This window comes from Lepisma saccharinum, chromosome 25, assembly GCF_977018435.1.
Source record: "Lepisma saccharinum chromosome 25, izLepSacc3.1, whole genome shotgun sequence".
In the NCBI taxonomy this organism is placed as follows: Eukaryota; Metazoa; Arthropoda; class Insecta; order Zygentoma; family Lepismatidae; genus Lepisma; species Lepisma saccharinum.
In genome coordinates, this window is record NC_139253.1 from 4,485,212 (window position 1) to 4,629,390 (window position 144,179).

A 144,179-nucleotide genomic window follows, 5' to 3' on the forward strand; every position below is an offset into this window, starting at 1 on the left:
CAAAGAACGAACCCAATTGACCAATCAGAGAACGCGTCGGTAGGTTTTCAGAACCGGTTTTTTCAAGGTTAACCAGTACGCAAGAACAGGGGAAAGCTATGCAATACTGTAGGGCAGGGGAGGGATTGAACCAGACAACAAAGGATGTCTGGAAATGCGCAGCAACGGTCAAATTTCTGAAGCTATGCGTTGCTTGTAGAACCGGTTTCCGCCGCCAATTAATATTCCGCTCAGGGTTGCCCCAAGGCACAGGACGCTTTAGCGCAGGGTTTTTTTTATCTGCACTATGAAGAAGGGAGAGCTATCAGGGACGGGGCCTACAGTCTTCACCATTTGCTTTTATCACGGGGTAACGAACCTAGGACCCTTTGATTATTGATTTAGGTAGTAAATGTATGTTACTGTGTGCTATTTAACTTAATTTTGAGTTTATTTTTTACCAAACTTTGACTTTATGTCAAACATTTTCACAGCTTATCCTTATTTTTACAAAAATAACACTATTTGTACTATTCAGGCAACATTTTTTATTAAATTTTGGACTCGCAAAGATATTTTTACAACTTTTTAACTTATTATTTTACAATTTTATGTTAATTTTTTTACCAAAATAACACTATTTATACTATTCAGGCAACATTTTTTATTAAATTTTGGACTCACAAAGATATTTTTACAACTTTTTAACTTATTATTTTACAATTTTATACCTATTTTTAACCTAAATAACACTATTTGTACTATTCAGGCAACATTTTTTATTAAATTTTGGACTCACAAAGACATTTTTTTCAACTTTTAACTTATTATTTTACAACTTTATGTTAATTTTTTACCAAAATAACACTATTTGTACTAATCAGGCAACATTTTTTATTAAATTTTGGACTCACAAAGACATTTTTTCAACTTTTAATTTATTATTTTACAACTTTATGTTAATTTTTACCAAAATAACACTATTTGTACTATTCAGGCAACATTTTTTATTAAATTTTGTATTTACAAAGAGATTTTTCAACTTTTAATTTATTATTTACAAGTTTATGCCTATTTTTTACTCAAATAACACAATTCTATCTGTTCAGGAAAGACTTTTAGTTACATTTTCGACACACAAAGTGTGTGTTCTCAACTTCTATCTGTTTATTTCACAAGTTTAGGCTTATTATTACCAAAATAATACAATTCAATCTGTTTAGGAAAGACTTTTAGTCGCATTTTCGACACACAGAGTGTGTGATCTCAACTTCTACCCTTTTATTTTACAAGTTTAGGCTTATTATTACCAAAATAATACAATTCAATCTGTTGAGGAAAGACTTTTAGTCGCATTTTCGACACACAAAGTGTGTGTTCTCAACTTCTATCTGTTTATTTCACAAGTTTAGGCTTATTATTACTCAAATAACACAATTCAATCTGTTCAGGAAAGATTTTTAGTTACATTTTCGACACACAAAGTGTGTGTTCTCAATTTTTATTTGTTTATTTCACAAGTTTAGCCTAATATTTACTCAAATGACACTATTTATATTATTCAGGCACCGTTTTATTACATTTTGGACTCTCAAAGACACACACACACACACACACACAGAGAGAGAGAGAGAGAGAGAGAGAGAGATTTTTTCCAAGTTTACAGGATTATTCTCTAGTTTACTCAAATAACACAATTTAGATGTGTTTTGAATTATATTTTGGATGCAAAAGTATGTTTTGACAAGTTCTACCCTTTTATTTTACAAGTTTAGGCTTATTATTACTCAAATAACACAATTTAATCCAGTCAGGAAGGATTTGTTATTATATTTTGGATGCACAAAGAGAGGTTTTCAACTTTTTTATTGATTTTTTGCAGGGTATGTATTAATTTTTATTTATTTTGTTTTGTATCATATATACATTTACAAATTTTTAACTTAGAGTTTAGTATTTATTTAATTTTTTTCAAAAACACTAAAAAAAGTACTTTTAGCTAAAATGTAAGCCACAGAATATATTATTATTATTATTATTATTATTATTATTAGGGTTTACTGATTTCCACTATGTTATTTTTGGTTCTGTATTTCTATATGTATTTATTTAGGGCAGGTTACCCCTGCCACGTAGGAAAGTTTGTTTATTTTAGAGTTTGCTGAGTATTTTGTTACTGCTATACTAGGTAAAAGTTTTCTAAATATACCAGATAGAGCTCTATATACTTTTGTTTTTGCTATTTTGGAGATGATGCGATCAGCACCACTCTCCATCTGCTTTTTATTTTATGTACCCAATATTATTTTGAGGCTTAGTGAATTCTAGAGCCTATTTATGCAGGAGAGAGGACTTGAAAATTTTGATCTCAGACAACCCACAACTATTTGTCAGAGTATTTTAAAGGATATTTTATACTTATTATGTGCCACTAGAATATCAAAGCTTGCTTAATTTTTATGTCTGTAACGCATTTATTGTATTTCTAGCTAAGGCTTACTGGATAAAGTACACGAAATGTTTAACATTTCAACTATTTGCTTTTATACGAGGGCAATTTTTTAGTGTAACGAAAATTATGATGTGTCTATGAGGTCTGAAACCCCTTTACCGAGGGTCCATATTTGGACGCTTACTAATATTGTTTTTTCCCCTTACATATAACAATTTAACAATATAATTACAATACGAAGTTAACAGACGGCTTAGGGGCCTAGGTCCACTTTCCAAACTTTTTTACTATTCTAGAAGAATTATTTAGCTTTATAGCCTTTTTCAAGGAATTTTTGAAGTATTACTGGCTTCTTTGGGTGCATCAACACTTGGGTTATTTCCATTTGGTTTATTATACGAGGTTTATTTTTTACTCTAAGATCAATATATGTCTCCGAGGACTAAAATACATTTATTGAAGCTAAAAGCTTAGGCTGTAACTAGGGACTTAGCATGTATATCGACAATTTATAGGACAACACGAACCTTACAAAGGATTATAGGTGACGTAGGACCACACGCCAGAGCTTTGTTAATCTGCAAGAAGCAGTTGCAACTAATGCTATGAGGATATAATGTTAATTTTTCATTGTTTCACAAGGAGGCTATTTTTTACACAACCAATATTTGCTTTTTCAAGTAACTACATGTACCAGAAGCACATATGCCAACACTAACTAGATTTTGATTTATACTATCTCAGGTGCTAAATGCATCAAGAACACTGATTGTATATATTTTTGAGAATCCAACTATATCAGGATTTTTCTATGTAAGTATATTTTTATTGACTGGCTTATTTAACAGATCAAACAGAAAGACGGCAAAATTCACTAAATGTAGGTGATTGCATGAAAATAACTAGATCAAGGGGTGACCAACAGTGAGCTGAATGTATATATAGAGGGTTGCGCTCTATTATTCTCACCTTCGCTGGATTGGCGAAGGAACGCATTTGTGGGCGGTAGAACCTGAACGGGCTCCACCATGGCATCGGAGACTCGAAGCAGATGTTTTGGAGGATGAACCCAAGTAGGGTCATAGGCGCTACGACCAATTTGGTCATTGCTTTTTATATGAGGAACCAATTTGGCTCACTCCCAAAATTAACTTAGATTGCTTATAACTTATGAAATTTGAAGTCTGCACAAGATCCGATGACAAAATTTAAAAATTGTAATCGCCCAGACAGGGACTCGAACCCTGGACAGATAGGTTAAAAGCCTAACGCTATACCAACTAAGCTATCTGGGCACAAGGTATTCTTTTCTTGAAAAGTTAGTTATGTTAAGAAATATATTGAAACATTTGAGAACACTCTTGGTCTGGTTCGACAGAGAAGGAGACAACATTTCCAAATTTTTACAGACTGGGTGTATTTTCCCACTATAGAGGCCTTCACTATATGTCATTCGAAACGCTAAAGTTCAGCTAGCTTCCAAAATTGAGGTAAAGATTGTGTTTGGCGAGATTAACAAGTTACAATTATATCCAGTTACGGACAAATAAAGCTAAAACTCTCAGATTTACTGTACTAGCCAAGTTTTAGTAACATTTTCTTCACTTTAGTACAAATACCAAAGGGATAGGTATATTTTATTTATAATTTGACAAAATGTACTAGTATTTAATTCACAAAGTTAGGTAAAAAACAGTATTTTTTAAAAATATTGTTACTGCCTTCAAATTTTATGTTATTTAGCCACTAACAACTGGTTTACACTGTTAGGCATCCTTTAAATAGGAAAAGAAGGAATTATTTGTTTAGTATTTTTATATTTATTTAAGAAAACAATTCTACAGTTTAACTTAATTTTAACAAATTGTTACTAATTTATATATCAAAGTTATGTTATTTAGAGTGTATGAAGGCGTATAAAGTTAATATTTGTACTTATCAGTTCAACTAACAATTATATTTTACACACAAAAGATAATGTTTACAGTTAAATTACTTGAATCAGAGAATAATATTTTACAGTAATTGATTCATTCAGCTCTAGTCAGTACTTTTATGCATCAGAAAGTTTTCTTAATTTTCTATTACGCATGCTATTTTGGGCTATTTTTAAAATGTATTTCTAGGGCAAACTGGTTTAGTTTTCTGCTTATAATGCAAAGTTGACATAGTTTTCGCACAATGCTTTGTACATTTGTTATATTCTCTACGTACAATCCAAATATTATGCTTATTTAATGTATAACTAACTAACTCTCTAGCCTTCTTAAACCCGAATGTTCATGGCTGCAGCAACACATGCCTTTCATCTGTCCCTGTCCTGAGCAAGATCTATATACTCCTTTCCTTCCCCACCAATTTCCTTTAGGTCCATCTCTACATTATCCCTCCATCTTTGTTTTGGTCTTCCTATTGATCTTTTACCATCAGGTTTCCCAACAAGAATCCTGTATACTCTTCTTTCCTCTCCCATTCGTATCACATGATCTACACACCTAAGTCTTCTTGGTTTAATCATTCTAATAATATCTGGACATGAATACAAATTATGTACTTCTAAATTATGTAACCTTCTCCACTCATTTGTCTCCTCATCTGTTTTAGGGCCAAATATTTTCCTAAGGATCTTATTTTCAAATAGTCTCAATTTATGTTCCTTTTTCAATCTAAGGGACCAGGTTTATTTACTGTATTTAACTTTTATTTTTTGTAATTAACAAAAATTAGAAGCTTATACTGTAGTTATTATATCTTTTTCTATCACCTTATTTTGAAATTAATATTATTAGTTATAGTCTTTGATTTATAACTATATTCCTTTTTTTATCAATTTATCTAAGAGTACACGCAGACAAACACATGTGTACACACTTTTATGTAAATAGATGTGCCTTTTTAAATATTTTAGTATGAAGATTGCACTTTAGCTATTTAAGCAAGTGTAGGAAAGGTAGGATTTCTGAGAATTTGTTGCAGGATTATGTTGTCCAAGTATAGATGAGAACTGAGCTGGGAGACTGTTTTGAACCTTTTCATGATAGTTTGCATGTGAACTGTATGCACATTGAGCACTATTGACTGTGCATGCTTCTAAGTTTTGCTGTTATTTTACATAAAGTCTGTGAGACTGTAGTCAGTTTTCCCTTTTCAAGTAGTTTTTATTGATTGTATTTGTATATGTTTTGGGGACTTAGCAGTTTTATGTTATGAGGCAGTTTGTTGTAGAATATTTTTACTGGATTGTTTTGAGATATTGAGTGTCTGCTGTTTTACTTGTAATTATTTTCCTTCTTGTGTTGTGTATTTGACTATATTTTGTCCAAGTTCGTAGTATTTAGAATAATTGTTATTGACTTGTAGATGTAGGGAGTAATAATCCTTTGCAAGATGCTCTATACTTTAGTCTGAACATTATTCTTAGTGTTCACTTTTGAAGCCTTAGTATTCTGGTAGTATTATTAATGTAGAGGTAAATTAGGCTGAAATGTAGGCATTTTTCTGATAAATTATACTAACTTAGTTGTTTCAGCAGGTAGAAGTTGCATGATGGTTTACTGCTGATGATGTTAATTTGCTCTTCTTATGTACTACGTATGATGTAGCTTACTTGAGTAATTGGAATTTTCTACTGAAAAAAGGATTGCTTGTCTATTTTATTCCTATGTTGTTGAGTTTGTCCATAAGCAAGCCGTGTTTTTACTCTATCCTATGCCTTGGAAGAATCTAGATATATTGTGTTGGCAGTTTTATGTTTCTCTAAGGTTTCAGCTATGTAGTTTTTTAAACTGTGCTATGGGTGTGACTATTGATTTCTCTTTCTGGATGCCATGTTGGTTTCTGTGTATTCCTCTTCTTCTTCTTCTTGAGGCGCTACAACTTCATGTATTGAAAGTTTTGGCCTTCTCAACAACATCTCTCCATTTTTTCCTATCCCGGATGCTCTTCGTCCAATTCTTTACTTTCATGTCTTTCAGATCTTGAATTATTTCATCTTCCCACCGTTTCTTTGGCCTTCCTATGGCTCGTGTCCCAAGTGGTTTCCATTTATATATTTCTCTTACTAGTCTTTCATCAGACATTCTATTTACGTGCCCAAACCATCTTAGTCTTTGTGATTTTATAAAATTTATGATATTTTCATTCCTGATTAACTTGTTGAGTTCTTCGTTGGTTTGTATTCTCCAATTTCCATCAGGTTCTTTTAGAGGGCCATAAATTCTTCTTAAGATTTTCCTTTCAAATATTGAGAGTTTCTGTTTACATGAGTCTTTGAGGGTCCAAGTTTCGCATGCATATGTGGTTATGGGTCTTATTATGCTATAATAAAGTCTCAGTTTTGCAGATTTAGATATTAGTTTACTCTTAAATAGGGCTAAGTTGGCGAAATATGCTTTATTACCTAGAATAATTCTCTCTCTAATTTCTTCTTCAATTGTGTTGTCGCCATTAACAACTGATCCAAGATATTTGAAAGATCTCACTTCTTCTACTCTCTCGTCGTTTATAATTAGGTCTTGTAATCTGCTTTTACCTTTTACACATCTGAGATATTTAGTTTTCTGCATATTAGTTACGAGCCCCATGTTCAAAGCTTCACTTTTTAGTTCTTCAAATGTTTCTATTAATGTCTTTTTCGTCCTTGCTGTTATAAGGATGTCATCGGCATATGCAATACATTGTTTTAATCTTGTTGATATGTTTCCTCTCAATTTCATCTTTTTCAATACAGAGTCTATCACTATACTAAACAGCGTTGCAGATAAGGGATCACCTTGCTTGACTCCACCTTCTATTTCGAATTCTTCACTCATTTCCCTGTTAATTTTGACTCTTCCTTTATTGTTGGTTAAGGTTAACATAATTAGTCTGATTAGTTTAGATGGTACTTCATATGATTTTAAAACATCTATTACTTTGTTCCTGTGCACCGAGTCAAATGCATGGGTAAAATCTATAAACAAGTTGTAGAGTCCAATATTAAATTCATAGCTTTTTTCAAAAATCTGTCTTACTATGAATATATTATCTATAGTTGATCTGTTGGCTCGGAATCCCATTTGATATTCGTCAAGTTTGTATTCAGTGCATTCCAATAGCCTTTTATTTAGTATTATAGCAAGTATTTTATATGCAATGTTTAGGAGTGTAATTGGCCTGTAATTATCACAATTTAATCTATCTCCCTTTTTGAAAATTGGGCACACTATACCTTCATTCCATTGAGTTGGTAACTTTTCATCATTCCATACACTTAATATCAGCTTGTGCAACTTCTGTTTCAATGTTCTTCCTCCATTTTTAATTAATTCTGGAGGGATGTTGTCTGATCCGGCAGCTTTATTTGTTTTTAGATTTTGTATTATGTGTGTTATTTCGTTCCACGATGGAGGATGTAGTTCTTGTTGATTATTGTCATTCTGTTCTATTGGTGCCTGCATACTTGTTGTTACATTATTATTAAGAATCTTTTTAAAGTATTCCTTCCATCTATTTAGGACTAGTGCTTTTTCTGAGATGATGTTACCTTCTGTATCTTTACACATCATTGGCGATACTGTTTGCTGTTGTTTAAAGGATTGTATCTCTTTGAAAAATTTTCTTGTCTCATTTTTCTTATAATTAATTTCAATTTGCCTTATTTTATCATTCAACCATTTCTTCTTCTTCTCTCTACACATTTTATTAGCTTCTTTCCTTTTTACATTATATAATTCTTGGCTGGCCCTGGTCTTTATTTGCATTGCTCTCCTTCTTGCTTTGTTCTTTTCTTGAATAATCCTTCTGCAATCTTCATCCCACCATTCATTTTTGGGGGTATATCTTTCTTTTTGTATAACTTCTTTAGCTGCCTCATTTATCGCATTCTGTATGTTACCCCAATCTTCGTTAACACCTTTGCTTCCCTGGAGATTTTTCAATTTTTCATGTAATACTGCTCGATATTCCTTCATTATTTTTGGGTTTTGTAGGTTTGATTTATTCCATTTGCTTTTTGGCGAAGATTTTATCTTATACATTGCAGGAATAGTCTGTTTTAGGATTACTCGCACCAATATGTGGTCAGAGTCAATATTTGGGCCTCTTAAAGATCTTACATCATTTATCAAATCCTTTTTCCTGCTGTTAATCAAGACATGGTCTATCTGATTAATAGTACTTTGGTCAGGTGATATCCACGTTCCTTTATGTATTCGTTTATGCTGGAATTGGGTGCTCATAACCATCAGGTTATTTGCAGCTGCAAATTCACATAATATTTCACCATTCTTACTTGTTACATCATGTAATGTGTGCCTACCTGATATTTTACTATATATTTTTTCTTTTCCCAACTTTGCATTAAAATCTCCTAATATAATCATTATATCACTTTTTGGAACACTGTCTATCATATTTTGAATATTTTCATAAAAGTTTTCTTTTATTTCATCTTCTTTATCTTCAGTTGGTGCATATGTGTTGATTAGGGTTATATTGTTATACTTGCCCTTAATTCTCAGTTTACATAATCTTTCGTTGTAAGGCACAAATCCTATTATGTGATTTTGTATTCTTTTTTGTACAATGAAACCTGTACCAGCCAGTCCTCTTTTATCTCTTGCACCACTATAGAATACTGTGTAGTCCTTTTTATTTATTACACCATATCCACTCCATCTGGTTTCTTGCAGAGCTACTATTTCAATTTGTGTTTTCTTTATTTGTTCAGACAATTCTTGCATCTTTCCTGGTTTCAGAAGTGTCATTACATTCCAAGTTCCTATGTTTAACGTATTCCTAGTCCTTTTCACATGCTTTTTTCGGCATCCATGAATCTGTCCGGCTCTTCCTTGTTGAGAATTTTTAGCGGGTGGTATTTTTATGGTGCTAGGGTGCTGGCCTCGCGCCCAACCCCCATACCTTGGAGGACCAGGAATTTTTTTTTTAGGGTTGTTTCCCTTAGGAAGATTGGCTTCTCTATGCCTATTGAGCTCCTCCCGCCCTTGGTTTTCTGTCAGGGTTTTCCTTCCCTTAGCCTTTAGAGATCCCTCTCTTACCTGCAAGGCAGCAGGGGCAGTGCTTATTTAATGGCGGCACTTACTCGCCATGTCTCCGTGTCGTCGCTGGATTTTTGTGGTTTTTAAATGAGAGCTATCCTGCCAGAAATAACTCTCTCCACATCCTGTTGACACTGACGCTCCTTGTCCGCAACTGCTTATTTGTCGCAGCTAGCCTACATATCTGTAGGCCGTTCCCCTATCCGCAACCTGGGGATGCGCTCGGCAGCATAGAGCTCTGCTCCTGGGAATGTTGCCCAGTACCGAGGTGTATTCCTCTTGCTGCTTGAATTTGACTTAGGTTGTTTGCTTTTTTTCTTAGATCTTTATTTGTTTATTTGTTCAGTATTTTTTATTTTTTTGAATTTTAATTATTTTAATTTTACATTAACTAACATATTTTACTTTAACAACAAAATAATTTACTCTAGTAAAAAAAAAAAACTTCTACTAAAAAAATGTACTATTATAACTTTTAATTTTAGAAAATTGTATTTTTAAAACTTTAACTTTGAAAAATTGATTATTAATTACTTTAATTTTACATTAACTAACAAATTTTACATTAACAACAAAATAATTTGCCCTAGTATAAAAATTTCTACTAACAAAAATATACTATTATAAGTTTTAATTTTGAAAATTGTATTTTTAAAACTTTAACTTCGAAAAATTGAATTTTAACACACTTTGACTTTAACAATGTACTTTGAACTTTTCATGTAAAGAATAAACAAATAAAGATCTAAGAAAAAAGCAAACAACCTAAGTCAAATTCAAGCAGCAAGAGGAATACACAGAAACCAACATGGCATCCAGAAAGAGAAATCAATAGTCACACCCATAGCACAGTTTAAAAAACTACATAGCTGAAACCTTAGAGAAACATAAAACTGCCAACACAATATATCTAGATTCTTCCAAGGCATAGGATAGAGTAAAAACATGGCTTGCTTATGGACAAACTCAACAACATAGGAATAAAATAGACAAGCAATCCTTTTTTCAGTAGAAAATTCCAATTACTCAAGTAAGCTACATCATACGTAGTACATAAGAAGAGCAAATTAACATCATCAGCAGTAAACCATCATGCAACTTCTACCTGCTGAAACAACTAAGTTAGTATAATTTATCAGAAAAATGCCTACATTTCAGCCTAATTTACCTCTACATTAATAATACTACCAGAATACTAAGGCTTCAAAAGTGAACACTAAGAATAATGTTCAGACTAAAGTATAGAGCATCTTGCAAAGGATTATTACTCCCTACATCTACAAGTCAATAACAATTATTCTAAATACTACGAACTTGGACAAAATATAGTCAAATACACAACACAAGAAGGAAAATAATTACAAGTAAAACAGCAGACACTCAATATCTCAAAACAATCCAGTAAAAATATTCTACAACAAACTGCCTCATAACATAAAACTGCTAAGTCCCCAAAACATATACAAATACAATCAATAAAAACTACTTGAAAAGGGAAAACTGACTACAGTCTCACAGACTTTATGTAAAATAACAGCAAAACTTAGAAGCATGCACAGTCAATAGTGCTCAATGTGCATACAGTTCACATGCAAACTATCATGAAAAGGTTCAAAACAGTCTCCCAGCTCAGTTCTCATCTATACTTGGACAACATAATCCTGCAACAAATTCTCAGAAATCCTACCTTTCCTACACTTGCTTAAATAGCTAAAGTGCAATCTTCATACTAAAATATTTAAAAAGGCACATCTATTTACATAAAAGTGTGTACACATGTGTTTGTCTGCGTGTACTCTTAGATAAATTGATAAAAAAAGGAATATAGTTATAAATCAAAGACTATAACTAATAATATTAATTTCAAAATAAGGTGATAGAAAAAGATATAATAACTACAGTATAAGCTTCTAATTTTTGTTAATTACAAAAAGTAAAAGTTAAATACAGTAAATAAACCTGGTCCCTTAGATTGAAAAAGGAACATAAATTGAGACTATTTGAAAATAAGATCCTTAGGAAAATATTTGGCCCTAAAACAGATGAGGAGACAAATGAGTGGAGAAGGTTACATAATTTAGAAGTACATAATTTGTATTCATGTCCAGATATTATTAGAATGATTAAACCAAGAAGACTTAGGTGTGTAGATCATGTGATACGAATGGGAGAGGAAAGAAGAGTATACAGGATTCTTGTTGGGAAACCTGATGGTAAAAGATCAATAGGAAGACCAAAACAAAGATGGAGGGATAATGTAGAGATGGACCTAAAGGAAATTGGTGGGGAAGGAAAGGAGTATATTGATCTTGCTCAGGACAGGGACAGATGAAAGGCATGTGTTGCTGCAGCCATGAACATTCGGGTTTAAGAAGGCTAGAGAGTTAGTTAGTTATACATTAAATAAGCATAATATTTGGATTGTACGTAGATAATATAACAAATGTACAAAGCATTGTGCGAAAACTATGTCAACTTTGCATTATAAGCAGAAAACTAAACCAGTTTGCCCTAGAAATACATTTTAAAAATAGCCCAAAATAGCATGCGTAATAGAAAATTAAGAAAACTTTCTGATGCATAAAAGTACTGACTAGAGCTGAATGAATCAATTACTGTAAAATATTATTCTCTGATTCAAGTAATTTAACTGTAAACATTATCTTTTGTGTGTAAAATATAATTGTTAGTTGAACTGATAAGTACAAATATTAACTTTATACGCCTTCATACACTCTAAATAACATAACTTTGATATATAAATTAGTAACAATTTGTTAAAATTAAGTTAAACTGTAGAATTGTTTTCTTAAATAAATATAAAAATACTAAACAAATAATTCCTTCTTTTCCTATTTAAAGGATGCCTAACAGTGTAAACCAGTTGTTAGTGGCTAAATAACATAAAATTTGAAGGCAGTAACAATATTTTTAAAAAATACTGTTTTTTACCTAACTTTGTGAATTAAATACTAGTACATTTTGTCAAATTATAAATAAAATATACCTATCCCTTTGGTATTTGTACTAAAGTGAAGAAAATGTTACTAAAACTTGGCTAGTACAGTAAATCTGAGAGTTTTAGCTTTATTTGTCCGTAACTGGATATAATTGTAACTTGTTAATCTCGCCAAACACAATCTTTACCTCAATTTTGGAAGCTAGCTGAACTTTAGCGTTTCGAATGACATATAGTGAAGGCCTCTATAGTGGGAAAATACACCCAGTCTGTAAAAATTTGGAAATGTTGTCTCCTTCTCTGTCGAACCAGACCAAGAGTGTTCTCAAATGTTTCAATATATTTCTTAACATAACTAACTTTTCAAGAAAAGAATACCTTGTGCCCAGATAGCTTAGTTGGTATAGCGTTAGGCTTTTAACCTATCTGTCCAGGGTTCGAGTCCCCGTCTGGGCGATTACAATTTTTAAATTTTGTCATCGGATCTTGTGCAGACTTCAAATTTCATAAGTTATAAGCAATCTAAGTTAATTTTGGGAGTGAGCCAAATTGGTTCCTCATATAAAAAGCAATGACCAAATTGGTCGTAGCGCCTATGACCCTACTTGGGTTCATCCTCCAAAACATCTGCTTCGAGTCTCCGATGCCATGGTGGAGCCCGTTCAGGTTCTACCGCCCACAAATGCGTTCCTTCGCCAATCCAGCGAAGGTGAGAATAATAGAGCGCAACCCTCTATATATACATTCAGCTCACTGTTGGTCACCCCTTGATCTAGTTATTTTCATGCAATCACCTACATTTAGTGAATTTTGCCGTCTTTCTGTTTGATCTGTTAAATAAGCCAGTCAATAAAAATATACTTACATAGAAAAATCCTGATATAGTTGGATTCTCAAAAATATATACAATCAGTGTTCTTGATGCATTTAGCACCTGAGATAGTATAAATCAAAATCTAGTTAGTGTTGGCATATGTGCTTCTGGTACATGTAGTTACTTGAAAAAGCAAATATTGGTTGTGTAAAAAATAGCCTCCTTGTGAAACAATGAAAAATTAACATTATATCCTCATAGCATTAGTTGCAACTGCTTCTTGCAGATTAACAAAGCTCTGGCGTGTGGTCCTACGTCACCTATAATCCTTTGTAAGGTTCGTGTTGTCCTATAAATTGTCGATATACATGCTAAGTCCCTAGTTACAGCCTAAGCTTTTAGCTTCAATAAATGTATTTTAGTCCTCGGAGACATATATTGATCTTAGAGTAAAAAATAAACCTCGTATAATAAACCAAATGGAAATAACCCAAGTGTTGATGCACCCAAAGAAGCCAGTAATACTTCAAAAATTCCTTGAAAAAGGCTATAAAGCTAAATAATTCTTCTAGAATAGTAAAAAAGTTTGGAAAGTGGACCTAGGCCCCTAAGCCGTCTGTTAACTTCGTATTGTAATTATATTGTTAAATTGTTATATGTAAGGGGAAAAAACAATATTAGTAAGCGTCCAAATATGGACCCTCGGTAAAGGGGTTTCAGACCTCATAGACACATCATAATTTTCGTTACACTAAAAAATTGCCCTCGTATAAAAGCAAATAGTTGAAATGTTAAACATTTCGTGTACTTTATCCAGTAAGCCTTAGCTAGAAATACAATAAATGCGTTACAGACATAAAAATTAAGCAAGCTTTGATATTCTAGTGGCACATAATAAGTATAAAATATCCTTTAAAATACTCTGACAAATAGTTGTGGGTTGTCTGAGATCAAAATTTTCAAGTCCTCTCTCCTGCATAAATAGGCTCTAGAATTCACTAAGCCTCAAAATAATATTGGGTACATAAAATAAAAAGCAGATGGAGAGTGGTGCTGATCGCATCATCTCCAAAATAGCAAAAACAAAAGTATATAGAGCTCTATCTGGTATATTTAGAAAACTTTTACCTAGTATAGCAGTAACAAAATACTCAGCAAACTCTAAAATAAACAAACTTTCCTACGTGGCAGGGGTAACCTGCCCTAAATAAATACATATAGAAATACAGAACCAAAAATAACATAGTGGAAATCAGTAAACCCTAATAATAATAATAATAATAATAATAATAATATATTCTGTGGCTTACATTTTAGCTAAAAGTACTTTTTTTAGTGTTTTTGAAAAAAATTAAATAAATACTAAACTCTAAGTTAAAAATTTGTAAATGTATATATGATACAAAACAAAATAAATAAAAATTAATACATACCCTGCAAAAAATCAATAAAAAAGTTGAAAACCTCTCTTTGTGCATCCAAAATATAATAACAAATCCTTCCTGACTGGATTAAATTGTGTTATTTGAGTAATAATAAGCCTAAACTTGTAAAATAAAAGGGTAGAACTTGTCAAAACATACTTTTGCATCCAAAATATAATTCAAAACACATCTAAATTGTGTTATTTGAGTAAACTAGAGAATAATCCTGTAAACTTGGAAAAAATCTCTCTCTCTCTCTCTCTCTCTCTCTCTGTGTGTGTGTGTGTGTGTGTGTCTTTGAGAGTCCAAAATGTAATAAAACGGTGCCTGAATAATATAAATAGTGTCATTTGAGTAAATATTAGGCTAAACTTGTGAAATAAACAAATAAAAATTGAGAACACACACTTTGTGTGTCGAAAATGTAACTAAAAATCTTTCCTGAACAGATTGAATTGTGTTATTTGAGTAATAATAAGCCTAAACTTGTGAAATAAACAGATAGAAGTTGAGAACACACACTTTGTGTGTCGAAAATGCGACTAAAAGTCTTTCCTCAACAGATTGAATTGTATTATTTTGGTAATAATAAGCCTAAACTTGTAAAATAAAAGGGTAGAAGTTGAGATCACACACTCTGTGTGTCGAAAATGCGACTAAAAGTCTTTCCTAAACAGATTGAATTGTATTATTTTGGTAATAATAAGCCTAAACTTGTGAAATAAACAGATAGAAGTTGAGAACACACACTTTGTGTGTCGAAAATGTAACTAAAAGTCTTTCCTGAACAGATAGAATTGTGTTATTTGAGTAAAAAATAGGCATAAACTTGTAAATAATAAATTAAAAGTTGAAAAATCTCTTTGTAAATACAAAATTTAATAAAAAATGTTGCCTGAATAGTACAAATAGTGTTATTTTGGTAAAAATTAACATAAAGTTGTAAAATAATAAATTAAAAGTTGAAAAAATGTCTTTGTGAGTCCAAAATTTAATAAAAAATGTTGCCTGATTAGTACAAATAGTGTTATTTTGGTAAAAAATTAACATAAAGTTGTAAAATAATAAGTTAAAAGTTGAAAAAAATGTCTTTGTGAGTCCAAAATTTAATAAAAAATGTTGCCTGAATAGTACAAATAGTGTTATTTAGGTTAAAAATAGGTATAAAATTGTAAAATAATAAGTTAAAAAGTTGTAAAAATATCTTTGTGAGTCCAAAATTTAATAAAAAATGTTGCCTGAATAGTATAAATAGTGTTATTTTGGTAAAAAAATTAACATAAAATTGTAAAATAATAAGTTAAAAAGTTGTAAAAATATCTTTGCGAGTCCAAAATTTAATAAAAAATGTTGCCTGAATAGTACAAATAGTGTTATTTTTGTAAAAATAAGGATAAGCTGTGAAAATGTTTGACATAAAGTCAAAGTTTGGTAAAAAATAAACTCAAAATTAAGTTAAATAGCACACAGTAACATACATTTACTACCTAAATCAATAATCAAAGGGTCCTAGGTTCGTTACCCCGTGATAAAAGCAAATGGTGAAGACTGTAGGCCCCGTCCCTGATAGCTCTCCCTTCTTCATAGTGCAGATAAAAAAAACCCTGCGCTAAAGCGTCCTGTGCCTTGGGGCAACCCTGAGCGGAATATTAATTGGCGGCGGAAACCGGTTCTACAAGCAACGCATAGCTTCAGAAATTTGACCGTTGCTGCGCATTTCCAGACATCCTTTGTTGTCTGGTTCAATCCCTCCCCTGCCCTACAGTATTGCATAGCTTTCCCCTGTTCTTGCGTACTGGTTAACCTTGAAAAAACCGGTTCTGAAAACCTACCGACGCGTTCTCTGATTGGTCAATTGGGTTCGTTCTTTGTTCTGACGTTCTGACGTCATTTGACCTTGAACGCACACTCCCCAAATTCCTTTCTCGTCTACCTGCGCGGAATATTAATTCATTCTCTCTGTCTACCTTCACCGCACTTCCCCAAATTCCTTTCTCGTATACCTTCACCGCCGAGTCGAGATTCTGAGACAGTATTCTGTCTAGCGTGTGAAACCATCGTGTTTCATACAATAATAACATACATTATTACATAGTACTAATTAATAACATTACATATCTCGGGTTCGAGTACCGCGACCGTCTTCTTTCGTACCATTACCAGCGTTCATAGCGGTTCATAAACCATAGAAAACTTATTTTCAATATTATAAACATTAATATTAACATTTTATACATTACATACTTTGCAGTAATGAATATAAAACCATATGCATACCGTTTAGTACCTCTAATTACCTTCTATATACATATTTTTCATAAAATAAATAATTATATATTCGTAAAAAGTTATAAACATGCAAATACATAAATGTAAAGTATTCTAAGTACGTGCAAATAAGTTCTAAGTACATGCAAATTAGTTCTAAGTACGTGCAAATGAATTGCGAATATTAAATAGCAACATCCACTAGCGCGTTCCGATACTACTGCCCGGCATCAGCGCTTGTCTTTCCCGGTGAACGGGGTCCCGGTGAACGGTGAACAGTCGCACGCTACAGTCTGTTTCATTCGCTCTCCCTGCCTTCGCTCTCTTTCCCTTTCTGTTGACGTTGCAGACTGACGCCAGTATAATCCTCCCTCGGAAGTTGTGTTGTGTTGTGTCGTGTCCGTGTGTTGAAGATTGAACATTGTGGCTTAATATGGCACCACATAAGTTTACATTACAACAAAGTATTTATCTTGTCGAGTGTTACTTCGAAAAGAGGAATTGTGGAGAAGTGCGACGACGTTTTGCAACGAAATTTCCTGGTGTTCCCGTTCCACAAAGGACCACTATATTAAACCTCGTAAAAAAAGTTTAGAGTAACAGGGTCAGTTCTGAATAAAAGTTGAAAGAAAAACCCACGTGTACTTACTGAGGAAAAACTCGATGATAGGACAAAGGTTAGAACAGTCTCGTCGGAAATCTATCCGCCGCCTCTCACAAGAAACGGGTGTTTCAAAAAACCACAGCATTTAGAGCCGCTAAAATTCTTAATCTGGAGAATTACAGTAGACGAACTTGCACGTGTAAATGCCAATTTCATTCGGAGATGCCAGGAATGTGTTGCAGCAGAGGGACATCATTTTCAACACCTTCTGTATTCAAGGTTAGTACGCAATATGAAAACTGTAATTTTAATAGCCGACTCTAGCGACTGTCGCGGACCCCGTTCACCGGGAAAGACAAGCGCTGATGCCGGGCCGCTTGCCGCTGAGTCTCGTAGCGAATGTCAGGGAATGCTCTGTCTGTGTGTGTGTGTGTGTGTGTGTGTGTGTGTGTGTGTGTGTGTGTACTAAAATCAACATAAATATTATGTTGTAGTCCAAACATGCAAGAGACAAAACGGGCTTGTTTGAACGTGGAGGCATATAGTGGTTCGGATCCCACTTTAAACTGTAGGTCCAGTCCTGATTAGCCTTACTGTGCAAATAGTGGACTTAAAACACCAAATCAATCAATCAATAAATAAAAGTTATCGTGCACCCTCAAAAGACAGATGGAGTCGAGGCTGCTCCTTCTAACAGTTCCTTCAGCATTTTAAAAACAATTTATCACCAAGAACACGGAATGTGTAGGCGGTACGGATGTACTAAGACGCCTATGCAGAAGAATGTCGCCCGACCCTGTGGCCGAGTGGTTAGCACATCGCGCTGCGACGCCAAGGGTCCCGGGTTCGAATCCCGGTCGGGCTTGGTTGTTTGTGAATGTCCATTCATCAATTTCATCATTTCATCATTCATCCCCATCTTCGCAAATTAGCCAAGAGGCACAAAACGCGAAGTAAAATAAACTAAATCAAAGCAAATCAAATCAAAGCAGAAGAATGTCCGCTTTGGGCCAGTTAATTTCATACCGGACCATAAAGAATGGAATTGAAATAAATTATTTTGACAAATTGGTGTTGGTGGGTGCTTCTGGTGATGGACACGAGGCCACCAACCGCGCAGCCAATCGAAAGGCGCCTGCTGCACCCGATTTCGTCGAATGGGGGTCTTCGCTGAGCATTGCACGAAGATTAATGCTTGCATTACGCTTTGAATAATGCCTCCAAAGAAGGCAGAGCTTGGGGTTTCTGTCTGATGGCCCTCCTCCGCCGAAACTAATGACGGAGACGGGAGAGCGACAGGGAGTGCTTAATTATTACGAGTGCTTGTGACTGACATCAAGTGATATGCCGACACTTCAGGCAATCAATTTTCATTTCAGACAGAGAACTTCCACGAATTATGCTTATAATTGCTGAAGGAGAATTCGTGATTAATTGCCTACTTACTTAGTACCTTCTAATTCTGCTGCTTACACCTTCACGAACTTAAATATTCGCCGACTTTGCACACTTTTACGTACAGCGTAATAGGTGGGATTTCGGTTTTGTATATGAAAGCAAAAGCACAAAAATTTGAATTGATTGATTGATTGATTATTGTTTAAGTCCACTTTATACATTGAAAGGCTAATCGGGAATGAACCTAAAGTTTAAAGTGAGATTCGGCCACTGTGTCACTACGTTAGCACTAATCCATAGGGAAGGCCCCAAAAATACAAAAATATGCGAAAAAACTTGCATGTATGTGTGTATGTGTCTGTGTACCACACTACGGAGTTGTTATCACAGCGCGATGCGACGCCGTGTGTCCTGGGTTCCAATACCTATCCTGCCCAAGGGTACTTTGTGAGTGTATCTTCAATTTTATCATATCATCACTCATCCTCGGATTAGCCAAAAGTGGCAGAAAAGCGAAGTAAAATGAAGCAAACCAATCAAGGAGTCCCGCTTCAATATCTGGTGGAGGCAGATAGTAGTTCGTTCCGATCCCAATTAGCTTAGCAGTTCATAAAGTCTTTAAACAAACTCGCACTCGATTTGATTTTAGCTATTTACTATCGCTCTTCTGTCACTTTTTGCTAAACGTGACAAGTAAGATGAGTGGTGACATGACGAACTTGACAGGACAAAGAATACCCACGCCCAGGCCGAGATTCGAACCGAAACCTCTGACGTCGTAGCGAGCTGTACGAACCACTCCGCACGTATACTCTCACACACAGCGCGCATGTGTTAGGCTACCTCTTGTGTTGATTGATTGATTGATTAGTTGTTTTAAGTCCACTTTATGCACAGTAAGGCTAATTGGGACTGGACCTACAGTCTAAAGTGAGATCCGAACCACTATGTGCCTCCACCGGGTATCGAACCCGGGACCTATTCATTATAAGGCGACGACGCTAGGCTCCTCTCATTAGATTAAGCGACGCTTGCTAAAAATTAAAGTGAAAATTTATTCTTAATTTTTTTAGAAATCCTTTACACGTTGCAGTGTTGTCCTGTCATGTTCATAAAATAACTTTCAATGGAGGCCATGAACTAGGAAAAAAAACATATTTGCAGAGAAGTAATCCAAAGCTTATTTGCATAACATTTTGGCCCTTGACGCCAGAACATAAATATTTGCATTTGGTCTTCCCGTTCTGGTTTCCATTAACCCTTCCCGTGAACAAGCACCCTCCACTTCCTTCTCTGAGGTGTGACGTAGGCGTGACGACCTGCTCCAGTGGAAAACTGGTTCTGATGTAATTTGCACCTCCAAGGCCATCAGTAACGACTCTTTTTCCCTCCAAACTGCTTCTATTTTCATTCACGCCCGTCATAAAACGTAATCACCTTCCTTTTTGACTCAATTTGTTTATGAAACTATGTATTTTACACCGTATTAGTCTTAATTTCCATTCTTCAAGTTTTATGCTGAAAGTGTTCTTAGCCCCATCTTATTCGCTGCACTTTTTGACTCTCTCCTCCCTCGTGCTTCTAGCTGGTTACACGGTGCAACACTGACTCGTCTACTTCGTTCATTTGGTGTTTGCACTACGATCTGGAGCGGTGTGTGGTGTATGGTCACGTGGTGCGTCCTAACTACCTAGTCATATCATAAATTCTGTTACAAAGTTTAGACAGGGATGGCAACACTGGTTGACAAGGTAACCCCGCGATGTTGGATCAAACAACAACCAGTATCATTGTGTGTTTGGCTGTGGTTTGCGGAAAGGTGAATTTCACTGCGAGTCGAATGGAGTGGGTTGTATACGAGAACCGTGTGGCAGTAATCGCACTTCACAAAGTTGGCAAATCACCATCGGACATTTTCAACACCCTGAAAAAGCTGAATATCAACAGGATGTTCGTGCATCGGACCATCAACAGATACTGTGACACATGGACAATTGAGGACCGCCCCAGGAAAGGTAGCTCGTGAAAGCAGTGGCGGCGCGGATTCGACGAAATCCTGTCAGGAAACAAGCAGTGATGGCTAGAAAGCTGAACATTTCGAAAATGTTGTGCTCCGAAGTGACCTAGGATTCCGCGCTTATCGGCGAAGTCACTGGTCACTTCCTCACTCCACAGCTTCAGGTCCAGAGGGAGCAGAAAACACAAAGACTTCTTCAGCGATACTCAAATGGTGGCCACAGGAGGATCCATTTTACGGACCTAACAATCTTCACGATTGAAGAGTCTTACAATCGTCAAAACAACAGTGTTTATGCCTCGACATCCTAGGAAGCTTGTGAAAACACGTCACGGATCTTCAGAGGTCATCATCCCGCCTCAGTGATGGTTTGGTGGGGGGTTTCGTACGATGGCACAACTGACCTCCACTTCTGTGAACATGGTGTGAAAACATCAGCAAAAGTGTACCAAGCGACAGTGTTGGAGCCACTTGTGAAATCGTTGACCCACACAATGTTCAACAATGAGCCGTGGAGCTTCCAGCAGGACTCAGCACCGGCCCACAAGGCTATGACCACATAGCAGTGGCTTCAGAGGAATGTGCCTGAATTCATTGCTCCGGCTGATTGGCCCTCCAGGAGCCCGTACAGGATGTGGTCCGTTTTGGAGGGCACGGTCTGTAGGAAGAGGCATCCAAACCTTGCGAGTCTCAAGCGTTCTCTTGTGAAGGCAGTGGCGAACTTTCCCCTCGAGACCGTGCGTGATGCGATCGATGACTGGCCTCAGAGACTTCGGGCCTGTGTGAAGGCCAGAGGTGGCCATTTTGAACAGTGATTGGTGCTCTGTGTTGGCAAGACCTGTACCTTTGTAACATCCAAATATTAAAACATTAGCTTGCTCACTGTGCCTGTAGTTCATTATTAACTTTGTAACAGAATTTATGATATGACTAGGCAATAAAATGACCGTTTAAAGCAGCAGACAGGCATTTGTTGAATCTTCTGAACTTGAACACCGCTTTCCGTCTAGTTGGTTTAACGCCATTTCTTTGAACCAGCCTGACACCGGGATACGCCTGCACTACACCTAGTCAAAGAGTGCAGCGACCTAGACGGGGCTATTAACAGTTCAAAAATCATGCATAACAAGTAATCACATAATTCATAGTAGCGATCTAACTATGACTGAATCATACAGCATTATTTTTATTTTGTTTTCACTGTGTGTTCAAGCACGATGGTTGAGTGAAGTATAATATTAAATGGGTTTAATTAATGATATCTGGAGCCTTTCTACTCCACGTTATACTGTGAATAAGACAGGCTCGTACTAAAGGAGCTGCTATGTCTCCCTTAGAACTATGAAGTATTTTAATGTGTGAACCTATAAAAAAACCTACGAAGATAAATAACATTGACGATTTTTCAGATTTTCTAAGAATTTCGATTTTGTCCTTGAATAAATGAAATGGGTTGCTTGTGAAGAGATGCACGCTCTAGAAGTCTGCAGTTTGGAATATTTGGTAATTTGAGGTCTACAACCATTGATGCAAGGCTACCGAGGTCCCGATTTAGTCGGGGGAGCCCAGTCTTTCTTATCCCTGTCCCGACGTTTTTAGAACTGAAGTCGCGATGAGAGAATGTTCCGTTTCTTATTATGAACTCACATTGACATATTTTTCACAAAACAATCATTGCTAATACGTACCATTTAATTTACAAATAGATTATTTTCTAAACATAGAATTGTCCTGGCTGTTTAATGGTGCGGATATAAGAAAATTGAAAACATTGTTAAATTGCAGAATACATTACTCTTCGAATAGTTATGCGAATTGAACGTAAACAATAAGCATGAAGCTGTACGCAGTGTGACTACCTTTTCCGTAAGCGATTGTGTTGCTGATTGTTTTTCGGGTCATCGATCGGTGAGTGGAATTTTCCGCAAATTTGGACATAATATTGCAACTCTGCAATTGTACATCTAAGTACAATGATGCCATAACGTTGGTGGTCACGTCTAATACTCCAACGGCATTTCACATCTTCTCTTTTATCCACATTTCCGCAGGCCCCCGTGGCGGAGTGGTTAGCACATCGCGCTACGACGCCAGGGGTACCGGGTTCGAATCCCGGTCTGGGCATGGATGTTTATGAGTGTCCATTCATCAATTTCATCATGTCATCACTCATCCCTGTCTTCGCAAATTAGCCAAAAGTGGCACAAAAAGCGAAGTAAAATAAAGCAAATCAATCCCCATTTTCGGATCTTCTTTTGTATCCACCTCCCCGTACCAACACCAGCGTATGCAGGGAACTCCTCCAGAAATTAAAAAAAAGAAAGCAATAAAGAACAGAAGCCTAGTAGTAAATACAAACCCTATTTAACCTTCCATCAGTACACAGGGTCTCCCAGACCCTCGACCATTAATATCGTTCTGCGCGCATGCGCAATAAAAGATGCATGTGTGCAAATGTGTAAGTTCAGTTTGGTGTCACATGTGTTAACAGGTGAGAGTGTAGCATTCTGCAGCTTAAAGTAGAATTAGTGTTGTTCATTTACCTTTCTGTCGCATCTTAAACCCTGATGTACAGAGTCAGTTACCATGTTTTGTGTACTGAAATCTACATTTCTGTTGCTTTTATTATTTATGTAATTTGTACTTTATGTTCAGCATTAACATTGTTGTTATTTTAACAGTATTGTAGCAAATTTTCCACATTCTATATTCATTTATGACAATCCAAAAACAGAATATAATGACACGGTCTGCCAGACACTGGTGTACAAACCAAGTAACAAAAATATGTACAGACGAAGGGTTAAACAGCCATTCGATCAAGGGGGGATTTACCACTAGGCTAGCCTACAGGCCGCAAGTCCGGGGGCGCACAAAAATAAGACGCTGAAGGGGCAGCAGTGACAAAGACCATCGACTATTTAAATTCCTTAACATTGTGAAAGTAGCAAAACATAACAACATGTGAAGTCCTTTCAAGCGTTTTAAATAACTTCTTATATCATAACCAATTTTCGAATCTAGGACAACTGCGATGAATCCAAAATCACAGACAATTGCGATGATTTTCTTGGTGAAGGTCATATTGCAATTGCGTCGATCAGGACCTAACCTAACCTAACCAAAGGCGCCACAGAACTAATAATGCTGTAGAAGGTTGGAACAACAAAGTAAATAGGTGGCTTGGAAGAGCGCATCCAAAAATTCATGATGTTCTGGTCTGCCTCAAAAGCCAAGCAGATGACACCAACATCAAGTACATGCGGATGGAACTTAATCTGGAAGGTTAAGTGTATTCGCACATGTGAGGAAACCTGTTAACTTGAAGAGGTGCCTGTTGGCTCTAGCCCCTGTTCAAAAACTTGATTGAACCAAATTCCCAGTCGAAAATATCAATATTTCACATAATTATCTTGTAAGAGGCATTGTATGGGGTGTTAAGTCAACCTTCAATTTGATAGAAGATTTAAAATTTCATCGCAACTGTGTTCACCGCAATTGCCCGCCATCGCAATTGTCCAGCTACCCCTATTTTCAATACTGTATTTTAACCAGAGTACAAGCCTAAAATCAAGTCAAATTTTTCATGAGATGTGTCAATATTTTAAAGTTGAAAAGTGTTATAAATACAGAGCATGAAATTAATGGAAGTGAAGTACCATGACAACAAAACTATTAATGATACTACTATTACTACTACTACTACTAATAATAATAATAATGTAGCCAGGGCCCAAAATAAGGATAGCATAGGGGGAAAATTTTATAAATCCCCTCACCCCACCCCACCCCCGCCTACGATTACCATTTTTGCATTAGACAACTTTCAAAACGAGAGTTAATGGTGGCAATTACGAATTATTTTGTAGTGTATCGCTATGTAATATCAAGCTTTAGAATTCCATCCCTAAAAAAAAAAAAAATCTTGCGCACTCTAGTGCGTACCACCACCACATTTGTTTTCGTTTCCGGATAAGTTTCAGAAGAAGCATTCTTTAGTGTGTGTAGAATACAATTATACAAAACCTCTCATCGTGCGTCCGCCTCCTGTCAAAACACCGCCAGGCCACTCGAGGCAAACTCTCGGAGGAGTCCAGAAGCACCGCCTCCTCGCACAACAATCACGGAGCGGTTTGCTCATTGTCAAAGATCTATGATCGAGCCATCGCTCTTGTTGATTTACACTCCGAAACGGCTTGTTTGGTGGCCATTGTTGCCTCTCGCTATGACAAATACTTGGCTGGAGAAGCGGAGATCGTTATCCTGTATCTTAAATACACGGAGAACTGGCTAATTATATTGTAGGAAGGCGAAGCGAGAATCAAGATGTTTTCTTTCCTCTTTGCACCTGTCGACTGTCGAGATCTCTTGGAGAAAGAAAAATGGTCCGGCACTCAAGTTTTGATCTTTCGTTTCCAGGGGCGCCACTGGCGTACGCAGGTCTTTTACCGGGGGAGGCTGGAATTATAAAGGTGGAACGTACATAGTTGCGTTGTAAGTGGGAAATGCAATGAAAGGTTTACGCATTAGCGCCAAATAATAATGAGGGGCTGCATTTACCATTTTGGTTTTTCCAGTTCCTATTTGCTTTGATTTGGAAGTTTCGATTTTATCAATATTTCTGGAGGGGCTGTGGCCCCATCAGCTACCTCCTGTGTACGCCAGTGAGGGAAACGTTCCTTAAAGGCTCGGCCGAACCTTTGGCTGAAGACACGCAGACGTTTTCGATATTTCCTCTTGTTTTGAAAATCCGCTATCATATTACAAAATCTAGAAAATTACATATGCTTAGAATTCCTTCTAGAGCATTCAAGTGGTTTCGCTGTTGTCTAGATACTATAAATTGTTTAGTGGACTTACCTAGCCAAGAAACTCTTCATATCATCTCATCCTACTGTAACCTGAGAAGCAAGTTAATAAAGATTAATATTTGTAATTTCGCAAATTTACGTTATTTACCAAGTCATCGTTGACCAAAATTTTGGTGGAGGATTTACGAGACTGCCTCCCCCAGTTTTATGCAGGGTTGTTAAAGGTCCAGGAATTTTAAATACATTCAATTCCGGTCCAGGAGAGAAAATCAGTAAGCGTAAATGGGTTCTGGACCGTAATTAACTTTTTATCTCTAAGGTATTTCAATTCGGTCCAGGAACCTTTTTCTCAATAAAACAACTTGGATCGAATTTAAATTGTGCGAGAAAAAGGTTACGGTCCTACAGGAGAACCCAATTAGAACCTATTAGAATTTTTAGGTCCCTGGACATTTAACAACCCTGGTTTTATGCCCTAACTTCGATTCTGCACCTCCCCTTCAAGTTAGGTCCATGCAAACAAGCGACTCTTAAAATTTACAAAGCATTTTCCCACGAGTAGCTCGAAAGCAAAGCTCCCTGGGAATGGCCAACAGACAACGAATGACCAAGACCGACCCACCACAAATACAGCGAGGGATATACCGAGTACTGACAGCTCATCCCAGCTTCTTCCGTGCCCTCCTGGCAAACCGAAGGCGCCAGATTTGAGGAAGCGTCCGTCTCATAATTACTCCACTCCTGTTGAGCAAACAGCGGACAGCTCTATTAGCCCAGGCGCCCACAGCCCACGTGGGCGTAACTCAATTAACACAGAGCCCGAGGAAATAAGTGGCTTGCAAATGCACACTTTGTAATTTTCCCGTCCGCTTCTGTTTATCAAGCGAAAGGCCCTGTTTGTTTACCCGTGAGAGGAAAGGGAGCACCGATCTATCAATACTCGTATTCCTTCTGCGGTCAAGGAAACTCGAGACCACTTGTTCCTTTCAGGAGGAAACGCTTGCTTCTAACGATTCCTCTGTGGTTTGCGGTTTCATGTCCGTCTTTCTCGTCACTGTGCTCTTGGGCGTAGCTAGACTGATGTGTTTGGGAGATTTTATTTTTTTTATTTGATTTAGTTTATTTTACTTCGCGTTTTGTGCCTCTTGGCTAATTTGCGAAGATGGGGATGAGCGATGAAATGATGAAATTGATGAATGGACATTCACAAACAACCAAGCCCGACCGGGATTCGAACCCGGGACCCTTGGCGTCGCAGGTGTTTGGGAGAGTTGTGGCGAAAATATATATACAGGGTGCTCGGAAATTCCCCTTACAAACTCCTAGGGCAAGTAGAGGGGACTGAGCAGACAATATTTGGAATAGAAACCCATGTCCGGAAACGTACCGTTTCCGTACTACAACCATGACAATGTGTCGGATGTGCCTGTGCTGGTATGCAACCGGGTTGGCAGTACATGTCGTCAGAAGATCACCTGATGACACGTGACGTCTACAAATTGTTGCGTTCCACTGTCGACACAGGTGTTGTTCAATGAATAGTACGTTTCTTTTTTGTTCCCTTGGCATTGTTACCAAATAAATTTGTTTGTATTATGGACTAAGTCACACGTCATTCCGATACGCTTCAATTTGGTTTATTTTTGTTACTCTTTTAATATAGGAAGATTAAAAAAAATTCACAAAAAATAGAGAAAGCAAATATTTGTTAATTTTTGAACATGAATGTACTGTACATGAGTTGAAATTGCTAGTGTACCTGAAAAAATGTTAATTTCTTTTTAATATGGTGTCAGTAAGATGGCGTCCTTGGTTTTGCATACATTGTCGGAGTCTCAGAGTAAATCCGCCCATGACGTTGCGAGAGAGAGTCAAATGGGAAGATTTCAGGAATGGCTGGCGGGCGTGGGTTGGGGGTTAGAAGTACAACACACATATCGTTGCCGTTGCGTAGATACCAATTTTCGTTTCGTCTCCCTCTCTCTTAGTATCACGTGTTCTACCTTGCTCGCCAACCTTCGCTATTGTTGCCATATTGTCATTCCATTCCTGGACACACTCGCGCAAACATCATTGAAAACAATTGAATAGCGCTCCAGCTCGCAGTTCACACCGTTCGGCAGGGACGGTAATGTGGCAATATAGCACGGCGTAGTGGTTGCTTCTTTTATGCAGTGCATGTTCATTGGCTAGCTAGTAACTAGTGTTGCAAACTATAATAATGAAGCACTATTTCTGTCACGGAAGGGGAAAGGCAGGTAAAGTGACGGTGAGTTTTGTTGGATTGGAAGCACCATATTTTTATTTTATACCAAGTACGTATTTGACCGGTTTGACGTTGTGTGCGGGTGCTTCTGAACTGTAGACAATTTACCGAACCCATAGCTGTGTTCAATGTTATTTACTGGTTATAATCAGGGCTAGGATTTATAGGTAAATACATACTTTTAGTTTGATGAAATATCGCTGAAATTTTGTGATATCTTTGCGAATAGTAATGTTTGTAGTGATTTAAGGTACATTTTATTGTCAATATTTTTCCATGTTTCTAACTTTAATAAATACTTACTTTTACATATTTAAGGAAAATATACTTAATTTTACATATTTCAACAGGTTTAATTCACAAATTGTTCATATTTCATAATATTGGAATTGTTCAAAATAAATAAATTATGTGGCTCCAACAGCATTTCAACACTTGGCTCCGGCTCTTGTAGAAATGGCATAGAGGAGGCTGTCATTTTTGCTGCTTAATGCGATGCATATTGTTTTCTGTGTTAAAATTGCCATGGTTTGATGGGTGACCAAGTTCATAGCAGGGCCGGCGGAAGGGGAGGGCGAACCGTGCCACCCCCCCGTCCCAGAGCGGCAAATTTTCAGGGCGGAAAAATTTGAAGAGAAGAAAAAAATAAGCCTATTGAAAACTGTGGTCGAGCGAGATATTCTTTTGCGCTTAATAGTATTGAAATAGCATAAGAAGTCTCATTATTTATTTTATATTTTGATGTTTTACTTAGGAATATATTGATTTTCAAATTCCCGTTCCTGCGTAATGACGGGGAGGGGGGGGGGTTCGAATTGGAGCGGCATCTGCCGCCACCTCCCAGGGAGGCAAAATGACTAGCGCCGGCCCTGGTTCATAGCAAAAGAAAAAGCCGCGCAGCTTATCATCTAGTGGCAGTATATGTTGTTATTGTTTTGGAAGCCGGCATCGTTTGTAAATGTACAACAAAGGCGACAGACTGTCGCCGATCACAGAGAGGAAATAATAATACTGCTTGAGGCGGAGTGTTGTGGTCCAATTGTCGCGGTTTAACAAGTTGGCATGTTATTATCTGCCGTTGCAGTTCTGTACCAGTGTATACGGGTTTTGGGAGTGAACCGTTAGAACGCCACCAGTGCATTAATGCAATGAAAAATAATATTTTTTTAATTTTGTTTGAAGCCCGTTTAACGTGCATACACTCAAATAAGGAATCGTATGAAGAAGTCTTCTTTGCAGCATTTTTGGTAATTTTACGTATGTGTTAGTTCATATTTTGCGAATTTTTAGTCCATATGTATGTAGCTACATACAAAGCCACTTGTTAGTACATATTAATCCTAGTCCTGGTATAATGCATGACGTTTAAAACTCAACGTTAGATAGACCTGAATTCTCTAATTTTCTTGTTGTACGTAACAGCTGTGCATCGGCGCACTGCAGCGATTTTCTTATCTGCTACATTAGCAACACTGCTTCTTGAGTTGTGTCGCGCATCGCGCGGCAGAAATATCTGCGCTGGACTCTACGAGAGTGACGGGCGTGACCCTGGGCGGTAACACGGTGACGGTAAACGCTGGACATTATGCTGAGATATGGGTAACCTTTTTCCTGCCTGTCCTCGATGACTATGACCCAGATGAAAAGCACTCTTCCAGCAAGATGCTGCAACTAGCCATACTGCTAGAGTGGCTATGGATGTGCTTAGACTCGCATTTCATGGTCGGCTCATCAGCACATTCGGCGATATTCCGTTGCCTGCCCGTTCACCCGATTTGACGGCTCCTGATTTTTTCCTTTGGGGTTACCTCAAATCCAAAGTATTCAAGGACAACCCTCCCAAGAACCAGGGATAATTTGGAGGAGAGAATTCGGCAAGAGATCCACAACATTCCGTTGGAGATGCTAGGCAACGTCATGGGCGGATTTACTCTGAGACTCCGACAATGTGTGCAACACCAAGGACGCCATTTTACTGACACCATATTAAAAAAATGAACATTTTTCAGATACACTAGTAATTTCAACTCATGTACAGTACATTCATGTTCAAAAATTAATTAATATTTGCTTTCTCTATTTTTTGTGAATTTTTTAAATCTTCCCGTTTGACTGCCTCACCCTATACATTAAGAAATACTCAAAATATTGTGAATCTTTGTAGTTACACATACATTTCTTTCGTTTCAATAAAATATCGTTAGTCTTATTATCACCTTCAAAAGGTGGGTGCAGCGCGCTACGGTTCCAGCTGACGCAGGTTCGAATCCCGGCCTGGGCATGGGCGTTCCTTGTGAGTGTCCCTTCATAAATTTCATCATGGCATCATTCATCCTCATCGTCGCGATTAACCAAAAGTAACAGAAAAGCGACGTAAAATTAACCAAATCAACCATTCACGTTACACTCAACGCGTCCGGCTAGTCAGCACAAAAAGTAAAAGCAGAAGTAGCGAGAGAGAAAGAGAGATAAAAGAAAAAAATATATCCAGAAGGGAGATAAATGGAAAATAAACACTCAACAGTTTGGAGTTAATAGAGAATACCGGAGATTCAGAGGAGAAAGATTGATTGATTTCGTCATTTTATGTCGCTCTTGGCTAATCGCGACGATGAAGATGAGTGACGATATGATGAGACTGATGAACATCCACAAAAAACACCCATCCACAGTCTTGGATTCGAACCCGAGGCTCCTGTCGTCGGAGCACACTGTGCTAACCCATCCGTCACGGAGGTCAGCGAGGGAGAAACAAATTAGAATTTAAAGGATATCATCAAAAAAGAAAGTGAAATAGAATTAGAGGAGAAACATGTGAAGAAATTTCATTTAAAAGAAATAAATTCCTCCCTCTTTCTCCCTTCCTTCTTCCTCTTCCTCTCTCTCACTCGTGTTTTCTTCTCCTTTCTCTATCTCTCTCTGTTCATCCTTTATCGTTTCATTTTCTTTTTCTCTTTAGAGAGGAAGGAGAAAGAGAAGTAAAATAGAAGAGGAAAATAGAGAGAGAAATAAAACCAAATAATGACAACTAATAGAAGGGAGAGAGAGAAAGAAAAACATAAGAAAACGCAAAAAGAGAGAGAACAGAAGTGTAGATCCACAAGAGAGAAAAATACAAAAAGAAAGATCTCGAATTCTGAAGAAAGAGAATAACGACAATTCTTTACGATTTTCAAAATGACATTTTGACAACGAAATGAGTTGAACAAGCACCAGCACTTGAAATTTACCGTAACATCGCACTGAAAACCATCCACGGGAGACTATTCACAACGAACTCTGCATACGAACACGCTAACCGTTCGGGAAGCGGATAAAACAAAGGAGAAAACATGAAACATCATCATAGCAGCGAGTTCTCTCTAACCGTGTCCTTGGTGGCGAAACATCCGGGTGCTACCTCCTCGCCAAAGGGCGACCCAGGTGAAACTTTTGGTCATAAACAAAGCAAAAGGTCACCCGCTTAGTCGGCTGACATCAACGTTCCTTTTGGACTCTTGTGTCAGCACGGTTTTTACATTGGGTGTTCCTGCTCTAAGTTCTTTCCCGTCATTATTTATCGAGACGGGGAAATTTATCTCCGAAGACCAATCTTGGAAGCAAAGTCATCTTCTTTGTACAGGGTGACCGCAAGAAATTGTACCTGAATGCGTTTTTTATGATTTAAACTTGCTTGAGTTTCCTTTTTACTGGTGTTTTCTGATTGGGGATGGCTTTGATTTACATTACTTCGCTTTTTCTGCCACTTTAAAAATCGCGAAGATGAAGATGAGTGATGATTGATTGAGATTGATTCGCCTTATTTTACTTCGCTTCTTTTGTCACTTTTGGCTAATTTGCGAACATGGAGACGAGTGATGAAATTGATGAATTGACACTCGCAAATATCCATGCCAAGTCCGAGATTCTAACTCGGGACCCCTGGCATTGTAGCGCGCTGTGCTAACCACTTCACCACAGAGGGCGGAGAATTAAGAATGGTTCCAAGACGAGGCAAATATCTGTCTCACCATGATCTCATCTCGAAATTCGAAGCTACACCGAGTCGGAGAACGAGACTAGAGACTTGCCGAGAGTCGAAACGGGACCGAGAACGAGAGAGACCTTACTAAAATCGAGACGAGACCGAGACTTAATGTACGAGACTTTGTTATAATATAGAAGACTTTACCTAAACGAAACCTTCCTTGCTTTCAGACTTCTCACAGATATAATGATTATTTTATACATTAATAACATATTTTGTTTTAGTTAAATTTATCCACACGGTGCTGGACTTACAGTTTAAAGTGGGATCATAACCACTATGTGCGTCCACCAGGTATCGAACCCGGGACCTCTTGATTATAAGATGACTACGTTTACACTACGCCACCGGAGAGGCACATACATATTTTGTTATAGCAATTTCAATGACAATTAGTGACAACTGTGAACCTGGGATGCGTGTTTGCATATATTCATGATAGAGTATATGCAAACGGAATGGGGCGCGTGAAACAACAGAATGTTATTTGCTAAATTTTAGTCAATATTTCCAAGGCTTTTTTACATGTCTGCATGCATGGTTTGCTTGATTTTGTTGAACGTACAGAGCATTCCCTGACATTCGCTACGAGACTCGGCGGCAAGCGGCACGGCATCAGAGCTTGTCTTTTCCGGTGAACGGTGAACAGTCGCACGCTACAGTCTGTTTCTTTCGCTCTCCCTGCCTTCGCTCTCTTTCCCTTTCTGTTGACGTTTCAGACTGACGCCAGTATAATCCTCCCTCGGAATTTGTGTTGTGTCCGTGTGTTGAAGATTGTGGCTTAATATGGCACCACAAAAGTTTACATTACAACAAAGGATTTATCTTGTCGAGTGTTACTTCGGAAAGAGGAATAAATTAGTGCGACGACGTTTTGCTACGAAATTGCCTGGTGTTCCCGTTCCACATAGGACCACTATTTAAAACCTCGTAAAAAAGTTTAGAGTAACAGGGTCAGTTCTGAATAAAGTGGAAAGAAAAACCCACGTGTACTTACTGAGGAAGAACTCGATGAGATAGGACAAAGGTTAGAACAGTCTCGTCGGAAATCTATCCGCCGCCTCTCCCAAGAAACGGGTGTTTCAAAAACCACAGCATTCTCAATCGGGAGAATTACAGTAGACGAACTTGCACGTGTAAATGCCATCCTTCGGAGATGCCAGGAATGTGTTGCAGCAGAGGGACATCATTTTCAACACCTTCTGTAGTCAAGGTTAGTACACAATATTAAAACTGTAATTTTAATAGCCGACTCTAGCGACTGTCGCGGACCCCGTTCACCGGGAAAGACAAGCTCTGATGCCGGGCCGCTTGCCGCCGAGTCTCGTAGCGAATGTCAGGGCATGCTCTGTATATGTCATTGAGGGAGAGAAACACGTAAAATATTGTCCAACTTTGTCTATTTTTTGAGTCTGTGAAGTGGCCTGCATAATTGGTGTTCTTTCTCCTATCAGCCCTTTCTCCAATTACAGACATATCCTCAAACTAACCCTATTGTACATTTCGCTGTTGTGACCTTCCCCAGCCCCCGACCAGCCCTGGACGAAATGCATCTCTGTCGGGACAGAATGAAACTCACGTTCAGGAGCTACTGTTTGAATTCTGCAGAACGTGCCCGCGGGTTGAAATGACAACGTCACCCGCCGTCCTGTTCCCAAGGTGATGTATCTCCTCACAGGACCCTTTGTTGGTGCCGACACCCTCCCAGGAACCTTCGTTTGAAGTCTGTTTTCCCCGAATTCCGTGCTTTTCTCTACAAATAGCTGTGAATTTTATTAACAAGATGCTATCTGATCTTCTTTCTCGGGCCGAGTGGCCAGGGAACATATCTCGGGCGGAAGCAGGAATTCGTGGATCGCAGGAGAATAATGCGCGTGTCACTTTAATGGCTGGTACATACGTAAATGGGCGTTCGGGGAATTGTAAGTGAAGGACTGCGCCTATCACGTGTCTTGCGAGGACAATGCGGCTTCAAAAGCACAGCCGTAGACGTCAATAAAGTAGGTTACACAATAGAGGCCATAGGAGATAAAGTAGCGGATGTTGTAATAAGTGCATTCAAGACTATTCTCCGTCAACTGTAAGAACGAAGTTTAAATTTATAAGACCACGTGAGAAATAGTTCATTTCCTATGTTGATCTGTCGATTTGGTTTATTTTATTTCGCTTTTCTGCCACTTTTGGCTAATCGCGACGATGAGGATGAATGATGATATAATGAAATGATGGACACTCACAAATAATACCCGTGCTCTGGCCGGAATTCGAATACGGATCCCCTGGGGTCGTAGCCCTGTATACTCCACATTATTTTACTTAAATGTATTGAAAATAACCATTCACAGTTTCCTTTTACTTGTATTTGCATGTATGTTGTGTCATGTTTATTGTCTGTGTGAAAGAGAGAGCCGGAAAAAGAGAAAAGCGAAAGAGAAAAAGAAAGAACGAAACAGTGCCAAAGAAATAAACAGATAAAGGATGAGAAAAAGAGAGAGAGAATAAATATAGAGAAGAATACAGACAAAGGGAAACAGAAAAACAATATAAATAAATATAGAAAAGCAGAAATATAGAGAAACAAGGAGAAATACAGAGATATAGAGATAAAATGAGAAGGTGGAGAGGTAGAAGTTGCGGGATGTAATGAAGGGAGGGAGAGAGGGAGAAAGAATGAGAAAAAGGGAGAATAAACTTGTAGAAACATTTGTGGGGAGGGAGAAGCAGAAACAAATAGTCAGAAAAAGAGAAATATAAAAACAAACAGAAACAGACAGAAAAAAGTAGTGAATTTAGTATATAGAGAGAAAAAGTATGTGTGTGTGTTTGTGTAAGAGGGATCGATTGGATAAAAATATAGAGAAAACCAGCTAACAACACAAAGAGAGATGAAGAAGAAACAGGAATATAGAGTTAAGAAGAAAGAGAGAGAGAGATAGAAGGAGGTATGGAGAAACGCAGGAAGACAGAAAGAGAGAACGAAAGTGAGATAACAATAAATAGAGGAGAAAACTACTAATTAGCAACATAGCAACCCGTAATGAGTTAGAAACACAGGAAAAGATAAATAAACACACAGAGAGAAAGAGGAAGAGATACGAATCAGAGAGAGAGAGAGAGAGAGAGAGGAAAGCTGAGGTACCGACAGATAGAAAGAAACATGGTGAGAGATTGAAAGAAACGAAAGAAAGAAAGCATAAAAGAAAATAAGCGAGAGATAATGAATGAATAGTTATTATCTTCATATTTGGAAAAGCTAACATGAAAACTGAAATTACATTTGAATTTTGTTCGCCGTGCAACATTTCATTACCAAGAAACAGCAATATGAAATATAATAATATCCTTATCATTATGTAAGTTACAACCTGTACAACTTGTAAAGATATATTTACAAACCGAGATATTGTACATAAATATTAATCACTGTAAGGTGGACACAGGAGATATCCCTAAAGACACCAGCAGTAAATTATGAAACCACATCTTCAATAAAGTATGACGTTACACACCAACAAGCAATAACCACCCATTCCCTAAGCATTTGTTTACGATTGGTATCGATTCAAAATGTTCATCACGACATTCTAAATTTATAAGCTATAATTTATAACTTAATAGCGAAGTACGATTCTTTCGGTTGGTTTTGGAGCAGATTTATAGCTTCAGTGTGTCGCTGGCTTGGACAGGGACGTCAAAAGTGGAGACCATGTGTGGTGCATTGTTGGAGTTAATTGTTGTACCTGTGAGGCAGGGAGGCGTTCTGTGAAGAGAATTGTCGCCCGAGAACTTTACAAATGTAAATTATCATAATCTCTTATATTTCCTCACCGCCTTGAGAGAGAGTCCTTTTTGGCGCTGCCTTGAGAGTGCATATTAAGCTGCCGCGTGCAAGAAGTGATGGTCCAATTTACCACCATCAGCCCCTTCTGTCAACTGTTGGAGGGCAGCGCTGGTCTGCAGCCCTTCTAGTGACAGGGATGTAATTGCAACGGCTCCCCTTTGACGTGGCCCAGAGCCTTGGTCTTTACAGGCAATGGAACTGACCTTCGTGATATCTGCTTCTATCTCTTCCTCTCTGCTTCACTGTTTTTCTCTCACTCACCATCTATTTGTTCTCTTCCTCTCTCTTTCTTCCCTTTTCTCGCTCCTTCTCTCTCTCTCTATTCTTATCTGTCACTATCTATCTTCTCTGTATCCATCTTTTGAGTTCTTTGCATCTCTTTGTCTCCATTTCTCTGTCTTTCTCTACTTTCTCTTCGTATATCTTTCCTCATTTTCTTCTTCCCTCCGTCTTCTTTCTATTTCTTTGCCCTTTTCTTTCCCTCTATCAATCTTTTTCTCTTTCTCTCTCCCTATTTCTGTTTTCTCTGTCTTCTCGGTCCGTCTTTCCCTCCACTTTGTCCCTTTCTTTGTGGCTTTTTCTTTCGTCCTCTGTCTTTCACTTCCTCCTGTCTTTCAATTTATTGATTTATCTCTGTCTCTATTTTCTGTCTTCCTCTTCTTCTTTCTGTCTTTCAATTTTCCTATTCCTTTATCTCTCTGTCTCCTTGTCGATTCACGTGGGGGAGTGTTTAGCACAGCACGCTACGACGCCATGAGTCCTGGGTTCGAAACCCGGCCTGATCATGGGTGTTCTTTTTGTCTCTTCATCGACTTCATCAGTGATCCTCATCGTCATGATTAACAAAAAGTTGTAAAAAGGCGACGCTAAATGACAAAAATAAAATCAACTTTTTCCTTCTCATTTCCTCCCTCTTTCTCCGATTTTACTTCTTTACACTTTTTCTTTTTGGACAAAGTAACTGTAACTGACTTACTTTGGAGCAAAATTACTGTAATTGAAATTACTTTTGAGGCAAAATACCTGTGACTGAGTGACGTTTGTGAGGATGTAACTGTAACTGAGTTACTTTGGGGGAAAAGTAACTTTAACTGAGTTGTTTTTGGGCGGTAAAGTAACTACAATTGAACTGAGTTACTTTTGTGGTAAAGTAACTAACGGAGTAACTTTTGGGACAAGGTAACTGTAAGAATATTACTTTTGGAACAAAGTAGCTGCAACTGAGTTAATTTTGGGACAAAGCAACTGTAACAAAGTAGCTGTAACTGAGTTAATTTTGGGACAAAGCAACTGTAAGAATGTTACTTTTGGAACAAAGTAGCTGTAACTGAGTTAATTTTGGGACAAAGTAACTGTAACAAAGTCGCTGTAACTGAGTTAATTTTGGGACAAAGCAAATGTAAGAATGTTACTTTTGGAACAAAGTAACTGTAACTGAGTTAATTTTGGGACAAAGTAACTGTAAGAATGTTACTTTTGGAACAAAGTAGCTGTAACTGAGTTAATTTTGGGACAAAGTAACTGTAACAAAGTAACTGTAACAAAGTAGCTGTAACTGAGTTAATTTTGGGACAAAGAAACTGTAACAAAGTAGCTGTAACTGAGTTAATTTTGGGACAAAGAAACTGTAAGAATGTTACTTTTGGAACAAAGTAGCTGTAACTGAGTTAATTTTGGGACAAAGCAACTGTAAGAATGTTACTTTTGGAACAAAGTAGCTGTAACTGAGTTAATTTTGGGACAAAGAAACTGTAAGAATGTTACTTTTGGAACAAAGTAGCTGTAACTGAGTTAATTTTGGGACAAATAAACTGTAAGAATGTTACTTTTGGAACAAAGTAGCTGTAACTGAGTTAATTTTGGGACAAAGAAACGGTAAGAATGTTACTTTTGGAACAAAGTAGCTGTAACTGAGTTAATTTTGGGACAAAGCAACTGTAAGAATGTTACTTTTGGAACAAAGTAGCTGTAACTGAGTTAATTTTGGGACAAAGCAACTGTAAAAATGTTACTTTTGGAACAAAGTAGCTGTAACTGAGTTACTTTTGCGGTAACGTTACTAACTGAGTTACTTTTGTAACTGTAATTATGATCCATTTTTGAGGCAAGGAACTAAAACTTTCCAAACACTGATACACAACATCAGTGAAAGCTTCACTGGGCACACCAGGTAAATTAATTTGAGTAAATTTAAGACCCGTTACCTTGGAAGATCATAGTTCTTATGCAACCGAATACATTTTGTCCTTTCCCCCTAGATCATTTCTTAATTTAGACTTCCTTCACCTGACCAGCATCCACATGCGGTGTTTCTGATCTAATGAGGTCAAGTCGCTTCTGTTAACGACGTTTCCTTTGTTTTAATTGGATTAGGAACCTTTCGTTTGTAACGAAAAAAGTTCATTAGAGTAGAAAAAGGATCCGTATCATCATTGGAAAGGAGACGCTTATAATGGAAAGAGTAGAGCAACTCCACTGGGTGTGGGAGATGCATGTGACTAGAGCCAGATAATGATCTGGAAGTGGTTTTGCTTCTTTTGTTAACATGTGAGCCTGGATCTGTATCGCTGAGCTGATTGTAAATGACGGTTCTTTGCAGCTGAGACCGTCTCAGGATGAAACAATCTGAAGAATTTGAAACGAAGGTGATCTGAAGAGGACTGGTCAATGGCGATTAACCGTAGAAGAGGAGTCTGTGTATAGCTAGGGATAAGATCTTGAACGCAAGCAGGCCCAGCATCCTGGAGGCGTAGTTGTAACATCGTCGCATTGTAATCAAGGGGTCCCGGGTTTGATACCCGATGGAGTCACATAATAGTTCGGACCCCACTTTGAACTGTAGACCCAGTCCCGATTAGCCTTTCTGTGCATAAAGTTATCATAAAAACAAATTCAAACTGAAACATAGAAGCAGACAGAGAACGAGAGAGAGAGAAAGAGAGAGAGAGAGAGAGAGAGAGAGAGAGGACCAGAGAGAAAAGAGAAAGGCGAAGACGGAGAGAGAGAGAGATTGATAGGAAAAGACAGAAAATGATGGAATGAGAAATATAGAGAGAAAATGAGAAAGGGGAAATAAAGAAAGTGAACAGACATATGGAATACAAAGAGATACTGAAGGATGAACATAGAGAAAAACAGAAAGAGGAATCAAACAAGAAGGAATTATATAGAAGAAACAGAATAACAAAGAATTAGAGAAATATATAGATAAAGAGAGTGTTAGTGGAAAAGAGAGAGAGAGAGAAGAAGAAGAAGAAAATAATGGAATTAGAAATATAGAAACTTTGTCATTAACAATAAAATAACAAATTTAGTAATTTTTTTGTAACATGAAAAGGGGGGAGAGTAGACGGATCGGTTTGACATTCCCCCTTCCCAACGCCCATTCGCATGGACCTCTCGGTTAGAATTTAGATATTTTTTTTTTAAATTTTGAATTATTGAAGATTTAGCACATACAGAGATTGTGATAAGGTTTTACGGTAAAAAAAACGGAGGTTTCACAACTCCAGGTTTCATTATATGATCACTCATCAGAGTTAGCTCAAAAATAATCTTCTGCTTACCTCACTGAATCTCTCTTTCTCTCAAGATGTACATATACAGGCAAGTCACGATTATCTGACATCATCAGAAATAGGTTAAAATGTTGAAACGCAGCAGGCCAGTGATGTGCGTGTACGCGAAAGTAACGATTGTGTACATTCTACGTGTAGACAATGTAGAATATGTAAACTATGTAATCTACGTACGTAATCAACGTAGACAACATGGCGCTCGGCGTTGTCCGTGCAAGGCACGCGCATCGTTCTACAGAGCATTCCCTGACATTCGGTACGAGACTCGGCGGCAATCGGCCCGGCATCAGCGCTTGTCTTTCCCGGTGAACGGGTCCGCGATAGTCGCTTATATTAAACCTCGTAAAAACGTTTAGAGTAATAGGGTCAGTTCTGAATAAAAGTTGAAAGAAAAATGGGGAAATAAAGTATACAAAGACAATCCGCACACCATCCGTGAGTTGAAAGAGAGTATTGTACGAAAAATCGGGAGAATTACAGTAGACGAACTTGCACGCGTAAATGCCAATTTCCTTCGGAGATGCCAGGAATGTGTTGCAGCAGAGGGACATCATTTTCAACACCTTCTGTAGTCAAGGTTAGTACACAATATAAAAACTGTAATTTTAATAGCCGACTCTAGCGACTGTCGCTGACCCGTTCACCGGGAAAGACAAACTCTGATGCTGGGCAGCTTGCCGCCGAGTCTCGTAGCGAATGTCAGTGAATGTTCTAGAAGCAGCAAACAGCATCTGCAGGTGGACATAGAGAGCGTGAAGTATTCCACGGTGTATAAATAAGTGTTTTAAGTATTTATTTACGTTCATCCAATCCACTAGGTATTAATTGAACTGCAAAATTAACTTGTCACGACATAACCAAAAAAAATGTGATGTCCGTAGAATGACAAGATTTGTTTTATTTATTTCTATTTCTACCATTTCACAAGTGGAAAAATCTGCTTTAAAGACACATGCAATTTCCTATGCAGTAATGACAAAAAAAAAGGCCTTCCGTTTTGTCAGTGTAAAATATAATGCCAGTTTTCATTATAGCTGTCATTTTTTTTTTCGGTAGTCACTTTTCCCCTTTTTCGATAACTTTGATTACGTCGGATGGTCTTAAGTTGGTTATAGGACCAGATTATCGACATGTTTCAAGAAAGAAATACTTTCTCTTTCGAAGACCGCTGGGATTTCCTTCTTCCCTGTTATCTGCATTGTCGACGCTAGACTATGTAAACTAAAAGCCTATGTAATCTTCGTGTAGATTACCCGTAAATAATGCATGTAGACGTAAACTTATAGTCTACGGCACATCACTGCGGCAGGCACATGCGAAGTTACAGGGAGTACAAAATAACAACAGTAAATATTTGTCCAACGTGAAAGTACGCATCAAGGTCCTTGCCAAGAATAATATTGTACAGGTTCATTTGCGGCTGAAGATGCTGAAAATCTGACGGCCAGGAGGGAAGGACAGCCAAGAGACAGTGCCCCAGGCTAAACAAGCCATGCATTTTCATTTATTTTCCTTGTCGACTCCTTTAACCAAAGAAGAACCTCCATGCTTCTGAACTGATTTCCGGTACACTTTTATGAGCCGCCTATTTTACGAGTTCCCAGCGATCGTGTGATTGCTTCGCTTACTCCTGGCGATAACCAAATACAGTAAACGTCGGTGCTTCAGTGTCCAGCTGAAATACGAGCCGAGGTTTCAGGTAAACCGACCGCATTAACTCCTCTCCGACAGGTTTTCTATCCTCGTATTGGTTTTTCGCTAATCCCAACAAGGACCTGGTCGGTAGGATATTAAAGGCGTGTAAGTCTTGGATTTTTTTTATATTGTGAAATTAGCTTGTGAACGTTTATTGCTTCTGGTGTGGAGGTTGTCGAACGGAATGTTTACGGCACCCAGAAGGTGTGGCGAAGAGTTTGTCCGCAGTAAATGTCACAATGTTTTGAACAACCGGGCATAAAACGAAACTTACAAATTTCGGTCGGTTGTTTTGGTGTAATGAATTTTTTGGAACTTAAACCTCAGATTGTATACGCGCGGGGACGAAAAATTGAGTTACTGTTTCAGTGTTGCCTTGCGTTATATACACACACAATATTGTCCTCCATTTTTTTTACAAGGGTTGCCAGGTAATTACCTAAAAAAATAGACAAAAATATTCCACATCCTGCAGCTTGTTCAAATTCCACTTCATGCTCACACTGCTTTCAAAAGGTCAAGGCAGAATATATTGAACCATGTTCAAAAGATTTACATACACATTCTGTTCTTATGCACAACTTTCTGCACAGATCAAATAGCTGAAAATAGAAAACATATCTTTTAACTGCAGAAAACAAATTCCCACTAGATATTCTCCGTCATAATGTACAGTAGACTCGCGATTATCCGAGCTTATTGAGACCGAGAGTACCTCGGATACGGAAAAACTCGGATAATACGGAGATAATGTGCCAATAGGTCGTAAATGACGAAACAACACTTAAAACTGTATAGTAATTCTTTATTACTAGTACAACATAAATGAGAAGATTACTTTTTCAAAAGGTCTTTCATAGTTTTTTAGACTAACTAACCTCTTTCCTCTCTTCGACGCTGTGATGTAACGCCAACGCGTGCAGCGCGGACGGTGACTTGACTCCAACTTACTAGTAAACAAACAGAGGATGCGCTATGAAGCGCGATGTTTTCCAACCACTCCATCGGTTAATCGCGAGCCTACTGCACGTTCATGTAATTTACATAACATTGAACAATTATTATGGTATATTACTACTGTCATTATTAACATCTTACTAATAAAATCCGATCTTATTACCATTTCATACGGCTTACACGTACATTTAATACAAATAAACTACAAAATTCCATGTTGTTCTTTTGCTCTTTTTGGGTCTTACAAGACCACAAAATAAATATTATCATTTACTGACATCTATTAATGAGAAATATAACTGGGGAGTGTTTCTGGGGGCTGATCGACGGACCGACTCAAACCCCGCTTGAAAAGGAACCAAATCTACACGTTCAACAGACATGTGCCTAGACCTATATTTCAGGGGGTCCGAACAAAGTGTCTCATATGTAATAATAATAATAATGTAATAAAATTTGTGATCAGTAGGCTAGTATGATTAAGATGATAATATTAAGTACAAAGAACTCCAAATTCCAGACATTTAGTCATCACTTATCCAGACAGGAAACATCTTGAAGAATCTGAGGAATGCTTTGTCAGACATTGCCGAGCTTGCTTGATCGCCATCATTGTAAACAGGTGTAAACAATTGCAACCAAGGAAGAGACTACAGGTATCTGATTCGGCATTATTTAGTAAATTCGATCGGAATAAATGTCTTGGAGGACGGGGGTTAGTGGGCAGTCAGTCAGTTACAAGCATTGCGGAGAGAGAGGCAGAAGACGATTTGGGTGAAGAACGTGTTGGAGCGAGTCGCGAGTCAGACTCTGTTGTACAGTCACGTCCATAACCAGTTCCTCGCAGAACTTCAGCTGACCATGCTGATCCAGTCTGTAGGAATGTAAAACTCAAGGGTTGTGTATTACCATTCATTTAAGTGTATAACTGTTACCTCCCGCACCTTACCATCAAGCTAATCATGAACAGCGAGTATGCCAATAGTCAGGATGAATGATAAATGAGCTACATCATAAGCTCGACCCCACATACCAAAGAGTATGTTACGATTAATTATATTTTTTTGTTATTATTGCATAAACAGATAAAGTGAAGCATGTATTAATTATTTTGCTTAGCTATGTGTATCGATCACTAACAATTGTATAGAAACAACATTCCTACCAAAGAAATTAATGTCAAAAACAATTTAATGGATTATTTTTTCAATAACAAAAAGATTGTTAGGTCCAGCTGATGAAAAATAAGATCCCTGATCTTTATTTTTTATGTGTATTATTATTAGTAATGTTACTAAATTTTCAAAGGCAAACGCAAAGCTGTGTGTATGTTCTGCGGAAATAAACCAACATCGTATTATACAACAATAAAATGTATTTTGCTTATTTAACTTTGGACTTGGTTAGTTTTTCGGGGGGTCCGGATGTTTAACGGTGTCGGCTGGTAACGAAAGTGCATCAACTTTGATTTGATGCTTTATGAGTTATGTGCGTACCTAGCCGGGTGTAATTGGAGTTAATAATTTAAATTCATCACATTTTATGTCCATTCCTACACACGGGAACGCATATGGTAACCGCCTCTTCATCATTTCATTACAATGCTCAGAAGCCTTTACTTTCCGCAATATATCACACGCGGCTTCGCATGTGCGTACTTCACAGCTGAAAGCCTCTTTGTGGCAATCCAGTCCTGCTGAGTGCGTGCGGAGGTTTTCAGACATGTTTGTGCTTCTCCAAAGATCGGAAGACTTTTTTGAACAGACTCCGTTGTGTTGTTGTCCGTGTGCTGGGTGTGGTGTACAAGGAAGACAATAGGAAAGGAGGGAAAAACCAAAAACAAGCTTATCTTTCCCGCCGAAAGATAACGTCACATAACTTAAACAGCGAAGGGATGAACCGCGCATGGGAAGTGTTGCCATCTGCAGTGACTTTTTCCCAGGCGTAGTGATCTCTAACCAGAATTTTGCAACTACAGTCTGTCCCAGGAGTCTGTGGAGCAAGGCCCCTTATAACGGTAGAGAAGAGGAGAAAGCTAGTGGGCAGAGAGAAACAGTGCTCGCTGCTGTAAACGGCTGAAGGCTGCAGCCAAGTTTTAGCTTCACCACCAACGCGTTCATCAAGCCCTCTCGAGTCACTACGAGGCCAGGGGTCCCGGGTTCCAATCCTGACCTCTGCATGTGTGTACTTTGTGAGTGTCGTAGCCGATGTGCTAACCACTCCGGTACGGAGGTCGGCTAGAGTGTTCTTGAGTGAGGAATGAACAGAAGAACGTGAGAAGAGACTGTTACTCAGCAGCAAGGATGACGTCAGAAGGGTCAGGAGAGGAGAACTGAACACACGCTCTCCGCCTCCCGTACCGTCTCAACTCCTCAGCGAACAAGTAAAAGCCGAATTGATTTTAGAACCACAGTTAGAAGTTCAGATGCACCGGAAACATAATAAAGATTACTAAAATAGTTACTATTTCCTTCACAGCAACTACAGTTGATATGAAATTGCTCGGCCCAGGAAGCGTTTTCCTTTAAATCTATATTCGAGACATTAGGGACATTCCCCTTGAACAGTTGGCCACACTGGGAAAGAATTGCTTGGATGTGTGAAGGCGACCACGCGTAGTTGGTCAGTGGTGTAAAAATATGTTGTTTCTTAAGGTTCTAACTGGTTAACAAAGCTGCCTTTATCAACCCTTAAACGCAAGGGCCCCCACATAAATCCGTTGTAAATTATGCCTGTGTAAATAAAGCGAACACACACATATGTTTTCCACCCCCAAACAAAGAACTAGAAAAGAGAATTGAGTTGTCAGTTTTTCATGTAGATTTGTGAAACGGAACAAGTTATTTGTGGAGGAATGGAGACGTAACGAAATATCCGGAGTAAGGATGTAGTCACCGTACGATAGCCATTGCACACTTTTGCCTAACTAAATAGAAATTTTCAGAATTGTTCAGAACAAGAACGCGCACGGGAGAATAATGTGAAGTGTGTTCAAAATTTTTGAGCAAATATTCCGCCATCTAGTGACGCGTCCTAAAGTCCTTTCTCTAGTCACCCTGCCGCAAGACGTATCTACAGCTACCCTGTGAAAATTTAATAGTCTTCCTATTAATTTAATTTACTTACTTGTTCTGATCTCCTTCTACCGATTGTTGTCGAGGTTTTACAGAGAGCTCGCCATCTGTCTCGATTTTCTGCCAACTTCCTTCCTTCACTCCACGAGATATTCCTCCTGCTCAGGATATCCTTCATTCCCTCATTCCATGTCCTACGTGGTCTTCCTTTCGGTCTATTTGCATCCAATCCTCCCATTCTTGCTTCCCATAGGTATTCGATGTTCAGGCATTCTGCTGAGGTGTCCAAACCATCCGAGTTGTGCTTGCTCAACATCCTGATATATTGGTTTTGTGTTTAATGTTATTCTGATTGTTTGATTTCTGATTTTGTCCCTTCTGATCTTTCCCACTGTTCTCCTCAAATATTCATTTCTACTGTTTGTAAGTTTTGTTTTTGTTTTTCATTAATTATCCAGGATTCACTTCCATATATCAATGTTGGTACATTAAGTTAATTTGTACACAATCATTTTTGTTTTTTGGCTTATTTCCTTTTTCCCTAAAAATCCTTTGTTTATGGCATAATATAATCTGTTTGTATTCTTGATTCGAGTTTAATTCTTCATCTATTTTTCCATTGCTAATGATTGTAACACCTAGATACTTAAAACTTTGTACTTGTTTTAGCTCTGAATCTTCAAGGCTTATTATGCAGGATTTTTCTATTCTCCCTATCCTTAACACAGTTGTTTTATCTTTGTTTATTTTCATATATTTCTTTGACATATTACCATTTATTATTTCTAAATTTCTTTGTAGGTTTGCTAGTGAATTTGCAAACAGTACAATATCATCTGCATATAAAAGTTCAGATGCAGTTACATTTTTCAGTTTCCAATTTCCTACTTTGAATTTTCTCATCTTTGGTTTTATTTCTTTCAGAATGTCATCCATCAGAATGATAAACAAGTATGGAGATAAAATATCACCTTGTCTTAATCCTGTTGTTGTTATGAATTCCTCTGATCTGTTATTGCCAGTTCTGACATAGCATCTATTTGTTTTGTAGAAACTTTGTGTTGCTGTTATTAATTCTTTGTTTACGTTGTTTTTCTTTACTATTTTTCATAGCTCCTGCCATGGCACCCTATCGAAAGCCTTTTCCAAGTCTGTAAAGCATAGGTATAATTCTCTATTGTATTCTATAACTTTCTCTATTATTTGCCTTATTGCAAATATGTGATCTTGGACACCTCTACCTGATCTGAATCCATTCTGTGTCTCCTCTAATTTATCCTCTATTTCTTGTCTTGGTCTTTTTTCCAAAATTCTTGAATAAACCTTGACAGGCACACTGAGTAATGAAATACCTCTGTGCTTTTCGCATTCTCTGTTATCTCATTTCTTATACGATGGGTATTAGTATTGATACTTCCCAATCCCTCACTATCTTCTTTTCCTTTCATGCCACAGTTACTATTCTGAGCAACAGATCTGCTCCTTCCTTTCCCATATACTTGATCATTTCTGGTGCAATGCCGTCACGACCAGCTGCCTTTCCTAGTTTCATTCTACCAATAGCTTTCTTTAACTCTTCCCGTGTAATTACTTCTTGTTCTACATCTAGGATATCTGGTTCTTCAGGCCTTCTCTCCTTCTCCTCCTCCTCTTCATTTGGTACGTTTCTTCTTTCATTTTCACTTAATAATTTTTGGAAGTAGTTTTTCCAATTTTTATTAATTCTTCAGAATTTGTTAATATTTTCTTATTTTCATCATATATAAATTTTAAAGGGCAATCTTTCTGTTTCCTCATGTTCTTCACAACGTTGTTTTTTATTTTCTTTACCATTTTGCTCCATATTTCTACCAAATTGCTCCCACATTTCTTTCTTTGCCTCTTGAACCACTTTCTTCACTTTATCTCTCTGTATTTTATATTCTTCAAATGCCTCCAGAGTACCCACTGAAAGGTATTTCTTCCATTTTTCTTTCTCTTCTTTTACCTCTGCTTCTATTTCTGGATTCCATCAATTTGTTATCTTCTTCTTGCTTCCTACTCTAGATGTTCCACAAACTTGTTCAGCTGCAGATATTATTGCCCCTTTCCATTTACTCCAGAGTTTTTCTACGTCGTCTTCTCTTTTTCTAATTGTTCATTCGCTAGTTCCTCTCTCACTTACTTTCTAAATTCTTCTTGAACATATTTCTCTTTCAACTTGTGTACCTTTATCTTCTCTCTTATGTTGTCATTTATCCTTTTCTTCCTTCTATTCTTCCTTGATGTCTTACTTTTAACCCCGATAGTCATATATAATATGATAAGTTTATGATCAGTGTTTATTTCTGGCCCTCTTTCAACACTTGCATCTCTTATGAACTTTTTCATCTCTCTCCGCACAATGATGTAATATATTATAGACTTCTCATTTCTACTTGGTTCTTCTCTAGTATATTTGTGTATGTCTTTTATGTATGTACATAGTGTTGGTGATAATCAAATCATTTATTATGCAGAGTTCCAATAGTCTCTATCCATTGTTACTTATCACTTCTTCTCCATGCTTTCCTATTACTTTTCTCCAGCGATCGGTTTTATTTCCGACTCTGGCATTCATATCTCCTAGGATAATAACTTCCTTATCTATGTCTTCAATAGTTCTTTGTAATATTTCATAAAATTGATCTTTGTTGTTTGAAGTTTCATTCTCGTTAGGGGCATACACTATCACTAAAGTTAATTCTTTCTGCTGTAAACTGTCTACTGTCATTATTCTCTCATTTATAAATTTCCATCCCTTGATATTTTCCTTTCTATCTTTATGTATCATACATGTCACTCGTGCTCTCGCTCTTCTATTAATTTAAAAAAATAAAGAAAGAAGAGAAACACACACAGGCGAAACGTGAATGGTAATGGTATATTGGGGAGGGGGTATTTGGATGACGAGGCCAAGGTTTATCTCAGTACCATCTCTATGAGGGAGAAAACATGGATGGGGTGCTAAAAAAATTTAAAAACTCAATATGCAAACCAAGGCAGAAATTTATTTTATTATAAAACAGAAACTAAACGTAACGTTTCAACCTTCTAGCAAGGTCTTCTTCAGACTCTGTACCAAGTACAAATGTAACAAGGTACAAAACGGGACGATATATATACACAAACATTACTCCCCTCCAGACTATTAGAAAGTTGTTCTGGAACATTCTAGCAGGTGGCTTTCCCTTGTCAACATTACTTTCACCTGAAAGTGAATGTGGTTGGACTCTTTATCTCACTCTCTGTTCTTCTTCCTTCTTCTCTCCTCTTTCTCTCTTGTCCTTTCCACTCTTTCTAACACCTTCTTCCATTCTTTGTTTAACTTCAGTCCCCCATGCCAGTTCATTGTGTCTTCTTCACCTTTCTTCTCTATTTCCTTGGCCTCTTTCCATTTTCTCACTAGCATTCTCTCCTCCCTTCCTATCTGCTTAGCCTCATCCCACTCTATGTCATGTCCTGTTTCTCTCGTGTGTTTAAATATCGCATTTCTCTCTCTCTTAAGTCGTACATCATCCCTATGTTGTTTCAACCTGTTCCAGAACAACTTTCTAATAGTCTGGAGGGGAGTGTTGTTGTGTATATATAATGTCCTGTTCTTGTACCTTCTTACATTTGTACTTGGTACATAGTCTGATGAAGAACTTGCTAGAAGGTTGAAACGTTACGTTTAGTTTCTGTTTTATAATAAAATAAATTTCTGCCTTGGTCAGCATATTGAGTGTTTCATATCATGGAAACAAGGCTTAATGGTGTTATAACTAAAGAAAATGTGGAAAGTGAGACAAATATACAAAGAGAATGAGAAAGAAAAAGAAACAGGTGAAAGAAAGGAGCAGAAGAGAGAGAAAATAAGAAAAAGGAAGCAAGGAAGAGACAGTAGAAAGAGAGATGGAAAGAGAATAAAAGATGAAAAGGGAGAAAAAGAAAAGTGGCGGAGAGGAAGAGGCAGGAGAGAGTTATAGAAAGAGAGAGAGGAAACAGAAGAAATGGTAAAGAAAGATTCGAATAGAGGACAGGAAAAGTGGAGAGGAGAAAGGAACAGAGAGATAGAGAAAGGGAGAGAGGAAAAAGAAAATAGAAGGGAATAAATGAAGGAAACGAAGAGTGAAACAATAAAAGAAAAGAAAAAGAGGATGGACGAGAAGAAATGAAAAGAGGGAGAGAAAAAGATAGAAAACCGTACAAGAAGAAAAGAAATGAATAAAGGGGAAGAGAAGACAGAGAGGAAACATTTTGGCGCCAATACTGGTGACTGTTATTTCCCGTAAGGACCCGAGGACACACGCTAGATCCTAATGATCACATCACGTCGCTTGACTGAATAAGTTCTGTTAAAATATTCGGTGTAAATGGCGTTTCGCATGGCGGGTGATCGCGCCACGTTCTGGGAACAGTGCTTTCCACTCGCGCCACGCCAAACAGCTGTAGGGGGTTGCCTCGAAAAGTGCCAGGTCTACATTATAAACGTTGACCACTCATTCCCTTACGCGGCTTCTAATTTTTATGGGACAGCCTGGTAGTTTTGAGGCTTAATCAAGCTAATATGCGTGGTTACTAGAATTGTTAGGATTATCATATGTTATTTTATCACTGTAGTTTGTCCATGTAAATACGTGGAGCCGACCTCCATGTCGGAGTGGTTAGCACAGTGGTCCCAGGTTCGATTCCCGGCATGAACAATTGGGTGTTATTTGTGTCCCTTCAGCAGTTTCGTGGTATCCTCGCGATGAGTCAAAAGTGTCAGAAAAGCTATTCTAAATAACAAAAATCAAATGAAACATAATGTGTCCTTGTCCATCAGTACAGTAATACCTCGTTAATCCGGACCTAAGCCGGACGTAGCTTAATCCGAACAGGCAAGAGAAAAATAAAGCAGAATGCAAGGTTTGAAATGTGGCTAGAAGTCAACAAGAGAACTTCCCAAAGAAGAGGCAGTCAACCACTAATGAAATTCTGTTTCCCGCAGACTTTGTACTGTACTGTATAGTGTATTTAGGCCTATGCCCTTTAAATACACCATAATAAACGTGTTTTGTTGCTATAAACGGAGTTTAAATGTTAATCCGGACTTTTGTTAAACCGGTCAACTTATCCCCTCCATTAGTCCGGATTAACGAGGTTTTACTGTATTTCCAAATTTATGAATTACATTTAATTGAAGTAGTTTTCATGTAATGTACAGTCACACGGGCAATCAAAATGGGACACGTAGATATTGAAATACTGGCTTCATTGCAAAGCGTTATGCGTGTCGCCTACTGCACAGCGATATGCAAACTTCATTAACAAATTTTCAATAGCAAGTTATGCTATCACTGTAAAGTTAGGCAACACACATAACACATTGCAATGAAGCCAGTATTCCAGGATATAGGTGTCCCATTTTTTTGCCGGTCACTGTACAATTACAATTTCTTTAAGATTATTTCATCTCAGTTTAAGCTTTTTACCGTAACATTACAAATAGTAAAAATAGGTACAGTCAATGATGCTTCTGGGTTGTAACTATACCATTAGCTTTCATTGGGATTTCTACAAGCCAGCAGTGGCAATGACTATACAAAGGAGGCACTATGAGACGAAGCTCTTTTACTGTTGTTACAATACTCCTGTTACGAATCTATATATATATATATCTGCAAAAAGTATTTGGAATGAAGGCTTCGTATCTGAAGAAGACCTTGCTAGAAGGTTGAAACGTAACGTTTAGTTTAGGCCTACGTTTTAAAATAAAATTAAATTATGTCTTGGTCAGATTATTGGATTTCTGAAATAAACGCCTATTTAAGTTTGCTAAATCAAGAAATATACGACTAAGAAGCCGGCCCCCGTGACGCAGTGGGTAGCACATCCCACTACGACGACAGGGGACCCGGGTTCGAATACCGGCCTGGGCATGGATGTTTGTGGGTGTCCATTCATCAATTTCATCATGTCATCACTCATCCCCGTCTTCGCAAATTAGCCAAAAGTGGCACAAAAGCGAAGTAAAATAAAGAAAATCAATAAATCAATCAAAAAATATATAAGCAATGTGTACTTAACGAAAGCGATCTGGTTAACAAAGGGATTTGAATCCTGAAACGTCGGTAAGGAGATTGAAAGTTTGTACAGTCACGGACACTGCCGGCTCGTAACGATTCCATTTAATGTCAATGTATTCATTACAAGCCGGCAGTGTTCGTACCATGTTGCGGGGTCAAGTTCACAAAGTCAAAAGTCATTTTCTTGTAGATATGGAGCTCATTTGTTATTAGTATGTATTTCAGCAGCGTCATCGATTGTACCAAGAACCATTTTGTAGAAAACTTTTTTTCCCTCGGTTGAATAGTTTTGGCTTAAAACAGCTCCGGAGCTAGACATTTTGGTGCCCCTTTGTCCTTCGATATTTCCTTATTGTTTACATCCTCTGCATTTTTTATTTTTTAAAGATTCGTGGTTTGCATTCCTGATCATAAAGTTTAGAATATTAAAGAATATTTGAGTTACGTCATAGCACAGGCGGATCTAGAATTTTTTTCTGGAAGATAATTTTTTTTAAAACTTCTCTTTTCTGCAACTTTTGGCTAACCTGGAAGATGAGGATGAGTGATGATATGATGAAATTGATTAAGGAACACTCACAAAGTGTGTAGAGCGCTGTGCTAACCACTCCGCCCCGGAGGTCGGCTGGAAACAGCATATACAGTGGAACCTAGAAAACTCGAACCACAACATCTTGAATTCCTTGATAAGTCGAAATTTTTGTAATCCCTTTGAGTTGTCTATAACACTCAATACTAATTTTACCTCAAAATCTTGATAACACGAATTTTTGTATAGTTTATGGGATGACGTTCGAGCCCAATAAGTCGATGGTAGAGTATGAAAAACCTCTATGAGTCGAAGTCAAATTCTAATCATCTCTATAACTCGAAGTTGTAGTCCCAAGGACCTCAATAAGTCGAAGTGTAGGGTGCCTACGTACAATGTCAGGTGATCAATAATACTATACGTTATAGGCATACGTATTGCCGACGTTCAGAATGGTCAGTAAACTTTAGACCTCGATAACTCGATGTCGGCGATTTTGGCTCTCGATAACTCGAACTTTGGTAAGTCGAAATCCTCGATACCTCGATTTTTTTCTTTTCCCCCTCAACTTCGAGTTATCAAGGTTCCACTGTATTCACAATAAGGCAATTAAAAGGGATCATTTTAGGTTCCATTTGTGGTCAGTTAAATTAATCGGGACTGGACCTTCTAAGTGGAATCCGTACTAATCTGCAATGTAGCTCCACCGGGACACGAACCCAGAACACTTTTATTACCAGGTGCAACATGAGTAGAGTTTAGAAGTGATACATTGTTTACATCGCAATCTGCCATCACTGCATTTGCACTCGTGACGTAGAGCTCGCTTCTCATTGGTTATGCTACGCGAGATGCAAAGGAAATTAGGACCCATTCTATCTGTGGGATATGCTATGGCATCAAAATGCTAAAAAATCTCACCAGTAGGATTCCATTGTAACAGAAATGTTAAGAAAAACGCTTTCGTCTAAAGCTGGACTTACTAGTTGCCCAAACAAGAAATCGTCGCGAAGCATAAACGCATTTTCTTCTCTTCTCCTCCCTGCCTTCTCGTTCCTTGTGGTTTTCTCTCACCATATTTCGTCTCAGCTTCTTAATGGTTTGTTCACCTGTCAGTACTCTTGTGCCCCGCCGCCCAGCTCATCGCAGACCGCAACGCCCTCAGCATTCTGGCGGTCGACTGGGAAATTACTGATCACATAACGCGCGCAGCCTGGAATGCAACTCCACCCAACCAAAAAGGCGCCGTTTTCATAACTTATGTAACAATAAAACCGGCTGCGTTATGGCCCTATAAAGCACTTGGGGCAGCGTGTACAATCGGCCCTAAAAAGATGTATCTACGCGCTTAAATTATCTTGTAACAGTTGCCGTTGAAAAAAACTCCAATATTTGGTCAACAGCTGTTGCGATACGCATGCGGGGCTGGTGTCACGACCTCTTCGGACGAAAGCGGGGCTGTGAACAACAATCCAGGGGTACCCTGCTGGCATGTCGATGTCGTTGCCGCCAGTGACGAAGTGCTAAGTGCGCTGTAATGAGTGTAAAACGACACTTCCAAGTGGGGTGCAATTTATAAGGGAATTGTAACTTTACAGGTGCAGCCGTAAACACCATATTTTCAACATGAGGAGTGGAAGCACGGAATGGATAAAATACAGGGTGATTCAAGGAAATGTTAACACTATATGGGAAATACGTATAAAATGTACTGCTCACAATCTTAAATCTTGGCTTGCGAGAGGTACGGGGATCGGTGCCCCGCATCTCCACCACTTAAATCGTCTACCTTACCATATCGATCGAGCACTTACTTCGGGAGAAATTAGATAAGGTCACATGGTGTTTTACTGTTTACTGAGCTAACCAAATAAGAGTAGGAGGAGAAGGGTAGGTGGCTGAGAGATGAGCCAGCACTTACCTCTGCTTCCTGGCGACGGGACTGGCTGCTACTATCAATGATCCACCAACTTATTACAACTGAAATAAGGCCTGGTGACAGCGCCAGTAGCCAGTTCCGCTGTACTTTGCAACCTCCGTTTCCTGTGGAATTCTCCTCTGCAAGTCGGAGCATTCCAGGAGACGGAGGAAACTGGACGTGAAGTACACCAGGGAGCAAACGTTCTGCACCCACATCCCTAACCATCTACACAATGTACGTTTACTTCTTTGATTGAATTATATTGAACAAATTTACATGACAATCTTTTCACATGCTCTCCACGTGTTTACCTGTCGCATGTACCCTGTATAACATGTGACATTGTAGCAAAGTGTCCTTCCTTTAAGCATATTTTCATTTTCCCATGTATTGTTAACATTTTTTAAAATCACCCTGTATGTTAGTTTAAGCTCTCTGCAGTCAGTTCAACACGAGGAATTTATTGCCTCCACTTCATTAACAGCTTGTTTATCACCCGACTGAGTTTTGAGTTTGCGTTTTTTAAGTCCACTTTATGCAGAAATAGGCTAATCGGAACTGAACGTACAGTTGAAAGTGGGATTCGAACCACAATATGCCTCCACTGAGTTTCGAACCCGGAACGCATTGATTACAAAGCGGCGACATTACCACTGCATCAGTTGCTAAGGTTACCATTCTCTCTCCCTATCTCTCGCTCTCTCTTTTCCTCTCTTTACCTATTTGTCTTTCTTTCATCCTTTGTTTCTCGATATTTTCTTCTTCCATTCTTTATCTCCCCGTCTTTCGTTGATTTCCCATCTCTATCTTTCTTTTTATTACATTTCCTCTTGTTTCTCTCTATATTTTATTGACTTCTTCTTCATTGACCTCTCCTTTCTTCCTCTGATTTTGTTTTGTTCTATATTTCTCTCTCTTTATTATCTTTGCTTCTTTCTCTATTTTTCAGTATTTCTTGTTTCCATTCTTTCTAATTCTTTCATTTATCCTCTGATTTCAAATTACTTTCTGTCTTGCGCTGTCTTTTTTTGTTTATATCTATCTCTTTTTTGCTTCACCTCTTCTTTCTTTCTCTCTTTATAGCTCCCTTTTTCTTCCTTCGAATCTCGCTCGTTCTTTATTCCACGTTTTCTCTCTCTTTCGTTTGCCCTTGGATTTCCTCCTCCTTATACCCACTTCCTTCTTTAGTTTCTCTGTCTTTCTTTTTCCTGTTTCTCCATCCCTCCCTTCTCCTTCTTTAAATTTTTTTATCACTTTCCATTGACACACTTGTGATTTTTACTCTAAATTATTTGGAAAAGTCCTCATGTACGATATTTGGATGGGCCGAGACTATTTTACAACCCCCTCCCCCACATGCTGGCAACGCCGAGAATTACTCTTCATTTCATCTTGCTCGAGACTTTGGTAAATGAGGATGTGAGTTGTATGAATATATCTCGTCTGAAAAATCGCTTACTCTGACTCATGGTTTAGGGTCAAGTTACATGCTATTGTTGTAAAATACACACACTGTAATCATCCTCATATTGCTGAGTAAGTTTGTATTTAGCGTACCACATGGGAAATACGTATTATTAATATAGAAATTTCACAACATTACAAAATACATTTGTAGTTTTTCACTCCGAATTTTGTTACCCAGCTTGGGACCACACTACGCTCCTCATACACTTCAGAGAAGACCGCGGTCAATCGTGCGTGCGTGCGTAAGCTCAATTTGGACGACGAAGCGGATCCCTCAATAAGGTAATTTGGTGATACGCACGTGGATCATCACGCACTAATGAAATCCTCAAAGAAGCGAGCGTCGATTCGAAGAGCAGCGCCGAGGGAACCAGTTGTTGGGACCGATGAAGATGTTGGCTCTCCTTTATGGCAGCCTGAAGCGGAATTGTCGTCGAGTCGAACCGGTTTCGTCCGTATGACAGGCGGATGAGGTTTATGAAGAGAAATTCTTTAGTGAGTACCAAGTGATTCTCTTCCTAAATGGGTAACCGCCTTTTGTTATGGAACGTGTATGGAAATGGGCGAGCCTCAGGAAGCCTTACGAAAATTATTACATCCTACTCAGGTACAATAATGTACAATTATACAGTAAGAATCAGTTTTTACACTTACGAACAACCCTCTGTATACACTGCGAAGCCAGAGGCCACAGGTTCGAATCCTGTGTGTATTACTCTTGTTTGACTCATTGTCTTTCCATTTGTATTTTTTTCTCGTTGTTTTTCTACGCCGTGAACAGTGCCGTCTCAGATTGTTGTTCGCGCATGCGTGGTGAATATTTTTATGTCGGAAGATTTCACACCGAAGCGACATGTATCGCTTCAGAATTTCACCAATCGAATGTAGGTTTCTGCGTCCTCGTTTCTAAGCGTCACGTGTCGCTTCGCTGTGAGATATCCCTTACACTGTCGTTTGTCGCTGTACTCTTCAGTGACAAATTCCTGTATCGCTTGTCGTCTACCGCTTGTTGCTTCGGTCTGAAAGACTCCCTTATGTTGGACTCTATCTTTCTCTCTCTATCTTCCTCGCCTTTCCTCTTTGTCTTTATCTTCTTATCTGTCTCTGTCTCTTTCGTTTGAATTCTTCACTTTATAGCATTTCATCCACTCTGTTTTTCGTGCTTCTGTTATTCTTTTTCTCTATTTCCGTTAATTTTTTTCGTGTTGTTCTTATTATCTGCTTCTCTCTTTTCTTCTTCCTCCCGTCTTCTTACTATCTCTTGGGGTGTAAGGGGTGCTCCTTCCACGTAGTGCACCCAATAGTCAACCTCACTTCCACGTAGTACACCCTGGACTGCAGACTAACGAGGCTCTGGCGACTGGCCCCATGGCCAGTATAATTTTGTTTGTGTTGTCCTGTGTTTTGTCCTTATGTGTGCTGAGTGCCCCTTTACAGTCTCAGCTTTTAACAGAAGTCTGAACATTTTAAGATTTTTAATTATGCAACGTTAGAGTTGTTATGTGTAACGATAAGGGGCTGGACCCCGTATAATGTGACGGGTGCAAAATAGCCTTAGTGCTGACGCACCCAAAATTTTAAATTTAAATTCAAATTCTTACTATCTCTTTCCCTTCTTCCTGTTTTACTAGAGAAAAAGACATAGACAGCTGTTTTCTATCTCTCTCTTTGTCTCTTTCTCCTTCTCTCTCTATCACTCTTTTAGTGCTGCTAATTACCTTCTATTTACATATGTTATACATTATTCATAAATTAATATTAATATATTCATAAAATTCATAAATTATGCACATAAAAATAATTTATTTAGTTCTAAGTATATGTAAATTAGTTCTAAATACTAAAAGCCGATCGAGAAGTGTTATCCCCCTCTATTCTTGCTTTCTTTCCTTCTTTTTACCCTCTCTCTTTCAGCATTCGTTGCCGCTTCTCTTCTTTATTTCTTACTTTCTCTCTGTGTTCTTCTCCTCCTTATCTCTTTCTTTTCCCCCATTCCATCTCTCTCTCTCTGTTCATTCTCTCTCATATATTTCTTCGTAAATCTATAAAGTAAGCTGTAAGACAGGGTAGACCTTCCACTCTAAATTTACGACCAGTGTCCAGTAGTGTTTATATCGCCCAGTGGCCGCCTTCCGAAATGCTTCCCGCCACTTCGTGCTAATTCCGAAAGAAGTTTCCGATGAGAACATCATTTACAGCATTGACTGGAGGCCAAGCCTTGATTGAAGTTTTATAGCCTGGATGGAAACTCAAAGACTCGCACTCCAGATATACATCCAAGTTCTCAGCGCTAGGATTATTCCGCTCTAAATAAAGCCTGGTTCCGATTTAAATCCACCGTGGCTTATAAATCGTGCGTTTATAGCGTGAACGCGCATGTGGAGAGTGCGTAGGGGTTTCAATAAAACATGCGTACGTAAGAGATACAACGATTCGTGGTGTCGAAGAAAAATTAACTGGCTTCCAATGTCCCATAGAGAGAGAATGATATTATGGGCGGAACATCCATATCAGTCTGTTGAACAGGCGACTTCACGCTGGTCTCTTCGAGCGTAGCATAATAATTATGAACCTTCCTTGTTTAGTTTATCCTGTGTAGCCAAATGGTTAGGGATCTCGTCCTTGGTGCGAGCGGTCCTGGGTTCGATTCCAGTTAGGAGCCCGCACAATTTCGGCGTTCACCCAGCGTGAACTTGATAGCCAAGAAACAGCGGCGATGGGACTCGATGCGCTGGCCACTTGCCACCCTTGTAAAAGGTCGCTCTGGTAGACTCTGGATCTTAATGTTAGTTCAGTCTGTCTTTGGTTATCTACCCGCTAGGGGTGGTACCCAGACGAGAGGAGATTTGACAGTCTCGTATCATGTTGGAAAAGGTTAGGTGTTCATGGTTGTACAGTCACGGACACTTCTGGGTTGTAACAATTCCATTTTAATCAATGACGTCATTACTACCAAGAAGTGTCATTGACTGATTGATTAATTTTGATATCACGCAATACGGGACAATTCCCCTTAGCTAAAGCAAAATGGAGATCAGACATCTAACAAGAAAATAAGACTATCTGTATTTAAGACTCCCTAACTCAAGTTTTACAAATAACTAATTCTTTCATTCATTCATTAAACCCTGTACCAGCTAACTGTAGACCAGGCGAACGAGAACAACTCTCTGCGCAAGTAGTGACGCGAGACGGCTCCACCAATGAACAGTGAGAGAAACGGGATTGCGTAATGGAGAACTGGAGTTACCCGATTTCCCTGCTTCGCTCTGCAGCGTTGCAAACTTTTGAAAACGACAATACCGTACGCACATGGCAAACAGACCGTAGTTTTGTCTTCAGGTCCATACGCTTGGTTTAAGAATTTCGTAGGGAAATATTAGGGATAAAACAGCAAGTGTAAATTTTGATAAGCCGTGCATTCAGCGTACGGACTAAGGTCTGGACCGTACGTCCGTACATGCCATGAAATTTCTGTACGTGTACGGTCAGGACCGTACGGTTGGCAACGCTGCGCTTTCGCCACTCGATTTCCCTCCTCTTCTTCTGACGCTATGCGCGGCCATGCTCCACAGTTAGCTGCGACAGGGTATAGAACTGTTCTGTCTCTGAGGACTGAAATCTTCTTTCCAGTGGCGTCTCCTGACCCTGAACTTCAGGCGTTGGCAAAGAAGGAATGTTAACCCCTCCCCCTCTCATTTCTGTGAACCAATATTACAAATTTTCTCCGTACCTTTTTGGTGTAATTTTATAAATATTTAGGAAAACATTAAATTACATAAATTATTTTAAATGAAGTGAATACTTCATTTAAAGTATTAATATATTTGAAGGGTAAGGAGAAAATTAATATAGGCTACTATGTTCAAATACTTCGCCATACAATCAATTTTTAAAGCACGAGTTTGCAACCAGAGGGGTTGGTGGAACTCCTACCTATCACCCCTAAAAAGCACCGTGGACATAAGAATGACCCGTTCATTGAAAAATCGCTAAAATGCACATTTCCAGTTTTTCCCCTTACCCTTCATTTATCCTTCCAAAAAGTAAATTTTGAAAAATCAACTGCTCATTACTTCATCACTTATAGTTACTTGAATTCCAGTCTATTCTTCTTTCTTTAGAGAGAAATGCGCTGATCACCGCCTCATAAAATTTGGATTTATCCCCTTCTCGCAGCTTAGAAAGTAATTCTTTCTGGATGGAGATAAGACTTAAATTCGTCATCCGGTTCTGAGTTTGAGTAGATCGGCAGAATGTGTGGATCCTCTTCAGTGATGTGAACGATCTCTCGACAGATGACGTCGTGGAAGGAATTGTTGCGATCAACACTGCTAATTTATACATTTCTGTAAACCCACCCACTAGATTCGTGTCCAGTAGATAATTTACAATCTCAATTGGTGCTTTCTCTGATCCTTCAGTGGAAGCATACCAAACATAAAGTTCATTCTGTAGTTTGGTTAAATTAAACAGACTGCCATAAATAGCCTGCAATTTATGTACACAAGATGGTGAGGAAATTTTTCTCTTTTATTCAAGTAGCCCCGTTTTGTGGGATTTAGTAAATCAAAATATTGCAATTTTTCAAATGATGCGAATCTAATTGTTATCTGGTTGCTGATATTATCAATGATTTCAAAGTAAAGCCTCCGGCAGTGGTCTTTCTGTGATTCGTTGTTCAGTCGCCTCCTTTTCATTTCAACAATCTCTTTCTCTCCTACTGCACCAGTTATAGAATTCCATAGTGTTTCGAAATTCTCACTTTCCTTTTTCAGCTGTTGTTGAAATTCAGTTATTTTATTACTGCAGTACAAAATATCAACATTTTTAGACTGCAATATACTGAATAATACTTCTGAAAAGGCAAGCAAGTTGGATAAAGCCTTTTTTAAAAATATATTTTCGAAATCCTTCAGGAAGCTAGAAAATCCTCTTGGAGTCATTGCAGTCAAATGATTGAAGTCTCCACTTTCACTAACATGTTCAAAAAACATAAGCAGTGCTTCTCTGTTGTCATTGACTGTCCACACTAGCCTAGAGGTAAAATTTCATCTGGTAGGAGCTAATGACGGGAGCTTTCTGGACATGAAAGCAGAAAGTTCGTGTAACCTTTTTGGAGAATGAGGTTTAAGTGATTTAAGACCACAAAATAACACCTTAAGCTCTTTGTTACATTCTAACGATTGTTGCAGCACCAAGTTCATTACATGAACATAACAATGCGTATAAAAAGCTTTCGGATAATTTTCCAAAACTTTACTTTGAAGGCCATTCAAATGACCACTCATTACAGAATATCCATCGTATGTCTGGGCAATTATTTATCCCCACACTTATATTTATCCATTATTTCAGTCACGTGACTAAAAAGAGCTCCTGCAGTTTCATCGGCGCTCATGTCATGAAATCCAAGAAATCTTTCAATTATTTTTTTCTGTGACGCCGAAAAAAAACGTAACACTGTTGACACCTGAGATTTTTTGCTAATGTCTGATGTTTCATCGACCATGATAGCCACAAAGTCTGTGTTTTGAATTTCATTGTAGATTTCATCTCTCAGAACATCCGAAACTGAATTTATTAAATCATTTTGAATGCCTGCCGAAGTACCGCGAAAAACTGTAGAATTTAATAAATGTTATTTTAATGAGTGATCGAACTCGGCACTTGCAATAAGGAATTCCATGTAATTGCCCTTATTTAGAGATGCTGCATTTTCCTCATGGCCTCGGAATGGCAGTTCTTGCTTTGCTAAATAGCAGACGGCGTTAATCAACCTCTTTAATATTTCCCTGTTCTCTTTTACTTTTTCATTGTGTAGCTCTATTTCAGCTTTTCGTTGAGTATCCAAAAGAACGTCAATTCTAGTAGGGGTGGCAACAAAACTATTAAATTTAAAGAAACTATAAAGATGCAATTCAGACTCGCTATGTTTTCTCACTGCAGTATTGAGATGATTCAAATCCGCATACCCTTGATAATTCCCAACACCTTTTTTAGTCTAGAATAATAAACATGTCCAACAGTAAAATTTATTCACCACATCACACCCGCAAAGCCAGTCTGAAATTTCATAGAGTTCTTTTCGAAAATGTCTCTCAAAACCTTTTCCAGCACCACTTTTTCCTTTAACACATGTTGACATCGTGAGATTCGGACATGGTCGACCATTGTCAATCACTTGTTTCTTCTCTGAATACGAAAGCCAAGAAAATGAATTATTTAAATATTTTTGCACAACACTTTCACTATTCTCCATCTTAAAATAATCACATCACTTCACTCCACACGTTTAAAAAATAATGCACAACAACCACGAGCTAAACAACGTGGAACGCGGGATGAATGAAAGCCAAAGCGTTGGAAACAAATACAACACCTTGAGAAGCTAACCATGGTGGTGGGTGGCAGGGTGCGCATGCGCGGTCATCCTATGTTTTGGCAGTGGTAAGTAGGGATGGCCAAACGGATCCGGATCCGAAAAATCGGATCCGGATCCAAAAGTTACGGATCTGGATCCGGATCCGAAAATTCTGGATCCGGATCTGGGTCTGAAAGTTTCGGATCTGGATCCTGATCCGAAAGTTCCGAATCTGGATCCGGATCCGAGAGTTCCGGATCTGGATCCGGATCCGAAAATTCCGGATCTGGATCCGGATCCGAGAGTTTCGTATCTCAATCCCATTATAATATTACCACACCTTAAAAGGTATTATGATCTTCGATTAGAAAGAAATTTTTCATTAGTTAGTCCTACAAGAATTTTTTTCAAGTGTTGAAAAAGTGTTGTTCCTAAAATACTTTGCTACGCATCGGCTAACACACTCGTGCACAAAAATAATCTTACTTGTTTAACATAAAATGTCAGAGGTGATTTTGTAAATGCCATTGAAACGAATATGTATTCATTCGAATGTATTGAAAATGAAAACACACATAAATGTGAGACATTCCATTCCAGGATGAAACCTTTAACACATATAACGAGATAGAAATGTTATACAAAAATTATACAATTGTTCTACAGTTACAGTTTTACAAATTAAAATAAAACATTATAATATATGCAGTGTTATATAATTACAAAGTGTAAGACTAACAAGGGAGGTTATCTAAGTGTCCCCCTCCGATTTCCATGAAACTTGGCAGGCGTATAGTGGGGCCCAAAGGAAGAAATACGTGTTTTTTGTTTCAGCTAAAACCGGTTTTAGGGGGCAAAACCCCCTCAAATGTCAATTGATTGATTTTTTTTTTTACTTCGCGTTTTGTGCCTCTTGGCTAATTTGCGAAGATGGGGATGAGTGATGATATGATGAAAGTGATGAATGGACATTCACAAACAACCGTGCCCCAGCGAGATTCGAACCCGGGGCCCCTGACGTTGCAGCGCGATTTGCTAACCACTCAGTCACAGGGTCCGGCCCTCAAATGTCAAGATGAGGACAAATTGAAGTGGGCATTTGACCCCTGTCCTCCACTCCGATTCCCATGGAATTTGACAGGTGTATGGAGAGGTCCTATGCCCCCTGTTTCTTCCTATGCCATATTTACGTGGTTTCAGGGTCAGATCCCCACTTCTATTTCTCCTCATCTTGCCATTTGAGGGGGGGGCTCTATACACCTGCCAAGTTTCATGGAAATCGGAGGGGGAGACTTAGACCTCCCTTGTAAGTGTATTAATTAATTACAAATCGCGCACGCGCACACACACACTATATATATATGTGTATGTATGTATATTATATATATATATATATATATATATATATATGTATGTATGTATGTATGTATATATGTATATTAGCAGGTAACAATATGTTATAAGCACATTCTTACTTTCCAAAGAAGCGCGTGTGGGATGGCAAAACGGATCCGGATCCAAGAGTACCGGATCCGAATCCGAAAGCACCGGATCCGGATCCGGATCTGAAAATTCCGGATCCGCAGATCCGGATCCGAAAAATTTTAGGATCCGGAACCAACCGGATCCGGATTTCGGATCCGCCGGGATCCGGATCTGGCCATCCCTAGTGGTAAGACGTTGTATTTCCTCTCCAACGCCCTGGGAGTGCGGGACCGATCTGCCTGCCTGACAACCACTGAACGCTGCGCCGCGTTCGAAAACTACCGGGCGCTCGAGACTGACAATTGAAGAAAAACGCTCAAAATCATAATTTATAAAAGTACAGATACTTTCTTCTTTATTTCATTTTCCTTTGGCCGTTGACACACGACTTACACACCCAGAGAAATCGCCACTGCTTCTTTCCTATGTTAAAAGCTGAGGCTGTAAATGGCCACCCAGCACACACAAGGACAAAAGGATTATACTAGCCGTGTTCCCAGACGCCATGGCAATAACTTGGGTGTACTACGTGGAAGTGATGTTGATATTTGGGTGCCTTTCCTGAAGGTCATCCCTTACATCGCGAGTGTCCTTGACTGTACCCTTTCATGCACAATGATGTGGTACAAGAACTACTTCTGGAAAAAAAAATACAGTCAACTCCTCTTATAACGAACCCCAACTGATTTAGATAATTGGTTCACTACATCCGAAGTCTCCTGAAAGGATAATTCCATGTGTGATTCACACTTCATTTGACATCTTTCTGGTATTGTTAGGCATTGTATATCTTATGTTGCATAGGCAAGATATAATTTTTTTATTGCATACATGTAGATAATTTACATTTGAATTTGACTCGCAGTACATGAATGTAACAGTATCTTAATACTGTTTACTCCCTCTGTTCCATAATTATAGTCTGGTATGCCAAAATGGTGACTTTTTATTTATGTTGTTTTGGATACTTGATCGGCAAATTTGTACTGATCCTTGAGTAATAACGTTGTATGGTTCATTCCCGTGTTTAATTTTGTTCTTCTGTATACACCAATGTCACAGTTTGCCTATCGGACAATTATTATGGGACAACAAACAAAAGTGTACCGGACAATAATTATGGGACAGAGGGAGTAATATTTTGACTTTTCTTTCAATACCCCACAAAAACCTGCTGAACGGGTCACCGTAGCTTTTGTGCTATAGACACAAGGTTCTAATATCATATGTGATACCCAATCTCCAAATGAGATGCTGCCCAGGACCGTCATATAATGTTGACTTATTTACACAAAAAATGCAAAGAAAAAATATAGGAAGTGTTGGCGGTAAGCAAACCCAATTAGGTGGCCTCCCCAGGAGGTAGAAGAGGATCCATTCCCCTTTTTATGGTCACAGGGTGGGACGCTTCTCTTATCGATGGATTTACAGGGTTGCAGTCTCCTGTCGTCCTAATCCAGCTCTCCCCTCGTTCATTTTCTTCATATTTTCAGCTCCCTTATCTCCTTGACCTCTCACCGCCCAGTGAGCAATCTACTGCAAACTGATCTCTCGAGGTTTTAGACCTGGGTGTGTAGAAATGAGCTTCTTTAAGCAGCAAAGATTACTTTATGGCCGTGCATGCTTCCTCATCTGACAAGAAATGAAAATGTAGTCGAAGGATGGGGGAAGCTGCATGGATGTTGTTGTGGATAGAACATAGAGAAGGAGCCATAGCTTGTGCAGCTAAATCTACAACATTAGAATTTTACATGAGAACCTTACCATAGCTACACAGAGAGAGAGAGAGAGAGAGAGAGAAACAATGGACGACTTGTTTCTATGTTTAATAAAACACAAAAATGCAAAATTTATTGTACAAACATACATTAAAAACGTAACGCTTCCACCCTTTAACAGGGTCTTCTTCAGAAAAAGATTCACAATAAATTGCACAATATGTATATCTGTGTGTGTGTGTATATATATATATGTTCCGTCTACCGCAAAACAAATGCGTAAAACGTCAACCAGTGCCATTTCTTGGCGTTGAATAAAAAAAAACAATAGAACAACGTCGAACGTACAACAGAGACAGACACCTGCACATACGGATCGCTGTTCACAACGCTGTGTATTTTCATGTATAATTTACAGTTCGTTTATGTTTTATCTACAATGAAGCCACGTATAATCAGTACGCGAGTGTTTTTTATCATAATATCAGGGTGAATGATACACAACAGTCCAGAGCCACAACAATATATATATAATAAAATATAAACTAAAAAAATATAAAATATATATATTTAGTGTTTAGGAAATAATAGGTGGGGTTCAACTTAGTAACCCAAGAATGGTTATAATTTAATTGTTATAATTTATTTATTATTAATAAGTGCTTGTTCAATATAACCAATACAATTTTCTCTCTAAACAATTTGGATCTAAATAATGGCTTCACATACATTTGACCACAACATTCGTATTTTCATAATCATACTTCTAAAATAATCATTAAATGCCCTTGACGCTTTGAATGGTAACACTTGAGTTATTACTCTTAGAATAATTTGCAAGCCAGTGCAAATAATGTTAAGAGTTTTAATATTTTAGATAATATTTTGGTGCAAATAATACTGAGAGTATTAATTATGATGTTACCACATAAGACGTCGAGGATTAGTTACGTTTAGTTATTTTTGTGGTTCAACATATTTTAAGTTTCTTTCGTGAATATCTGCTTGCAAAACTCAGTAATTCTTTAGTCAAATGTGTAGAAAGTTCGTGAAGTCAATTCGGAGATTCTTGCATACTACTACCCATTTACTTCAACTGTTTCGAATGTAAAAACATTAATTGTGTAATTATATAAATGTTTTCAATGCATTTTTCTAATTTTCAGGTGAGTGCTGACATCTCCTGAGAAAAGAGTAAACGATAAAGCTTCTTTGCAGGTACGTCTCCAGTTCTTTAATATACACCAGCAGTTGTCAACCTTCGTAAGACCGCGGCCCGGTAAATTCTTTATTTAAAAGTTTATGCCCCGACCGCAACAGTTTTATCCGTACATGCCTTTCTATTTTTTTAAAATTTATGCACTAATTAATATGTTCCCTTGAATTTAAATATTAATAAATAAATTTCGGCATAATCATAAAGAGTATTAGTTAGATTATGGCCAGCACTGGCGTATGCAAGGGGGGGGGGGAAGAAATCCCTAATTTTTGAGAAAATGAAAAATTTCAAATGAGAGCAGTAAAGATTGCGGGAAAACTCCCTTTTAAAATGATTCCCGATGATCATTCTTGTCTTTAAATAACTTTTAAAGCGTTGATTAAAAATGACAATAACTAAATATTTGTCCCCCCTGAGGATGCTATAATATTATGCACTTTTACAGTTCCATCCTGTTTCCGCAAAAAAAAATCCTGCGTACGCCAGTGATGTCTAGGCAAATTTAAAATTTGGTTTCCTCAGGTCAACATCAATAAGTCAATTTAAATTAATTTGACAAGTGCTTATTTCCATTATACGTGTATTATGTGTTGCATTTTGAACACCGGAAGATGCCAATAAATCAGAATATTTTCAATAAAACCACAATTTTCAGGGGAACTTCTCGGGGGCCATCATAGTTGATATGGTAGGGCCCTGCAACGGACCACGACGTAGCGATTGAAAAACACTTATTTAGACTTTAACAGAATGTACAACGGAAATGTAAAATTGTCCATTATAGAATGGGAATTTCTTCTATGTGCCGTGTAATTAATAGTTGTCCGATTTTGAGCTCAATAGATGGCGTTACTGAGTCTTTCGCTGTAGCATGACGTCATTCGGTGGACAATTTACAATTTGGTTAATTGTCGATCTTTAGTAATATGTTATTTTTTGCAATATATTCATCAAGGACTTATTGGCACTAATTTGATGACCTGCATTATAAGGAAGAAGTAAAGAACGAAATAGTCGCGTTTAGTTTGAAAGGCAGCCAATTTATTCAAAATAGTCCGAGCTTATTTAGGCTAACATTCATGTGTTTCTGTCTATTATTGCTTTATTTTTTTTAATAAAAGAACTGTATAATTTGTAAAGGAACAGCAATATTTATTTCAGTTAAGTATTGGATATTCGGAAGCGAGAAAGGTGCGTAAAATAAAAATGGAGAGAAAGAAACGAAGAGCAGAGGGAAGGAGTATTGTGCTCCGTGGTGTGAAAGAGAGTGGAAACAGAAAATATCGGCGGGAAAGAAATAAAAACAGGAGAAAGATGGAAACAGAGAAGGAAGAGATAAATAGGAAATAAAGAAAAGATAAACGGGACGGAGAAAGAAAAATTTAAAAGAAAGAGAAACAACAAAAATAAATATAGAAAAGGAAAAGTGTGACAATAAGAGAGAGAGATATAGGGAGAGAGAGAGAGGTAGAGAGAGAGAGAGATATAGGGAGAGAGAGAGAGCTAGAGAGAGAGAGAGAGAGAGCTAGAGAGAGAGAGAGAGAGAAGTAAAAAAGAGAAGACAGAAAATGGGCGATAATGAAGAAGAATACCATTCTTGAAAGTTGGCTTTTTCATATTTCCTACGTGCTCTTGTAGGTTAATGGAGACTTAAAACTGGAATCAAAACCATGGATAGCATAGGCGAGGGACAGAGAAAGAGCGAAGAGATGCTCATGCCCCCGAGATACTTATCAGACTCGCGTAATTCACTGCAGCACCCGCTCCTCGCCATCAATTTCACCGAGAACAATTGAAGATCGTCGGAATCTGCAGAAAGACAATGTCCTCGCAGCAAGCCCACTGTTAACCATGTGTGATAAATTAATAGCCGTGGTCAGAGCCAAGATAAATGAAGGATGCGGGCCTCGCCCTATTTGGTACGCGTTTCGCCTCGGAGTGCGTCTTCGCTCCCAGCACGCACCTACGCAGCGCTTCCCTTAGTCATCGCGACTATTTCAATAAATGGTGCAGGGATTGTAACGAGACAATTCTCGATACGAGACTAGTAACCGCTGTTCCCCGTGTATTCTGGCGAACAAGAGATGGTACACTTATTGGCCGCTGTGGCGCTCGTAGCGTGTCATTCTACAATGCCACGTTTACACAGTTTCTCACGGAAGGCGATGGTCACAGACACGTGATCTCGTTCAAGATTTTGATATTGAAAAATTGACCTAAACTAAATATACAAGGTGTACAACTTTGCTTCCGCCGTTTTTCCCCAAGAATATGACGCTGTAATGAAAAACATTGCTTACCCAGGCATTATTCAAAGTATTGTCCATCGCTGGCCACTACTTTCTTTCATCTTTCGGGCGGCGTACGAATGTCGCTTCTAAAAAATTGTTCATCTTTGGAGGCGATCCACGAATCGATCCACTTTTTGACTTCTTCATAAGATCGGAAGTGTTGGTCAGCCAGTTCATGAGCCATTGATCTAAACAGGTGATAATCAGAGGGAGCGATGTCTGGAGAATAAGGCGGGTGGGGTAGGACGTCCCATCTTAATGTTTCCAAGTACATTTTCACCACTTTGGCAACGTGGGGTCGTGCGTTGTCATGCTGTAAAATCACTTTGTCGTGCCTCTCGCTGTATTGCGGCCGTTTGTCCTTCAATGCTCGGCTCAACCGCATTAATTGCGTTCGATAACGAGCACCTGTGATTGTTTCACTTGGTTTCACTCCAATTCTGCATCTTCGAAAACTTTCTGTCTTCCACCACTATGCCGGTCATCGACGTTAAAGTCACCGTTCTTGAAGCGTTGAAACCACTCACGACAGATTCTCTCACTTATAGCATCCTCACCATACGTAGTGGAGAACATTCGATGAGCCTCAGCCGCAGTTTTCTTCATATTGAAACAAAAAAGTAGAACCTCCCGCAAATGGCGAGAATTTGGCTCGTACACTGACATTTTCAATCACGAACAATTTCACGATGCACACACCACTCGACTAATGTTTGAATGGGGTTATCTTGACAGAGGTCCAAGCTAACTGCGTGACGTCTGCGATCTGCTTCTTTCGACAGCTACTTCCTGTTGTTGCCACCTGTCGGAAAACGGCGGAAGCAAAGTTGTACACCTTGTATTAGAGTCAGATTATTTTCGGAACAGCTCCGGCTGACTGCGCGAGTCTAGCTAGTGAGCCTACCGACAGCAAGGAGCGTGAGGAAGAGGGTCAGCGATTGGTGCTGGGTTGGAATGACTACAGTACCTCGCTAGTTGATTGGCGTTGTGACTCGCTCCCAAACTGCAAATGCACAACAGTCAGGGATGTTATGGAAATAATCTTACTCTACATAGCGTGCGTTTATTCACCTCATTATTTAAAGTTAAACCATATATATTTTCTCTATGGTAGTCAATCCATCACACCACCTTCCGTACTGGAGTCGTTTAGTACGGCGCGCTACGACGCCAGGGGTTCCGGGTTCGAATCCTTGCCCGGGCAGGTGTGCCTTCATCAATTACATATTATAGCCATTCATCCTCAACTCCGCGATTAACTAAAAGTGGCATAAAAGTAAAGTAAAATAAACCAAATCAATCAATCAATCTTTTAAGTACAAGCTTGTATCTATTTATATGTCTATTTTGTTACGATGTGACGATGGTGATGAGTGGAATAAGCACAGACGTACAGTCTTAGAAAAAAATACCTGGGCCACGGGACGTAGAATTTCGTAACGTCTTAAAGCCTGTTGTTTATGCAACCCAAATAACAAAATATTCGCTTAAGTTTACCTGGTGATTCTGAGTTCTCGGGAAGGATTGAGCTTTGATAGCATGAGTCACATGACTCGTGCCCCAGCCACAACAAACAGCTGGGTGCTACGATGCCTCCAGAAGAAAATTTCAGGAACTGGTTTCTTGACAAGAGCTACTCGTAAGGAAATACTATTCTATCAAGTGATATTAGAGTCATTGTCAAGAGGTTCGCTGAAATGATGGTTCTCATCACAGACCACATGCCACACGTTAATTGTTTAAGTCCAGTTCATGCACTGGACCTACAGATTAAAATGGGATCCGAACCAAATGCCTCTCTATTTGGTATTGAATTCGGAAGCCTTTCATTACATGGCGAAGACGTTACCACTACGACATCAGAGAGGCAATGGAACCCCTTGAGAAAGAGATAAGCGAAAATTGCTACGTGACAAACCATATTTGCCCGTAAATTTTAAAAATAAGACAATATTTTGTACTGACAGTTTCGAACCGTGGGAGAGGCATATATATTTTTTTGTACCATCGTCCATTTCACGAGTTTATAATTCTTCCTCACCGACACGAGTAACGCGAGTGGTAGAAGAAAAGCGAAGTAAAATAACTGAAACAGAAATAAAAGGAGAAAGCGAAATAAATTTTATTCATAATATTCTGCAGTCACTTGAGTTGTATTCACGGGATGCTATCTTTAAAGAAAGCCGTGGTCTCTTCCTTGTCTTTTTTGCTTTCTTTGTGCTCTTGCTTCCCCCGTCACGATTGGTCTAAAACTAATTAATGCGACGTTAATTAAACAATCCAAACAACGAAACAATGCACAACCAACTGCACAAAACAACATTCCAAATGTTTTCGAATCGGAAAACAATTGAGATGCTGTAAAATGACTTAAGATGCAGTAATAAAGTGGAAATTCGGTACCGTATAGAATTAAATCGGTAGAGATGTTCGATTTGATTGGATGTTTGTTATTTAGATTTGCTATTCTTTCACTTTTGGCAAATAGCGACGATGAAGATGAGTGATGCTATGATGAAATTGATGAAGGGACACTTACCAAGGACACCCACGCCCAAGTCGAGATTCTAACCAGGGACCCATGGCATCGTAGCGCGCTGTGCTAACCACTCCTCCATGGAGTGGACATTATAGCATATTTTGTGTGCTCAATTGGGATCAATCAATGGAATGAATAGGCATATTATATGATTAATAAATTCATATCATAATACCACGTCATATTATTCGGCACGAAGTAACATCAGAGACATTCAATCTTGCATTTTTGCCTTTCAACTAATTCTTTGAATTCAGGTTAATCACAACAATAAGATAAATTATGAAGCAAATGATAGTGAATGTGGGATATTATTACGAATTACCTGACAGAAACAACATTAAGTAGGCTCGGTGGTCAAGCTCATTAAGTGACTGACATTCGATATCGTCGCCAAAGTTCCCGGGTTTGAGTACCGTCCTTGTCGGGGGTGTTTGACTATTTCGTCATCAATTTCATGTAATGGTCACTCGTCCTTATCGTCGCGATCATCGAACAGGGAATAAAAATTATAAAAATAAATACGATGGAAGAGTACTTATTTCATCTCTCACGAAATCTCCTACAAAACCGGAATATATAAAATACATGTATATTCATTCACATACATTTTCGATTTCTATATTTAACTAATCGAGACCGAGAACGGGAGAGCAATTTTCAATTCGACAAACCGAGAGACGGAGAAACTGTCAAGTCTCGTTTCTTCTTGGCACCTCCGTAATCGAGTTGTTCTGTTTGTCATTGGCTTTGTATTGGCAATTATTGCCAGTATTCTTCCCCTGCAGGTAAACCATAACGATGAATTATGATGAAATGAAGCAGATAAAAGGGCAAGAACAAGAAAGTCATGCCTGTTCGGGACTCCAACCCAGAACCTTATGTAACGAGATTTGAAATTCTGGAGAAGGCGTCCGTGTTTCGCTTGGTTTTCTCTTTCCTCTACTTCTCTTATATTATCATACATGTATAATAAAAATGGATCTGATACGATATGTTGCGATTCATAATTGTGCTGGTTAGATGCTACAGATGTGAACTCCAAACTGCAATATATTATTCCCTTGTGTTTCGTATGTGGTTGAACATGAAATTTTCTTACACTGTGACAATTTCTTTCTTAGTTTTGGTTTGGTGCACAGATATGCTAATCTGGACTCGACCTTCAGTTTAAAGTGAGATACTAACCACTATGTGCATCCACCGTGTATCAAACCCGGGATCCACTGATTACAAGGCGACGACGTTATCACTACGCCATCGAGGAGGCCCCATGACAAAATGTTATTCACTCGATCTCTATCATAATTTATTTCAGCATTTACATTTTCGATTTCTTCTTCTTTTTTCCTTTTGTTAACTACTCTTATACAACTATTTTTGCGTCTTCGAATTTCTTCTTGTTTCAGGAAAAATAATACATGCAGGCTGTATAAAAATCCCCCGTTCAAATAGATAAAACGTTCACTCTCGAGAACTAATTTACATGTTTATCACTAACGTAACCATTAGGAAGGAAACTATTGAAATGTTAACTGATATAACTGCAGATGAAACAATACTTACAGCCACTAACGAAATATCTATTCTTGTGTAGCCTCACAGACAAGTATATGGTGAGTCATTCACTCTTGCTGACTACGGGCGAAGGTCACTGAACTAAAGGGTGGTGGCAAGCAAGCAGGCTTCTGCTCTACCAAAGACGAGGTCACGTGTTCCAGTTATCAATGGCGTACGAAATAAGGAGGAACACAGCTATGTGTCGTATGTTTTGGTCCCGTCATTGCACTTTATCGTCGTGGCCTTGAAGTTCCCTCAGGGCACTCCTACGTAAAGGCTTCTCAGCTAGAAGGATATCTTCCCCATTGAGTGGAGGAAAAGTGGGTGCGTATAGAGGTCCTTCAACTTTCGTATTCTTTTTCATTTCAGAACCCGTGCTGTATCGTCGACTTAATCCAATCTATCCGATGTAGGTTTTAGGTTCTGTTTCTGTTCGGTTATTTCACGTTGTCTTCCTGCTTATGTTATTCGCGACGAAGGTTCTGGATTCGATAATCTGGACAATAACGGGATTGTGTTAGTTGCTTGATTTGGTGTCTTAAGTCCAATTTATGTCCTATTAGGCTAATCGTGAATGGACCTATAATTTAAAGAGGGATCCGAACCACTATGTTCCTCCACCGAGTATCGAACCCGGGCTCCCTTAATTACAAGGCGCCCACGATCCCACCGCGCCATCGGGGATTGTGTTCGAAACGAATGAATCAAATTTGAGTGATATGATATGCAACCATTGGAAGACTATTGAAAGAAAGCCAGTTTTTCTACTGCAGACAGGAAACCATAAACATGGAAGAGAAGCTTATATTCTATGAAACCTGACGCTATGTGCTCTAATACTGGCTAAATATAATCCATAGAGGCATAGCAACGTTAAACAACCTCTTATATGATACATATAGGTTTAAAATGGTCAAAATACAAAGATTGTGTGCGCCTCACTGATGGCGTAGTGGTAAGGCCTTGTAATCAAGGGGTCTGGGGTACGATACCAGGTGATCGCACATAGTGGTTCGGATCCCACTTTAAACTGTATGCACTTCAGATTAGTCTATCTGTTCCGGTGACTCAGTCGGTAACGCGTCTGACTACCATGCTATAGGTCCCGGGTTCGATTCCCGGCCGGTTCAAGCCCGGGAACTTTTCTAACGTTGGAAGCGGCCCCAGCGCCCACCTAGCGTCGAATGACATGGGTACCTGGGGGAAACCCTGGTGGTAAAGGCGGTCAGGGGCTTGATGCTGATCACATCACCCCCACTCACGAACGAATCAAGAAAGTGTGGGGCGGCGTGATGCTGATCACATCACCCCCACTCACGAACGAATCAAGAAAGTGTGGGGCGTTACCCCCACACCCCCTATACGCCTTCATGGCGTAGCGCCAAGCACAGGTGAGAACTTTACCTTTTTTTTTTTTTGCATACAGTGGACTTACAACAAAATTTCAACTTGCGATAAAGATTATGATAAGGTATTAAAGAATTGGGTCTAACACATTTTTTTATTGTTTACCAATGACATTATTAACTAATATTCTTAATTTCAGTTTCAAGATGAAATCGGCTACGAAGTAAAAGGAGTGGGTTCATATTTCTGTTACGAAATTTCACTTTTGTAGTAGACCTGTGCCACACTAAGTTGTGACAATAAACAAATCTGAGACACTTTCAAAGTATTAAATTTCTATCTACGTATTTGGGAAAAATCTTTCAATATAATACTTTTTTGGACGCGTCAAATCATAGTATTTAATTCCTGTTTTAGCAGCTTTAAGAAACCTGATTTTTTTGGGGGGGTTACAAATGCCCTTTCTGCTCCCGTCAAGTTACGCCTATGACAAACAGGAATTCAAAGTAAAAGACTGTCCCGACTAAATCGGGAGACACGTCTGATAGATTTACAATTGGGAAAATCATAATTAAGCGTGTAGATGAAAACAACCTATTTTTATATATTGCATGCAGCTCTACTTTTTCTGCAATGTGGATCAAGAACTGGGGACGTGGAGAAGCACAACAACACTCCACGTAACCAATAGTCACGTGACCCTCTTTGCTTTCCTGTCATGTTGACCTTCGCGTGGAACACATTTCTCGGTGTTAAGACAGGCAAAATCACCCGATCATCGAAGGGTGCAATATGTGTTGCCTACCCTCCTGCATTACTTGCTCCTATTAAAGCCTTATGGGGAAGAACTTTTTTCCATGACTGTACATTAATGCCTGGCCAGGGCTCAAACTCGGGACATCTGGCCCCGAAGCGAAAAGACTTGTCATGTATGTGATTAGTATGTTCAATATTTTTCACATATACGATCATGGGCTAACGAAAATACTACTGCTATTTCTACTTCTACTCTACTCACCATTATTATTTTATGATTTCTTTGCATGAAGGGAAAAATTGGTCGTTATAGGGATTTATTTGTTTTTGAAGAGGGATTTTTCCTTTGGAAAGGGAAATTTTCTCCTTTTGAAAGGGAAATTGTGTCACATTGTGGCAACACTGGTTAAAACAGTCATCGTCCAAATCGACGACCTGAGACGATTTTGCAAGGGAAACCTGTCCATGAAGGGCTACATCTTGTCAGTGTAAGCAGATCATCTCTTAAACTATTAATTTCCATAACCGCGTCTCCCAGGTATGCGGAGAGGGCTGTTGGCAGCAGCCAGCAGATAGGATCTTTATAAGGGGGTAAGTCCTTACTAGGAAAGGGAGTATGTCCACCGTGTCCGTGGAGGAAGGCCACAACATTACAACCGATGATGGCCGCTGATATCTTCCGCATGGCGCCTTTTGCCATGTCGTGAAGGGGGGAACGAGCCCTTGCTCTTGCGGGGGTCGAAGGGGGGTGAAATATAGCCCCTTCATCCTACTCAGACAGCGAACATTGGAATCTGGTCTGTTGTGCTTTGTATTCTACATGAGTGAGGTGTGACGAAGGTGCATTTCTTCTCGCCTCTTGGAATTCCTTGATTGGAAACTACACCTGTTACTGGAGCCTGTTCTTAAAGGTAGATGGGTGCGTCAACACATGGGCTACTCACAGTATTCACGTTACTGTATCCCCATGTGCTTTCTGACGTGGGCTTCTTTATCAGAAAGCAGTGCGTGAAAAAGATTTAACTAACTTTGAAAATTTTAGAAATTCAGATTTAACCCAGTTAAAGTTACTGCTACTTTAAGAAAGTAAGTTATTTTTGATGTGATGTAAATTTCCCCATGCCATTGAAGTACATAGGGGTAAAATAATAAAATAATAACCCGTTGCTCTACAGCCCAGGAAGGGCCTTGGCCTACCTCCCGACTGCCAGTCTCCCTCCCACGATCCTACCTAGAGGTTTAGAGATATTCAATCGATAATGGGGTGACGTGGGGTCCGCACGTCGAACCCTCACCCGTTGTAGGAGATTCCTCAGACCGGGTTACGCTACTCACTCGTAGCTCCCCAATTTCCTCACGATGGTGGTTTGCCACCGGTCCTACACACAGGCCGAGAACCCAGTTGGACTCGAACCCATGCCGTCCCGCAGTCGGAGGGCAAAGCTCAGAGTTTTAGACCACACGGAAAAGGACACATATACGTAGGTAAAATACCACACTTAAAATTAGAATTAGTGGCAAAAGTTCACGAATTACCAAGTTTCATTCTTTATTGTGTGAGCAATATGGCTGAGCAAGCAACTGACTCTTCCTACTGGATTCATAACTAGACAATTTACATATGTGTATGGCCATATGCAAGCATGTAAGCTGATGCAAAATTTCAGATGAGATCCACGCGTGAAGCTGCCCAGGCCCTTCTGGTTAAGACAATACGCCCCTGCTTATTATCGCAGACATTGTCTTGTAATATGTTTCTGGGAATACTCTGGACCACCTGTGCCCTATTAAATAAGAATAAAAACCGAGTCGTCAAGTTATTTGTGGTACCCGTTGACTCGTACAATCACAACAGTAAACATCAAGAGCGAGTCATATATTGAGTGCACGCCTTAAAGAATTTCCAGTTCAAACTGTGCCATTCTTGACCCACATCTATTCTAAAATATATATTTTTTGTGTATGATACCATGTGTTGAATTTCTGAGATTATACTAAATTTCAAGAGCACATAGAGAACGTTGCGGGGCCCATGCATCTCTGGTACCCCCGCTTGAACCACTGTCCTGAACCAATTGGAAGTTTCGTAGGCTGTAGGTGCGTGTCATTGCTTTTCTGCTATCGGCCGTCTTTCAGCTGTGCACCCGAGCTCCGTGGCCAAGTCCCTGGTTCGATTCCCAGTCTGGGCTGTCGTCGCGATTAGCCAAAAGTGGAAGAAAAACGACGCTAAATAACAAATATCAAATCAGTTGTGCCGCTATAAACCCACATGAACTGCCTTTCTACCCCAGACATGAACAAATCACCACCAAACCCATGAATCACTGGAAATATTCTTTGATGATAAATAACGAAACAGACAAACATACCACTTTGGAAATACCCCCTTAATTCTTACGAAGAAGTATGCTATTTTAATCAGCCGTATCATCAACGAAGAGCAGGCCATCAAGCCATTCTTAATTGATGCTTATCTCGAGTCTTCTGAAGGCAACTGGGTCACCACTCCCCTCCCCTCTCGTCGCTCTCTCTGCCTTTCCCCCTACTTATATCTCGATGTCGGATATTCAAGGCAACTTAGACGTAATTCTCTTCACCCGGCCTATCCCTGCCGAACAGAATGGCGTCTACCCTAATTAGGCCAGAAATCTATTACCTGACAGATTTATAGGGCCTATTGCCTTCCTGCTTTATGTGGACCCCGAGGGTGTAAAAAGAACAGAATATTAAGTAGGAGGATATTGTAGCTTGTATTATGTGATATGAGATGGATATCGTTCTCAAGTTAGGAATTCAACTTGTCTGTTATTGAAAGGTGGGTGTTGAAGGTGTAGAAAGTTTATTTTGAGTCAACTTTATGCTCTGATAGGTTGATAAGAGACTGGACCTACAGTTTAAAGTGGGAAGCGAAGCACTAATAGGGTGCCTTTACCGGGGATCGAACACAGAACCCCTTTATTGATTGATTTCTATATTATGGGCACATCATCATGTAGACTATTTTTGCTTGTCACAAAATACGAGAATGAGCCCCTTAACTAGAACAAAACTGAGGTCAAGGCCCTAAGGAGAAAATAACATATGGTTAAAACTAATAGTCATAGATTCATTAACAAGAACTAAACTGTACTGATTATAATCTCCACACACTAGTAAAAAGGTTAGGCTGTATTGGGGTATTCAGTACACATAAGGACAAGCACAGGACGACATAGCCTACAGAGAATTATACTGGCTGTAGGTTGAGGCTCCAGAGCCCCGGTGACCTGCAAAACTGTAGTTTCGTGTTTCTTTCCCAGTCTTAAGTCTTAATTGGTCTTCAGTCTATATTTTCTTTAACTTTCTTTTTCTTTTTTTTATAATTTCTCCCCCTGCTTTCTCACTCGACTTTTTATTTTATTCATGTGCTCTTTCGCTCCCTATTTGTCCCCTTTTTATGCCTTTCTCTCTCTCTCTCTTCTACTTGTCTTTTGCTCTCCTTCTTGCACCCCCCTTTATCGTTTCTTCTACTATTTCTCTTTCTGGAGCAGGGTTGTTTTATTTCCCACTCTGTCTTTCATTCTCCGTCTCTCGCTTAATATCAGTTTGTTTCTCCTTTTATGTTTCTTATTTCAACGCTTTCTCTTTCCCTCTGTCTTCCTGATAGGTTCGTTTACCGAGCGCGTTAAATTGTCGATTTTCGATCTCTAGATGCTCTTGTGAGTAATCAATTTCATCTCATCACTCCTCATCGTCGCCAGCCGGTGGAGCCACATGACACAGTGGTTCGGATCCCACTTTAAACTGTAAATCCAGTCCCGATTAGGCTTTCTGTGCATAAAATGGCCTTAATAAATAAACCAATTCAATTCTATCATCGTCGCCATTAGCCAAAAGTGGCAGAAAAGTTACGCTGAATATCAAAAACACGAACGGCTATTTTGTGATGGCCCGCACACGATATCACACCATGTTCACTTCAAGAGAGTTTTTTATTTTAAATTTGACCACCTGTAGAAATCTCTCTGTAAGCGTCCATGCCAGGGTCACGTGTCGCTTCTATGAAGGGGCTGTCATCCTCTCGCTTTAACTTTGTACCCTCCCTACGGTATGACCGATTCTTTCATAAATCAAATCTTCCTCTCCTCCCTCTTAAAACGCAGCCATGTTACCATAGTCCACACACATGATGTCGCAATGGGTCTCCCCGACGTATGTTCAAAATGCCTGCGTACGATACATTTTTAATTTAAAATATTGGGACCACCTTATTTTCTCAAATTGGGATGGCTACGTATGCAACAAAGACGAACGCTGCACCTGGTCTTACTTTACAAAGTTCTCAACTTCAAGTCACCTTCCTATCTCTTCTCTCGCTTTCAATTTCTTCACGAATTTCACGATCGCGACACCAGATCACGCAGCTCCTCATCTCTCTCTCTATCCCCGTCCACAGATCAAACTTCTTCTCCAACTCTTTCTCTGTATCGGCTGTAAGACAATGGAATCAGTTGCCAGAAAGCACTAGAACAGTAAGCTCCGTCGCTTCCTTTAGCAGACATGTTCGCCACTCTCTTCAGAATTCTCGTTAGATCTTCCCCTGTCAAGCAGACCAAAGGGCATATGCCAGTGCATTAATTCCTAAAATACTTTGTAATTACTTAGTATATACAGTTTTAAATTTTGCATTCCATATATCGTATTTTGTGTATTATATATTTTGTATTTTGTGTGTTATATTCAGGGCGTTAAGACTTGTGTGTATGAGTATAATGTGCGTGTATGGATCTATGTGAAATGACTTAATGTACTTTGTGTATAATATAATAATGTATAATTTTTTGTGTATGGTTGAGCTCCGCCACTTAAAACAAGGCGTTAATAAATAAATAAATAATGTCGTCGCCTTGTAATCAAGAAGTCCCGGGTTCGATACCCTGTGGAGGCACTTTGCACAGTGGTTCTTACTTCACATTGAACTATATGTCCAGTCACGATTAGCCTATCTGTGTATAAAGGGGACTTCAAGTGACAATTTAACAAACAAAGCACGATATCGCACAATTTTAACCTCAAAATAGTTATTTTATAATTTTGCCTCCTACCCCTCTTAGAAAATGTTCCGTAGGCACCCATGCCAGAGATGCCTGAAGCTTGTATGAGCGTGGAATCGCCGTTCCCACCTTACTTCTGAACCTCCCTGTGGTTATGTGGATCCTGTGAGAAATATTCGACAACCAATGACAAATGAGAGTGAATATCCGCACCTAAAAACGTCCCATTGTTCTCTTACGAACAGATCCAGCAGCTCATATCCCTATTTGTTCTCGCGGCCCGAATGTTTATCTCGCGCAGCATCCGTGGGGCTGTGTCGGGATCTCCGCCGCTATCCCGGGAATGCCTTCGATCGCGGAGCTACCGTCAGTGCCTGATAGGTGATGCGTGAAACAGCGATTGACGTGATAAAAATCGGCCTTCCCTCCATTAACACGCCGTTCGGTCGGGACGGTATTTTAACTTCTTCTGGTATCCGAGGGAAGCTGAGACGATCGGGAGATAAGAGGCTGCGGGAATACCTGTTCGGACGGATGATAGATCTTGGAGGGCGGTGCACCACGGTGCAGGCAAATGGGAACGAGAGCTCTTGCAGTTTTTGCCACAAGCCTCTGGACGACTTGTTCACATTATCAACCACATTGGTTTGATTTGGTTTATTTTAATTCGCTTCTCTTTTTTGGCTAATCGCGAAGATGGGTGTGATACGCACCCACTTATTGTATCATTTTAAGTGTTTAATATGTTAATTGTCTATGATGACGTAATTTGTTTTGTTCAATTGGGTACTCTGTTATGGTTATGAACTAACCTTAAACATTTGATTGTGGGGTTGTGAGGTGAGAGATATTATGAATGTCGCTGGATAATGGAAGTGATTTTGGAAATGTGAATGTGTTAATTCGTGTAGTCAAGAACAATTATGATCTTAATATAATTTTGTTTCTAATAAGGAGTTTAATTGCGAGTGCAAGTGTAATATATGGTACTATTATAGTATGGGGTGACACCTATAAATAATTTATTTCACACTTTTTTACATTGCTAACGTACTATTTTGGAATGCGGAACATTTCCTAAAGGTGAAATAATGCATTTCTAACTAAGATAATGTATATTTCTTACATTTACGATTACTTACTGTTACTTGTTATTTCGATTCTGTAACACATTGTGGCGGGCGATAGCGTACTGGTTCAGGGCGCGTTAGCGAGTGTTTTGTCGATTTATGCAGTGTTGCAACCTCGTTCACCGGAAAATACCTACTTTCGTGCACGGATTTGAAATTATGCTAATACCTCCCAAACCATTGACGTTAGCCTCACAAACCATTGACGTTAGCCCCTTCAAACCATTGACGTTAGCCCCACAAACCATTCATGTTAGCCACAAAAACCATTGACGTTAGCCCCAATAACCATTATCCGTAAGGTTAGGTTAGGTTAAGTTAGGTTAGGCAAGCATAGTTAACAACAAATTAAAAATACTCGACACGTCATGTTATAGTGAAAACACGGCGAGTTTGAAACACTGACTACGGGGTTACGTCATCTTATACAGAACATTGTGCTTTCGTGCAGAAAGAAAATGGCGGCAGCAGAAACCGCGTGTCGGACAGAGATTTTCGCAGAAAACAACATGTATTCGCATTAAAATGGACCAAAACTACATTCACGAACTTCCACAACGCTACAGAAAATGATTTCCGTAAGTACTTTCTCCTGTAAATTTGAAGAAATCCGTCACCCTTATACTATAATGTTACCTAATATATTAACATTAACTGACATCTAAATATATTTTTTGTGTGCGAGAGTTAGTAAGGTTTACGTAAACATATCCTTACCTGATTTCCCACAACCTGAGGGCTTCATAGTAGGCTGATAAGTCTCATGCTCGCCGCAGAGGAATAAAAGTAAGTAGATTCATTGAGAATAAACCGGCGAACGTAACAAGTGATGATATGATGAAATTCATGAAGGTGCACTCACAAGTAACTCTCAAGGCGAGGCCGGGTTGCGAACCCGGTCTGTGCATTGTATTCTTTCTGAATGTCCCTTCGTCGATTTCATCATGTCATCATCACCCATCTTCGTGATTAACCAAAATTTGAAATCGGATACAGAGATATTGTGTCTTTTATTTGGAGGATTTTGTAGAGCAAAACTAGTTAGTGAAAATTAGGTTTATGTTTTCATTTAAGCCATTCGACTTTTGCAAAGTCAGGTGTTCTGAATATTTTAGATCGAAAATGAAACGAATGTAAACATTATGGATTCGCTGCAGTCCTCTAGCTTGCTCGTGACTGAGAAGTAAACAATATCATAATGGATTTTACTCCCATATTCCCTTCTTAGTATTTTTAAGCGTTCTTGTTAGTGGTTTGAAGTAACTTTTTATGCTTTTAGAGGTTTAGATTGTCTATCTCTATTGACTGCCTTTAGTATCTGGTAGGTGCTTCCTTTAGCGACTTGAAATAACTGGGTAACTGTCTGTTATATCGGAGACACATTTCTATCGGATATTTTCAGTTTTAAATGGTTCGTACTTACCAATTGTGTATTGCGGAACATAGTTGAAGGTGCCATTATGCTTTTTACAAGAAAATAACTTCGATTTTTCACATTACGAGTAATTCTTTTGGGTCCTTTCTTCCGTTGCGGAACATACAATATGGCGCGCACAGCTGTGGATCATCGCGCGTCGTGCTTGTGTTTTGTCGATTTGGAGTGGGTATGCAGTGTTGCAACCTTCTTAACCGAAAAATACCTACTTTCGTGTTCATTATGTCATCACAAACCATTGACGGATAACCACAAAAACCAATGACGGGTAGCCCCAAAAAACATTCACGATAGCCCCACGAACCATTTCCGGCAAGGTTAGGTTGGGTTAGGTTAGGTTAGGTTGGGTTAGGTTAGGTAAGCATAGTTAAAAAAAAAAAAATTCTGGTAAAAAAAGGCACGTTTGGAAACACTGGCGAGACCGCGTGACTTTCTACGCTCGCGCCATCTGCAGGTACATAATGGAAACAACGGCATAATGTTGTCGCTTTGCACAAAATGCAAGTTTATTATATCAAAAGTGCTTATTTCTTGTTGTGCAGCATTCTACGGTGAGAAAATACCTCCACGAACTTTCAAAATACTGCAGAAACTCATTTCCGTAAGTAGTTTCTTTTCTAAAAATGAAGAAATGTGTCTCCGATATAACACGATATAACAGACATTTAACTGTTTCCTATTTTTAGGGGTTTGTATTACAATCGTCTATTGCCCCTTTAGTACAGTTTAAGTACTCTTTTGGTAGTTTGAAGCTTCTTTTATCGGCACCTATTCGTCTATTTTTTATCTCCAGCGATATTTAAGTTCTCAATGTGCTTATTACCAGAAATATACATTTTTGTCGCCTCTTAGCCTCCATTTCAAATCCATTATTTGTGACATTGCGTCATTTCCGAATCATTCCCTTGTTTCAACCAATCGCAGAGTCTCGTTTGACCAACGCGATCAGCGTAATTACAAACGTGAATTTTCCTCAGAGACTCTTTAAGCAATCACCCTTAGACCACCCTCGGGACTTTGAGGGCAAGTCTGCAATTAGCAACTCCACCTATCGCCGGGTCGTGCCATTGTCTTCCGCCGCCCCCTCCGGTTGAGGAGTCAACCCTAGCAGTGGAAACGCTTTTCCCTGCCGTCATTACCGCTGACAGCCTGTCATCACGGGAACCTCACCCTTCTCTTAGTCATTTATTTCCCACAATCCTTTTCTTCCTCGCCGCGCGACACTCCCAGCGAGAAACGGAAATGTGAAAAACTGGATTTTTAATTATCGTCCCATAGAGGGTGCTGTGTGTGAACTATCACCTGGGAAGTCTATAAGTCCAACTATTTGCTTGATTATAAATCAGCACTTGAGAAATTGAACGACTTTATTATATTGAACCATAAATATTTACATGTTAAAATTAGACATAAATACTTAGGTATTTTTGTGACTTGTAATGTACGTAGTCTATATTATTTTACTTGTATTTATAATATTTTTGTGATGATATCAAATTTCAGGAGGTATTAGTGTAGTAAAAAACATGGTATACATACGTATATAGTACAGAATATGAACTAAAATGTACAAAACAGAAACTAATAAGAAAATTGCAGTTTCTTGTGCAACCCTACAGACTACCAGGACAGGGTACAACTATCAAATAAATAAGACTTAGTCTAGTGATTTTAATTACACTTATTCTAACATTTTCCAGAGAGCAAATTTGTTTTTCGCCTGAAGACGAGAGATGTTACTAACATTCAGAGATTTATTAAATGATAGTAATATGCAAAGTTAACCAATTTTACTGAAAATCTCAACAATTTACGTTGAGATATAAGTCAGAACCTTATGTTTATCAGTACGTATTCTAGCTTGTTAGTTGAGAAAAATCACACCAAGTACCAGGTAAGAAATTCACGTTGGCACCATTAGATATTGACCACGGACGGACTTGCTATCTCGTAGTAGTTCCGGCAAATGTCATAAGAGTCAGTCCTGGTCAATTTGGGTCAATAAATTTATCGCATAATATCGTACAGAAACGCCAATTGGCTGCATATTTCACCCAAACATGGTGAAACATTCCTCTTTAGCCATTTTGTTAATGTGGTGTCATACATCACTGCAGACTCCCACAGCACTGACAATCAACTTGGCTTGCGTAAGCGGTCCATCCTCGTGAGTAGAATGCTCGAAACTTGTAAAAGCTGGTCCAAGTACTATATGCTATCAATAGTGATTTGAGATTTGTCAGGGATAAGCTATAGCTATTTGAAAACTTGACGGGACTTCCTCGATGGCGTAGTGGTAACGACATCGTCTTGTAGTCAACGGACCCCGGTTTCGATACTCGGTGGAGGTACAGAGTAAGTCTGAACCCACTTTAAACTGTAAGTCCAGTCCCGATTAGCCTAGCTGCGCATAGAATGGACTTAAAACGAACTTGAAAGCTTGTCATGCGTCATATTCGTCCGTCCAATGGTGTCTAATCTCAGGAAACTTGAATAACATTACCAAGAATATGCTTAGAATTAGACAGAACAAGTGAAAGGAATTTTAGTTTTAGTGCCTTTTCTTGCTTTAGAACTTTTGAAATTTTGAAGTCCAGTTTGGACAAGGTGACTAGAAGTTTAAGGTTTATGGGATTATCCTCGACCATGCATAAAGTAGAACTTTTGTTTGTGGAACAAAAAAGGTTTGAAACTATTGCAAAACTGCAAACTACGAATGCCAGCGTGTCACAAAGTCGTATTCCAAATTGAATTTTTTTTCTAGAATGACTGTTTTTTTAGAGAAATAAAAATAGAGAGCCATCCATGTAGTGTGGTTTAAATAAGCAAGAAATGTTAATAGTCTTGATGCTATTGCCAGACTTTTGAATGACGCACAATATATTGTACGATTCTTGGAACAATAAATGTTATAGTTCGTTGAACGTTATACATTCTGACGTTCTCATTTCTACTGGCTTCATTACTGACTAGCAGGCTTAAGAAGGGTAATTCTATTTTTTCTTCTTGTTTTCTATCATTCTGCATCTTCAACATTTCTTCTTTGTAGTCTGGCCAAAAAAGAGGGAATAGTTCCACTGAATACCCTGAACGTCAAGAACTGTACAAAAAGAAGAGGAATTTGAGCCTCATTGTTGAACCAATAACCATGAGAACTGGAGCTTTTATTCTTGTAATATTGCTCCTGGAGGGGAGGCAGTTAACCATTTGGTCCCTTTGGATGACAGATGAATGTAAACATGCTGCAATCCCATGACGATCTGTTGCCGTTGCTTTCTTGCTGCTATTTGTATGACATGAAACTCCCGGGTTCTCTTTACGAGAGGCATAATGTCACCATCAATCGTGTGAGATTTCACTGAAGGGGTGGGGATATCTGCGTGTTGCAGGGACGGTAGTCCTACTCACTAGCTCAGGCATGTCAATCTTGCAAGCCGTAAGTTTTCGGAAGGTTACGCTTAATGCAAAACGTACGGTACACTTAGTAATTTCAAATAGTAAGTTAAGTTTAGAAGATGTTATGGAGTTGCCACCACAATTGGTGTAACAAAACGACTGATCGAGTTTTAAAAGCCTGCATTCTTGGTGTTGTTTGACAGAATGGTGCAGAAAGCCAACGTTGTGCTGAAGAACTTCAATTGACACCAGAAGAGTATTCCGTAACACCAAATCTGAGTAGTTGAAAGACCACACTTGGGGTTACTTTTCACCACTCTTTTCATAATACAATTTCAGCCAGTTGTTCAGGAACGTTTTTCATTTGGCAAGGTTACGAAGTTCAATCTGCCCCCTCCCCGACAACATGTATCTGTGTGGATTACGTCGTGGCTTTGTAATCAAGCGGTCCTGAGTTCGATACCTGATGGAGGCACATAGTGCTTCTGATCCCACTTTAAACTGTAGGTCCAGTCCCGATTAGCCTTTCTGTGCATAAAATGGCACTTAAAGCAAGCTCAAATACATATGAATTTGTGTGTGTATGTTAGTATGGGTGTATGCGAGTGTGTCCCGCACCGTGGCCGTGCCGTCTAAGGCGTCAGGCTACGGGACGCGGGCAGGTTCGTGTCTCCTGCGGGAAGAGTAATTACTTTTCTCTTCAGATTTCGGCCTTTGTATGGGACCGGTGGCCACCATAGTGGGGAGATACGAATGAGTAGCGTAACCCAGTAACGGAAACCTACAACAGCGACTGGGGGTTCGTCGTGCTGACCACACGTCGCCCTGTAACAGGTTGGAAGACCGTCCACCTCTTCTGAGGCATGTGGGATGTGGGGATGAGGCCGGCAATCGGCAGAGGGCTGTGGCTGGCCCTAAAGCGATGTTGCGCCACGGGTTATTATTATTAGTTGAACAACCTTTTATCAGTAACATTCCAGAGAAGAAACGTTCGGGAAGCCGGAAGCTGCAGAAATATTTTCTCCTGATTGCCATACAAATATATATTTTAAAAGTGCATTTAATTATCAGTTTTTCACGTTGGCTGTGTTTGTAAAAGACGCGAACTGGTCGACGGGGACCTTCGCCCTCCATGCTGCCATCTGGCGTCGCCTTTACACTCTAAACGGATTAAATCGATATGGCTACCCTCAAAAGACATATTCAATCAGGTTCATTGTCTCCTTGTAGCTACTCTTAGCCCTTTTCTTGTTTACTTAAAACTCCGCCACCCTTTCAATGCAATCCACGAGGGTTACCCATCCCAGACAAATCCACAAAGACAAGATGCACCGTAAATTTCGGATTATGGTCTTCCCATTTACCGCCGTTGCGACCAAACACCCATTTAATTGTCTTTTGACACAGTTCACCGCTCAATGGAGCCTCGTTCTAGCCAGCCGCAGCTCATCTGTTACAACAGGGGATCCCCCCGCGACGTCGGCAGTGTGGTAAAGTCATCACGGAGGCTATTGGGATTTGTAGAGGGGGACGCGCAGATGACGACAGAAACACACGGAATTTGACTCAACAGCGGCCAAGAATAGCTCATTTCCTTCTTCATTCCACACCAACTCGCGATTCTTGCTGGAGAATCTTCTTTGCCTTCTTCGCCAGTGTTGCCAGAGCATAATTTCCCTTCAGCACGTAAAATTTCCCATTATACTGTAAAAATTCCCATCGTAGTATAAACATTCCCTTCAGCTGTGTTCACTTAGTACTAGGGATGGCCACAAAATGGTCCAATATCCGAATAATTCGGATAATCATAATATCCAGACGGAGATCCGGATAGAACAGATTTGAAGAAGGATTTGTAGAAAAAACGTACAGTGAAATACGAAAATGATGAATAAGAGAATATGCGGATAGCCCGTAAATTAACGATAAAACTGTCCGGATAGTGAACACATTCGAATATCTGGATTTTTCGGATATTCCTACTATCTGGAAATCTGACATCAGCATAATTCAAATAACCGGATAATTCGAATAAGCCTGTTAGGACAATCGGATAATCCCGACATCGGATATCAGAATAATCCGTATAAGCGGAAATCAGACTATCCGATATCCGGATAGAAAACTATCCGATGTACGGATAAAATTTTATCCGAATTTGGATGTCCCTACTTATTTACTTCGTTATATAGGGTGAGACAAAAGTAAGGTTCATTGAAAAACAAATACGTGCATTGAAACGTATGTATAATTGATGTGTAATGGTCATAGTTACAGTGCATGTTCAACATGTGCACCATCTGCTTGCTTCAATTCGACACCCAGTCGCTTAAGACGTCTACTATGGTCGAGATAGCTCTTGTAATCCTTTCTTTGAGGTGGTCCAAGCTCTTAATTTTTTTTAGCGTACACGAGGGTCTTTACATGTCCCCACAAGCAAATATCCAGGGTGGTTAAGTCTGGAGACCGTGGTGGCCATTCACCTATGTAACGTGACTTTTGTCTCACCCTGTAGAACTCCAACTAGGAAGACAATTCAGCATTCTGGCAATCTTTTGGAGAAGAGGACCTTGTTCCCAGTCCGAAACCAGGTGAGGTGCCGAATTGTGACGCCTGTTCCATTCCTCTGGCGAAGTCGGGGCTGCCACGCTGGTATATCACCACAAAAAGGCAAAGTGACGCAAGAACTGTGCGGTCTATCGTCTTCCCCTTACTTCTTCGACACCAAAGTATCGAAATCTAGAAATTAGACTGTAGAAATTACGGTCAAAGGCCGTCAATTTTCAGTGACACTGGTCTATACGTATTACACAGTTAACTGGAATCATTAACATTGCACTATAATTACAGTCTGTAATTAGTTTAATTTTAATGATTCCATTTATTTTATATTTGCGGTTCACACCAGTACAACTCATAATCATTATATCAATCTTCATGCAAGAAAAATACTCAAATTTCTATTTGAAAGTTTCTCTTGTGTGTCTCAATACTGTATTCTAGTTCTATTTATATAAGATGTACAGTAGGATGCACAAGTATTGCTCGGTACATTATCCATGACTTAATTAAATTTTCTCTTGCATCTTACGTATTTGTAAGAATTTTTTTTTATTACGTATGACTGGTTCTGGAGGTTCCCAGCAGCTTGCCTATGGTTTCGTTTAAATTCTCGGAGCTCTCGCTTGATGATGGACAATTTGCTTATGAATCTTACTCTACGAGTGAGATTCACCTGTCTTATTTAGTTGATCTATACTTAATGAACACAGAACACTTAGGTTCTGCTTTAAATCAATCTATGGTCAGTAGATGGCAGAACCAATACATTTATCATAATATCAAAATATTCACTTTACGTGTTAAAATATTTATAGCATTTTAGAAATATTTTCTGCGTTTTTAATGGAACGTTATAAACATATTTGAAGGGTTACGGATTCTTACGGTTTTCTAGCCATATTTGTGGCTATTTGTAAAATCCCACAATAATTATTAAGTTCTTTACACATGTCAAATAATGGATAATAAGATATATAAGATAAAATATTGGTTTTCATTATTTATAATTTTTTGATGAGCACATAGACTATGCTCTGTTATGGGAACAAAGAGGTCTCAGTTCCGAATTCTGGGTAACGCTTGGATGTGTCATTGTTTTTGTTTCCAACATCCATTTCCATTTCATTCTCATCGTTTCTTTTAACACAAGAGGTAGAAGAGCGTCGTATAATAAGTGAACTAGAAGGAAGATGGATATTAAAACACAAGGTGAGTGGCACTGTTTTAAGAAACCTTTATTTCTCTAATGCTCCACTCGCACTACAGTTGCAGAAAGAATGGGACTTTATTTTTCAATTTGGCAACAGTATCCCTTGTCCTCCCTGCGCACCCTAGTCCACCTGCGTTAGTGCGTATGCACTAACTTGGTGAGTCCAATCAGGCACGTATCCAAAGGGGGTGCTTAGGGGGCTCGAGCCCCCCGAAAGTTTTCGCTTTACACTAGATAAAATGATGTTTCTGAATATTTGTGGTGTGAAATAAGTAGTGGGGTTTACGGTACGGACAGCGCAACTTTTAAGTGTAGAAAAGGCGAGGCTATTTGATTGAACAATCAGATTTGCTTATACTTAAAACAAAGCCAAGAGAGGCCTATACCCCAATTCTTCAGGTGTGATATGCTCTGATTTTTAAGAAATTCTGAGTTTCTAGTGTAGAAAAGGCGAGGGCTCAACAGATAGATTTACCTATACTTAAGACAATGCCAAGAGGGGCCTATACCCCAATTCTTCCAGTGTGATATGCTCTTAATTTTAAGAATTTTGAATTCTAGTGTAGAAAGGGTGAAAGCCTCTCAGACAGATTTGCTTATACTTAAAATTATGCCAAGTTCCCATATGATCTTATTGCTTATAGTGTGTTTTTCTGTCAAAATCCCAGGAATTGAATTTTAGTGTAGCTCAGATTGATTCTGCCATGTATATTAATATAAAGCTTATAGTTACTGGGTTCTGAGGCCCAGTGGAGTGTGGTGCATAGCCCCATGGTTTTTATTGCCTTGCAATCAGGAGGCCTCTGGGTTTGAGTCCTGATAAAATGTGAAGCCTCTCCTGATGGCAAAATGTTAATATTGTTGCTTTGTAAGCAAAAGGCTCGGGTTTGAGTCCTGATAAAATGTAAAGCCTCTCCTGATGGCAAAATGTTAATATTGTTGTCTTGTAAACAAGGGGCTCCGGGTTCGAGTCCTCATATAATATTTAAGATTGAAAACATGTGGCAAAATAATATGTCCACAAGTGGGATTTTGAGAATAGTTGATATACAACTCCCAGATCTGAAAACCTGGTAAAAAGTGTTTTACAATAATATATTGTACAAAAAACTGAATTTTCTTATTTTTTCATGTTTTATAACCACCTCCTCAATACAATAGGAGAAGAGCGGGTAAGCATAGTTAATTGTTTGCGTGCTTTGCCGGCACGCAAGAGACACGCTAGAAGGGGGCATTAATGATTTTTCTGTATGATTCACTGAAGGGGTCATTAATCTTTCAGCACGACAGGGGAAAAAGTGTAACAAATTCCTAGTCATGCAAGACAACATGTAAAAGTGTAACAAAGATTATTGAGATAAAGATACATATTTTCACACAGTGGCAATGAACTGTACCCCCCTCATGCTAAAAGCAATTCTGTTCAGATAATATGAGCCTAGGCAAAGACTTAGAAAATATTATGGCAGTTCAAAATCCAATTTTGTCTGCATAAGGGTCTCAGAACCCAGTAAAATATGGGCATATTCTATTTGGAGACGTATTAATATTGTGGCATTGTAATCAGAGGCTTTGGGTTCGAGTCCTGATATAAGATTGAAATATATGCAACTGCCCACACATAAGATATTCACTGCTAGCTGATAAACAGTTGAGGTTTGTGTGTTGTATAACAGCAAAACTATCACCAAAACCTAGTTACTGCTGTTGTTTGGGTATAAAAGCACCAGCTCAGCCATTAACTGCTGAACCCAACTGATATTTTTATTAAGTATAAAGTTTGGAATTGAAGCCCAGAAAATCTTATATAATAAACTACAAGAAAAAATGCCAAAACAAAAATATTGCAATCGGTGTAATAAAAATATATCTAGTTCTCATTGGGCTAGACATTGCCGTATTTGTAACTCTAAGAAATGCAGAAAGGCCATGAAAATATGTCCAAGATGCCATAAAATATTAAGCAAGGCATATTACAAATGGCATAAGTGTAATTCTTATGTACAGTCATCAACATTGCCCCCACAACCATCCACATCTGGTCTGAAAAGGAAGCATGAAACACCTGTTAATGCTGGACCTGCAAAGCAGCCACGCTATGAACCACCCATACATAGCAGTTTTAATGCCCAACTTAGGGATTACCAGTTTGTATCAGAGCCAAGATGCGGCATTAAGAATTTCTTGAACAGTATAAATTCTGATCTGCAGGCAATTCTTAATGCACAAAATGGCTCTTATAAGCTATCCCTCAAATTGTTTGTACAATATAAGAAACCAAATGGCACAAAATTTACACAGCCCCACATAACAGAAACTGTACCTGTATATTCAAATGCAAATTCAGACACAATAATAAGCAGCTTGATAAATCAACTGAACATCAAACACTCTGAATTTGCAGCAAAAGAGTCCGGATGGAGCCTATGCGGTTCATCACACAAGTTATATGTTAATATTTCTGAATTCACTCCTTTACAAGGATCTACTTATGTACCATTGCCTGCCAATATCAAAAACAAAAGAGCCGTGGTCAATATAAAAAATGCCGACCAGAAATGCTTTTTGTGGTGTATATTAGCTGCTTTGTATCCAGTTTCAAAGGATCCTCAGAGAATAACTTATTACAAACAACATGAACATCTTTTTGACGATGTAATGGAGGGTTTGGAATATCCAATGTCAGTTCAGAATATTGATAAATTTGAAAAAAGAGCCAAGCACATCAATGGCAAACAATTATCTATTAATGTATTTATTTGTTCCACTGGCAATTGTCCGATAGCACCTCTCAGAATCAGTACACTTGATGATGAATCTGCAATTCCGATTGATCTGCTCTTAATTGAAGGGGATGGCACATATCATTACACTCTGATACATAATCTTGAAGCTTTAGTGAGAACACAACTAGACAAAACTCATAAAATATTCAAGTTGTGTAGAAGATGTTTAACTGTATTTGATGGTCAAAAAATGGTGAAGGGGGTTCGGGAAGAGAATGCAGAAATTGCTAAAAACAAGTTAATTGAGCATCTGAAATACTGTGGCAATCATAAACCTGTTCATATGGTGATGCCCAATCCAAGTGAAAATTGCAAATTCAAAAAGTATGAGGCCTTGTTGGAACACCCAGCATATATTGTCTGTGATTTCGAATCGAATCTCAAATCTCTTGCATTCTGTAGCCCAGATCCAGAAGAATCATCAATTACACCATACCAGCTACATGAACCTTCCAGCTTTTGTTGTGTGGTTATACGGGATGGTGTAGCTAGTGAGCCATACTTATACGTGGGACCAAATGCCATCAAAGAATTTAAACATAGAATAGAAAATGAGTGCCGTGACATAGCATCTAACATCTTATTAATATCAAAGCCTATGTTGCCTTTAACAGAGGAACAGATTGAAGATTTCAACAAAGCAGAAAAATGCCCGGTATGTGATTGTGAATTTTCAGATACAAATATCAAGGTTAAACACCATTCTCATACAGATGGTCGATATAAACAGGCCCTGTGTAATAGCTGTAATATTCAGATCAAGAGACCAAGATTTGTCCCCATATTTTGCCATGGAGCATCCAATTATGATTTCCATCATCTGATCAGATACGAGGGGTTTGACAAGCAGAATTTAAACATTTTAGCTGAAAATGATGAAAAATATATATCTATTAGCAAGATAATTAAAGTTGATGGTGTTCCTATTCAATTAAGATTTCTTGATTCTTACAGATTTTTACCTGCTAGCCTGGCTACACTGGCCTCTCAATTATCTGATGATGACTTGAAAATCACACGTGCCTCGTTTCCAGATCAGGAGCTGAAATTAATTAGGCGGAAGGGTGTATATCCATATGACTATGTCACAGATTTTTCTAAATTTGATGAGTGTTCCCTGCCACCACAAGAAGCGTTTTACAGCAAAATCAGAGGATCTGGAATCACTGATGAAGATTATCACCATGCCAAATTGATGTGGGACAATTTAAATTGCCAGACATTTGGTGATTATCACATGGCTTATTTGAAACTTGATGTGACCCTCTTAGCTGATATATTGCAGGCATTCAGAAAATCTTCCATGCAAAATTATGGACTGGACCCAGTGTATTTTTACAGTGCCCCGGGCCTAGCATGGGCCGCAATGTTTTTCAACACCAAAAAGCCATTGGATCTAATCCAAGATCAAGATATGTATCTGTTTATGGAGAAATGTATAAGAGGAGGGATGGTGCAATGTTCCCAGAGATATGCCAGAGCAAATAACAAATACATGCCTGATTATGATCCAACACGGCCATCAAATTATATACTGTATGGAGATGCAAACAACCTCTATGGTCACGCTATGATGGATAAATTGCCATATGCAGGGCTTGAGTGGGTCGAAGATTTCAATATTGAAGATCTTCAGGATTTTGATGACAGTGAATATGGCCTCTTCTTAGAGACTGATCTGATGTTTCCAGATCATTTACACAACAAATTTTCTGATCTGCCCCCAATTCCCGAGGTTCAGTGCTCACCTGGCTCTAAACAGAGGAAGCTCATGACGACTCTGGAGCCGAAACAAGGCTATGTCATATATTACAAAAACCTACAGTTCCTGATGAAACATGGTGTTCAAGTAACCAAAGTTGGCAAAGTTTTGAGGTTCAGGCACTCAAGATGGTTGAAACCATACATTGATACAAATACGGAGCTTCGAACATCTGCAAAAAGCGAATTTGATAAGGGCTTGTTTAAATTGATGGTGAATTCAGTGTATGGCAAAACTATTGAAAATGTCAGGAAACATACCGATGTTAAAATAATTACTGACCCCAGCCTGAGCAAAAAATTGGTTGCAAAGCCCAACTTCAATTACAGAAGAATTTATGATGAGCACATGGCACTTTTCAACATGATGAAAACAAAAATCAAATTTGATAAACCTATTTATGAAGGGGCTGTGATATTGGAATCGTCCAAATTACATATGTTAATATTATATTATGATGTGCTGAAACCTTTTTATGGTGATCGTGTAAAATTATTGTACATGGACACGGATAGTTTTATTCTTGAAATTCAAACAGAAGATGTTTATCAAGATATGTCACAGCCTGAATTGTTTCAATATTTTGATACCAGTGAACATACAAAGATTCAACAACACCACAACAAAAAGGTGCCTGGCAAGTTAAAAGATGAGACACTTGGTGATGTTATTGTGGAATTTGCTGGGTTAAGTGCCAAGATGTACAGTTTTAAAACATGTAGTGCTGTTGCCAAAAAGGCCAAGGGCATTGGCAGAGTAACTGTTGAAAAAGAGCTTGTATTTGAAGATTATAAAAATTGCATCAAATCACAGAATTCAATTAGAACATCAGAAAATAGAATTCAGAGTGAGAATCACTTATTGACTTCAAATATTGTAACAAAAGTGGCTCTGGACCCACATGATGACAAGAGATGCATTTTGTCATGTAACATACATACTCTACCTTGGGGGCATTGTGATTTGAAAAATGGGAAACAATGCCCAATTCCAGAGCATGATTTGAAATAAATAAACATGCCTATGAACTTATTTGGGTTCAAAAAACAGGCTATTATGGACCTGCCAACACCGCAAGCCTCTCCTGATATGCTGTCTAAACTGAGTGGCTTGTTAATTATTCATCTGAACAGCATACTTACAGATAATGATGAAGAAACAGGCAAAATATTGTACATATTTAACAATAATTTAAATCACTACCAATTACCTGTAGGTGGGCAATTGCAATTTATTACAACCCCTGAGGGTGATGTTAAAATTTCAATAGGGAGAAATATTTATAGAATCAAGCACTCAAACATGATTTCTGGCACTGTATATACGGTTTCTGCTGGTGACTGCTTATATATTGAGGTCCCGGGATCATATGACAAGCTTATACCCTTTTTTATAGAATTAAGAATCAGATATTCAATAATAAATAACCAGTAAAACAAAAATGCCTAATGATATATTTGGCCACACAAGACATGAAGATCACAGTGATGAGATTCTGATGCTTGATGTCAGAGTCAAGAAATTGAGAAGTGATTTACAAGCTTTACAAACCACACTGAATGCCAGTCTTCAATTAGAAATTACAAATTTGCAATCACAATGCATGGACCCTCTTCTTAAAATTGACTCAGAACTCAAATTGCTGCTTCAGAAATATACTGATCTGGCAACATTGGATAATTTTCAAAGTTTAGAAGAAGCTGTAGCAGCTCTTCAAGCCAAATTTAAGACCCAGGCCACCAACTCCGAGCAATTGAAACAGCAATTGGAAGAGCAGATAAATAATGTCCAGACACAGCTCCAAACAATTGTCAAAAGCATAAAATCACAAGAAGATTTTGATCTAGTGATTTCCACTCTAAAGGAACAGATTCAGTCACTCCAGATACCTAATCTGGACCCTCTGCACAATGCCATAGCCGAGGTTAAAGAAAAAATTGAGACACTTGAAAATTTTATGAACAACTTGCCATCTTCTGATGCTTTGAATGCAATAACTCGGAGTGTAGCAAATATTAAGCTGCAACTTGAAACATATGAAGATTTTGGAAAAATTCAAAGTACCATAACCCATCTTGAAGGTACAATAGCAGCAGTGCAAAGTGATTTGGCAAATGTACAAGAAACTCGCCTGCCTGGGATTGTAGATACACTTGTCAGTGTCCAGCAACAGATCACAAAGCTTGAAAACCTCAACACTGAATCTGAACTATCTCATTTTCATCACTTGATCGATGATATCCAAACAAAACTTGAAATTTTACAACAATCCACACCCTCTCAGGCAGATATAGCCCTGCTCCAAAATGCTATGCAAAATGTGGCTGATGCTTCTGAATTAAACAATGTAAAATTGGCACTTGAATTTTTGCAAAATACAGTATCAAATCTTCCCACATCACAGGAACTTAAAAATATTAAGAGAGCAGTGAATCGCATATTGAAATCGGAAGATATCAAGAATATCCAAGGAGAGATCAAACAACTCACTCAGACAGTAGCCACTCTTCCAACCAATCAACATATTAATGAACTGCATGCCCTGTTTGAGGATATCAGAAGACAGGTCCATGATCTTACTGCTCAAAATTCAAAATTGGCAGTTGTTGAAAATTTGCAACAAATTGTAGCTAATATCAAGCAACAGCTAGGGACCATGGAATCCAATCAAGCAAATGCTCTGTCTGTTTTTGCCACCCAGCTTCAAGAGATTGTGCAACAATACAAGAGACTTGCTGTGGACATAAAGATCAAGCCAGGCCATGATGATGTTGTTAGAACCATCAATGAGCACCTTGAATCTGTAACAAGTAGATTGCTTACAGCAGAAAAGGAAATAACGGGCATAATCGAGAATCCAAAACATACAGTAATTCTTGAATTGTACAGCATCCCCAACAAAGAATATGATTCACCATTTACACCAGGTGGCAAAATATATATGCTGTCCCCTGCACAATTTTATTATCAATTTTTTGTTGGAGGCACATTGAGACCAATCAAGATCAAATATTGGCATCAGCCACAGGCACACCACTACCCTACCTTATCAATAACAAATGCTGAGAACAAACCGAAAATTACCAGTGTAGAGTTAGAGGATTTTACAGATCCCAATACATTAGAAACAGCATATGTTGAAGATGATGGCTCTCTGGAATTTAAAATACAAATAGGGGACAAATTATATTTAGAAAATCCTGCAGTTTCAGCTGCTGAACACCCCATAGTTGCAATATTCTTGTTTACATATTATGTCTAGACAAATTATTGTTGATGAATTACACAGACAAGCCAGACATAATTATAAGAGACTCCCAGTAGTCACAAAGGGCATAGATGATTTATGGCAAAGCGACTTGATTGAGTTGTCAAGTGGACAGTTGAAAAACTTAGACAAAATCAACAAGGGCTACAAGTATCTACTTACTGTAATAGACACATTTTCAAAATTTGCCTGGGCTGTGCCACTCAAATCCAAGACTGGAAAATGTGTTACAGAAGCCCTCAGGACAATCATCAATCATTCAGGAAGATCACCGCGCTATTTGCAAACAGATAATGGCAAAGAATTTTATAATTCTGTGTTTCAACAATTTATTAAAAGCCAGGCAATAAAACATTATTCGAGTTACAGTGATCTCAAAGCCTCAATTGTAGAGAGATTCAACAGAACCCTAAAAAATCTTATGTATAAACAATTCACACTCCAAGGTAATTATAAATGGATTAATATTCTTCCAGAACTTCTACATAAATATAACAACTCGGTCCATTCCACAATCAACATGAAACCCTCTGAAGTAACTTCATCTGATGAGCAAAAATTGATCAGAACTGTTTATTATCCTAGATACCAGCCAACAACAAGAAGGGCCAAATACAGAGTGGGTGATCAAGTAAGAATCAGCAAATATAAGCACTTATTCAAAAGAGGCTTTACAAGAAACTGGAGCACTGAATTATTTACAGTGGTTCAAGTTAAACCCGGGACCCTTAACACATATATAATAAAAGATCACCGAGGAGAAATTCTCAAAGGCAGGTTCTATGAACAAGAGCTCAGCAAAACTAAACAGCCTGACACATATCTCATAGAAAAAATCATCCGCAGAAAAGGCAACAAGTTACTTGTCAAATGGCTGGGTCATCCGGAAAACAGCTGGATCGATGCAGACAAAATAATAATATGAGCACCTGGGATGTTATAAAAAGGCTGCCAGAACCTGAACAGCAGAATAAGAGAAATGGCAACTTGCTGCCTGATAATATTAGATGTCTTATTGTTGGGCCATCTGCTTGTGGTAAAACTACACTAATGGTTGATAATTTTTTATTGGCACCCAACTGGTTAGACTGGAAAAACAGGCACTTGTATGTCTTCTCTAAGAGCTTGGAACAATTAAAATATCAGCAGCTGATGAAGCTATATGATGGATTGGATATTGCCATTTTTGAACCAGATGTTAAGCCACTTGATGAATGTCTCGATAATTCTGTTGTTGTGTTTGATGACATTATACTGGATAATCAAAACAAGGTTAGAAATTTCTTTACACAGGGCCGGCACAAAAACATTGATTGTTTCTACCTGGCACAGACTTTTTCTAAAATACCCAAGCAGCTGATCCGAGACAACAGCAATTTTATATGTGTGTTTCATCAAGATCATACCAACCTCAAACACATACATGATGAATATGTAGGTGGGGACTTGAGCTACAATGATTTTTCTAAATTTTGCAGCAAGTGCTGGAGCCAGGACAGTTATGGGTTTGTCACAATTGATATGACAAGAACGCCTAATACTGGCAAATACAGAAATAAAATCAACGATTTTCTAGACGTTGAGACATAAATAAACAACCATGAAACGACCAGTCATTGATGATCTTAAGTTAAGAGATTATCTTGTAAAAAGATTTAAGGGATGGAAATCAGAGAACCGGGGAATTTATGAAAAACACAAACAAACAGAACAGCCTGTCATTGATGCTATTAATAATTTAGGTAAGAATATCAAAACTGTTACAGAGCAAAATCAAGATTTGATTACGGAGCTTGTACCTGTAGCTGCAAGAAACATATTAGATTATCCATTCACCCCACTTTCCAGTATTCATACACCTAGTCCTGTTGCTCCTAGAAGAATTGAAGCTACTCAGGATCCTATTGAATTGGGTCTTCTTGCTCAAAAATATTTAACCACACCTAAAGACAACAAAGATGAGGTCTTTGGCTTATATGCCGACACAGAGCTTGATGGTAGTATTATTCATAGAATCGGTAATTTCAGAGTAACTTTTATGGGGGATGATATCATTGTATATTCAGAATCTCGTCTCGGAGAAAAAGGTGCTTTTGTTAAGTACCCCGGCACACCTGGATTGTGGGAACTGATGACTCGGAAAAGGCCTGGCAGCTATACAGATCAAGATTATGAACATTACAAGGAAATATTAATAAAATCAGATGCTCTATACCAGAACAATGATCCCACACAAAAAAGAGTCAAGTCGAGCAGTGGGGCAAAATACAATAATTTAATCAAGCCCATATGGTCACAGATCAAGACTGGCAGTGGAATCAAACAATACAATACTCTGCCTAAAGAATTTGTGTGGGTTGATGATGTCAGGAAACTTATAGATAGGTTGCTGGTGATAGCTGGGGAGGAAAATGCTGGCAACCACAATTTTTACAATGAAAAGGTTGGAATTATGGACATGATAAGCACAAAATTGTCTAATTTTATAGTGAATGACCCTAAGGGGATTGGATATCTTATAAAAATTATTAATACTCTACCACCCAAATTTTGGAATGTTTCTGAGGGTCGGGGCCTTGTTAATGACATTATAAACAAGCTGCCATTTGAACTACACATTCCAGGCTATCAGTATTGTGGTCCAGGTACAAAATTGGAACATAGATTAAACAGAGGTGATCCTGGTGTTAATCCCCTAGATGCTGCTTGTAGAGACCATGACATAGCATACAACACACATTCTGATCTTAACAGGAGACATGTTGCAGACAAGAAATTAGAAGAGGCTGCATTTGGTAGATTTGTAAGCAAAGATGCTTCTTTGAGTGAGAAAATAGCAGCATTGGGGACCACCATAGCTATGAGCACCAAACAAAAACTGGGGTGGGGGTTGTGAATATGTATATAATAAACCTACGATGAAGGCCAAGGGTGTTATGTATCAAATACCTTATGCAGGTCTCAAATCTCTTAAAACTATTGACAGTCTTTTAACCAAAAAGCAGCGCAAGAAAAAAAGCTCTTGTATTGCCAAGGGACATGGTATGAAATTGTTGCTTAGTACCCCCCAATTAAAAAAATTACAGCAATCCAGGAAAAAATTGCATACAGGGGGATTCATATTTACTATCCCTGCCATCTTAGCTGCTCTCGGGGCTGTGGGGAGCTTGGCTGGGGGATCAGCTGCCATAGCAAAAACAGTAATAGATGCCAAGAAAAATAGGGCAGAATTAGATGAGCAGAAGCGCCATAACCTGGCCATGGAGAAAAAAGGCAAAGGTGTTAAGAGAGCCATGAATAAGTTTAAAAAAAACAAGAGCCGCTTACAAACCAAGATATTGAAGCTTTAATCAAGCCACTGGGCATCAAACATTTTAGAGGAGTGTACATGTCTGATTCTTTACCAGAACAACCACTCAACAAAGAGTGTGGCATTGTTAATTTGGATGAGTACAAAAATCAGGGCACTCACTGGATCTGTTATCTTAAATATTTAAACAATGAGGCATTTGTGTTTGATTCATTTGGAGGTGTTCCACCTGAAAATTTAATAAAATATCTAAAATCAGCTAATCTTTATTACAATAATGCCCGTGTTCAAAACTTCAAAGATGTTAATTGCGGACATCTGTGTTTATCTGTTCTCAGATATATGTCTCAAATAAATAAACCATCAATTGAAGATTTTCAAAAGGCCCTGTGGTATCTGAAACATCATGGGGGTATTCCATCTCACCAGCCAAAATTCAATATTGAAACTCAAATTACATGATGACATAGTGTATCCCAAAACAATAGCTCTCAGAGCATTTTACGGCATGTACTTGATACCTAATATTACGCACCACAACAACACAATTGCAGTAGGGGATCAAAAAATTGTCATCACTCCAGGGCAGTATAATCTATCCACTCTAAATGCTCAATTACCCAGAGGTGTAGTATTAAGTCAAAATTCTGTCACTCACAGAGTAGAGATTGTATCTGCTACAGAAACAGTGCATCTGGGTACTATAGGAGAGCTGTTGGGCTTTGAGAACAACACAAAACTCGAACCGGCCATCAAACACACTGCTATGAATATACCTAAATTCTTAGCCATAGAGACTCTGAATATTCACTGTAATGTGGCTGAGGGTATGATCACCAAATCAAACGGCATAGGCACTCACAAACAAACCGGCATCATTGCAACATTCAAACCTAATTCCGAATTTATGGAGCCAATCATCTACAATCCATCCCCAACATTATATTTTCCTGTGTGCCATAATAGAATAGATTACATTGAATTGATGGTCACTAATGAAAAAGAAGAATTAGTTGATTTTGCTGGAGCCACAACAACTGCTATCATAGAAATTAACATTTAAATAAAAATACATACAATGGAAAATATTGAGAGTTATGAGCTACAATCATTCCCCCCAAACAGGAGGACATTTGCAAATTTAAATCAACCCAACACAGAGATAGAGGTGGATCTTGATGTAGGGGATGGCTTTATACACCCTCACAGAGCAGATCTATACATCAAATTTGATGTCGTAAAGCTCGATGGAACAGATTATCCGGCAAATTCAAATATAAGATTGGTAGATAATTTTGTGCCGCATCTGTTCTCTGAAATTGAGATCAGAAAGCATGGCGTTGTTATAAACAGAATAGATTATCCCGGCATTACCTCCACGGCTTTGGCCACTCTAAAATTATCCAAAACCGAGGCTTCATACTACAAAATCGGTGGATTTGAGGCTGGTGATAAGATATTATCTAAGAACCACACAGTGCTGTTCCCCATGCGCCTGTTGCCAGGATTCTTCTCGGATTACAAAGATATTATGTGGAAGGGTGGTTTAAGAATCACATTTAGAAGAGCTGCAAATGATAACAATGCTTTGATGAGGTACAGCACATTAAACCCTACAGGGGAAGCTCTGCCTAATACCCTACCTGATGCAGGCAAATGCATTATTCAGACTATGGAGTTAAGAATCCCTGTTGTTGAATATGAGGCCAGTTATGCTCTTAAATACAAAGCTGATATAATAAAAAATCCACAGATTCCTCTGCAATTTTATACATATCAATGTGTACAGAAGCCCGCATCTGGCACCTATTATGAGTTTGATGCTACAAATTCATTCTCCAGTATTCAATATGACATGCCTGATTTTGTAGTGGTATTGTTTCAGACTGGAAGACACAATAATCAGGAAAAAAATTCAAGTAGATTTGATAACTGCAACATCAAGAACATATATCTTAAAAATGGCAGAAATGAGGTATTCCCCAGAGAAAATTACAATTTAGACATGTCCAAGGATGATTTTCTCAAATTATATGAGGCATTTTCGGCTTTCAAAAGAGTCACTACTGGCAGTACTGATATGTACTACACTCCAGATGAATTCAAAACACGGAGACCCATGTTTGTAATCAACACTTCAAAAAGAAAACAAGTTGTGGTGAATGACAGAACAAACATTAAAATTATCTGTGAATTCCATGAGGCTTTACCTGAAGACACCATTTGTAGTGTCATTCTCATAGGTGAAAAATCATATGTTTATGATGTAAGAAATGAGAGAGTCACGGAGCAGTTCTAGAAGATAATTGTTCTATTATCCTGTTGTACAACACACAAACCTCAACTGTATTATCAGCTAGCAGTGAATATCTTATGTGTGGGCAGTTGTATATATTTCAATCTTATATGAGGACTCGAACCCGGAGCCCCTTGTTTACAAGACAACAATATTAACATTTTGCCATCAGGAGAGGCTTTACATTTTATCAGGACTCAAACCCGAGCCTTTTGCTTACAAAGCAACAATATTAACATTTTGCCATCAGGAGAGGCTTCACATTTTATCAGGACTCAAACCCAGAGGCCTCCTGATTGCAAGGCAATAAAAACCATGGGGCTATGCACCACACTCCACTGGGCCTCAGAACCCAGTAACTATAAGCTTTATATTAATATACATGGCAGAATCAATCTGAGCTACACTAAAATTCAATTCCTGGGATTTTGACAGAAAAACACACTATAAGCAATAAGATCATATGGGAACTTGGCATAATTTTAAGTATAAGCAAATCTGTCTGAGAGGCTTTCACCCTTTCTACACTAGAATTCAAAATTCTTAAAATTAAGAGCATATCACACTGGAAGAATTGGGGTATAGGCCCCTCTTGGCATTGTCTTAAGTATAGGTAAATCTATCTGTTGAGCCCTCGCCTTTTCTACACTAGAAACTCAGAATTTCTTAAAAATCAGAGCATATCACACCTGAAGAATTGGGGTATAGGCCTCTCTTGGCTTTGTTTTAAGTATAAGCAAATCTGATTGTTCAATCAAATAGCCTCGCCTTTTCTACACTTAAAAGTTGCGCTGTCCGTACCGTAAACCCCACTACTGAAATAAAATAATGTGACAATAATTTAAGGAGAGCAATAATTATCGAGGTAAGACGGAGAATGTTCTGTAATCCTGTTACTGATAATAGCACGTATCAAAAGTGGGGTACGGGGGGATCGATCCCCACCCTCCAGATTTTTTTTCTGTTTACACTATTAGGTTTTTGGCTTGTTGAATAATGTGACAATAATTTAAGGAGAGAGAAATTTATCGAATCAAGACGGAAAATGTTCTATAACCCTGTTATTTTTAATAGCACGTATTGGAGCAGTTTATTAAAAAAGAAATAAGCTTCACAGATGAACTGAAAATCAAAGTTTTGAGTGATGTGCCAGAACCAAATTTCGTGTATGAAGACCGAGAATTTCATGCCATAAAAAAATACTTTTATTTAAACCTTCTGGGTTCGACACACACTCAAACACCTAACTACCATAAACAGACAGCTGAATTTTTTTTAATAAATGTCGAGAAGTGAAAGCAAGAAGATGTTGCATAAAATACATTCTGGCGGAAATTACAGGCTCTACCAGGGCCCGAATCAGGGCTCTACGAACTGAGCCACCCTTGACTTCGACTGATTTTTCGTTAAAATGTCTACATAGTACATGTCCTGTGTATTTCAAATCATAAGATGTTGCCTGTATAACGAACAAGCATAGAAAGTAAAGGAGAAAGAAGAAAACTGAGGGGGATTCCCACCGGTTGAGGATATTTTTTTCTTCTGTGGTCAACAAGAGCTACCACTTCGAGGTGACGATGACAGTGGCCTACTAAGGGAGATTTCACACTGTGTCGCCTGAGGATTTTACAAGTCGAACGTAGGTTTGTCCGGCCTTTTGTGTCGCTACGGTGTGAAACGTTGCTGTTGATTGGGTCATTCCGAACGACATGTATCGCGTGTCCCTTCGGTCTGAAATCTTCCTAGGTCTTGAAGATGCAAGTCACAAGGATGGAAAATCAGGGCAATGTTAAGGTTAGGTGCGAAGGTAGACAACAACACCCTAAAGGATAATATCCAAACCTGCAGGAAGAACGCACCTTACTTAAGTCTCCATTACGAAATGATAAAAACTTCTGGTGAGTTGATTTTAAAAAATGTGTCCGAGATAAAGACCGGCGTGCCCAGGATTTTTGGAATGAAGAGGGGTTATGCATACAATTTTTGATGGTCAGTTCTCATTTTGTCATCTTCTCATGTCTTTTTTTTTAAAAAAAATAAGGAATACTGGGTCAAATGGGGTTATGACCAAACCAACCCTCCCTTGGGCACGTCACTGGAGATAAATGAGTAAGCATTTGATCATGGGAGACGAAACATTAGATGTGTTGGCAACGGAAGGGTTTACACTGTGTATTAATTGTCTCGCGATCCAGCTGTATTCTAGAATACATCCTTTCTTTCGTGCCGATATACGACAAGGCTGCGGAAGCTGTGACAGGCAATTTTGAACACTTGCGAGTGCTTAGGCCTGAATATGAACAATTTGGTGGGTTTCTGCTTTTATATGAGCTGCAAACATGGGAAGATAAGACACATTAGTTGTTCAGGCTCGAATCAGAGAGAAATATTCGAGAACTGTCTGCGTCCAGTTCGCAGCCCACAGTTTGAATCTCACATTGTCAAATGGATTATCCATTCCTTGCATGTGTAACAGCCTGGCAAAAACACTTCTGGTACATAGATGTGTTGATGCCTGATGAGAAGAAATAGACTAACACAAACACTCAGGTAATTTTGGCACACAATCTTAATACATGGAAGCAGAGGAGTCGAGTGGTAATATTTCACGTTCTGATTAACATTTATGTATTTACTGCCCTAAACAGATGTAAACCTCCAATTACGGACGGCAGATTGGTTTACACAGAAAAAAAATGACAGCCTTAAACAGTGGCGACGATTTAGGGGATAGTTGCTCCCCATTTTTTTTGGCCTCCACACTATCTCACTATGGCCTCTTAATGCTAAGCCTTGTCTACTAAGAGAAAGTAAACTTTCCTTTCACCCCTTCCCCCCGTTTTGGAACCCACTTGCCACCACTGGCCTGAAATATACAATTGTGAGGTTCTATCTATAGGTACCTCTTAAAAAATGGTGTTCAGACCCCCCCCCCCGAAAGGAATTCCTTGATACGTGCCTGAGTCCAATGGTGAAATAGGATTGAAAGGTGGAAACGAAACGTATACTTGGAGCCTGAAAGAATGAATGGAGGAGATAAATGTTTTGGGTGCGCCTGCACGTATGGCCATGTTGCACCCTTCAAAGTGGATGAGGAAAATCATCTTAATCCCTTCTCTTAAAGTTAAAAAAGAGACGTAAAGAGACCCTTGAGAAAAATTAAAAGTGTAAAAGGAGCTGTACAGGACATACAAAATACAAAACACATAAAAAAGGCAAGGACATATTAAATTTTTTTTTCAAAGACAGTGTAAAACCAGTGATGTGCGTCTACGCGTAAACAACGATAGTCTACAGGGTGGCTCAATATGTCACTTAACACCCTCAGTACAAGGCCACTGCGGCATGGAATTTGAAATTGGCGATGGCCAATCGTTATCTGGCCAAGGGGGAACCACATTGACGCCACCCACACGGTCGGCGGCCATCTTGATGTCCGCCATCTTGAATTCAACTTCAGAATTTTACATGGGAAGGGGGTCGTGCGACATATCAAAATGGGCTAGAATTTCACGAGAAATGCAATGGTGAAGGTTTTTTCGACGTATCTTTAACCAGTAAAAAGTTATGACTGAATTGTTGTACCAATTTGCTCCTTTTGGAGGTGTTAGAAAAATGCCTTAAAATTTGTTTAGCGCTTCGGTAATGCATCGAGATCAAAGTGACGTCTATGGAGAGACGTTCGCATGCCATTGCACATTATTTTAATCGGATACATCCATGAAGAGCTGTGCATTATGAATGGTTGTCGCGAACAATTTACAGTTGGACGCTTCCATTGAATTAAAAGTCCTTCACAGTGACAAGGCTAATGTTTATGTTCATAAGGAAGTTCATAAACAGAATATTCGATGCTTTTTATCTGATAACCCATTTTCGACAGATCAAAGCTGAATGGTTAGTGTTGGTAAGTTAATGGTGTGGCGTGCTGTGTGGAACACGATTGGTTAGTCAATTTTCCATCAACGGAACCTTAAATGCTTAGGGCTACTTGGATTTGTTAAATAAACAGTTTTTTTCATCCTTGCTTATGGAAGAAGGTACTTTTTACAGAGTTTTTTCAATAGGGAAGAACACCAGAACACTTATGGGAACGTTATGAACCAGTCCAAAGTTAGTTATCAGATGACAAGGGTCACATATTCTGTTTATGAACTTCCTTATGACCTTAAACATTAGCCTTGTCACTGTGAAGGACTTTTAATTCAATGGAAGCGTCACACTGTAAATTGTTCGCGACAACCATTCATAATGCACAGCTCTTCATGGATGTATCCGATTAAAATAATGTGCAATGGCATGCGAACGTCTGTCCCTAGACGTCACTTTGATCTCGATGCATTACCGAAGCGCTAAACAAATTTTAAGGCATTTTTCTAACACCTCGAAAAGGAGCAAATTGGTACAAGAATTCAGTCATAACTTTTTACTGGTTAAAGATACGTCAAAAAAACCTTCACCATTGCATTTCTCGTGAAATTCTAGCCCATTTTGATATGTCACACGACCCCCTTCCCATGTAAAATTCTGAAGTTGAATTCAAGATGGCGGACATCAAGGTGGCCGCCGACCGTGTGGGTTGCGTCAATGTGGTTCCCCCTTGGCCTGATAACGATTGGTCATCACCATTTCCATGTTGCGCGCTGCAGTGGCCTTGTACTGAGGGTGTTAAGTGACTTATTGAGCCACCCTGTACATTCTACACGTAGACTATTTTATACACGTAGATGACGTAATCTATGTAAACAACAATGCGAAAGGTGATAACTTAGCAAAGGGCGTCGTGAAATTAAAATAAAATTATACTGCTTATCAGTTGCTGATCTGTGAGTAGAACTTTTCATACTCTTTCTTCCAAATTCGAACAATTTCTCATCTAGGAAGAAACCTAATATAGGAAATATTGTAGTGTTTTGTGGGAAAAAGACCACTCTTGCCTCACGACTGCCATCTGATGTTGTTTTTTGCATACTATTTATCTTCTTCCATAGTTGATAATAGAAGAGAAGAGAAATTTTGTTGTAAATAGGATTATTTTAATTTCGTTAGGAACTAATATAGTTGAAAATGTCACTTTTCTTTCATGAAACCCTTGAAAATGCACTTTAGATTGTCTACGTAGTTTATGTAAACTACAACCCAATGTAATCTACGCGTAGATTACGTGTAGACAACGCATGTAGACGTAAACTTATAGTCTACGGCACATCACTGTGTAAAAGGCCTGCTCTTCTCAGAAAGCTAGAATCATTTGTTAAATCACTTCAGAACATCGCCCAGAAAATATCGTTTTTTTGTTTCATTTCGAAAGCGTTTATTACGAGAGGAACAGCCGTCACAAATCACAAAAAGGGGGTTAAGGACTTATGTAAAAACTGTAAAACACGATGCCAGTGATCCCGGGTTCGAATTCCGGACTGGCCATGGGTGTTCATCTCGAGTGCCCTTCATCAATTTCACCATATCATCCCCGGCCGGTTCAAATCCGGGAACTTTTCTAACGGTGGAAGCGGCCCCGGCGCCTACCCAGCGTCGAATAACATGGGTACCTGGGGGAAACCCTGGGGGGTAAAGGCGGTCAGGGGCGTGATGCTGATCACATCACCCCCACTCACGACCGGATCAAGAAAGTGTGGGGCGTTACCCCCACACCCCCTATACGCCTTCATGGCGTGGTGCTATGCACAGGGGAACACTTTACCTTTTTACCTTTACATCACTCATCTTCACGATTAGTCAAAAGTGGCATAAAAGCGAAGTTAATATTCCAAATGAATCAATCCAATTTAGTACATACTATATATCTTGGCGGAAATTCAAAATAATCAACAAGCTATTGTAAGGAAATAATATTTAACACCTTTAAACGTTGAATACATTTTTTTACAACCACCTCTAAGGAACTAAAGACTGAGAATGTTAAATAATTCAAAACGAATATTGGTTACTGCGTGCTTACAATTTTCTTATTACTATGTGGCGCCATATAGTATGGCCAAAACTCTACACCTGTTAATGTTAGCTAAAATGTGATTACAGATTTTGAAAGATCTTGTCGATATATGTATTTTATATGTAATAGGTCTAGGTCTGTCTTTTGAAATTTCGGGACAACAAGAGGATAAATAACGTACAGCAAATGTAAGTTTTTCATGGTTTTGATAAACTTGTAACGATGTGTAAAATATACAACCTACAATAAAATAAACGTCTTGTTGTTGAACACACGCAAGCACGCCCCCCCCCCCCCAACCTCTCTCTCTCTCTAATATTGTATTCCGTACCGCTTTATTAGTAGCGTTAGATCAAATTTAACACTAACGAGGCTCTGGCGACTGGGTTTGCAACCAGGAAGTGCGTTGTGTCGCTATATGGGTTTGTGATTTTTCCCTTCATCATTATCAACGTATTACCCGTCATCCTCATCGTCGCGATTAGCCAAAAGTGGAAGAAAAGCGACGTAAATAACCTAATTCAATCACTCAATCGTAACTGTTAATACTCTCAGCGTCACACATTCATTTCGAAGTACGCGTACACTCTTGGAAATAGACGTAAAAAATAACTCCGTTTTTTGTTACAGATAATACAGAATTGCAGTATAAAATTAAGAAATTTAGTACGGAGAAATAAAAAAGTTCACGTTCAGGAATTCAGAGCTGGGCTACATTAGCAAGAAATGAAAGTAAGAATGCAGTCATTAAAGGCCGGGGAGGGAGGTAATCAACGCATGGCCTACCCCACGCCAACCCTTAACAAACACATTACCATTAGCAGACCGTGTGTTTTGCCCAGACCGTGTTTTATTTGAAAGGGAAAAAATGCAGGGAAAAAAAAGGGTAAGCCACCATTATTCACGTGTCCAGACAGGGCGGGCCCTTGGTAGTTCTTGGTCCCGCTGCGAACCCAGAGGCCGGCAGGCCTTGAAAAAACGCCTCTGGTTTATTTGTCGGCCTTTTCTTTATTTTCCCAAGGTGCGTGCAGTCAGGGTGGCTTCATTTCGCAAGAATTCCCTCACGTAACATAAATTTCCCATTTATAAGAAAAATTCCCTCTTCTGATAAAAAAATATCATTTTGCGATAAATATCCCTTTCGCAAGGGTAAACTCCCCCTCTTTGTGAGAAAAATATATTCATATAGACGAAAATTTCCTCATTGCACCAGGGGAAACTAATTTCGTGTCCGCCTGTTCAGACAAATTCCTTGAATATTGCGAAATAAAATTCGTTCCCGAGGGAAGTTACTTCTCTTCAATTTGATATGATCCATATTTTTATGTGACGTCACAACTTTAAAATATGTTACTGATATAATATACTTTTATGAAAGGACACTTAAATGTTGTGTAATATTACACCCTCTTTGTAAAGTATATCTTTTGTTTAATGTTTATTGTATTTTATGCTCTATTATGAGTAGTTTAATGTATCTTCATGTTTGCGAGAGTGCACTATGTGAATTAGTATTTCTATACATGTGTAGATGTCAATTTTGTTGATCGTATCCTTTTGTAGATAGTGAGTGATTCATCTGTACTTGAATCTGTCTTCTCGAAATAGTATAAAAGCGAGGATATCGCGTAAGAATCAACACACTTTCGCCATGGATCGACGAAGCTTTTAAACTTAAAAGGAACTCCTCGGTATTGTGCATACATCTTGGTATGGTAGTTCGGGGCGCAAGCTAGGCCTATGTGATCATAGGCATGCCGATAGCCACGCATTGAGTTTATGCGTTTTAGTTGAGTCAATTCATCGACAAAGCGAAATCACCGCCTTCGTCTCAAGTATATTTGCATTATAATTGCAATAAATAAAGAATACAACCTTTCAGTTTATACATACTGCAGTAATGTGGTTTTATTTCTCTGTGCTGTGAATATTGTCTTTGCCTAACACTATCCCTGTACCTGAGAGGAGTCTGTGTACTTCACCGAGTCTCATCGTTCACCTCTGAGTATTATTAAGTTAATATTAATAGTATAATAATACGACGCGTCTATTACAAGAACGTATCAAATTAATAGTCGTCTTGAGTTTTACCTCTTCATTCAGTTAGTATTTTTTATAGAACCTGGCTCCCTCCCCTATGGAGGAGAGGTAACTTCGTCGCCTTCTAATCGAGGGCTCCCTGGTTCAATATCCGATGGTCTCACACAGTAGTTTCGATATGACTTTAAAGTTACTACCAATTTGTCTATCTGCGCATCAACAAAAACTCAAAATTATAGAACCGGGCTACCTCATTTACCCATTTTGTTGTTACATTCATTATAGCAATAAAGAAAAGAAAGTCCTATTAGTTTTAATTACAATGGAATTTCACTTCTACACGAGTTCTGTATATGAGCTAAGATATTGTCAGAATTTCTAATGCTTGTAATTTCTTATAGAAGCGTTCATAAATTATGAACGAAACATTGCCACTACTTTTTGTACGTTTCGAGCATGTGATCATGCTACTGAGAAGTTGGCACAACCATTTTGAACTATAAAGTTTTGCCAAAATGTATGGGCACAAATATTAGGATGGCGTGGACAAACTAGTACAAATTATGCACTAATTTGCTTTATTTACGTAGTTATGCCATCTTACCGTAACACTTACATACACACCACTTCCGTCAGAATGTGAAAAACACGTTCACCCGAAATTCACTTTCGACCCTTTCATTGTAGATTTTCCAAAGTAATGAAATGCCCTTTTTGCACTATTTCTACCGTAGTGTCAGTTTGCAACTGTATGATTTTGAAATGATGGAGCAGAACCTCCCGAAGTATTTTTATGAAGATGACAATTTCTATATTTCTATCTTTGCTCGAAGTTCGGTTTTAGTCATTTTTGAGAACACACCGTGTTTGCACTGCAGACAATGCTTGTACTGTGTCTCTATTTAGCCGTAGCTCTTTAAGGAGTACTATATCGTCTTTTGCAGTGGTTCTAAAACTTTTTTTTTCTCATTGTACCCTTTAGTCATAAGTAAATGTCTAATGTACCCCCTCCCATAGGTTTTCTCCGAATAGTGGTTTTTGGGGAATTTTTTGGGCTGCCTGATTGGTAGGGCGTTTTTTATATGTCGACTGCGTGTATCTCCAATAGAGGAAAGTGGCATGGTTAACAAATAAACACTATAATCCAATGTTTATTATTTTATTGGGTGTTCCTACGTTTACAATCTTTATGATTAGTTACAAAAATACACATGTGGAACACATGTATGATAATTTTCATATATCTTTTTCTAGTCATGGAATAAAATGTAAAGAACAAAAATAAGCTTGTAAACAAACAGTTAAGCGCAATTTTGGAATCTTTATGGTAAATCCTCAGAATTTCTAATGAGAAGGATGTGCCTGTATAGCCTGACACAGTTTCTTGATGTCTGGTTGTGCACTTGGAACTTTCAAGAGGAGATTCGGCTCCAAATTTAGTCTATTATAGATTTCGAACGAGTATTTTATGACAAAACATATGAAACAAAGATAAGAGTGTCGGTGACAAAGTCAGCCTTTATGAAGTCTGCTGTACACACTGCAGCAAAAACGTTGTCGTGTGGATATTCTCGACATTTCTCTTCCGCGTACCACCTTCAAGTTGTCCTTGTTCCCCTGGCGGTACGCGTACTACAGTTTGAGAACCACTGGTCTATTGCATTGATTTCCAACGTCGGGTCTAACTTGAGGAGAAATACAGAACAGACGCCAGACTGGTTCGGAACGGAACAAAAGCTTTGTACAGTGGCGGGAAACGTATTTTATGTCTGAAGGCTTCAGAACTACTTGTTCACCTACAACTTCCGTCGTGGCGCTTGGCCAAAACGTCCCACGTCTCTTCTTGTATCTCCCTTGGTCATCGGAACAGCCATTGACGCCAGTGGATTACTGTTTCCCGAACCTTATGTGGGTGAAACATGTCTTCATTTGTCAAGGTCGTCAGTACTGCACCCACGAACTACGCAGTCGCAAGAAAACCTGACTATCTTCCAGAAATAATAGCCCCGTCTATTTCGCGACACTTCTTGACTCTCTCTGCACTCGAGCGTCTGGTGTAGCACCGACTTGTCTACTTCTTTGGTTTGTTGTCAAGCAGTGTATTTGGTGTTTACGTTCTGGAACCGTGTAATGTGTGGTGTACGATCACGTGGTGCGTGCTAACTAATCAAATGAACTTTTTAAGCAGCAGACAGGCATTTGTTGAATCTTCTGAACTTCAACATCGCCATCCGTCTACTTGGTTGAACGTCATTTCCTTGCACCAGCCTGACACTGGAATACACATGCACTACACCTTGTGTCAAAAAAGGCGGGGTGGGGGAAACAATCTATCGACCCCTCCCCTCTGGAAATTGACATCCTTCATTTCAAATTAAAAGAAAAGTAAAGGGGTTACCGATAGAATAATGATAACGTCGCCATGTTGCAACCAAGGAATCCCGAGTTCGCTACTCGATGGAGACACATAGTCATGGATTCCACTTTGAACTGTAGGTCCAGTCGCAATTAGCGTATCTGTGCGTAGTAAACTTAGAGCAAAAGCTAAAAACAAACTCAAGATACACATTATCATAGTCGATAACAGATATAAAGTTAATTAGGGTAATTAATTAATTCGAAAAGAACCCGAATGTCAATCCCTCTTGCAAGCAGTACACCCTGGACTATTTTCCGACTAACGAGGTTGTGGCGTCTGGACTCACAGCCAGTATAACCTTCTGTACTGTTTGTATTGTGTCCTTTGTGCGTTTTGTTCAATTCCATCTAATCACCATTTATCCTGATCGTTGCGATCAATCAAAGGTGGCGGAAAGGCGAATTAAACTAAAACAAGCCAATCAATCATATTGGTATTCCTACAGAATAATGAAAGTGAAAATACATTAGTTCGAAAAACTGAGTGTAAAAATGAATGAAGTAATCAGAATCCTATGTATCCCAAATATGAAATCGTTCCATGCGTTATAAAGAAATTCCAAACATAGAATTTTAATGTAAGAGGTTAAGCAACGTAAAGTTTAAATGTAAAGTTTTCTCCCCAATTTCAAGATTTTTATTAAATGTGACCTGCAAGCATTAATAAACAAACAAAATAACCATGCGTTTCAACGTATTGAATGTGTGAAATGTAAAAAAGGTACAGAAAAATCGATGTAACGATTGTTAATCCATCTGGTGGATATAATTGAAGTCCCTAAGTTTATAGTAATAATAATCAATTCGCAATATAGCAATAGTTTATTATTAACAGGGCATTCTGTCTTGCGGTACGCAACAGTAGGTCCTACCGGCACCATTTTATAAATAAAACTAATAGTTCTATTTTCACGAAAGTTTTAACGCATATGTTTGGGTGTGTTTGTTTGCAACTACATGAATGCACGTCCCACAATGTTTTGAGCGGTTGAGCAGAACAACAAACCAACTTTAAAGTACCGCAACCTTTCTCCCTAGAAAGAAAGCAGTGTAAGCCTTGTTGTTGTGTGATTTCTTATGTATACATGCACAAGACATACAAAATACGTAGGTTCAAATTAAACAATATAACTTTAATACATGGAAGCCATTCACGTACATCTTACACACGGTTACTATAACAACCAATCAATAACATGCTATAGAATACAAATTCTTCTTCTTCCTCTTATCATGCGTCTATCATCTCCTCCTGGAGTCTCTTTTTTGTTTCAAGTGCTGGTCTCACCGTATCTATCAGGAGGTCTCCTAAGTCTATTCGACCTTCTGAGTGGTGGTTGGTTTTCGTTCTCTCTTCTCCCCTCTGCATCCTTAGGTCTCTTGCTAGCTCTTTTAGCTATAGTCAAGAACTGGTTCAGACCGAAAGTATCGTCTTCATCTTTCTCAGACTGAATAGGTCCGCTGCGTGCTGCTCCACGGTCCGTGCCACTGAATTCCTTGTCTAGGACAAAACTGTTTGTTTTCATTATTTTCTCCAAATCACCTCCATACACATCCTTGTTCAGATCTCTTGATGGTCTGTAAATATGTTGGCCCAGAGTTCGTGCATGCCACCAAGGTTTATCATACACGTTGTACGCTTCGTCATCTCCGTGCCCACTGTCCATCCTCTTTGATTGGTTGAACAGCTTCTGGTCAAACTGAATGTCGTCACTGGCCATGCTCTTAGCTGGCATTCCAATCGCAATCTGTTTACTAATGTCCCTCTCCCTGTCTCTCCGGAGCTTCGATCTTTTATGTCCCTCATATCGCAGTTGGTCACTTTCCCTTGATTCCTTATCTTTCTGGGTAAGTTTCTTCTCCAGCTGTGCTCTCAAACCTTCACTTTCCGGTATTTTTGTATTAATATCTGCGTTGTAATTTCCGTCCGGACCCCGTATTTGTGAACATTGTGTTACATTGTGCTAACAAGTTCCTCCAACCTGGATGAATACTGTCGAGCCATGAACGTCCAATCAACGGATAACGCAGTTCTTCTTCACACAATATAACCGGTAATTTATACAATACATCATTCAATGATAAATCAATGAAAGCTTGACCTTTCAACTTCAAATTATTATTATTCACACCTCGTAACTTAAGTGTAGTGAATTGTGTTCGCCGATGAGGAAACATTTTTTTGAAAGACTTGCTATTGAACAGCGTAACTGTAGATCCAGTATCTAGTTCACATTGTACAATTCGTTTATCAATACACAGATTAACTACGCACGGTTCCGCTGACATAAGAACATTAGTGCCATCTACAGCTTGTGCTCTTGGCTTGAAACTAACACTCCTTGCTTTTGAACGAGTGAGTGTTGCATCTTCCACTTGTGTATTTTCTGTGTTCGATGAAATAGTGCAAGTACTATCTTCTGGCGGATGAGAATCATTGACTTCAACGTGCAATAAAGACAAACCATGAAATTCGTTATGTATGTTTTGTTCAACAATAGCTTCTAAAGGTTTAATATTAGGCGTAGATATTTGATCACTTGTAATTGTCTTACTCGCAACTCCACCATTATTTTTCCTAAACTTGCATTTTACATGCCAATGACCTTTCTTTTTGCAAAATGAACATATCGAATATTTTGCTGGACAATGTCCAAGATCATGTCTTCTGGAACATCTATCACATTCTTCGGTGCTTTTATAACTTCTATTCTGAGGATTAACGAAGTTCTTTCTGTGTCCTTGCGAGGACTGGAAACATGGTTCCAATTTCTGTGTCCCAGAAAATGCAACTAGATTAGGACTATAATCTTTTTCACGATGTATGAACATTTGTGTTTCCCGTTCAATTAATTCCATTTCAAGCACAATATCTTGACATTTTGCTGGAGTCAATGTAGGTTCAGACAGTAATTTCTTTCTAATGGCGTCAGACCGAACGCCTACAATTGTTTGCTCTACAATGGCTTCCTGTAAGTACTGGTCAAAACTACATTTAAGTGCTTGTTGCTTAACACGTACCATAAATCCTGTTGCATCCTCGCCGCTTTCCTGCGTGCACTGTCTGAACTTGAAACGTTCCACATATTTGTTTATAATCTGCCCATAATGTTTAAGCAGATTGTCCTTGAGGGTCGAATACGTTTGCGGTTCGACTGGTTCAGGTTCTAGGATAGTCTTCAGCACTTTGAACGTTTCAGGTCCTATAACTGCAATCAGTATGGGTACCTTCCTGGCTTCATTAACATCATGAGCCAAACAAGACTGTTCAAACCTCGTTAAATAATCTTCTATTTCTTCCGAATCTGGCCGGAACTCAGAGAATAAATTCAAACCGAACATATTTATAATTGTGAACACCTTAATATCACAATAACGTAGACACAATCCGTATCACACTGATTTGAATTTGCCCTTGTACAATTATTGTAAACAATACACAAAAACCGTGTAATCTTGGTTCTTACCGTAGAAATTGATCAAGCCGACACAATTTCTCCTTGCATAAACCTATGCTGGAATGATGATCGTCGCGTACTCTTCGTGACGTCTTCATCCATACTTCTTCTTACGAAGAATCACCAAGAATATCCTGTACGACTGCGCCATAGATGTAAGCCTTGTTGTTGTGTGATTTCTTATGTATACATGCACAAGACATACAAAATACGTAGGTTCAAATTAAACAATATAACTTTAATACATGGAAGCCATTCACGTACATCTTACACACGGTTACTATAACAACCAATCAATAACATGCTATAGAATACAAATTCTTCTTCTTCCTCTTATCATGCGTCTATCAAGCAGCAATTATATTGGCTTACAATCATTGGTACTATACTATTAAAAAATTATGTCATGTCTGTTACACGCAACGCACCGAGTCACAGCCATCGGCGTAGTGGTAACGTCGTTGTTGTAACAAGGGGTACCGGGTTCGATACCCGGTTTAGGCACAAGCTGTTCGGATTCCATTTTAAGCTGTAGGTCCAGTTCCGATTAACCTTCCTGTGCATAAATTGGACTTTAAACCAAAACTTAAACTCAGTTTTTTTCAAAATTCTGTCTACGATACATTTTTGGAGTGTAAGAAACAAAACTTACATTAATTTTAAGAAATTTATCACGTTCCAATAAAATATCGCTATTGAAAAATAACATCATAAAAGAGAGATAAGATAATTAATAAAATAGAAATAGGATTGTGGGAGTGGAAAATGCCATTGATTGATTTATTTTACTTTGCTTTTTGTGCCAATTTTGGCTAATTTGGAAGACGATATGATGACATTTATAAACATAAATCATAAACATCCATGCCCAGGCCAAAATTCGAACCCGGGACCCCTGGCTTTGTAGCGCGATGTGCTAACCACTGCGCCACGGGGGTCGGTGGAAAGAAGGTTGACATTTGATTGTCTTCAGAAATGTTCACCCCTAGTCTGAGAGTTGAAAAACAATGGAAAAGAACGATAGGATAAAGCAAAATGAAAAGAAGAAAAATTTAGAGATATTCAGGAATAGCAATATAAGGAAAAGGCGATAAAATCAACAGAAAGCAAATGAAAATAGTTGGTAGAGTAGAAAAGGCATTCGTAAAATCCACAGGTGGTAGCTTCATTTTTCCATTTCCAACACCTCATTCCATTCGCCTCCTGGATCGCATGTTGCGTGTAAATTAATAGAACTAAATGTTTTCGAGCTTCTTCGCTGAAGAATGACTGCCATGGGGCCATTTTTCACTGTTAAACGATGGTCGAAATCTCAACAGAAGAACGAACGTGGAATGCGAAAATTGATTAGAAGAGAATGCGAAGAGAAGCTAACACCTAATCTTCAGATCGTCTTCCTTTGGCGAGCCCCGCCCACTCGATGACAAGCAAAGGGCCGCTCAGGCCTGTAAATAAGAAAGCGACCTTCAAACCAAAGAAACGCTCAATCATGGCTTCAAGTCAGAGTGAGCAGGTATCCTAATCTGATCAGGAGTTACCAGTATCATCTTTGTGTGTGTGTGTGTTTCTTTCCTGCGCAAGCATACGTGTGGGTGCTTTTTGGTAAAGTTGGTCTCGAGTATAAGAGGTTCTTGTCAATCTCAAGACGAGACTGAGAACTACAGTCTGTCCCGGGAATCTGTGGAGCAAGCGAACGAAAACAAGTCCTCTGCGCAAGTAAATGACTCGAGAGGGCTCAACCAATGGACGTGTGAGAGAAGTGAGTGCATGGAGGGGAAAACGCGGCAGCAGCTACCAGTCGTTTACAGCAGCGCACTGCTTCTCTACCCTTACGAGCAGCCTTACTTCGTATACCCGAGACAGAGTGTAGGCAAACCTCTTTAAAATCTAGGAGACGAATCGGAGACTTCGTGACGATACTTTGGTGTTGTGTTTGAAACTCGAAACCTCCCAAAACATATCTACAGTGTATCCCAGACCCCGCTCCACGTGGAGGAAAGCGAGTGGACGGAGCAAAGCAGTGCGCGCTGCTGCAAACTAATGGTAGCTATAGTCGCGTTTCCCCCTTCCATGCTCCCATTTCAGCTCTTGCGCGTTCATTGGTCGAGCCCTCTTTAGTCACTACTTGCGCAGAAAACTTGATTTCGTTCGCTTGTTTCACAGACTCCTGCAACAGAGAACAGCTGCTTCTTTATCGATAAATTATATTTCTTGCTCATAGTAATTGTAGTTAGTCCATTAATTAATTGCAATTGTGAGCCTGTGCTGCGTGGTTGTGTATTTAGGATACAATTACGTTTCGTTTCTAGGGTTCGTAGCGTCGAATTGAAGCGTCCCCCCCAAAAAAACGTATCTGAATTTCCGGCATACACGCTGTGGTGCTGGTGTCGTTTTAACTGTGCCATGAAAGCCTGTACTTCGCGTATTCTCCGAGGTTTATTTTAGCGCTAGTTTATACGTTGTTTACACTGTATCGGGCCTGATGAACCCCCCCGTTTTTGTGAAAGAGCGTTCTTGTGAACTGCAGAGCGAGCAGCGGTACTGGAGCGTTGTAAGAGGGGAGGAAAGGAGGAAGTGAGCGAGTCAGGGGGCTTCGTCGTGCAGTAGAGAAACCTCTCGTTTGTGACTAGCAGTGCAACGTGGTATTGTGATCACGAGTAGGCCTATGTTTAATGTCCCTTTAGGAATAAATATAATTGTTAATTCTTGTTATGGCAAAAATGAACATCTACGGGATAATTTTAGTGAGAAAATATTAGGATAAAAATATTGTTGGAACAGCATTCATTAAAATTTTCTTTCGTACTGGAGGCTAGATTTTTAAAATAAATCGAAAATTAGCTTCATCTGTAGTTGAGACCGAACATAACTAAAGGGTGTAGAGAAAAATAGAAAGTTCTTTAAGAGCGAAAGATCGAAAATCCACAATGACTTGTTATTTTTCAGTTAATGGGTTAGGAAATATGAAAAATGGGTTCCCTCTGAGGAGTTATGTTGCACCTTGTTAGAGAATTCCATAGAAATAAGATTGTTTGCCTCTAATTTATAATATATATTCTTATTTTGTAAATTATGCAGGTCCTCTAGCCGCGGCCCTTAAACTAACACGGTACCTCTTTGTTTTGGGATCCCTCAAATGATCGTAGGTGGTTGGGTGGTCAGGAGAAAATGGGGGGAAGATTTGTAGCGTCATTCCTTGGCGGCATTAAGAAATGTTGCCGCATTCTTTGAACTCTGCTTTTTAGGGAGTTCGTCTTAAATATCTTGTTCCAGGTAGGCAATGTGACGGTTCAAAGCAGGTGAGCATAGTGTCTACCAGCCTGGATAAACTGGAAATCCTGGAAAAGTTAGGGAATTTACTTCTACTGGAAAAGTTATGGAAATGTCAGGGAAATTTAATCTGTTTCTGGAAAAATCAACATGTTTGGTGTAGTGCATGAAAATTAGGTTTTTTTGAACGAAGAAAACAAATGACAAGCAAGAAATTTTAAATTTGAACGCACCATACTTCTATTTGATATACTGAGGTTTACCGGTAAATACAGTAGAAATTGTGTATTGCATACTCTAGGACAGGGGTTCCCAAACTTGCAACGGTCAGTTAGCGTGATTCGGTTGCTTGCCTTAAGTTAAATAATGAACACATATTTCAAATTCAGAAACATTTTTAGGCCTAAAAAGTGCTAAATAAACACATATGAGAATTTGGAACAGTCATATCATTGATTGAATATACAATTATAAATTAAATTCTTAACTTGAACGCCATCTAATATTCTAATTGAAAAGTTAAATACTGATTTCTACAGTGTCCGTTAGGTGCCTCTCGAATCATGAAATCAACAGATTGATGCGATGCTCTGATTCAAAAACCAAATGTAGACTTACAGTCAGCATTATTTTAGTCAAAATTTTGAAACATTCCGCGGCGGCAATGAAAGTCAGTCACGGCGTCCCAGGGCGCCTCGGAGCACACTTTGAGAACTACTCCTCTAGGAAAAGGTCATAGGTCATATTTTGAAGTTGTTATTACTAATTTTTACTATAATTATGATTCAATTATGTTTTTTTTCTAGGAATAAGTCTTTGTTAACCATAGGTCAATCCTGACCTCATCACTTGTACAGTGTCTCTCAAAAGTTTTAGGACAACGACATTTTAAACTAGGCAACCCAATTTACACAAGGCGTTGGTGGGTTGCATGTACAGTTAGGCTCAATTTCAGGGTTGCCACATGCACAATAGATATTTATAAAACACGCGAAAGAAATAAAAACAAGTATTATTGTATAATATTATTAAAAAATATCACTATTTTATCGCAAGTGACAAAATTCTTTCTCAAAGGAAAAAAAAAATAGGTTTTCTAGTATTTCAATGCTGACGAGTCTACAGATAGGAAAAGAGGTGAGAGAAAACGAAAGGTGACAAAGGGGAGGAGAAAGAGAAAGAAAAGGAGAAGAGGAAAAGTAGAATAGAGAAGAAAGAGAGGATAGACGAGGAGAGGAGAAGTAGTGAGGAGAATGGAAGAAGATTCTAGGAGAGATGAGGAAAATGGAGCAAAGAAGAGAAAAGAGAAGGAAAACGAGATGAGAGAAGAGGAGACGAGAAGAGGGGAGTGGAGAGTAAAGTAAAGGAGAGAAAAAGATAAGAACGAAAAGAAGAGTGCAGTGGAGTCGGAAATCTAAGACAGGAAAGGAGATACGAGGAGTGGAGATGAGTGGGATAGAGATAAGATGCGAGTAAAGGAGGGAAGGCGATTTGAGATAAAAGCAGAGCAGAAGGATCGGAGAGAAGAAGGAGAAGGAGAAGAGAAGAAAAGAAGGGACTGAAGAGAAGAGGTAGTTGCGAAAATATCTCTCTCAGCGTCAAGAATTGATGCATTGGTCAAATTATCGACATGAAACATTCAATAACATTTTGAAATGTATTGGAGAATGTATTAGATCGGTTCGAAATGCATTTTGGCTTAGTTCAGAGCAGAATAAAATCTTCCATGTAAGATCTTTGATTTTACCTGCGATTATGCCACTAAAAACATGAATGTAATTTTAATATTTATAAGAATTATCCAATTTTTGTCCACTTCTCGGTTCGTTGAAATGGAGATTTTGTAATTTAATATTTCCCCTCCCCCCATCGTTAATTCCAAACTGAATCATTCCGTTTCACATGGCGTGGACAATGATAGGTCTAAAACTTACGAAAATTTTCTGCCACCAGAAGGGTTTGAACCCATGACCACCAGATTGACAGTCCTGAACGGTAAACACTACCCTACAAGCTTTCGCTCCTAAAATTAAGTAGAAGGAGCTGACCAATGTGAAATGTAGATGCAACTCTCCTCCTACATGTAATGTGCAAACAATACTTGTTTGTAACAAAGAAAACGAAGGTAGTACGACTCGGCGAAAACATTTAATGGAGAATTGCACATGATGAAAACTTTTAATTCGATATTTGCGGAGGTTTCCTTGCATTGAACTCGAGTGGGAAAAGGGGTAAAATTAGTATGTCCTGAATTGCCACAAATATAAATAGTTATTTCATTAATATTTGTCAATGTCTTTGAAGCAGTACACAATTATCGTTAGAGTATCATAATTCACGATCTTATACATGAAAATATCCCTTTGAACGTGTGCCAATTCATTTATTTGTTTATTTTTTTTATAAATTCCATATGCAGAACAATGTAGCCATTATACACTGCTATTACAAATAATGTTACCGTGCTCTTATTTAATAGAAGGGGATTTAAAAATAGAAAAAAAGAACACATAGTATGGAGGATCGAACCTGGGACCGCAATCAATGCTTTCAAGAACTACAACTAATACACTACGCCCTTTGTTTCGCTTAGAGCAGCAGTTCTTAATTATTCTGTCGCGTCAATATTGTAAACGTTATTCTGCAAAAATAAGTTCAATACTCTGATATAGCTCTGTACTTCTAGAATTACTCTATACACATGCATTTGAAATTTAACTCTGAATTTATTCTTCGATGTTAGTATATCTAAGCTTGTGAATATATTTTATTTGTAATTTTATAACGGTTACATGAACATCTACGAAATAGTTCCTTATAATAACCTTCTGGGTGACCAAGTTGCCAATATAAACAAATGGAATGCAGATTGTCTTCGAGCTTACATTTTTAAAAAGGAGCGGATACACGTATTACTATCCCAATACTTATTCAATAAGTTTACTTGTTTGTCAGAAATTATCACTTAAACTATTGCATGTTGAGCTAGTGCCCACCTAGCGGCCTCTGATGAAATCTATCATTCTTCAGATTCTCTTTAAAATTCGACTCTGGTCACTTGTAACTTGCTGGGTGCATCGACGGACAATGTTTTGCGATAAGAAGCGGCCTTGAATAGCGTGAGTGAGTCACTTTGAACGCGAGCAAGCTGCGCTACCAAGCTTGTCTGCCTTTGAAAATCAAGTCATTTTTTTTCACCGTTTCAGAACGCGATTGCTATTGTAGAAGTATATATTCTCTCAAAAGAGCAAGAAAGAATATTAGACCAATGTTCTCCCGTTGTTTAATACCAAATATTATCTATTAAACGAAAAGTTCACGATTGTCAATAAACCTATCTGAGCATAAGGTGGATGTAAATAATAAATTTAATAGTAAGATTCTCCAAAATTTCTCTCCCACTGTCTACGTCAGGCCAGTACCCAGGGGGGCATGGGGGCCATGCCCCCCTCGGACCCTGAAATATTTAAATGTGAACCTATCAATAACTACGAAAATAACATCGTCGATTTTAGAAATGTGTAAAAATTTCAATTTTCTTCTTACATAAATGAATCTGTTTCTTGCGCAAAAGTCTTCAAGCTGCAATATTGGATGGTTTTAGTTTTATAATCATTGATGCAAGGCTATCAGACGTCCGATTAACCGATTTAGTCAGGGCAGTGCATTACTTTCAATCCCGGTCTCGACTTTTTCGAACTGCAATCGTGATGCGAGAATGTCTCTTTATTATCGTTTTTTTCTTAACTCACAATTAAACATGTTCTTTATTGTAATAATAATTCCTAGTACGCAACATTTAATTTATAAATATATTATTTTCTAAACATAGAATTATCATGACTTTTCAATGGCGCTCGCACTATTTGAACTATTTTGTAATATCTGTCTGTCTCTCTCTCTCTCTCATATATATAGACACACATTTGGGTCTGGCCCCTCCCTCAAAAAATCCTGCTTACGGTCCTGGTCTACGTCAATGACAGAAATGCAAGCAATATTTTTATTTACTTTTAACCGAATTATAGGAATGTGGAAGAATTTAAAAGAAATAAGAAAGAGCGGAACGACTGTTGCTCTACTTTAAAAATTGTTGTTTTTCGAGGAAGGAAAATAAGAAGGCTTTACTCCAGCACCTTAACACAGTGTCCCACGAGTCTCTCTTGACTAATACTGTCAAATGTGAAGTGATTTTATGAATAAAATTTTCCGCCTGTTTACGTCTAACGTTGCCCAGATTTGGTAGTTCGCAAACGGTGTAATTATTTCGTGTTACCTTACGCAACAGCAAATACATTTCATAAGACTGCTCTGAACACGAGACTTGCGTCAGTAAACAAGATTTCGTCTGTTCCAGTATCGGAGGGAAAGAATATCGTCCTGCAATGTTCAATGTCTATTCACAACAATAATTTAGAAGAAATAACTCGCATTTTCACAACTACCAATATTCTCATTTTTCTTCATCACTTCGAAAATTATTTCTCGAAGATATCTGCTATACTACAAGAAAGCAATTCACAATTCAAGTAAAAGATCAACTACATGTATACCTAACGACATTTACAATATTGGAGGGACAGAATACTTAAAAATTGTTGCTTCAATGTAAGGTAAGGGCATGGTGTAGTGGTTAGAGTTCACGATTAGGCTGCCAGCGGTCCCAGGTTCGATCCTCCTTAGGAGGTCTCCTTTTTTTTTAATTCTCCTTTTATTATAAACAAGAGCATGGTAACATTATTTGTAATAGCAGTGTATAGTGGCTACATTGTTCTGCATATGGAATTTATAAAAAAAATAAACAAAGAAATGAATTGACACACGTTTAAAGGGATAATTTCATGTATAAGATCGTGAATTATGATACTCTAACGATAATTGTGTACTGCTTCAAAGACATTGACAAATATTAATGAAATACTCCCTCTGTCCCATAATTATTGTCCGGTACACTTTTGTTTGTTGTTCCATAATATTTGTCCGATAGGCAAACTGTGACATTGGTGTATACAGAAGAAGAAAATTAAACACGGGAATGAGTCATACAACGTTATTACTCAAGGATAAGTAGCCTACAAATTTGCCGATCAAGTATCCAAAAGAACATAAATAAAAAGCCATTTTGGCATACCGGACTATAATTATGGGACAGAGGGAGTAACTATTTATATTTGTGGTAATTTTACCCCTTTTCCCACTCGAGTTCAATGCAAGGAAACCTCCGCAAATATCGAATTAAAAGTTTTCATCATGTGCAATTCTCCATTAAATGTTTTCGCCGAGTCGTAATACCTTCGTTTTCTTTGTTACAAACAAGTATTGTTTGCACATTACATGTAGGAGGAGAGTTGCATCTACATTTCACATTGGTCAGCTCCTTCTACTTAATTTTAGGAGCGAAAGCTTGTAGGGTAGTGTTTACCGTTCAGGACTGTCAATCTGGTGGTCATGGGTTCAAACCCTTCTGGTGGCAGAAAATTTTCGTAAGTTTTAGACCTATCATTGTCCACGCCATGTGAAACGGAATGATTCAGTTTGGAATTAACGATGGGGGGAGGGGAAATATTAAATTACAAAATCTCCATTTCAACGAACCGAGAAGTGGACAAAAATTGGATAATTCTTATAAATATTAAAATTACATTCATGTTTTTAGTGGCATAATCGCAGGTAAAATCAAAGATCTTACATGGAAGATTTTATTCTGCTCTGAACTAAGCCAAAATGCATTTCGAACCGATCTAATACATTCTCCAATACATTTCAAAATGTTATTGAATGTTTCATGTCGATAATTTGACCAATGCATCAATTCTTGACGCTGAGAGAGATATTTTCGCAACTACCTCTTCTCTTCAGTCCCTTCTTTTCTTCTCTTCTCCTTCTCCTTCTTCTCTCCGATCCTTCTGCTCTGCTTTTATCTCAAATCGCCTTCCCTCCTTTACTCGCATCTTATCTCTATCCCACTCATCTCCACTCCTCGTATCTCCTTTCCTGTCTTAGATTTCCGACTCCACTGCACTCTTCTTTTCGTTCTTATCTTTTTCTCTCCTTTACTTTACTCTCCACTCCCCTCTTCTCGTCTCCTCTTCTCTCATCTCGTTTTCCTTCTCTTTTCTCTTCTTTGCTCCATTTTCCTCATCTCTCCTAGAATCTTCTTCCATTCTCCTCACTACTTCTCCTCTCCTCGTCTATCCTCTCTTTCTTCTCTATTCTACTTTTCCTCTTCTCCTTTTCTTTCTCTTTCTCCTCCCCTTTGTCACCTTTCGTTTTCTCTCACCTCTTTTCCTATCTGTAGACTCGTCAGCATTGAAATACTAGAAAACCTATTTTTTTCCTTTGAGAAAGAATTTTATCACTTGCGATAAAATAGTGATATTTTTTAATAATATTATACAATAATACTTGTTTTTATTTCTTTCGCGTGTTTTATAAATATCTATTGTGCATGTGGCAACCCTGAAATTGAGCCTAACTGTACATGCAACCCACCAACGCCTTGTGTAAATTGGGTTGCCTAGTGTAAAATGTCGTTGTCCTAAAACTTTTGAGAGACACTGTACATGTGAAGTTAATATTCTAAAAACTTGGTTAAGTGGGATTCTAAATGTGATGCCAGGTAAAATTATGCTATTATTTATGAACTGTCGTAATGTGTTCGGCTTGGAAAATTTTGGTTCAAGGTGTGAAAAACCAGAAAAAAAATCAGGGAAGTTTGTTTCTACGATAGACACCCTGATTCTCCCTAACCCCAGAGTTTGCGCCAGTTTGGATTAGGAATCAGAAAACCGAATACCATCTTGTACTGGCCATGTCCGTCCACCCGTCCGTATAGGTATCTCCGAAATCAGTGTAACTGAAAACATAAACCTTGGAAGGAACTACGCTTTGTCTCTGGTATCTGTGGAGCAAACAAACGAAAAGCCCCATGCGCAAATAGAACTCGAGAGAGGGGAAGTAAGTGCATTGGTGGAAGGACGCGGATGCAGGTACCAGCCGTTTGAAGCAGTGCGCACTTCTTTTCCCCTCCTACTCTCTTTCTCCTCTTCTCTACTGTTAAGCGCGGCCTTGCTCCACAGGTTCACGAGACAGAGTGTAGTTACTTGTAATTCAGTTACAAGTAGCAGTTACTTTTTAGGAATTCTAACTGTAAGAGAGTTACTTTATGCAATAGCAGTTATTTTTTATAGTTATACTATCACACTTAAGTTGTTAACATGAAAAGTTGTAACGTAGGTAAACTTTGACTATCCTGTTTGCAAGCTCAGGCTTCCTTACCTTAGGCGATTCTGCATAAAATTATTTCACCTTAGCATCCAGAGAAGACACATAGCATGAAACTGAGTTTCCAAACTAAGTTATTCCCCCACATTACAATTTTTCAAGTTAACAATTTAAGTGTCGTAAAGTAACTGCAAAAGGAATGGCAATTACAATATACAAAAAATGAATATTAAAAAATCAGTACGGCGTCTGACTGCCACACAGAAAACCTTGGTTCGAATCCCGGAGGTGGATGATCCAAGGTGGAACCGCTCGGCCAGCCGGAGCGTGGTCTTAATCATATCACTATAGTGTAACCACAAGCTAAAAAGTCTACGCAGATCCGCGACTCCTGTGCACCTTACTCCCGCGTGGAGAGAAGGGGCAGAGTGGAGCATGTTTTATGGAAGAAGGGGGAGTTCTTTTGTTTGTGGTCGCTCTATACCATGCTTGAGATGGCGAAACACCCTGTATTCACACTTGCTATGCCCGTATAATTTATTTGAAGCCAGCAGTGAAATCCACAGCCAGAGTTACATATTACACCTAATTCTACAGAACGACGATCAACGCTGTTTCCCCTCGTCCATTTTCCAGACGTAATCTCGATAACAGCGCAACATAATACCGCTCAGATCGAAAAACGAATTGTAAATTGAAGATGAGGGACCATATGTTTTCCTCCCTTGTCCCCACCCCTCTCAATTGAAACCAAATTAAAAGAACTCCTCAGTCCAGTGAGGTCCCATTACTTGTAGCCCAATTTATGGTCGCCTTTCAATCTTAGGCGTCAGCGCCAACTGTCCACTAGATATCGCCACATACTAGCGGATCGAGCAGTGTTGCCAATCAAGACGAAATTACCCAGGTTTTTCGTGTTATCCTGGCAATTGGAGCAAAGCAAAATATTTGCTCCGCTGCATTGCGGGCGCTTGCACGGAATGTGCTTGACAATTTAAGAAACGGTACCTGACATAGATCTTCAAGACGCTATTTATTGTGAATTTTAACGAAACAGTAAAAGCAAAGAAGTAGAACATGTTCAAGATTTTTAAACACTAAATATTATCTCCAATTTGTTTCTAAGCAATAATTTGAATTTGGAGAATACGTATCCACTCTAAATGTCTTTATGATGTAATTTTACATTAGCGACATCTTTTATCGGATTTGAAGACCATTTTACGAGGGTCTTACAGTAAGTTCGTGTCCTGACCAACTTCCGGTAGTGTTATCGGGTAATTTCCTTCATTGCTTTTCGACTTAGTCCTCTCATAATGCCAGACACTTACGCCATTACTTTTGTAACGCTGCAATTCCTGTAGAAAAAAAATATGATATGTCTTGCTCCTGAAACCATCCCACCACTGCGTCCACGATATCAGAATGATTGGAAATTTCTTAACAAGCAGCTCTTCCTTTAATTTAGGAAATGGCCAGATCTGGGGATAAGGTGGATGTTGCAAGGTTTTGAAGCCAAAGGATTGGATAGCCACTGTAATTACACCTGCCATGTTTATGAGCATCTGTCAACATTCGATACATCCAACAACACGTTGCTCTATTTAATCCCAAGTGGTCACTTAAAATGGTATGAATGCTACCTTTTGATATGCCAACAATGTCATCAAGTGTCCCAGTGTTGAATATCCTATCAGTGTTGATTAATTGTTGCACACCATCGACAGTTTCCTGAGTAATGGTTGTTGATGGTGTTTAGGTACGACATTCATCTTCACATGCCTCATGACTGCAGCTAAATTCCCTATGCCACTTTTTTTTTTTAAATATGAAGGTGCTTTCTTCCCCAATCATTGTGGAATTCTTGAGGTGATAGACCTTTCAACCGTAGATACTTGATCACAGCTCGCAACTCTGAAGGCTCCATTTTCCAATATAGCCTCACCTTCAGTTTATTAGATACATGCTTGAAACTTGCAACACAAACAACGAAAGGATACATGAATAAAAACTACAGAATTTGATTCAAAAGACACAAACGGAAGTGGCTCAGGGCACAAACTTAATGTACGCCACTGTTTAGTAAATCGATCATTTGTCGCTGCTTTGAGCGGCTCTGAGGGTCACCCAGCCTGGGTAACCTGATCGGCTAAAGACGATCGAAGCATGGTGCTAACCATGTCACCTCCACAAATATCCCTAACTCTACATTCCCATATCCATTCGCAGCACGTTGCAATGAGCAGGGTGTAATTTTTCATTTTACCTGTTTAAATACGCTGCAATATAATAATTCCTGCTTGTTCTTTTCGCGGTCATTCTGCTGAGCTTCTCATTCGGACGAGTTGGCAACACTGTCGTATACAGAGCTTAGCGTATCCCCCTCTCAGCAGCTAAAGATGAGAAGACCTTTGGAGATGGGACAAATCCAATTATGTGGACATCTGCGAGCTGTTCTATCACTCCGCACCAGTTTGGTTCCAGGTTTTTATAGCCAGGGGGCGGGGCGGGCGGCAGGTTTTGTTATCACCAGCAGTTCCTCCTCCCTTCTATTAATGCTCCTCTTTCGGTCTGCCTTGGCCTTGAAACATTCATCCCCGTCACACTCGGTGACATACAAACGGGAAGTTCCAGTCACTTCCACCGACACTTGACACTTCCCTCTGTCCGTCCGTTCAACAACTCTAGAACGAGAAGAAGAGACTTGGAGTACCTGTAATTATTATTTTGATTATTATTGTTGTTATAAGACTCAGATGTGCAGACCATGAGGCACAAATGGGAGAGGAAAGAAGAGTTTACAGGATTCTTGTTGGCAAGAGACCTGTAGGAAGGCCAAGACGAAGATGGAAGGATAACGTTGAGATGGAACTAAAGGAAGTCGGTAAGGATGGAAAAGATTGGATTAATCTTTCTCTGGTTAGGGACGGATACATGGCTTGTCTTGCTCCAGCCATAAACCTTCGGGTTTAAGAATGCTACAGTGAGTTTTATTATTTTTACATGATTTTTAGATGGGATAAATTGAGCGAAGAGGGGGAATTTTACCCCTTTCGAATGGAAATTGTGCCCTCAGATTGTGGCAACACTGCATTGAGATGGAGAAGTGCATATCCATAAGCTTACACAGCCTGTACTGTGGCGAAATAATTCCGTTCAGCTGGACTGTGGTGGACGAAATATTTTTAGATGGCTTCTGCTTCGATTAGCAAAATTTCTTCATTCTCTGTCATTTCATCTTTTTTCTCTCCCGTTTTCTTCCTATCTTTCTTCCTCTCTCCTGTCTTTAGTTCCCAGTTTCTGTTTTCATCCTTTTCTCTATCTTTATTTTTCTTCCTCGGTTTCTCTTTTTCATTCTAAATGTCTTCCTTTTTATCTCTCTCTCTCTCTCTCACTCTCTCTCTCTCTCTCTTTATCTATGTGTGTGTCGCTTCAGTTCTCCACCTTTCATCTTTCTCTCTTTGTCCATCTTTCCATTTCTATCTTTCTCGTTTTCATTCTATATTTCTCCCTCTGCTTCTTCATTTTTTCCTGCTTTGTCCTTTTTCATTCATCTCTCTTTCTTTCTACATTTATTTTTACCTCCATTTATTTACAACTTATTCTCTTATTACTCTATCATTCTCTTTCATTCTGTTTATCCATTTTGTGTTCGATGGTCCGATTCTTGTTACACTATAAATGATTCTTATTTAGGTAGATAGATGGATTAGTTAAGGCAATTTGACGATGGGCCAGAGCCCACCTACACTCACCCAGTGGCAATGCTTCTGTACACAACACAGAAAAAAAATCTCTATGAAACAGTACTTAACGTACGTTGTTTGTCGATTTAGAATGGACGGTAAACCCACTAGATTTGATGTAAAATTAACGGAATTACTGTCAAACATTTTTTTTTTATTTTAGTAAATTAAACTGAAGAAAACGTGTGACCACCTACTGCGTCCTACAGGACAAAGATATCCACCCGTGTCTGACAACCGTAGGATCTGTTATCTGCTACCGAAACGTACAGCCGTAAATTCAACGACTCCATACGAACAACGCAGGCTCACCAAGTGATTTACGTGGCTTCTGCATAAAGGGCCTGGAACACTATCTGTGAAAGCTGCCACTCAGTGCTACCTAGGTGTCCAGGAGGAAGTGACAACAACGTAGCCCGATGGAGACGTTAAGAACTAGCAACCGATCACATCTCCTATCGCCCTTTTTCTTTCACGAAGTACACTCTGAAAACATAATTCTGCTAGGCGAATGAGTCTCTGGCGCCTGGACCAAAGGGCAGTTTAAGTCCCTTTGTGTTTTGTAGTGCCCTTCTACATTTGGGTGTTCACTGCAACTGTTGAGTTTTCATCAATGACATGGTGTTCGAATCGCCGCATGAGTGTTCTTTGTGAGTGTCCCTTCATCAATTTCATCATATCATCATGCATCCTCATCGTCGCAATTAGCGAAAAGTGGAAGAAAAGTGAAGCTAAATACAAAAAATCATATCAAATCAAAATAATATATTGCTGATTTGGGAATGGCAGATCTTAAAAGTAGGTAAAGACCTTGGTTTTCCAAGCTATAAGCAACAAAAATAATAGGACACAATCGTGCATGTGCATTTCAGTACAGCAAGACCAGTAGTGCTGGCTCACAGTACTTCAGCTGCAAAATACTTTATTTTTGCTTAATTTTTTCTATAATTATTTGTACCATCATAAAGAATTGAACTTGTAGTCTTCCCAGTTAGTTCATTTTCAAGTTGAAAACTCTTAGCACCATCTTGTGGCGATTTGACAAAATATGTGTATTTCGCCCAACACTCCGGACCCAAGGGAAGCAAGAAATGGAAACGGGACTCTGTGACCTTGAACCATCCAATAATAGACCACCGTCTAGGCACGTTACCTTTTTACTCCCCAACCGGCATGGGCTGAAATGCAGTCGCAGTACCATCAGTAACGTCCCATGATCGTTTGAAAAATATTTTGGAAATATTGAGAGCAAAGGAAATTTTTATCAAGAATTGACATGAATTTGCAAACACAGAAAAAAACTACTTTTCATCTTCAAGTAGCCACTTATTAAAGACCGTTTCGAAGGTAATTTTTATGGGACTGCTTCTCCATATTCTATGCCTCAAGTGCGTTCCATACACCTCGTTTTTTTTTCCATGGGGGCGATTTCCCCTTCTGGATACCTCACCCTCTTCTTTTCTGGTTATGATTTTTTTGGCCCTTAGGCGGGATGGTATATAGAGGGAAGATATTCAAATGCCACACTGGTTACACAGCAATTTTGATTTGGTACAAACTTTTATTTAATTTTCAGTACTACTCCTCAAATGAAATGAAGTCGGAAATTAAGTCTCTCGATTCTCGAAGAAGAAAAGGAATGGACCCACCACCCTTTATGGGAAGGAAGACATGCAGAATATGGAAGACGAAATCTTTGAAAAAAATATACAGAAATCTGCTCACGAGATGCTGATAATGATGATAATAATAATTATTATAATAATAATTATAATGTGCGTGCCACGAACAGCAAAAAGAAATGAAACCGAACAAATTTTCATGTGACAAATTAGTTTTCCTTATCTTGCCACGGAAGGCGCCACTTGCATTGTCTTCGATCTTCACCTTTTCTCCAAAAATAACTTTTTCCTGTCATGTGATGTGACAGGAGCTGATATTACTGTTGCCCACGAGACGATACTTTGGCCTGTCTCGTCTCGTGGAAGTCTCGTGGAAATGCTGTCTCGTCTCGAAAATATTCGTTTGTCTCATGACACATGGTCAATCTCGTCTCGTCTCGAATTTTTAAAAGCCTGTCCCGTGTCGTCCGGTGGACAACACTAGCTGATATGCAGCGATGGTTACAAGACAAAATCTGTAATCCTCCCAAACATGGTTCATCGTCTCTACAGACTTACTCTGAAACAATGTGTCTTCAACTGCGTTTGTTTAGGAAACAATTGACAGTATAATCTTATCCTAATGCAAGTAACCAGTTGGTTTTGCATTGAATGTCTTAGGCTGGAGATATTATCGCTAATGTATGTAGATCTTGCACAAGAATAGAAATATTGTGATTACGCACCTAAAGAAATCTTGGTTGTCTAAGGAACCTTTGTTTTGGAGTATATCACAACCCAGGACACGTTCGGCTGATCATGAGGGACATGTTATACTGTTGAAACACTTGAATGCCACTTGATCTCCATTACCTTGCTGAGTTATCGGAGAAAAACATTATTTCCGTTAGATGGCTCTGACAACAATAAATGGTTTCAAACAATCCACTGTCTGATATTTCACGATACTCATTTCTTATTCTTGAAGAAAATTTAATTTAATATGCTGATGTAGTGAAAATAGGTGTCGAAAGTTATGGGGAAAACGAGTTAGACTGGATTAAAATTATATCAGAAATAATTTGAAATTAATTTATTTTATTTCATAAGCAAACAAATCACATATTTAAAAAATGACAATAGTTGTTTCGTGTAAGACTATGATGCGAAATAACGAAAAGCCTTTCTGGATAACTGTCAAAGATTTGGGTGGGCTATGTAAAGAATATATTTCTCTATTCACATTATTTTTAGGGATTTTTCAAATTCAATGTTGCATTGAAAATGTGTTAAACTTTAGGTTTGATTACATTTAACATGATACAGGAATAATTGAAAACTGTAAGCTAATTAATAATACGCGTACAATGTGTTAATGGGAAACGTGGAACAAATATATTTAAACTCTATATCGTCATGATGAAGGAGTTAGAACACGGCACTCCGAAACTCAAGATCCTTGAACAGAATCTTCAAAGACTTCCCATCATATTATTCACGATATTTACACTATCATTTTGTTTTTATCATGAAATTTGCCTTTACATTGTGACAGGGCAGGCCATGGCCCATTCTTGCCGCCGCTTCTGCTCCAACTGGTGTTTCGAAAAACAGTAATCCAGGCAGACATTTCAATAATGAACAGGTCAACAATGCAATGTCCTTGAAACGTGGCAACACTGAACCGGCACGAGACTGCTGTTTGTTGAAGGAAACTTAAAAATTCTGTTCAAAGAAATCCTGGTGGGAAAATGGCCGGCGCCCCGTTGCGATCCTGATGTGGATTGTGTGACGCGTCTGACTCATCACTCGGATGCTCCGTTTGAGGGAGTTGTCTTCATATTGTTCCGCTCCATAATAGTCCATGGAAATGGGAACCCGGGATGTCACTTAGCCACGCTGGGTAGGCCTATAATTAACGTTTCATTTGGTGGAACATTTGGAAGATTTTCTTTCCTATTTCATACATTTTCTAGAACTTCTCACATAGGCACAATGAGAAAAATGGGGTGAGCTGAATTCTGAGATTTGTTTTTGTAATTTTATGCAATGATATATGTCATATGTAGGCTGAATATTCGCCATAAAATGTCTTATTTTGTTCCTTGGCCAGGAACATATATATATAAAAAAACCTTTCAATCTATTTCTGGGAAGAAAACAGGAGTTTTATAGTGTTTTTTTGCCCACTTTAGTCATAATAACCTATTTCCAAGAAAACTGTTTTTTTTTGGGTGCCTAAGTCGAGAAAATGAGTGCCCATTTTCTATTTTTATGTGCCTTTTTGCCTGCCTATTTTTGATTGAGTTTGTGTAGATTCATTGAGTTGGTGTTTTATGTCCACTTTATGCGCAGTAAGGCTAATCGGGACTGGACCTACAGTTTAAACTGGGATCTGAACCACTATGAGCCTCTACCGGGAATCGAACCCGGAACCCCTTGATTACAAGGCGACAATGCTCAGGGAGGCCTACCTATTTTTGAGTTGGTAGTGACTACCGATCCTCATTCTGATTATAAGTTCCTATCTTCCCTACTTTCCCTATTTTTCCACGGATAGTGTAAATAATGTAGGACACTGACAAATGTTGGAGATGTAGCAAATTATTATAAAATATTTGGATAACACTCGGGTCAGTAATTAAGTTGTGAGAATTCTTTAAATGTTTAATGATGAAATATTTTGTTTTTATTAAGTACGGGGATTTTATTATTAAAATAAAAATAATAACTTGCAAATTATTGAGTGGGCTCGAGTCCCACAGGACCATGTAAGTTGGCGCCACTTACTTTTTCCGTAGCATCTCCATCTGTTATTCATTTGCAACCTGAAAGCGAGTCACAACTTCCGAATCTCCAATCAACGAGTGATCCTAATACGGACACGTCACGAACACAGTGCAGATTTTTAAACACGCCGTCCGCGACAGAGAGAACGTAGTTCTGTGACTTGCCTTAGCTGGTCAGAGGAAGCATGATGCATCAGGTGGTCATAATCAAAGTTCACCTACTCAGAGCCATCTTCAGCCCGTTCGAAGCATCGGATTCCTGTGAGACTTGGTATAGAAGCTATGGAGACATGAAGAAGCGAATGCTGACGAAAAAAGTAATAGTTCAAATTTTCACCACCAGACGGAAATGTGGCGCTGAAATCTGGTGCACAGTGTACAACATGCAGCTGTTGAATCATGCTGTTTACTTTTCCAAAGGGCCAGTCACGTTGACGGCACGAATATTTAACACTTCTGTGCTGACATAAACTAAAAAGCTTTGCACTTCCGATTTCTGGTTCTTGTTATTTCAGCGCCACATTTCCATCTGTTGGTGAAAATTTGAACTTTTCCATCACCATTTGCTTCACCATGGTCTCCATAACGTCTATGCCATGTTTCACCGCAATTCGATGCTTCGAACGGGCTCCGGAGCTCTCACAGTAGGAGGAACTTAATTCTCAGCGCCACCTTTCCACCTGGTGGTGAAAATTTGAACTATTTTTTTTCATCTTCAATTGCTTCGCCACGGTCTCCATAACCTCTATACGAAGTTCCACCGCAATCAGATACCTCGAACATCCCGCCACCTTGACGTAGTGGTTAGCGCATCGCGTTACGACCCCAGGAGTCCCGGGTTCGAGTCCCGACCTGGGCATGGATGTTTGTGAGTGTCCATATGAGTTTCATCATATCATCACCCATCCTTGAAGCCCTAGGTGCACGAGTTCCTCCGTACGAATCCGTATAATACATGTATACATACAGCCTACTTTAGTTAAGTGGTATAATTTGATCATGCGCACTGTATTCGGAAGAATCCAGTGGTACTGCTTCGGTCGGAATTAGCCAATAAGATTGCTCACAAGTCACGTGGTTCACGATATGTGTGCACTCATTCACAGCATAGCATCCCTGTCATTACCAGCCATAGCAACAAGAACGTATTTTACAAATATGAATGAGAGCGTTTGATGAGACCAACCAGCTTAACTTGTGTGCCCCGAACTGTCGGCATTTTCTTTCATCTACCTCCTTTCTTAGCTCGAAGTAAATTACGCGGCGTGAAAGTGATTCTGGCATGTTTATGCACATCGAGTGACTGCCGGTTCTTATCTCATTATGCTTCACTTAATTTTAATCCGAGATGATTAAGTGCGATTCTCATGACAATTTCCCTTAACGAATGCATTTTGTGAGTGTATGTGTATGTAACATGAAGATCGTTGGTATTCTTGAGTGTACACGGACTTTGAATGGTTGTCTCGAAATGAGTGCACCGGCCATGGCGGCGACTTCAGAGACTATTTTGGGCAAACGAGAGAGAGAGAGAGAGAGAGAGAGAGAGAGGAGAGAGGGGAGAGAGAGACAGACAGAGAGAAAGTGTGTAGAAAGAGGGGGAGAGAGGGGATAGAGTGACAGACAGAGAGAGAGAGAGTTAGAGAGCGAATGAGAGAGAGGGGAGAGAGAGAGACCAGACAGACAGAGAGAGATAGAGAGCGAATGAGAGAGAGGGGAGACAGAGAGAGAGAGACCAGACAGACAGAGAGAGAGAGCGAATGAGAGAGAGAGAGAGAGATAGAGAGCGAATGTGAGAGAGGGGAGAGAGAGACAGAGAGAGAGAGAGACAGAGAGAGATAGAGAGCGAATGAGAGAGAGGAGAGAGAGAGAGAGAGAGAGAGAGAGATAGAGAGCGAATGTGAGAGAGGGGAGAGAGAGGAGAGAGAGAGAGAGAGAGAGAGAGATAGAGAGCGAATGTGAGAGAGGGGAGAGAGAGACAGAGAGAGGACAGACACAGAGAGAAAGAGAGAGAGATAGAGAGCGAATGAGAGAGAGAGAGACAGAGAGAGACCAGACAGAGAGAGAGAAAGAGAGAGAGAGACAGAGAGAGATAGAGAGCGAATGAGAGAGAGGGGAGAGAGAGAGATAGAGTGCGAATGAAAGAGAGGGGAGAGAGAGAGACAGAGAGAGACCAGACAGAGAGAGAGAGAGAGAGAGAGAGGAAAGAGGGCAATATAGGGGGAAAAAGTTCGAGAGAAACTGGGTGAAAGAGAGGGAGAGCGAGAGAGTGGGGAGAGAGCTATAGAGAGAAAGAGGGAGATAGAATGACAGACAGAGAGAAAAAAACCACGATGATCCAGGTTGTAGGACGTCTGACCGTTACGCTGTAGACTTGCGTTCGATTCCGTGAATATATGATACATACATTTGGGCTTATCATCGTGCTTAACACCTGTAGCAGTTGTAATAGATACGGATATACACGAAGACGTTTTCGGAGTATGTTCTGTATCGTCGTACGAGGAATGTTCAGCTCCTGCAAGACCTTCCACCCCAAAAGATTTCTTTGGTGAACGCTGGAAAAGCATTCCTTCTCATCTTCGCTTACTCCAGGACTTCCTGTATGGTGTTTCAAAACCACACAGCCGCAGTGGAGCCACATAGTGGTTCGGATCTCACTTTAAACTGTAAGTCCAGTCCCGATTGGCCTTTGTGTATAAAACAAAATCGACAACAACAAATCCATACTGCTTGTTCCTGTACCGCGTCCCAAAGTTTCTTCGCACCTGGGCAGTGGCGGAGACTAGGAGAGGGCGAGGAGGGCAGTTGCCCTCCCACTTTTTGCAACTTTTTCCCCCGCACTATGCTAAATCCTATCTACAAAGGGAATTATACTGTCTGCCATCCCCACCCCCACTTTTTGCACCTTGCACTTTTGGAACCCAATTGCCGCCACCGCACCTGAGTATCCGATTTGGTTTCAACAAAACATGCAACACACTGCGCTCTTTGCTGCGGTTATCAAATTATGCTACTCTTGTCATCTGGAATAGAAAAGACAGGTTACTAAAAATCTGACAAAAACTTCTTGAGTTGGTGCATGGCCAGAATTGATATTCTCTCCGAAGCTGGTTCGAAGCATCGCCTTACGGTGGAACTTGGTGCAGAAGCTATGGGGACCATGGGGAAGCGAATGCTGATTTTTTAAAAAAAATAGTTCAAATTTTCACCACCAGGTGGAAATGTGGCGCTGAAATAACACCCGAATCCGGGCATGCAATACTTTATTGATAGTTTGTCAGTACAGCAGTTTTCATTGTTCACGCCATCGACATGAATGACCCTTTGCAAACGTAAGACAAGCGTGATCGAAGATTCAGCAGCAGGATTCACTGTGTACCAGATTTCGGCGCCACATTTCCACCCAGCGGTGAAAATTTGAACTTTTTTTTTTCATCAGCATTCACTTTCCCATGATCTCCATAGCGTAGAGGTCAAGTTTCACCGCAATCAGATGCTTCGAACGGGCTCCAGAGGCTCTGACGAGGGAACTTTTATTCTGACCACCAAGTACTTTATGGCTGCCGTGGTCACAAATTGACTTACGTAGTGAGAGATATATTGAAAGATATTATCTCGGTGCGATTTCCTCCTAACGATCCTCCAAAACACTACATTTTAACAATCAAAGTTCGGCCCCACCTGTACAAGATTATGGCTACGCCCTCGGCAAGAATGTTTGCCAATTCCAAAATCCCCTTTTCATTAAAGATTATATTTTTCTAACCTTATTCCAGGCTTACAGGGGGGCGAGAAGGATAACCACCCTTCATAACAAGGCACACCCCAACCCTTCTCAGATTTCGTTTAGAGGTAATAGCTTCTTCGGGGGTTGATTTATAGTTTCGTCCGCCTAGTTCCCCTGTCGTCATTGACCCACCAACAGTCATTTGTCACAGAAATGACTTGGGTGGTCTTGCGTGCCTTGGAAAGCATTTCAGTTCTCCCAAGATTTTCCGAAAACTTCTTACCTCTAAGCCTGATTTACTGCGTTTACTTTTCCCATCCACTCTTGATGCAACAAGACCTTCGAAGACAGGGAGATTCATAACTGCAGCTTCTATCTCCAGTGATCGCCAAAGCCCGAAAAAGATTAGGTTACAGCTTTCTTCTCATTGGGTTACCTTGAGTTATGATCTCAAAGAGGCACCAGTCTTCCGGCTGGAGACTTGTTACGTATCTCCACGTCTTTGCTAGGAACTAACCCTTCGCTCGCAATGTCTTGAGCAAACGACTGTGATAATTTCAATTGGTGATAAACGAAACTCGGTTTAACCTTAAAGAGAAAGGTTTATTCTTCGAATGCTTAACTCACAACGTTTTTACAAGATCAAGAGAACATGCTTAAAAGTCAGTTTCTTCATATTGTGTTAACTTGTTGTCATGGATATTGCCAGACTGTTAGCGAGTTGATTATTTGTCAATCACGTTGCCAAATTGACATCTACATTCGCTTGACTTGTCCTTCTGATACTCGTTGTCTGTGGCACAGTAAAGAGTTCACAAGATACAAAATGAACGAACTGAAAATTCCAATACAGCTGCAATCTAATGTTCGTATCGGTACAGACACTTTAACTTCCACTATTCTCGGATACAACTCAACCTTAGAGAGACGCTTTACAACCCAAGACATACGTGCGCGGAGAACGTAGTTACACATTTACGGGCCCCTTTCTGAGACAATTGTCAACTCTTACAAAATATATTTAGTTCTGATACATGGTCGTATATGTCAAGAGTATAAAGATGGCAAAATGTTCAATCAAGTAGAGATTTAACTTTACAGTTTATATTCTGTGACGTTATTGTAACCTTGTACGTGTTGTACGAAATGATTATTTTATTTAACAACATCTAGTTTCAATTTTAACGGTATGTAAGGGAAAGGTTTAACTGGTCCAACTACACAACTTGCATTAATTGTATAATGGCATCGCAATTTGATCAAATCATTGACTATTTGAATAATTTTCAAAACATAGCTTAACGTTTACAAGTCATCCACATACATAATATTACATTGACGTTACCTTATTCATAATCTTACAAAAATGTAACTTTATTAATCACTTCAGAATAACTCTTTCAGATTTTATTATGTTGAAAGTTGGAACTATTTCTTGTGAGAAATTGTATTGGTTGTTCAAATGGCAGCCGCGCAGTAGTCTTGCGCGTAGGAATATAGAACGTGTGATAAATCGAAACCACTAAATGGAGCGACTATATTGTAGTAGTGCGACAAACACCTACCTCCACATGCAACCTCTTATCGGACTCGCAAAGGGCATTAATGGGTTTGTAGGACCAAGCCCCTGCGTGGTCTGTGGTGTATGATTTGTTTGTTCATACCTAGAATGATTTGAAATAAAATATTATTATTATCTCTTCTTTAGAACTTCATTCAAGCTTTCGTCGATGCACATAAACTTTTAAACAGACAATTCACCCAATATAACTTGTAGGACGAATCCTCTTAGTTATACCGCAGTTTTAAACCCTGGTCTTTTGGTCTTTCTGAGTCTGAGTTAGAAATATCCGCCTTGGAGCCCCAAAGAGCGCGGACAATTTTCTTGTGTTTTTGCAAAATACCAAAATCTTTTACATTATTTCTTTAGTAAGAAATCAGTTGTAAAAAACATTTACATATAAGTGTATGATGTTAACAGTAAGGCATTTTTTTTTAAAATAAATAAACATATTTTAAAGAAAACGGAGTTGTCCACAGATTATTCTTACACAGATGGAACAGTTATCGCTTGAAAAACGCGTAGTCGACTAGGGCGACACAAGTGGATCTTCCTGTTACGAGGGCCGCACTGAAAGTTTCAGGAATCAGGTACTGGCAACTGTGCAATCTAGATTTTGTTATATTTATAAACTGTGATATTTGTCGACTGTAAATACAAGGACTTATGTAACACGGATTCTTTTTCGTTTCTGGATAGAAGTTTGAAGTGAGGTGTTTGTAAAAAAAAATGGAATTAACAACAGAGAACTTACGTGCCATGATTTACTATGATTTTCGGCAAGGTTTAACACAGCAACTATGTGTTACTCGAATGATCGAAACTTTTCACGAAGATGCCCCATCAAAGACGACAATTTATCGCTGGTTTCAAGAATTCAGATGTGGCCGGGTTAGCCTTAGCGATGAAATTCGTGAAGGCCGCCCATCGACAGCCATTGTGCCAGAAAACATTGATGCAGTTGTAACGCCCCCTCGTGTTCCGATCCTCACACACACACACACAACGTTGCAGTTGCGGTTTCTCAGAATAGTACTTGACTGCAACGTACCGGGTTCGACGTTGTGACGGGGAACATTATTCAGTTTTACCCATGATGTTAGCTCTTTTCTAGCCGGAGATATGATGTTCTTATACACTCAGGGTTCGGGTATATACGTATAATGAAAGTTAGCGTCGACGTAAACAGTTTATTGAACTGGGGTGAAATTAGATATCCGCACAAAACAAAGTCACAATATCTCCTGATAAGATTTCACTGCACTTTTGTCGTTCTTGAAGTCCAGGTTCGAATCTCCTCTGCAGATGTCTTGGAGAGGGAGGACAGGGACCATTCAGTTTTCTCCAGTGGGGAATAAAGGACCTTATTTTTCTTTTATGGCATTGGGTCGCCTCTGTGCTGACTTGGGGACAATAGGGCATTAATTAAACGACTCAAGGAACATTTAAATCTGCTTTCCTAGTAAAGAGTAATATCAACAAAGCAACGGAAATTTACTGTAAGCTTACAAAGAATAATGCTTAGTTAAACTTTATTTACTTTAATTAATTACTTGAATAATGCTAAGCTGAAGGCAGTAATAAAACACTGCTCGTTTTTCCCTTAATGAAAAATTAACTAACGATGAACATCACCCTTCGTATTTTCTACCTGGTAGGCCAAGAAATATTGCTATCGCTCGTATAATCTACCACAGTAGGCCAAAAGATGACGTCATTTCTGCATCGACTGTTGTGAAATGTATAATCTACTAGTAGGCCAAAGAATACGGATACCCTTCGTATAATCTACTAGTAGGCCGTCTCCCAACAGTAAATATGTCCACGAGCTAAACCGTAACCAAATACAATGCGTATAATCTACCTGTAGGCCGCACAAGGAGTACGTTTCTGTTCTACAGGGAGGCCACACTGTAGGAGGTTGAGCTTGAAACAATGCGTATATTCTACCCGGTAGGCCGAGAAATATTGCTACCTCTCATATAATCTATCAGAGTAGGCCACACTGTAAGAAGCCCTCTTGTATCCCTAAGCACCCGTGTGCTTGCAATGCTGGGCTATTTGCGGGAGCAGAGCTCGACCATGAGTCGCCGAAGAGTCAACACAGAACTGCTGGCCGGTCATCATCATCATTCATATAGGTTAGGAGGGGTGTAAGTATCGTCCCGTAGGACTCGGCTTTTCTAGGGAGGGAGGTGCTAGGTAGGACAGGTAAGTTATCTTTTGTTAGATGGGGTGAGTTTTATTCCTGCTGCAACTGCAACAGCGGGTGTGTTCTTGGGAGTGGAAGGAAAATTTGCTCCTTAGCTTGACTGGAGCGTTGAGTTTTGAGGTTTTTTACCTCGAAAAGGAGAGGTGGGGCCTCCTTGGAGGCTGAGCGTAATGGCAGTTTGCTTGGGGTTGTTGTTGTTTGCTCCCTCAGCCGGCGTGGAAGGTTTTTGTTGCACTAGCCGTGCAGTGGTGAGGGTAGATAATGAAGGGTAAATAGTGGTGGATGGTTGTTAGGTACACTTCATTTCAAGAGCGGGAGTTTGTTTTATGGATTTTACGAGGTGTTGAAGGAATATGAGGGAAAGTTACTCATTAAAGGTGTTTGGGGTAAGGGGTTTAGAAGTAAAATGGTGGAGGCAAGGTTCTGCTTTTGTAGGATAGTAGGTTAGTCGAGCAGTGGTTCGTCTCTTTGTCGATTTCTAGGGTCGTCTGGTCTGGGTGTGCGGTGTTTCCACCTTAGAATGGGAGTCTGTCCAATGCTGCGTACAGCGGGGTTGTCGTGAAAATGAATGTCACTCCAAAAGGTTTGAGTCTGTCTTACCGCCTGGTGTCTTAGGAATTGTAGATTCAGGTCCTCGTGTATCTGGATGATCCTTGTGTCCATGGTGTGGCCGCTGATGGTCCTGGCTGCTCTGTTTTGTACTATCTGCAACTTGTTGAACGTCGTAGGTGCGACTTGGTGCCAAGCCGGGATGGCGTATAGTAGTGCTGGCCGAATGCATGTCTGGTAAATGTGTAGCCTGGTTTCCAGCGAGAGCGAGTACGCCCGGAGTACTGCGTATAGTCCTCCAAGTTTGTTTCCTGCTTTCTGGCTGATCTCTTCCACATGGCGCCTGAATGTTAAGCCTTTGTCCAGGTTTAGTCCCAGATATTTTGTGGTGGCCTTGTGGGGGATTTCGTCCTCAAGCAGGAGTAGTCTTCGCTGTCTATGTACTCTCCGGGCTCCAAAGATGACTGCCTCGCTCTTGGTGGGGTTGGGTTGTACTCTCCATCTTCTGGTCCAGTCCTGGTATGTTTGTAGTTGGGCCTGCATTCTGTCGTAGCACACGTCGAGGTCACGATGTGACACGAAGAATGCAGTGTCATCCGCGAACACTGCAGGGAAGGTTGTCTGTTGTACTGGGACGTCAGCCGTGTATATGGCGTAGAGCAGGGGGGCAAGGACCGAGCCTTGCGGTACTCCTGCGTGTATTCTTCTCGGTGCTGCTTTTGCACCCTTATGTTTCACGATATAGCTTCTGTTTCGTAGGTAGCAGTCTATGAGTCGGACGTAGCAGTCCGGGAAGCGGTAGTTGTGTAGTCTGTAGGTGATTCCCTCCTGCCAGACCTTGTCGAATGCGTTTTGGATGTCTAAGAAGACACCTAAGATGTAGTGTCTTCTTGTCCTCATGGCCGTCACGTGATCCACCACCCGGGTTAACTGCAGGGTTGTTGAGTGTCTAGGTCTGAAGCCGAATTGGAAATA

At 39.0% G+C, this 144,179-nt stretch overlaps 1 pseudogene; it reads right to left on the reverse strand.

The window, feature by feature from the left end:
- Window positions 1–114,335: 114,335 nt before the first annotated feature.
- Window positions 114,336–114,785, reverse strand: LOC145978996 (puff-specific protein Bx42 pseudogene; annotated as a pseudogene).
- Between the last annotated feature and the right edge of the window lie 29,394 nt (window positions 114,786–144,179).